Raw genomic sequence first — 144,179 nt, forward strand, 5'->3', positions numbered from 1 at the left:
TGTGAAATAATTCAGGTCAGTACTAAATAAAAAAATAACACACAGTTTGTCTGATCTATCTTATTTTGGTAAAATAATGAACATTCTGCAGATTATGAAAGGGGGACTTAAAGAAGTCTCTTCTGCTCACCAAGCCTGCATTTATTTGATCCAAAATGCAGTAATATTGTGAAATATTTATTTTATATTTATACTATTTAAAATAACCGTTTTCTATTTGAACATATTGTAACATTTTATTTATTTCTGTGATCAAACTGAATTTTCCTCATCATTACTACAGTCTTTAGTGTCGCATGATCCATCTGAAATCATTCTTATATTATTATTTTCTGCTCAATGTTTAGTATTGTTCTTTTTCTTCTTCTCCTTCTTATTTATTATTGTTATTATCAATTCTTTTCTGGATAGAAAGATCCAAAGATCAGCATTTATCTTAAATAAAAAGCTTTTGTACACTACCATTCAAAAGCTTGGAGTCAGTATAATTTCTTTATATATATATATATATATATATATATATATATATATATATATATATATATATATATATATATATATATAATCTAGGTAGCTGCTATACATATATATAGCTGCTATATTTTCTATTCCATCTGTTTTCTTTTTATTTATTATATTATTTAAAACCCCTTGCTACGTGTACTGCATTTAAGCTAACTTAGACGTGTTATAGCACTTTTATATCATTGCTCTTTTGTTGTTTTTGATTGCTTCCATTGTCCTCATTTGTTAGTCACCTTTGTAAGGCTCAAGTGGTAGAGCATTAAGTTAGCAGCACAAGGTTGTGGGTTTAATTCCCAGGGAATACATGTTAGGTAAAAACTGTTAGCCTAAATGCACTGTAAGTCATTTTGGATAAAAGCATCTGCTAAATGCATAAATTAAATTAATGTAAAGACATTTATAATGTCACAAAATAATAATATTTCAGTTAAATGCTGTTTTGAACTTTCTATTCACCAAAGAAGCCTGAAAAGAAGCCTACTCAGTTATTTTCAACATAATAATTATAATAAATGTTTTTTTGAGTAGCAAATAGAAAATGACTATATAAATAACAGAATGATTTCTGAAGGAAAATGTGACTAGAGTAATAATGCAAAAAAAAAAGCTTTCAAATTACAAGAATAATAAACATTTTAAAATATACTAAAATAGAAAACAGTAACAGTATTTTAACCTTTAATCACTCCTAAAAAAGGACAACACTTAAAGTCTTTGGGGTCATTTTTACCCCAAACTTTTAAAAAGCGATTGCATAAGGAAATATACATTTTTTATATGGAAAACTATATATCATTTTTTTTATTTACTTCTCAACTATACATTTATGCTGTGTTTTTGTGGAAATTTTGAAGTTTTTTACCTATTTACTGCAATTACATAACTAGGCCATAAATTGGCTCATGAAAAATGATTTTTTTAAAGAAAAAATCACTTAAATGATGATCTTAATTAAATCTAAATAGTTTCTGGACATTGCTCTATGTGTTAGGGATAGAATACTGCCATCTAAAGGTTAGTCAAAAAACTTTATTTCTTATGGGTTAGGAATTAAAGTGCAATGGCCACATGTATCCACTAGAGTGCTATAGAGACTCATTCATTTTCACTTCATTTTTCTTGATGCTTCAACTTCTCCTCACAACTTTATGATATATATTTTGTGAATATTTATTTAAACATTTTGAAATACATAAAAAAATCTGTAGTTTTGTCAGAGTTAGAATTTGTTGTTGTTTTCTAATATATTTTGAATTATCTGCTTTTGCAAATTATTATACATACATTTGAAAAAAACAAGTCACCACTATGACATGATTGTAATCACACACTATTTATTTCAGAAAATTATTTATCAACAACTATTTATTTTTTTAGAACAAGAGATTTTAGAACAAGATGAATTTTAAAAGTAAATAAACCAATATAATACAAAACAACAGCACCAATAAACTGTAATGAACAGGAGTGAAGGGTACACAGAACAACTTTTTTTATAAATCACATGGCTAATAAACATGTGAAAGAACAAGCAGAATATTATAGAATATATATTACAAGCTTGTTCCATGTTGCATATGTGACATTTTTCAGATTTGTGCCAGTTTAGTTGATTTTATTTGCCAATTTCTATAAAAGTGCTCTCTGTTGCAGTGGCATACGTATGTTTGTGTGTGTGTGTATGTGTGTGTGTGTGTGTGTGTGTGTGTATGAGATAGAAAGTTTGTTCCACTTTGGGTTTATGCTCTAGGACCAGACCTTGAATTAAATGTAAAAATTTTTAGATTTATGCCAGTTTAGTTAATTTTATTTGCCAATTTCTATAAAAATGCTGTCTGTTGCAGTGGCATACGTATGTTTGTGTGTGTGTGTGTGTGTGTGTGTGTGTGTGTATGAGATAGAAAGTTTGTTCCACTTTGGGTTTATGCTCTAGGACCAGACCTTGAATTAAATGTAAAAATTTTTAGATTTATGCCAGTTTAGTTAATTTTATTTGCCAATTTCTATAAAAATGCTCTCTGTTGCAGTGGCATACGTATGTTTGTGTGTGTGTGTGTGTGTGTGTGTGTGTGTGTATGAGATAGAAAGTTTGTTCCACTTTGGGTTTATGCTCTAGGACCAGACCTTGAATTAAATGTAAAAATTTTTAGATTTATGCCAGTTTAGTTAATTTTATTTGCCAATTTCTATAAAAATGCTCTCTGTTGCAGTGGCATACGTATGTTTGTGTGTGTGTGTGTGTGTGTGTGTGTGTGTATGAGATAGAAAGTTTGTTCCACTTTGGGTTTATGCTCTAGGACCAGACCTTGAATTAAATGTAAAAATTTTTTGATTTATGCCAGTTTAGTTAATTTTATTTGCCAATTTCTATAAAAATGCTCTCTGTTGCAGTGGCATACGTATGTTTGTGTGTGTGTGTATGTGTGTGTGTGTGTGTGTGTGTATGAGATAGAAAGTTTGTTCCACTTTGGGTTTATGCTCTAGGACCAGACCTTGAATTAAATGTAAAAATTTTTAGATTTATGCCAGTTTAGTTAATTTTATTTGCCAATTTCTATAAAAATGCTCTCTGTTGCAGTGGCATACGTATGTTTGTGTGTGTGTGTGTGTGTGCGTGTGTGTGTATGAGATAGAAAGTTTGTTCCACTTTGCGTTTATGCTCTAGGACCAGACCTTGAATTAAATGTAAAATTTTTTAGATTTATGCCAGTTTAGTTAATTTTATTTGCCAATTTCTATAAAAATGCTCTCTGTTGCAGTGGCATACGTATGTTTGTGTGTGTGTGTGTGTGTGTGTGTGTGTGTGTATGAGATAGAAAGTTTGTTCCACTTTGGGTTTATGCTCTAGGACCAGACCTTGAATTAAATGTAAAAAATTTTAGATTTATGCCAGTTTAGTTAATTTTATTTGCCAATTTCTGTAAAAATGCTCTCTGTTGCAGTCACATACATGTGTGTGTTTGTGTGTGTGTGTGTGTGTGTGTGTATGAGATACAAAGTTCGTTCTACTTTTTATTTATGCTCTAGGACCAGATCTTGGTTTATTTGTAGAAATTTTCAGATTTATAATGGATTTAGTTTTATTTTTTTGACAAACAAAATTTTAAAAAGTCATTTTTTGCATTTTCCCATTCATTTTCAATGTGGGGTCATTTTGACCCCAAAGACCTTAAAAGGTAAATTTTTTTTACACACCTTTAGAACAACCAAATCAAGCCCAGTTTTTTTGTGCATGTTTAGATAGATGATTTAGGAAATGTCACCGAGTTTCATGCCCCTGCGATGAAGGTAACACTTTTAAAAAATGAAGGAAAAATTAAAGGTGATTAAAGGTTAAATAGTAAAAAAATATTTCAAAATTTCACTGTTTTTGCTGTTCTTTGTATCAAATAAATGCAGGCCTGGTGAGCCGAATAGACGCAATGATGAGAAAGTTTCAAATTTAAATTTTTTATTCAGAATACAACATAGATAACATATCTAATGTTTAAACTGAGAAAATTTATAATTTAAGGGAAAAATAAGTTGATTTTAAATTTCATGGCATCAACACATCTCAAAAAAGTTGGGACAAGGCCATGTTTACCACTGTGTGGCATCCCCTCTTCTTTTTATAACAGTCTGCAAACGTCTGGGGACTGAGAAGACAAGTTGCTCAAGTTTAGGAATGGGAATGTTGTCCCATTCCTGTCTAATACAGGCTTCTAGTTGCTCAACTGTCTTAGGTCTTCTTTGTCGCATCTTCCTCGTTATGATGCACCAAATGTTTTCTATGGGTGAAAGATCTGGACTGCAGGCTTGCCATTTCAGTACCCGGATCCTTCTTCTACGCAGCCATGATGTTGTAATTGATGCAGTATGTGGTCTGGCATTGTCATGTTGGAAAATGTAAGGTCTTCCCTGAAAGAGACGACGTCTGGATGGGAGCATATGTTGTTCTAGAACTTGGATATACCATTCAGCATTGATGGTGCCTTTCCAGATGTGTAAGCTGCCCATGCCACACACACTCATACAACCCCATACCATCAGAGAGGCAGGCTTCTGAACTGAGCGCTGATAACAACTTGGGTTGTCCTTGTCCCCAGAGAAAGACCTGTGCTTCTGGATCATGTTTAGATATGGCTTCTCTTCTGACCTATAGAGTTTTAGTCAGCAATGGCGAATGGCACGGTGGATTGTGTTCACCAACAATGTTTTCTGGAAGTATTCCTGAGCCCATGTTGTGATTTCCATTAGAGTATCATTCCTGTATGTGATGCAGTGCCGTCTAAGGACCCAAAGATCACGGGCATCCAGTATGGTTTTCCAGCCTTGACCCTTACTCACAGAGATTGTTCCAGATTCTCTGAATCTTTTGATGAAATTATGCACTGTAGATGATGCAACTCTCTGCAATTTTTCTCGGAGAAACTTCTTTCTAATATTGCTTCACTATTTTTCGCCGCAGCATTGGGGGAATTGGTGATACTCTGCCCATCTTGACTTCTGAAAGACAGTGCCACTTCTCAGAGGCTCTTTTTATACCCAATCATGTTGCCAATTGACCTAATAAGTTGCAAATTGGTCCTCCATCTGTTCCTTATATGTACATTTAACTTTTCTGGTCTCTTATTGCTACATGTCCCTTTTTTGGAATGTGTAGCTCTCATGAAATCCAAAATGAGCCAATATTTGGCATGGCATTTCAAAATGTCTCACTTTCAACATTTGATATGTTATCTATATCTTATTGTGAATAATATATAAGTTTATGAGATTTGTAAATTATTCCATTTATTTTTTACTCACAATTTGTACAGTGTCCCAACTTTTTTGGATTCGGGTTTGTAAAACACAACTTACAGGTTGTATGTCAATGTCTGAATTCTGGGATTCCGTGGTTGTGGGACTGAAGACCTCTCTGCCTTTCTTTTATAACGATGGGGAAGCAGAGCGGGCAGGACTTTGAAAGCACTCACCCCTTTAGCATCTAAACCTTAAGAATAATACAGTGCAAACTGTGAAACTGATCTCATAATCAAAATGACACATTGAAACTTTGTCTTTGTCTCGTGAAAATTTCTTCATTCCTTTAAATAGCTTAGATGTAACTAAACCTGTGCATCTGTACATGTAGTGTCGTGAATATGCAAATTAAACCCCATTCCAAATCAACCGCTGCAGGCCCCCAACCCCACAGTCCCCAAGCTGGTTGGATAAGTTACATGTTATGCTGGGAAACAAAGGCTGGGTTTTTGAAAATAGTTCCCTGGAATTTGAAGGACAAAATACTGTTGACTGATGAATTTGCACATGGTTAATCTTAAATATATATTTTTATATTAAATATATATATATATTAAAAAGGGAAAACAATTGCAGCCTTTACATGTAAACAATATGTTTTTTATTATTATTATTATTATTATGGTAAACTGAATGAGGATAACAACATCAGGTTTCTAAATTCATGAGGACTACAAAGAGTTTTTGTGCTGAATATAGGCTATACAAGAAGGAAATAAGTTTGCAACTAAGTGTCAGGAAGTCGTGGCCTAATGGTTAGAGAGTCGGACTCCCAATCGAAAGGTTGTGAGTTCGAGTCCTGGCAGGAATTGTAGGTGGGGGGAGTTCCCCATGTACAGTTCTCTCTCCACCTTCAATACCACGACTCAGGTGCCCTTGAGCAAGGCATCGAACCCCCAACTGCTCCCTGGGCGCTGCAGCATAAATGGCTGCCCACTGCTCTGTGTGTGTGTTCACTTCGGATGGGTTAAATGCAGAGCACAAATTCTGAGTATGGGTCACCATACTTGGCTGAATGTCACTTCACTTTCACTTACTGTAGCTAAGCCAACATTACATTTAAGTAACAAATAATATTACACAACAGTAATATTGTGGTTTAACATTATAAAAGTAAGGGGCATAGTGTTTTAGCTAATGCAGGATAAAAGAGCGCGAAAATGCTCAGGATGAAAAAGATGGATATATTGTCGGATTATATTACATTCAGACTGAAGGTCTGGAATTCATGGCTGCTTTCATTGGCCAAGGCCCGGCCATGAGGCTGTTTGACCAACACGTCAAACAACCAATCACAGTTCGCTTCGTTCATTGTCACGTTTCGAGGCGTGGAAATGTTGCCACAATAACAGACATTAACACAGTAACAGTGTGTAATACTGTTGGACATATTTTAAAAATTCTATGCCGCGAACTTTGAATATTTCACATACTTTTGAATATCCAGCATTTTGTTGATCCTGATAAGCGCTCGTCGTTGCAGTTGAAAACAGGTTGTACCAGTAATATTGTGGTTTATTATGGATCTATTGTCGGATTTGGCACGGCACAGACATTTACTTGGAAAAAAAATGCCCTTTACAGATCATTTTTAGTACGAAATGGTCTAATTCTGACAAAACATTACAATGCCATACAGCAGTGGTTTTCAACCTGTGGTCCCACTGCCATACAGTATTCAGAGAGTAACTGAACATACCCCCGTATTTCTGACAAAGTTCATTACATTTCCATGAGGTGTTAAAATGAGGGACATGCAACTTATAAATAAAACTTTGCGCGACACACAGACACACATTACTTTATTAAAGCAATTGTTGAGGCTATTTTTGTCGTGGTTACATAATCATTCACAAAATAATGCTAAGACCGCACACAGTGACTGATCAAATATTGTATTAAAAATTGAAATCATTAAAAACAAAGGTAAATAATCATATACTGTAATTATATTAACTTATAGTCCTGCTTGCAGTGCAGTGTGTGACCATCTGACCATGATGAGATGAGAATCCAGACAGTTTGATAAAAAGGAAAAAAAAATAAACCAGTTGGGTCACAATAACCCAACCCAGCTGTTCAGTGGAGAAAGAACCCTAACAGTCCATTTGATCCAGCATGTGTGTGTGACTTGTTTACACAAGTTTAGTGCTATAGCACAAACAGCTATCAGACTTTCTGTTTCTCTTTTCATAGTGAAGGTAGAGTGAAATCCAGTTGGAGAATGAATCAGATGGACAGAATGAAATCCTGCCGTGAAAGACTAACAGATCTGTTCCTGAGAGCTCTAATCCACTTGTACTCACTTATCTTGTGTGACAATGAGGCTTCCTCTCAGACTACAGAACTTTTGCTGTTGTACTTTGTCTTCCCAAAGCAAATTTGTCTTGTCTAAGTGTCTTATACCTCCAAGACAAACAGTTTACCTCTGGCAGATACAGATTTTGTCAATGCTTGAATGTTGACTGTCAGCTAATCTCCTCTTGCTGTTAAAAGAGAACAGACTTCCCCTAACAGATTTCTGCATGTCTGTCCTCAAATGCAGGAGACTCCATAAGTGATAACTACAACAGGTAACAAAAAAAATTTGCCTAGCGCCCTCAAGCATTACATTTCTGCACTATGTGGTAACCTGCAATGTGGTAACCTGCAATTGTGACCTTAAAGAGCTATTTGTACCTTATTTAACCCATAAAAAGAGATTTGGATATAAATTAAATGTATTTTTGGGTTTATTAATTTATTCATAAAGCATCAGTTCAACACAGACACACAAAAACACTAGAACTTTTGAACTATTTTGTAATGTATTTATTTATTTTCTTCTCTTTTTTTCACAGATGGCCGCTATATCAGCTGTCATTACATAGAAAAGAACATTGCTGAAGATCTTTCTGTCTTATTTTGTGTTCCATTGTAGAAAGTCATACAGGTTTGAGTAAGGTCATACAGGGTGAGTAAATTATGACATAACCTGTAGTTTTATGCCAGTAGTTTTATGATCAGAGGGTTTGAACGTTATGATCTTGGTACTTTTTACAATTTAAACAAGGATATTTTACATGGTGTAAGTTAAATGCCTTTCCTGGTTAGAAAGAGGCAGGGAGAACACAGCCATGGGAGTCACTTGCTTGCTTTGACAAAGTACAGCCATTATGCTAACGTGACAGTATTTCTCTGAGGGCAATTTAAAAAAATTATTTAAACAATGTAATGAGTAAAATGTCACCACTTGCTAATTATGTTTATGCTAATTGTTAATTAGGCTCTCAATGAGCATTGTCTTAATTAACAATGGCTTTGAAAATATATGCAGGGCAGTAGAACTATAAATTAATCCAGTAATTACCAGTCTCCAGTGATTAACACAGATATACTGGGATTTTACTGCTTACTTTTTTTACTTTTACAGCTTACTGTTACAGTTAAATTTTTATTTTCATTTTGGATAATAATTCACCTTTCTACTTAATAGCTAGGGTTGGTATATCAGAGGTTTTTAGCAAGCATTTTGATTGCAAAGATAATGCAATCAACTTGATTCAAATAATTTAAAAAAGCATTTCCCCATTCAGTCATTCTTTTTAATCAGTGCTGTTTTATTCTATATGAAGTGAAAGTGTTTATAAGCATTTTGGTTTAGCTTGAAATAAATTCATGCTTTAATGCATTATGATGATACAAATGCTAATTTTAGAGAATATTTTACAACTCTATTGTGCTTTGAGCTAGTAGACAACAGTTTAGTTCAGTATCTTTAACAGCATATTTATCTTCAGAAGATCATTAAGTGTGGTACTGTTGGCCAGTGCCGCACTGTGAGCACACTTAATTTAAGCCTGCCCAGTAGGCTATATGTATAATGCATTATAAAAGTATCAACACATTGTAATGCATTAGGTTGTGATGGGGGGAAATGTGCCCTTTAAAAATGTGGAGTTACTTTCAAATTGTAATATATTTCAGTTTTAAAATGTGCAGGATGATAATGCATCAGCCAATGTGTTATGATTGTCATGTTCGGGAACACAGGAGACAAAAGATCCAAGTGCAGTGTGAGATTTATTGGGCAAAACAAGCCGGGGTCGTAACCAAACATCAGTCCAAAACAGAAACAAACAAACAGGAACAAGAACTCGAAAACTAGGAACGCGAGGAAACCAGGTGACGGAAAGTAAGGACTCCATGAAGACAAACAGAAAAGACCGGTTAATGTAGGCAGGGTAATGACTATCAAGTGAAGACACCTGAGTGCAATTAACAGGAGTGCAATTAATGTGATGAAGGGACAAGGCTTTGTGGGAATTGTAGTGCCTACGGTGAGGTGCCTATGGGGAAGTGAGACCAGTACTGGGGACTCAGGGAAACAGAGACCAGACAGCGAGACATTACCCCCTCCTCCACGGAGCAGCTACCAGATGCTCCACCCGAACCCAAGAAGAGACCAAGGAACACCGAGACCAGGAGGGAGGTGGAGCGGCGGAGGACCAGGGGGAGAGACGGAGGGTCAGGTAAAATGGGGAAACAGAGACAAGAAGTGCAATTAACAAAAACAAGGAACCCAGGAGGGAGGTGGACCGGCGGAGGATCAGGGGGAGGGATGGAGGGCCAGGTCCATAGAGGGAAACAGAAAGAAAACAAAAACAAAGAGCCCAGGAGGGAGGTGGACCGGCGGAGGTTCAGGGGGAGGGACGGAGGGCCAGGTAATAGAGGGTAATAGAGGCCGAGGACCACCACAGTGGGATCGATGACACAAGAGAGCAAGTCTGGATAGGCATGTCTGAAACAGAGAACATGAACAAGTTAAGGGTGTCCTCTGTGGCCACGACAGGATCAGTTGAGCGCTCAGAGAGTTCGGCTGAGATGTGACGAGGCTCTGGAAGTTCCGCAGAGACGTGGAGAGACTCTGTTAGTTCCGCAGAGACGTGGAGAGACTCTGGTAGTTCCGCAGAGTTTAGACTGGATTCAGGAAGATCAATGGTGACTTGCATTTGCTCATGAAGATCAATGGTGACCTGCCTTTGCTCATGAAGATCAATGGTGACCTGCCTTTGCCCATGAAGATAGTCTGTGACTTGACCTTGCCCATGAAGATAAACAGTGACTTGACCTTGCCCATGAAGAACACTGGTGACTTGACTTTGCCCATGAAGATCATTGGTGACTTGACTCTGCACATGAAGATCAATGGTGACTTGACCTTGTCCTTGAAGATCACCGGTGACTTGACTTGACTCCTGAGGTCTCACTGTGGTAGTGCTTAACTCATGAGTGTCAACGGTGACCCTACCTGACTCTGGAGTGTCAACGGTGACCTGACCTGACTCTGGAGGGTCAACGGTGACCTGACCTGACTCTGGAGGGTCAACGGTGACCTGACTCGACTCTGGAGGGTCAACGGGAGCCTGACTCGACTCTGGAGGGTCAACGGGAGCCTGACTCGACTCTGGAGGGTCAACGGGAACCTGACTCGACTCTGGAGGGTCAACTGTGGCTGTCCTCTTGTGCAGAGGCGCTGGACAGGCGGCCATCTTGTGCCATGGCGCTGGACCGGCGGCCATCTTGAGCAGTGGCGCTGGGCTGGCGGCCATCTTGAGCAGTGGTGCTGGGCTGGCGGCCATCTTGCGCCGTGGAGCTGGGCTGGCGGCCATCTTGCGCTGTGGCGCTGGGCTGGCGGCCATCTTGCGCCGTGGCGCTGGGATGGCGGTCCTACTGTCTGTAGACCCCGGTCTAGAGTCGGCCATCCCACCGGGAGAGACAGGTGTGGTTGAGGTATCCCACTGAGATCGATGTTGTAGGTAACTGGTGAACCCCAAAAATTCCACGATCTCCAGCCCCTTCATTTCCCACCCTGGCAAAGGGTCATCCAGGCAACTGTTAAATAGGTCCTTCAGGGCCTCATTATTGTACCCCAATCCTACTGCCAACGTCCAGAACTCCTGCGCTACACCACCCACCTCATTCCCCCTTTGACGGAGGGTGGTTAATTTACCGAATCTTCTCCTCCACTCCTCCATGCTGGCTGGGGAACGGAGAAAAAATCCCACACCGCTGGATCTGATCAGATGGAGTCTGTCACTTCTGTCATGTTCGGGAACACAGGAGACGAGAGATCCAAGTGCAGTGTGAGATTTATTGGGTAATCCAAAATCAGAGTCAAAACAAGCCGGGGTCGTAACCAAACATCAGTCCAAAACAGAAACAAACAAACAGGAACAGGAACAGTAACTCGAAAACTAGGAACGCGAGGAAACCAGGTGACGGAAAGTAAGGACTCCATGAAGACAAACAGAAAAGACCGGTTAATGTAGGCAGGGTAATGAATATCAAGTGAAGACACCTGAGTGCAATTAACAGGAGTGCAATTACTGTGATGAAGGGACAAGGCTTTGTGGGAATTGTAGTGCCTTCGGTGAGGTGCCTATGGGGAAGTGAGACCACTAGTGGAGACTCAGGGAAACAGAGACCAGACAGCGTGACAATGATAGAGAAAAACGCTCTATTATACAGATAAAAGACCACTGGGGAACTGTAGTGATATAATGTACGTAAGTCTTACATAATAAAATGTTGGGAATATGTACTGTATGTAACTGTCAGTAAATTATTTATTTGCCAGAAGGCCAAGTTCAGAGTATTATACAATTACTCCTGAGTGGAACATTGTGTCTTAATTATCTGTATAGAGGCCATGGATAGAACTATTCAGAAACTTGATTGAATTTGACATGAACAGAGACAGCATTTGTGAATGATTACAACAGTGCAATACTAATGACTATTCAAAAATATTAATTTCCATACTCTGGTTTTAACAGCCCATTCTATGTATGTGTTGTACAGTGCCAAGGAACCCATTGTTTAGTTCTGTATTCTTGTACACACATTTTATTTACTAGTCTCTCCTTACACTGTAAGTTATACATCTGTTTCACTGGTTTAAAGTAAACTGCACTTCAAATGTCATTTTTCTGACAATAGTAAATCTGTGCTTTATAGGTTGTAACACTGTAGCCAAATAAAAGGGGATTAATGGTAGTTGAAGCTGGCAGGGACAATAAAAGAGGAAACCAATTATTTGAAAGCAACAAAGCTGTGAAGACAACTTATTTTTGTAGGCTGTTTTCTTTTGCAATAGTCCAGATTCTATCCACTGAAAATAATGTATTTTTTCCCTCTCTCATTCTGTCTTTGATGACTTTTAGATATCTCTAGAATTGGAGATAATGATAATATACCTCTTTAAAGAGATATTTTGTAAATGTTTCACATCTCCATGCATGGCCTGAATATTATTACATCTGATATTACAATTTAACTGCTGTGTATTATAAATATATATATATATATATATATATATATATATATATATATATATATATATATATATATATATATATATATATATATATATATATAATAAAAATCAGTTAACAATTTAAGTAAACTATACATGATTAGTGACTATAGATTTGTAGAAATTTAAGATTAATTTATTAATGTGAATGGTTTTTGAAATTCATAGAAAATAAAGAAAAATCACAAAATAATATCTAATAATTGTTTCTCAAATGAAATTAAATGTAAAATTAAATTGTCATGCTTCTTTCTTTATCAGAAAAAGAGCCCAGTACTCTTACATGTCTCTTCTGAAGTTTCAGATGAAATTCAAGGCAACATTTCCCATTTCATTAAATAAAAAATTGCACAGAACAATATACAGTATATATACAGGTCAAGTTTAATATATACCACCAGCATTTCCAGGCAGTTGATGTGAAGACCATCCTCTGCTTTCAACCAGTGGCCAAAAGTTGGTTTTCCATCGTGAGTTCCCCAACCCATGTTGAAAGCATCTGTTGAAACCACCTTGCTCCTGTAGACCATTCCCACGGGGATGCTCTTTTTCATCAACTGCACTGAGTGTTCTTCCAAGGGGGTCAGGGATGTTACACAGGCCTGGTCTACCCTGATAAGCAGATGTCCAAATTCCACGCATGAGATGGAACCCGCGATTTCAGCCAGTACTGAAGGGGATGCATACGAAGCAAGTCCATCCATGCCACAAGGATGTGCTGTTTTATTTAAAATCATTTAAAATCATTCTTAATTTAAAATGGGGTGGTGTTGGCGCAGTGGATAAGTCACATGCCTTTGGTGTGAGAGACCAGGGTTCGAATCCACTGTGAGACACCAATGTGTCCCTGAGCAAGACACTTAACCCCTAGTTGCTCCAGAGGCATGTGACCTCTGACATATATAGCAATTGTAAGTCGCTTAGCGTCAGCTAAATGAATTTTTTTTAATGTAAAATAAAAATTAAATACACGTAGAAACAGTGTATCCTTGTGGCGATGACACAAAAGAGCATACGCAGCATGGGGACATGGTGTGACACAGAGGAGGCCGTTGACAAAAGAATTATTGAATAATTATTGAAGCCATTATTTTTGTTTTCTTTGCTTACAAAAAGTGTTCCCTTCGCTTCATATAACCCAGATTGCATGTCTGATGGCAGATTCTGACGACGACTTTTCATAATTTTTATGGACCTTGCCACCGTTATTTACTTTTACTAGCTTTTTATGGGTTTGGAACCACATTTTGGGGTGGAGTAACCCTTTAAGTGTGGCCATGGAGTTACACTGCGTTATTGAAAAAGGCTTCATTACAGGAGAAAAAAAATACTTTTTCCTCATAGCCTCTTAGCAGACGCAGTACAAGTGAAGTATTGATAGAGAACTATGATGGTGTACTTGTTGTATGTTTGCCTATGTTTACGGTGTGGTAGCTAGAGATGATTTGAAATGCACACCTAAAGTTAAAGTCAAGTCAAGTCAAGTCACCTTTATTTATATAGCGCTTTGAACAAAATACATTGTGTCAAAGCAACTGAACAACATTCATTAGGAAAACAGTGTGTCAATAATGCAAAATGATAGTTAAAGCCAAGGCAGTTCATCATTGAATTCAGTGATGTCATCGCTGTTCAGTTAAATATTGTCTGTGCATTTATTTGCAATCAAGTCAACGATATCGCTGTAGATGAAGTGACCCCAACTAAGCAAGCCAGAGGCGACAGTGGCAAGGAACCAAAACTCCATCGGTGACAGAATGGAGAAAAAAATCTTCGGAGAAACCAGGCTCAGTTGGGGGGCCAGTTCTCCTCTGACCAGACGAACCCAGTAGTTTAGTTCCAGCATGAACACCTCTGTTTTTTCTGAATTTAGCAGTAAGAAATTTACTCGTCATCCAGTTTTTTATATCGACTATGCATTCCATTAGTTTTTTAAAATTGGTGTGTTTCACCGGGCCGTGAAGAAATATAGAGCTGAGTATCATCAGCATAACAGTGAAACCTAACACCATGTTTCCTGATGATATCTCCCAAGGGTAACATATAAAGCGTGAAGAGTAGCGGCCCTAGTACTGAGCTTTGAGGTACTCCATACTGCACTTGTGATCAATATGATACATCTTCATTCACTGCTACGATCTGATGGCGGTCATATAAGTACGATTTAAACCATGCTAATGCACTTCCATTAATGCCAAGAAAGTGTTCAAGTCTATGCAAAAGAATGTTGTGGTCAATTGTGTCAAACACAGCACTAAGATCCAATAAACCTAATAGAGAGATACACCCACGATCAGTGGTTGATAAGAGCAGGTCATTTGTAACTCTAAGGAGAGCAGTCTCAGTACTATGACACAGTCTAAATCCTGACTGGAAATCCTCACATATACCATTTTTCTCTAAGAAGGAATATAATTGTAAGGATACCACCTTTTCTAGTATCTTGGACAGAAAAGGGAGATTCGAGATTGGTCTATAATTAACTAGTTCTTTGGGGTCAAGTTGTGGTTTTTTGATGAGAGGCTTAATAACAGCCAGTTTGAAGGTTTTGGGGACCTATTAAAATTTAAAATTTTAAATGTTTGCTAGTGTAAATTCTGCCAGTATAAATCAAACATTCAGATTTTCTTCTAGAGAACATTCATAATTCTTATCTACAGTCGTGGCCAAAAGTTTAGAGAATTACATAAATATTAGTTTTCAAAAGGTTTGCTGCTAAACTGCTTTTAGATCTTTGTTTCAGTTGTTTCTGTGAGGTACTGAAATATAATTACAAGCACTTCATATGTTTATCGACAATTACATGACATTTATGCCAAGAGTCAGTATTTGCAGTGTTGGCCCTTCTTTTTCAGGTCCTCTGCAATTCGACTGGGCATGCTCTCAATCAACTTCTGGGCCAAATCCTGACTGATAGCAACCCATTCTTTCATAATCACTTCTTGGAGTTTGTCAGAATTAGTGGGTTTTTGTTTGTCCACCCGCCTCTTGAGGATTGACCACAAGTTCTCAATGGGATTAAGATCTGGGGAGTTTCCAGGCCATGGACCCAAAATTTCAACATTCTGGTCCTCGAGCCACTTAGCTATCAATTTGGCCTTATGGCACAGTGCTCCATCGTGCTGGAAAATGCATTGTTCTTCACCAAACTGTTGTTGGATTGTTGGAAGAAGTTGCTGTTGGAGGGTGTTTTGGTACCATTCTTTATTCATGGCTGTGTTTTTGGGCAGAATTGTGAGTGAGCCCACTCCCTTGGATGAGAAGCAACCCCACACATGAATGGTGTCAGGATGCTTTACTGTTGGCATGACACAGGACTGATGGTAGCGCTCACCTTTTCTTCTCCGGACAAGCCTTTTTCCAGATGCCCCAAACAATCGGAAAGGGGCTTCATCGGAGAATATGACTTTGCCCCAGTCCTCAACAGTCCATTCACTATACTTTCTGCAGAAGATCAATCTGTCCCTGATGTTTTTTTTGGAGAGAAGTGGCTTCTTTGCTGCCCTTCTTGACACCAGGCCATCTTCCAAAAGTCTTGGCCTCACTGTGCGTGCAGATGCGCTCACACCTGCCTGCTGCCATTCCTGAGCAAGCTCTGCACTGGTGGCACTCCGATGCCGCAGCTGAATCCTCTTTAGGAGACGATCCTGGCGCTTGCTGGACTTTCTTGGACGCCCTGAAGCCTTCTTTACAAGAATTGAACCTCTTTCCTTGAAGTTCTTGATGATCCTATAAATTGTTGATTTAGGTGCAATCTTAGTAGCCACAATATCCTTGCCTGTGAAGCCATTTTTATCCAATGCAATGATGGCTGCACGCGTTTCTTAGCAGGTCACCATGGTTAACAATGGAAGAACAATGATTTCAAGCATCACCCTCCTTTTAGCATGTCAAGTCTGCCATTCTAATCCAGTCAGCCTGACATAATGATCTCCAGCCTTGTGCTCGTCAACATTCTCACCTGAGTTAACAAGACGATTACTGAAATGATCTCAGCAGGTCCTTTAATGACAGCAATGAAATGCAGTGGAAAGGTTTTTTTGGGATTAAGTTAATTTTCATGGCAAAGAAGGACTATGCAATTCATCTGATCACTCTTCATAACATTCTGGAGTATATGCAAATTGCTATTATAAAAACTTAAGCAGCAACTTTTCCAATTTCCAATATTTATGTAATTCTCAAAATTTTTGCCCACGACTGTACAACCAGGACCACAGAGGCCCCTGAGTCACAGTCACTTACAGTCCAGGCCCCCTTTAAGCTCCGGCCCAGGACAGAGGGTCCAGTTGTGTGTTTATGCAGTTTCTGCACTCTGTAACTGTGTGATCAAATGAATATTGATCAAGAGAAGACCCAGAATGCTGTCCTTTCACCTCTGTTTGGTTTATGTGTATGTATGCTGGATTTACAGCCAGCATTCTGTGTGTTAATTTAGCTTATAGGACTCCTAGTTTTAATGCATTTAAACAGCTTCTGTCTGCTGTGATGCACAATTTAGAGCTCCATCTACAAGTGCAGAAGGAGATACCAGACCACCCTTGCATAAATCCCCCCAAACAGTCTCTCACCAAGTAGAGAAATAAGAGGCCGGCAAAGGTAAGAAAAATTCAGATGGTCATCAATATGTCCCCTTGCCTCACTCACCAGGGAATGTTTATCAGTGAGTCAAACGGCTGTATTACTTATTGACTGAGGCACTATAACCTCAACGTGACACAATAGCAGATGCCTCTAACCTGAAATGATTGCCCCCAGTGTACGATTTTCTCATGGCTTCAAAGTGTTCTTTATTTATAGGTCCTGAATTCTTTTGCTAGTCTTGTCCTTTTTTTGGCCCCACAGTAGATATCAGTAAATGCATCTTTTGGTTAACATTTTTTTAAAGAACCATAATTATATAGAGGAAATGTATTATTGCTTAATGGAAAAGAAGCACTGTATATATATATCATATAACGACTTTTTGCATTGTGACATTATTTTTGTCACAATTAGTCAAATAGTCCCCCAATTTCAACAAATGTGTCTCACAAGTGCAAATATTTTACTTTATTTCACTTTATTTTCAGTTATAAATAAGTTCGGAAGGTTACAAAAAATGCAGCCTTGGTGAGCATGAAAGACTTTTATTCAAAAAAATGTAAAACAAATCTTACAGAACCCAAACTTCTTTTTCATTTTATTTTGATGTGAATAAATTAATCTAATCATTTTGTTCATTCAAATATAGGACAAATTATTTGCATTGATCCAGGTAAAATATAATTTCAGTAATTTGATTAATAAAATGCTAAAATATTCAGTTTTGCTGGTACAAATTCACTTCAACTGTGAGTTGTGAAATTGAAGAGAAGCGCGCCCCCCTCTGGTCAGTTTTAATATATTGCATAGCAGCAGCTTGCTTGCTACTTGCAGATGTCTCCATGTCTCCTGTGTTAATTATCATTAAAATTTTAGAACAAAAAAAGTGTAGAAATTATAACTGTCCACCAATTTTTTTTTTTTATCGCTAATATGGATTTTGAAAATAAGATTTAAAACAATACATCATTTTAGATTTCAGATTATGCACTCATTATCATGAACAAGACCCTGTCTGTAATGTAATTTTTAATGTTTTTGTATGTCCCAAAAAAATATCCCTCTGCTTAAACATGAATGCACCACAGTTTATAAAACATGGTATGAAACCTATATTTTCTCATTCTCAAATTCTCTTTTCTCATTCTACTCTCTCTTTCCCTCCACTGTGCTTGAAACACTCAGGTGTATATTGGTCCGTTCACAAACCCTGGGCGCTAAGATTGGAATTCTCCTTTCTCATTACCAGTCTTAATAGACCCCCTCAACCTCATCCCAGACCGAGATATTATCTGATCCATAGAATTAATTAATTATAGCCCAAATATTATAGATTATTAAAAATAGCATAAGTAATAGTGTAATATCTCAAGCTGTCGAGTTTAATAGTCAACATTGTCTTGGCACCTCTTATCAGTGGGAGACACCCGGTCAGAATATAGATTTCTAGTCGTTTTAACCGTCATCTGCTGTTGTGATGGAGAATTGTCAGATTTTTACTACTCCATGGTCATTTAAAATCATTAGATTGCTTTTGACGCTTTGACTAAAGCTGTCTTTCTTCCCAGAGCACTAGAATGGCACAATATTTTATATTGTGTAAACTGACTTGCAGTAGTGTCCTAGCAGAAGATTTGTTTCTTTATTATTATTATTATTATTATTCATTTTAAGATGGCTGTTATTTAGAGCTGAAAAAAAAACATAATTTAGTTTCCTAAATATCTCTGATCTACCCCTGCTTCCTTGAATCTGCCGCAAGGGCCAGATCATATGTTACAATATTCCAGCAGTCATATTTGCATTAAATGATCTGTTTCTAAATATTATAGATTTATCCGCTCAAAATATGTGGTTTCACAGATATTATTCTGGTCAGTTTTAGCTTTTGATGTTATATCATGCATACAAAAAAATAGAGACTTTTGATTTTTGAATTATTGTCTGGTCAAATAATATGGAATAGGTAACTGATTTGTGCTAACATGACAGAAAGGGTGTGCTCATGCACAGAGCTTTGGGATGCTGTGTCTTGGTTATTAAACTTTCAATAATGAATATGCTATCGATCGTCAATGGTTTTCTCACATGATCTAGGGTGAAATAATAAGGAAGATGGTTCAATCTGTTTCTTGTCAAGTCACCTTTATTTATATAGCGCTTTAAACAAAACAGATTGTGTCAGAGCAACTGAACAACATTAATTAGGAAAACAGTGTGTCAATAATGCAAAATGACAGTTAAAGGCAGTTCATAATTAAATTCAGTGATGTCTTCATCCAGCTCAGTTCAGTTTAACTAAGCAAGCCAGAGGCAACAGAGGCAAGAAACCGAAACTCCATCGGTGACAGAATGGAGAAAAAAACCTTGGGAGAAACCAGGCTCAGTTGGGGGGCCAGTTCTCCTCTGACCAGACGAAACCAGTAGTTCAATTCCAGGCTGCAGCAAAGTCAGATTTTGCAGAAGAATCATCTGTTTCCTGTGGTCTTGTCCTGGTGGTCCTCTGAGACAAGGTCTTTACAGGGGATCTGTATCTGGGGCTCTAGTTGTCCTGGTCTCCGCTGTCTTTCAGGGATGTAGAGGTCCTTTCTAGGTGCCGATCCACCATCTGGTCTGGATACGTACTGGAACCGGGGACTGCAGTGACCCTCTGATCTGGAAACAGACTGGACTGGTGGCTATGTTGACCTCGTAATAAGAGAGAAACAAACAAATATTAGCGTAGATGCCATTCTTCTAATGATGTAGCAAGTACATAGGGTGTTTTGGGAAGTGTTTCCGGTTCCGGTTTACCTAATTAATGCAGCCTAAAAATCCTTTAACGGATTTGGATATTAAAAGCGTATTGGTATGTTATTTGTAAGCCAGGTTATAGAGATGTGTCTTTAATCTAGATTTAAACTGCAAGAGTGTGTCTGCCTCCCGAACAATGTTAGGTAGATTATTCCAAAGTTTAGGCGCCAAATAGGAAAAGGATCTGCCGCCCGCAGTTGATTTTAATATTCTAGGTATTATCAAGTTGCCAGAGTTTTGAGAATGCAGCGGACGTAGAGGATTGTAATGTAACAAGAGCTTGTTCAAATACTGAGGTGCTAAACCATTCAGGGCTTTATAAGTAATAAGTAAGATTTTAAGTCTTTGTGTTGACAGGACCTGGCTAATATGGTCATACTTCCTGGTTCTACTAAGAACTCTAGCTGCTTCATTTTAGACTAGCTGGAGTTTGTTTATTAAGCATGCAGGACAACCACCCAATAAAGCATTACAATAATCTAACCTTGAGGTCATAAACGCATGAATTAACATTTCTGCATTTGACATTGAGAGCATAGGTCAGAATTTAGATATATTTTTGAGATGCAAAATGCTAGAAACGTGGCTTTCTAAGGAAAGATTGCTATAAATTGCACACCTAGGTGTGTGTAGACTTGGGGGTCTGTGAATTGGACAATTGTGACATCATGCAAATTATTGTGCATAATATGATTAAATTGACTAAATCATGTAGTGGCCTACTGGGAGATTTTTTCTAATTACAGTAATTCCCCATTCAGCAAGCAAAACAGCCTGGCTGACTCAACAGCCAATTGTGTGTTTTCATGGATAGACAAATTGTGCTTTCATGGATAAACATATCTGAGTCTACATTTGCACCATAATCAAGGTGCAAGTACGAGGTTTTGCAGTGTAAAATGTACTTTATTTAATCAGCTTGTTAAAATTAGCATGACAGTCTTGCGCAAATTTAGTCTACAAAACTGAGAAACACTCATGGGAAAGCCTATTATAATGGCTATTATTTGGCCCCTCAGTAGATCAGATTAAAGTTGAATCTCATGGCCCATGATGCTGAAGCCTCTTTGCAGGGGCTTATATCGTCACTCCCATGGGTCTGGTCTTGATAGAATAATCATGTTCATCTTTACAGCTGATTGTTTTACCCATTTTTGTGCAACTTTTAGTTTCTTGCTTATGATTGCAGTAATTGCAAAGAACTGACCTTTTTCAAGTTGCACCTCTAAACCAAACAAAATAAAATAAAATTTTGTCACACTTCTGTGGCCCTTTTTCATCTGAACTATTATTAACGATTAACAATTATTGGCCAATTAACAATTAAAAATCGCTTCTATGTGTTTCTGTTTCGTCATCAAATTAAAAAGATTCACTGTTAACCACTCCAAGACATCGCCGCTTTCAAGTGGCCCATTTTCTCATTAATTTCTCTGGAAACAATGATTATCGTAACCTCAACCCAGCGCGGGAGATGGGAGGGAGAAAGTGGGGGGAAATAAGCCTATTTAGTGCGTTTCCAGTCCAGTGCTATCACGTTGGGTGTGAGTTGACAGCTGTGTATATCAGAGGCCACATCATCGCTCACTCTCCTCTGGTGCTTCTCATACTCAGACGGAGATAATAGGCTATTAGAGGCATGGGATTAATTTGTAGCCAATTACCACTCACAGTGGAATATTAATGCATAAATAAGCCACGGCTTTAAGTTTTGGAGATGGTCAGAGCTGTGTAAAGGGGAGGGTATCCAGCTGGGCGCGCGCGAGCGTGTGTGTATGTGACATAAACGACGGGGTGTCCCAAGGAGACGGTTCAAACCCAAAAAAGGACCTGAGCAGGGGGACATCAGCATCACAATCTAGAGACCGGCTGGATCAACTCCTGAACAAAATCATCTTAAGTAGCAGTCTGAACTTATTTGTCTATGTCTTTTCACCAGCATGTGTCCTGTTGAATAAAGAACGGCAAAAGAGAACAGAATTCAGACGGCTGTGCTGCCCTCTGGAGAGCTATGAACCGGGATAAAGTGCAGGTTGGCGACTCCATCGTACCTGCCGCTGCCGGCGTGATCGTGGTCGCTCCGCAGGACGGCATGGACGACAAGCGCCTCGCTGCCGGAGAACTGCCCGTGTTTAACTGCGCCGGAGGGAGAGACGCTTTACCGGCGGAGAGCCGAGAAACCTCACCGAGACACGAGCCTTCACCCGCGGGCGCGCCTCCTACCGTACACCGGACAACCTCGTTCTCGGTTCTGGACATTTTGGATCCCAATAAATTTACTAGTAAGAGGCAAACACCTAATAGGACAGGTTGTGATTTCACGTTTGGTACAGAAAACAGAAGCGATGACTCAAATCATACGATCGAGCACAAGTCTTATCAAGAGGACTACGACTGTAAAAAAACATCAGGTATTTTAAGTAAGTTACCATTGTTTAACATGACATGCGCGAAAGTACAAATAATATGGACAAGCATTTTTTTTTTCAATATCAACATTGTAGCATGTAAATTCTAATTATATAATTGAAATGTGGTGGAGAATTTTTAATTCAATTAAACATCTTAATGCAAAATGTTACATTGATGTATAAGGGTAAAAAGTTAAAAAGAGTAAAAATGTGCTGTGAATGGTCACCGTTTTGGAAAAAAAGCTTTTCACGATTATAATTAACTTTTCACTTAAAATGATACCGTGGTGTATCAAATGAATTAATAAAAATACGAATTATCAATGTAGTCTCGTAATTATTTACGTGATGAAAATTAATTTATAATAATAACATTTTTCAAATAGTTTTTACGACATGTAATTGAAGGACACTGCTTGCATGCCCATATTCAAACCAGTTTTGTTGTGCCTATTTTTGTATAGATAAATAATTGCTTTATTGTTAGCAAATGCAACTAGACCTTAAACCTCATTTTCTGCACCTGGAAAAGCCATAAAGATGGATTTTAACTAAAGTTTATTTACAGAAGGAATTGTATCCGTTTTTTTAATCATTTAAATACTTGTAAATAAACATGTTAAGTCTTATAATTGAGTGGCTGTGGACTAAAATGAGGTAATCTTCCTATTGTTATTAGATATTACTTTTACAGTTACTCTTGAGACTGCTAGAAACTAATTTTTAAATGTAGTATATGTCACTTTCCATTTTTAAATGTCAAGGGAATACACTGAAACTAAGTTTCAGATAATTATTAAGTTTAAGAATTATTTTGGAGCATTACAGTCGAGCGGTCCGAAAACTTTTTATTTATTTATTTATTTATTTATTTTATAGATCCATGATCAATATCTCCTTTAAGTATAATAGGGTTTAATCTTGTAATTATCCGAATTTTGGTCCTATAATTTACATGTTGAGAAAGATTTTGCAAGCTGCCTGAAAGAGATATACTCATTTCTATAATAGGATATCGACCAGTCTGGAACAGATTCTCCACATTATCAGCCTCTTTACGCAGCAAGTTGAGTTAAATTAAACGCAATCAAATGCGTTTAATTGTTTTTTATTTTTTCTTCTTTTTCTTCTTCTTCTTATCTTCAAATATATTAATGCTTTGTATCATGTCTAAATGGTGAAAACAGAAAGCACGGTTTTCGTGGGATCATCTTATCTTCTGTGCCTGCATTTGCAAGGACAAATATGTGTCAACCTCTATGATTGATTGGAGGCAACGCGCGAAAGCAATTTTCAATAAACAGTAATTGTAGGCTGCAATAATTTGATAAGGTTTGTGTTGTTTTTTAATGGATGAGTAAATTGAGAGTTATCGATTAGTCGACCGTTCTGTGATTTAAGATGTCAAGACGAATTGACACGCCAAAAGAAGTGCTATCTACTCTGTCCCCACTTTAAAGAAGACAATTAAAGTAGAAAACAATTTCTATGTTACTCAATCAAAATCACATTACAAGAAATGTTATATAGTTCATTTTGAAAATCAAGGATTTTATTTAGAAAAAAAAAAGTAAAATAGATAAGAAAATTTTAGGAAATATAGAGTAAGAAACGACTGAATACTACCCCCGTTGGCGCTATCAAATTCATATCAGCGTGTGTTAAACTCGGTAAATTCAACTGTGCATTCAGGTCATTGGTGTAAAGCTGACTTTTGATAACAGTGTTTTGTGTTACCACAGAAGACGGATTTGTGTTCCGGTCAGATGAATGTGAGGCTGATTTTACCCGAGGGAATCAGTCGGACATCGAGCTGCAGGAGGATCTGTGCAGCGAGGAGAGTAGCGCCCTGCTAGGAAACAACGACGCCGAGTTTGGGCAGCACGAGGACGACGACTCACTAAACAAAAGTCCTGAAGGACAGCAGACTCAACAGTCCTCATCAAACGGACAGAGTCACCCGGTGAAACCCAAGCGTAAGCGCTCCGGCTCTGACTCGAAGTCTGGAAAACCCAGAAGGGCCCGGACTGCGTTCACGTACGAGCAGCTGGTGGCTCTGGAGAACAAATTTAAGTCGACGCGATACCTGTCCGTGTGCGAACGCCTCAACCTGGCGCTGTCTTTGAGCTTGACGGAGACTCAGGTGAAAATATGGTTTCAGAACCGTCGGACAAAGTGGAAGAAACAGAACCCGGGCGCGGACACGAGCGCACCAACAAGCGGGAGCGGAGGTGGACCGAGCAACGGACTGAGCGGCCTGAGTCCTCTGAGCCCGTCTCCTCCTATGAACGGCCATCTGTCCATGCACACCAGCTACCCGGGTCACACGCCAGGAGGACTCGTATGCACCACTCAGTTACCCTTTCTGCCGGGTCACGCGGTACTGTCACCCTTCATGCTCGGCTCTCAGACTTATGGAGCTCCCACATTTTACGCACCACACTTATAAGAAGAAATCTTTAGTAGATGTCCTGCATCGGAAGAAACAAAACGTCCGGTCAACTCTGCAAAGGAACATTTTTAACATGAAGCACTATGCTGTCACACACTTGCAAAGACATTTGATAGGTCTTAAAAACCGAGATATAGCAACCATTTCTGCACTGTGGCAAACCCAGAATTAGAAATAATTTTCGGCAATACATGCTAATAATTAGATCTGATTTAAATCTGCTTCGTTTTGATCAACTGTGAATATTTCTGAAGATCAAACTGTATATATTTAGTTATGAAAAGTGTTTAGACATTAACTTTGATAGCAAATGTAGTAGGGAATTAAACGATTATGTACTGAAACAAAGAATGAGATTGGACTAAAAATCGTGTAAACATAAGCCTAATGAAAATGTTTTTTTTTTTACTGTGGGCCATATTATTTAATTCTGACGTTGCATAGACTATGCTATTATTTAATTGTTTGTCTCCCAATTAAATGGTTGAAATAAAATGGCAGATGACAAAGATAAGTTGTCAAACATTTCGTTGTCATAAGCCTGGCATTATGAACTAGATTTAAAACTAAGTTTTACATGATCTTGCACTATATGCTAATGCATGAATTGAAATTGAAAATTTAAAACGCTGGAATTAATTGCGGTCAATTTCGTTCAATGAAGCGCGAACAGGTGTTCTATTGGTAATCGTTTACCTTACATTTCACGTCATTTTTACGAATATAGAAAGTTTTTCCCCTTTGAAAACCGTATGTTTAATGACTCAGGCCGAAATAGTTTATTGTTGAGTTGATTTACTTGAACATTAGCCTACCTATTTACCTATATCTACGAATTTATCATGTAGAAAATATTATAATTTACATTTATAAATATTTAAAATAATATAAAACATTTTCCTTTTAAATTTACTTATTGTTTTGATAGTTGCTTTAATATCAATAACTTAGCCTAAATGTTAGCTTATGACTACAGAAATGCAGTTGAAAAGTAGGCTATTAGAATACTTCTATTGCAATTTACAGTTTTGTTTGTTAAAAATATTTTTGTCTATTATTGTTAGATTTCAGCCTGATACTGAAAGAAAAACTGTGACGTCTAAAATAGGACTCTGTTGTTTCTGAAATTTGCGTACTTTAAGTAACCTATAAATATTAGAATAAGTAATATTAAGGAATCCAACGCCTTAAAACGAATTATAGTTTCAACCTTGCTTGTGCAATTGTTTTTGATGCATGCTTTGTACACTGCTTAAACTTCGAATGGCGTAAAACATTACATTAAAACTATAATAAGCAAACTTTTATTTTACGCAAAATTCAACCGGATAATGTTAGCGATTGTTTCATAAAATGGTGTTTTAAAACAATTTAAGATATATTATAAAATATATTTTAAAACAATTGCTAAATTCGTTTCATGCATGCCAACGTATGAACTTGTTTCGTGTCCAGACATTATTATTACAATTAGAATGCATAAAATATTTTAGATTTTTTTTCTCCAAATTTTGCAAGTAAATAAAATATTTACGTAAGGGGGAAATTATAATCCTTACCTTGAACACATATGAAAAGACGGACCATGACGATCTTAATTAGTTTGTGCGATTAACATATTTTTGGTCGTCCGTTGAAAATCGTCATACTTATTTACAGATTTATGGAAGTAGGTTTCTTTATTCATATATATATATATATACATATATATATATATATATATATATATATATTTGGTGGAATAAGACCAAACAAGCTACACCAATGTCAGTTAACACTAATTCTGTAAAACCGAAATCACTTTCTCAGTTAGCAGCTTTAGGCTGGTTCAAAAGCATTGCTTACTTTTTAGCTTACTTATTAATAAACTGTGTACTGTTTCAGCGGATCTAATCGATTAAGGTAAACTGCAAGTCTGTCGTGAGACTATGTTACTTAAAGAACATGCAAACATTAATAAATTAAATTTTATGTAAAAGTTGAAATGAAAAAATAAAAAAAAAAATCCTGCCTTGCCTATGCCTTCATATGTTGCTGTGGTGGTGCATGCGTTTTTAATCTTCTCAACAAAGAAACCCCTTAAATGAATAAAGACAATGTCATGTTTTAAATCAGTAGAAATGTACTCTATATTAACATTCACATAGGCTACGACTTACTCTAACAACATATTTCTTTAAAAGTACTGTTATATTCAAAATTCTGGATCACAAATAGTTCTACTACAATGTAGCAAAGACAAAAGTTTGTAAAATACAATGTTGAAAATAATACATTGATTAAAATTCCATTTTAAATTAAGATTTAAAATGACATAGCCTGGCCTTAAACTTTTTTTCTTTTTTTTTGTATTAGTTATATAGCACCCAGGAAAAAAAAATATAATTATTCAGGCATTGCAAATGGCCATCCAAAGATGATATAGTTCATTTGAGGAACAGTATTAACAATGCGCTTTTGTTCTGCATAAAAATCCAAACTGGCGTGTGGCAGTACCTGTAATTCAATGCAGTGCATAGTTAAATTGATTAGAAAATTTCTTGTGTTTTCTCTTGTCCATCTCGTTCTTGACCTCCATAACTTGACTTACGGACCTCCTAGGAGTAAACAATGTGGTTGAGATTCAAAAGATTTATTTACCCATCACTTGTAAAATGTGTTCACAAGTATTCAATACAAATATATTTGACTTCAGTTATCTCCCAATATAGCAAAAAGCATCATGCCAATTTTGTGATTTTCTATTTAATTTTGAGCATCCACCATTACTTACTTATTAAAGACTTTCTTCTGTAGTCTTGATCAAGATGTACTGACATTTTGCTTTAAACTTTTAAGGTTTGGGTACTTTTTCTTTGACTTTCCTTTGTTGCCATTCTGTCCCTTCCCGTACGTCTTTGATGAGCCCAGATCTTCTCCAGTCCAGTTTCGATCTCCCTTATGAGCTCTGGGTCTCGCCAATCTGAGCCAATATGAGAAAGGTTTTATACACATTTCACATATTTGACTGATCATGACCTCAATCTTTGATTTTTGTAAAATTAGTGACAGTAATGTTGAGGACATTTTAACTTAATGGTGAAACTATTACTGTAGATTATTCTAATATGCTGATTTGGTGCTCAAGAAACATTTCTTATTATCTATGATGAAAACAGAAAATCAGTTTAATGGAAACCATTTTTGTTTTAGTTTTTTAGGATTCTTTAATCAATAGAAAGATCAAAAGAACAGCGTTTAATAGTATTATGGTTTTTACTGTCTCTTTTGATCAATTATTAATTTCTTTACAAAAAAAAAAAAAATGAGCGTACACTTTGTACATTAGTGTAGATAGATCAAAATCATCAACTTTTCATTAAGCATGTCCCTTTAAGCATGTCCCCTACATACTGTTGATACATGGATATCTTGCAATGATAAAATGGTAGCTGTTAAATTATTTACAATTTCCAAAGTATTTAATTGCACAGTACTGCGCTTCATCAGTCTGTAGTGAAATGCATGCATGCATGCAACAGCTTTTTTCAAATGCCTTTAAAATGAATATGGAGGAGTTGGTCGTCCCTATAAGAATTTATGGAGGCAAAAAGCCCCCCGTTACTTGAGTGCTACAATCTGTCTTTTAGGGGCTTCATTCTGCCTGTGAGCATGATGGGGGGCCCTGCATTTAGCTTAAGCTGTGCAGCAGGGCTAACTACTCTGTCAGCAGTTCGCATCTGCAAAAGTTGGGCACACATGAACATCACAGGCAACAGCTGCAGTCAGCTTATTTGATTATCTATAGAAAACACATTTAAACACAAAAATGCTATGATAGCATGGTTGTGAAGTGCACAGTAACATTGCTCGTTGGCAGATTTGCACCAGTCCAGACTATTCTGGGTTAAATGTAAGGAAAGGAAAGGACGTGTGGCCAAGTACAGTGTCCCATACTTGGAATATGTGCTATGCATTTAAACCATCCAAGAGCACAAACAGACACACACACCGTGAACACACCCGGAGCAGTGGGCAGCCAATGCTGCGGTGACCCGGGGGGCAGTTGGGGGTTCAGTGCATGCTCAATGATCTCACCTCAGTTGTGGTATTGAAGGTGGAGAGTAATTCACCCACCGTAATTCACCCACCCACCCACTGACAATCCCTGCCAGACCTGAGACTCCCATCCACGACCTTTAGGTTACAAGCCTAACTCTATCCATTAGGCCATGACTGCCCCATAAGTCAAAAATAATTGCCTGCAAAAAGGCAAAAATTAGGGTTATGGTGAGGCAGAAATGCAAAGCTTATAATTTTATAAAAGTCTTCACAGTATTTTTTCAGTTAAAATCTTTAGCTACAAAGCTGTTCTCTGCAATTTTACAGCATTTATCACAGGGGTGCCCAATCCAGTTCATGGAGATCTACCATTCCTGCAAAGCTCAGTGCAAACATTGCTCCAATGCACCTGTCTTATATTATCAAGTGTCCCTGAGATCTTAATTAGCTGGTTCATATGTGTTTGATTAAGGTGCGAGTAGAGATTTGATGACAAGAAATTGGCTCCAGTCAATTTTAAGTGTCTCACAATGACTCCTATTTTTGCTTTTTTTAATAGAAATGGAGGAAACCACTTGTGTTACGCTGAATTAGGCCACAAATACTGTCAACTGTTAACCTATTTTGAACCTGGAATATGCCTTAAAAACAATAGACAGCAACTCTGAAGGCAGAAACAAATTCTTGGCCAATACTTTTTTTTTTTTTTGTCAAAGTCAAAGTCTGCTTTATGTCAATTCTTCCACATGTACAGGACATACAATTTTGAACAGTACATTTTTTACTGTTCTATGAGGTCCACTTATAATGCTAAGATTTTTACAAATAATTTTTACTAAAATTTTATGCAAAAATACTCAGTACATATCAAACGATTTGTAATAACAAAGCAATAGTATCACATAATAAAAACAGTTACACGTCAGTGTCGATGGGGCAGCATGTTAATATATAGCACCTTTATGCTTCGGACGCCCTGTCTTCAAGTCCCAGCTCGTGGAACTTTCCTAATCCCATCTCCACTCTCTCTCCTACTTTGCTTTTTAGGGTATCAGAGTGGATCAGACAATTTTAAGATTTGATCAGATTGGTGAACAATCCAAAGAGCCAAATTCCACAAAGAGTCCCAGGATAACAAGACAACATCATAAATCTGTCCAGATCCGCCAGCCAGTCTAAAGCAAGCTTAACCAACCAGTCCTTTCATTGAACAGCTTGCAACATTAACACAAAATAACACTTATTGATAATCCAAGTCTGGAAGGAATTTGTCAAATTTGGGGCAAGTAACCAAGATTAATTGTCACAGAGATGCACAGCTGACCATCACATTTGAATCCATGATAGAAATCATGAGCTACATACTTCCTTGGACTGATTTCTCCCGCCCAGGACAAAGACCAGGTTCCTTCTAGACCTTTTGACCTCTTTGTTCCTCACAAAGCAAACCCTCATGTTCACAGAACGACAGAGAGAGACTGTCTTTTACATATATAGATGCACCTAAAATCATCTTAAAAGGACTTATAAATGAATATCAGTCCATTGCATAACTTCATTGCATATATGTAACCCACACATTTATCTATAATGTTCTAATCACTCATAGTGTATGTATTTTTAATAACTATTGAATAGCTTAAGGGTTCATATTCATGTTTAGTATGTGTTTGAATCTTCTTGTTTGAAACATTTCTTTCAATCAATTCTTTGTCAAATGTATTATATTCTTGAAATCATGTTCAAATTATACTCTCCAAGAGCAGGAAAATTCATATCATGTGACTGATAAGATAACATGTTGAAGTATGTATTGGGAAGAGAAAAATACCAACACCCTGAGCTAAAACAATGCCGAATTGGTCAAGACACCAATTTGGATGTGTCCAACCAGCCATGTTTAAATACTCAGGACACCATCAAATTATGCTTTTTCTTGCCTTTTTGCCACTGCGTTTTGCCACTGCTTTTAAGTGCTCTCTGAGAGTGCTCTGGCTTACAGGCCAGCTGCTCCTCTAAAACCATGAGGAGAAAAGCCCTCTAGTCTCTTCACACTTCTTGCTGGCTTCTACTTTAATTTCTTTTCCGTTGAGAGTTTTGTGCTCTGAGTTCAGTTTTGCTGCAACGCTGCATCTCCGAGTTTCACCTCGAGTGCCTGTCTAAAATTTCAAACAGCCCACAACTCCGCAACTTCAGCTAACTCCCAATACTTCACTACAAATGACCACTGAATTTCCAGCCAATCAGCAACCTTGGGAAACCCCTTTCTGCAATGACTACAAGAAAAGGAAATCCCTTAACACAACAACTGATGCATTAAATATAAAGTTTATAGCCTCATCGAGAGACTCAAAGCGAGGGTTAATAAGATGATTGATGGTTGTTCAGATCTATGCAATTGCATTTATTGCTATAAACTTGAGATTTCATATTTTCACCCTTCTAAACTAGTTTTTCCTCACTTTGAATGTAAATACATACTATGAATGTATGAGTGCATATGTTTATGTGTAAGATTAGTTTATGTCTTAGATTGGATATTAATATCCATGCAGAGTTGTTGTACAATGAATCACTAGCCGACTCTGTGATCAGCCTTAAAATTCTCCCTAAACAATTCCCTATAAAATCTTAAATGATTCCTTTTGAGCTAAATTAACCTGTTTCCCTTACAGCTTCCTGTCTCACTTCTGTCCCATCAAATCAAGGGCAAAAATTGAAAAAAATTAAATTAAATTAAAACCAGTTACTCACACTTGTGCGACATCAGTGTCGGATCCAATATAGTTGGCACAGCCTCGTCTTTTAGTTTCAATCTGTCTAAAAATCATGCATCAAATTATGCCTTGTTTGTAAATGAAACTGCCGTAAAATGAAGTGAACAAAGGATCAAGTTCTTACTAACATGGTCAGGCACTTCATTAAAGGGGTGGTTGATTGTGATTTCACTTTTTTTTTTTTTTTTTACTTTTTTGTGTAATGTTGCTGTTTGAGCATAAACAATATCTAGCAAAGTTGCAGCACTGAAAGTTCAATGCAAACGGATATATCATCTTTTAAAATTGTTTAATGCCTACAAAAACAACTGGCAGGAACTACAACGAGCTACTTCACAGGTTTGTTACATCGTAAACCCCACCCCAAGGAACATGCAGCCATGCGAGGTCATGTTGTGATGATTGAGAGAAGAGGAAGAGAGAACTAGGGGTGCATGTTGAAATTTATTCATATATGAATCACAATTCTGACTTCTAATGATTCAAATGGATTCAAAAAACAAACAAAAAAACTCAATCTGGCTCAAGCTGATAAGTAATATAGACAACGCCATTTCCAGGTGAGGGGTGGTACGTTTAGATGACACTAGAGGTGGCCAATCACAACATCACAACACAATGGACCAGCTAACCAATTTCGGCCCACTGCGTATTTCTTAGGGAGGGGCTTCATAAAAGCAGGAAATGATCAGCGTGTTTATAGGAGAAGGGACAGAATTGTGTGAAACAATGGTAAATTATGTGAAAAATAATGTTAGTTTTTTTCGGAAAACAAAGCATTAACACATGTTAGACTTCCATAAACACAATCAAGCCTAGAAAAACAACAGTCAACCACCCCTTTAAAAATAAAGTTAATTAAAAAAAGTTTATTGTTTGGTTTCTGTGTTGACCCATGTTCACCTCTTGTTATTTACACCTTATTTTACAACAGTACATGCATAAATCGGTGGACAGGGCTAAACAGGCAGTGATGTAGAAGCAGGCATTTTTTTCCTCTCCCGAGACGATGTTTAGCCACACTTTTACGTCATAGTGTGACACATTCCACAACCAGTCGTTTTGGCAGATTGGCTTCAGTATAAGCTGTTTTTAAACTCACGAGAATGAATTAAGTTCAGAAAATTACACAATGTTTTTATAGCACAATGACCTCTTACATATCAAAAGATTAAGCAAATTTTGATTTCTCAGTTCATGACCCCTTTAAACTGGGTGTTATGTAGTGGATGCCAGGGCATCACTATGCAGTTACTAAGGATATCTGAATGGTTGTTAGTCTGTTGCTATATGCTGTTGTTAGAGTCTTGCACCCTCACGCCTCTATACTCAAAACGTGTCACGGTGTGGTGCAGTTTCCAAAACTACACATTTGTACTTTATTTAGCCTTCATATCAGTACCTCTAATGTATTATTAGATAAATGGTCCCTTTTGAAATGGTACTGTCCCAGTGACAGATTCCTTTTGACAGTGTGTGATTTTCTTGTCTCTAGATATGGATTCCACTCCTCCTTCAATGTAAATCAAAGGGTTTTTTTTTTACTCATTTTATCCAATTTGAAGTCTGAGTGCTTAGAAAAGCAGCAGCACAGGTGTAAGATTTGAGTTCACACTTACAAGTGTGAGCAGTATCATAATGACAGATGTATGTTAGACACAAATGACAGATGTACGTATGTTAGACACACTGAAATATTTTGGGATGGCTGAAGCCTGAAGCAGAAATCAATGGCGCAGCAGGGGAGCAAATGTTTAGTCAGTGAACATCATGAGCACACCGGCAGCGCAGGAGAACGGGTGGGGTGTCCTGTGGTTACCCTGACAACCAGCATGTAGACGGGGAGAGGGTGTGATGGAGTTGCGGGATCGATAGCTTACTTAGTTACAAAAGATGCTATTTCACAAGCCAGTGGTCAGCAGGCCCCCGAAGTCAGTTGCCTCAGATAACTGTTTGTTAACAAGTAAACTGTGGCCAAAGAAAGCACATCCGACGCTCCAGTGACAGGATGGAGACGCTACTTAATTGGCTTTTAGCACCCGACTCCACAAGAAAAGAAACCAGAGCGAGAAGGAGAAAAGTGAAAAGCTGAGAGGCAGAGTGAGATGCAGCCTGTCCTATTATCTGAGTATTGATGATGACTTGGATGGGATTCCATCAGTTCATCTCTTCCAAGAGTCTCACAGCCACCTGATTGGACTGTTGTGTTATAAGGAAGGAACTGTGGGTAATGGAGGTCTAGGATTTCGCCTGGCTACCGGTTACTAAAGGGCATTTGACAGTATAGAATCGTCTTGGGCTCTTCAGCACTGGGTTGACAAAACATGAAAAAAGATTATCAAGCTTTCAGGTTTGGTGTGCGATATTCATTTGGCAAGAGTGCATGATCCTAAACATGCCTTAAGAGTTTCAGAATTTACTCATTTTGTGTCCACAGATCGTCGTACACCTGTAAAAACATGAGATAGTTTAATTAATTCTCATGCTGCTCTTTTGCATACATTTACATGCAGTCAAATAATCAATTTGCAATGGGATTCATGGTTTAATTGGAATGAAAAGAGATTATGTAAACATCTCAGTTGATCATATCACATTAAAAAATACCTTGCCCACATGTATAGAGTGTATGTTGACATACAGTACAATTAACATCTTACAAAATGGTCATCAGAGCAGAATGAATATGTATTAAATATTTGCTAAAAAGCTCTTCTGACTTCAGGTTTTTTAGATTTCGTTTTTTTTTAGATATGTCATCAAGGCGCTAGTGACAACATTGTGATGGCTTTCTCGGATGCTGAACATGGTGACTGGGTTTTGTTTGAAATACTTGTAAAGCACATGTAAACAAATATGTGAATTGGACTGGAACATTAAGGGTTTATAGAAATTATATCATGCTTCAGAATGACAAAAAAAAACTATGAAATTGATCCACAATACCTAGAAAATGACCCAGTACAGTGGTGGCGAGCATCAGTCCTGGAGAGCCACAGTCCTGAAGAAGTTTTCTTTAACCTAATCAAACAAACCTGAGCATGCTAATCCAGGTCTGAAGGGTTACAGAAAAGCTACAGGCAGATATGTTTTTATCCGGGGTAGAGCTGTGCTCTGAATGAATGTGGCTCTCCAGGACCAGAGTTTGCCATCCCAGACCTAATGAATTCCAAATTTTCATTTTTGGGTGAACTATCCCTGTAGGTAAATATCACTGTTGATTACTGGCATGACTGTTGAGTTGAATATTGTTCAATAGGTTGCATGAATGGTCTAACCTGACTGTTCCTCCTCATGCTTCCTCTTTTCGTTCTCTAGTTGCAGTGAATCTTCTGGGTTAACAGGCCTGCCCAGCTCATCCCAAGGGATAATGTTTCTATGGAACGTGCACTGAAATTACATCTCATTTAATTCAGCCGTTTATTCAATCAGTGTCCTGCTTATATCTATTTATTTACACAATGAAATAAGAATATGTTTTTACCATTCCACCAAACACAGCTAAATATCAGCTAAAATATTCAGTATAACATCTCTTCTGTGTATTTTTTAGGGCATCATTAATGTTAATGTTACCTTTCTGACTTTTACTCTATCTTGGCGTTCAAACAAAGATCCATTTGGCATTGGTGCTTTGCACTTGTGCTCCACAGCTTTAAATTTCCCAGCAAAGGTGATATATCTAGATTCCATCTCTGCAGACAGTTCCTCATTTTCTACTTCCTCCTCCTCCAGAACTGGTGCTGTGATGTGTTCCTAAACCAGCGAGGAAAGGGTCTTAGTAAAGGAACTGCACAAACTCTATCAATGTGTGATCTTTGACAATTAAAAACAATATATAAAAAAAATCATAATATAAAACCTGCTTTCACAAAGTGCTTTTTTTGCTGGGGAAATATTTAAGGGTGAGCATAAGATTCATAAAATGTAACATTTATTTTTAGTATAGAAATTGTGGAATTTCTATAGTACAAATAGTATGGATTTTCACAGGACTTTTGTAGATTTCCATGACTTTTCTAGGTCTTAAAATGACAATTTACAGGTTTTCCATGACCACAGTAAAACACCTCCAGATCAATGTTTTCATCATTCAATTTTGAGGAATAGGAGTTGATCTGCATTCAATTTTGAGGAATAGGAGTTGATCTGAAGTCAGTGAGCATACAATAGTGCTCTCTAGTGGCTACATCACATAACACAATCAATTCATACTTCAAAGAGACTGATGATTTTGTTATGTAAAACATTATCAATGTTTCTTATGAATGAGACTGTACTTGCTAGCAGTGGGCTGCTCCTCTCCCCATTAGTAAAGATCAACACCAAACGGAACGACAGGGGCCTTAACAGAGGCTTTGTCTTTGTCAATGCCCCCTAGTCACTGCTGCACAGACACACTGCACTGAAACAACAAGAACACACTTCAATCTCCAAAAACAATGAAAAAAAAAAAAAGTTTAGTTTTGTGTGTGCGTGTTTGTGTTTCAAATACTTTATGAAATATAGTTTTTATTAATATTTCCATATAAAATATGAACAACTTAAAAAATATATATTTTCTCAGATTTCTTTCACTATATTTGAAATAACATTCTGTTATTTTAATCATTTGATCAATTCCAAAAACATTTTTTTAATTTTTTTTTTTTTTTTTTTTGCTACCATTCCATTTCAAATATTTAGAACACAACATTGAAACTTACAGTCTAATGGACTGAGGGGGTTCCAGCAGGAGTGTGCAGAGGTTTAAGGTGGTCTTGGAGTGACACAAAGATCTAAGACTCACACCAGAACGAGATGAAATTAAAAACAAGTATGTTGAATTCCTCATAATACTGAATACAGGACACCTGACCTCTTTTCAAAGACAAATGGGCATTGTGGGTATATGAGGAGCCTTGTCTGCTCTTATTTCTTGTCAACAAATATGTTTTTCAAAAGTAAAAAAAAAATCTACGTAACAGGACGTGTTTTTAGATACGTTTATCTGAAATGCTTATTTCAAATACTTTTTTTCTTTTTTTCATATTTTAAAGTCTTTGAAAAAAATCTAAATATAATTTATACATTAAACATCTAGGTCTGGTTTTTGTTTATTTATTCAGAAAACATAAAATACACTGTGCCGACCAATCTGTTTATTAGGTTACAGATTTTTCTGGCACAAAATCCAGATATGGTTCAGGTCATATGACTCCAGATATGGTTCAGGTCCCTCCGATTCATAAACTTATGACTGATTGATTGATTTGCCTATTTTATTCTCGTCCTGCAAATTCAAGTCTGATCACTTATTTCTTTAGCACAAATGTTTGCAAGGCAGGACTAGTTATGTGCTGATTACTTTATCAAATCACTAACCCAAAATTTAAGCAAAAGCAACAGTAATGCCTTGGTAACATCAGCAGTTTAGTTCAACAGATGTACGGGGTACAAAAGAAAATTAATTATGGTCTCAGGACAGGATGAGAATCCTGAATGTAATCATCTAGTATATACAGTTAATCCAGGTTCATTCCCTTTCAGTGACTTACTGCATCTTTTGCACACTTGGGTGTGCAAAATAATGAAATATGACCAAAAGCTTTCTTTTTCTATTCAAATTGACCAAAATGGTAGCAATTTGTCTGAAGCAATAAAATTGCAGGTGCTAAAGAGATAAATCAATAAGAGGAAATAGAGAGGCCCAGCAGTAGACATAGAGTTGAGCTGCCAATGCTGGCGTTATTGATTTTCCTGAGTTCAACAGGCCTTGTAATTAAAATGTAAATTTTGAGAGAGATAACGTCTTGACAGGAACGTTGGGATAAAGGGATAGATAAAAGCTCTGTTGTGAAAGGAACGGTGAGAAAGAAAGGAGGAGAGGAACAGACAAAAAATTATTTTCAAATTAAAGTGTTTCTCAGGATGAGCGAGCCGATGTGATTTGGAAAAAAGAAAGGGAAGGATTAGCCAGGGATGAGCTTGAATCCTGTGACAGGTTGATGTAATATTAAATGAAACTGCTGATGTTAACTTGCACTGATTGATACATTTGAAATGATGGAGTTAACTGGCAGAAAATCAGAATTTCCGTTTTAGGAGTATTATACTGGTTGCACTCTCAATGCACAATTTCCATTTTCAATCTATATTCCTCCACATGTAGGGTACATCCAAAAAACAAAACCTCATCTTTTCACATTTTTCAATAGAAAGGAAATTACATATGTCTCCAAATGAGCCTCACGTCTGATTTAGTGTGGTACAACATTACTAATTTAAGGTAAGCATCAATATTAATATTGCTCAAATTTGGGGTTAAAGGACTAGAACAACCATAAGTATTAAATTTCAGCAAATCTGGCATTTGTTGTGCTATATGAAGGATATTTCAGAATGTGCACTGTTACTTTACATGGGATCTTTTGAGTTGGGCAGAAAAAAACAAAACCTCACAACCACATAGTAATGCTGTAACAAAGTAAACATCTAGTTCGTATTTTTATATGTACTGTATGATCTATGATTAAATAAAATTCAGAATAATCTGGTTTTAGATGAATACACGGTTTTGTAAGTGGACAGTTTAGTGCACAGAGGTAAGCACTGTAAATTACCACTCCAAGCTAATGGGCGCTCATTAACACCATTGCATTGTTAATTTGACATGGCTAGTGCACTGATCATTACATACTTTACTTCAGAAAGCAGCTTGGCTCTGTGAAGCTGTAGAAATTATATCCTAATGAATCTTCAGTTAGTGCTTGTTTAGAGATGCTTAACAGAAATAAATGAAAAAAGAGAACAGGAGAGTGGAGCTCATCATACATTAACAGGAAAATCTGGAAATTACTAAACTACTACCAAAGTGCATGCTGTTCCTACAAGAACTGCATAAATCCCATTAGCCACTGAAATCAATTATTTTCATGACAGTAAATTTAAAATTGGACAGGATTTGAGGTCAAATATAATCTGTGTTCTTTAGCTTGTCTCTGCCCTATTGCTTGACCTCTGTCTTTTGCCTGTGGCTTCTTGTCAATAGAGCTGTCCTTGCCCAGATGGACAAGAATCTTTTGCAAGTACAAATAGTCAGCTGTCAAAACAGAATTCTATTGATGGCCCCAGCTTATAATTGATTTAAACCAGGCTTAAAGCAATTTATTACCTTTCAAAAGGATATCAGAGTTTTTATATGAGCAGCTGTTTTTGCACTGAATGTGATATTATTTTGCTCTCACATCTCTCAAATGGAGATTCTTATTACTGTAATGAAGTTATTCTTTCTTACAATGATTTTTGTGCCTATAAATATATTAAAGGCAGTACAACAAATTCCAAATACTATTGTGATGTATAAATATTTTACAATTTATACTAAAAAGAATCTAGTGGGAAAATAATTTAATTATAATAAAATAATGTCACAATGCAGATATGATAGATAAAAGGTCTTATTTATTTTACTTTATTATTATTTATTTATTTGTTATATTTTGCTAATTTTCCCCCCATTTATTTTGTATAAAATTGTGACCTGGCAATGTTCTTCACAGAGTTGAGGAGACTCACTTTTACAATAATGCAACATATTAATATAAGAATCTGTGAATTTTTCCAGTTATATTCACTGTCAACATACCTATTTTTAAAGTAAAACTCATAGCTAAACAGCACAATTACCACAATTTGTACATTTTTATTTGAGCACAAACACTTCATGGTTTAGTTTAACTCTATAAACAAACTTTCCTTTGTGCTTTGAAGCTTTTCAACAGCTAAACATTTCTAACTAAACTCACCACTGTGCTTTTAATTCCACATTTAAATATCCTGCTGCTTTAGGCACCAAAACTACAAACAAACTGGAATCCCCAGAGGACTTTTCAGCTCATATCTACTTTGAAGCGGCCACTATAAGAGTGTGGCGATATCCTATGTGAGATTATTTGGATTAAGCAAGATCCTATAGAGAAAGCTAGTCCCTTTACTGATGAACAGGTTTGTCATATTGCATTAGGCTTCAGATCTGCACCTGAACAAACTCACCATACTCTGCGCGCAGATGTTCAAGAATGTGAGGTTCATAGCCCTCATTTTCCGGCACGTCTACAAACTCATCGTCGTCACCTTCTCCATCCTCAGGAGCTCTCATCTAACTTTGAAAAAGAGTCGCTTTAAAGCCATGATAATACATAACACTGAATAGAGATGGTAACACATGAGGGAATTAAATAACTATGAGCCTGTTTTTCTTGGTTTACTCAAACATTTGCATTTTATTTTTAAAATGCTATAAAAACTTCTGTTACAAAACATTTCCTATTTTTTGTCATTCTCAAAACAATGCTTGTTTGCTGACAGTTTACAAAGAATGTCTGCAATTCTCCTCTGGCTGATTAACACTCAGATGGGATATTCACTGTGGCCTCAGGATATTCCAGAGATTTACAGCACTATGAACGGCAAACTCTGCAGTAACGTGGGACATCTTAACATTTTAATTCAAAGCCTTAATAGAATTTCCAGTTGACCACATCCAATTTTTTTTCTAGTGGTAGTCTATCTGAGCATTGTCCCAGTTAACTGTGACCGCATAAAATAATAGTTGTTATGTTAAACAGACTTTTTCCAGCATCTGTCAGCACGCAAAGGAGACAATAATAATAATTTGTGATGGTTCAGAAAATAGGGCTATATGGGACTACTGACAAGCCAAAATAAACTAAAGCTGCTGGTGTAAACTAAAGTTCCCACTTAATACTGGGTGAAATTAGTCTTGGCTAGAGATGGTGAGGTTGAGTTGTTACTGATTACATCTTTGTGCAGGTAGTTCTACAAAAGAGCAGGATGAACAAGGTGATACGATTTTTACTCTGAAGTTCCGTGTTCACATCATGCAATCACTTTAAGGAGATTAAGTCAACACAAGGCACCGAATAAACCCATCTTAAATGTAATTTAAATCAGATCAAGGCTTTAAGTTCCTTTGACTAGAAGATAAGTTATGGTTTCTCTGATCTTATGAATATCTATGGTCAAGCCTAGGTACTAAGCTGAAAAGCTTTCATAAATCTCAAGGTTTGTTATATATATAGTTAGCAACATTTTTATAGTATTTTTCAGTATTATATCAGCCATCAGCCATAATGCTCTCTAGATACTGGTATTTGTACCAGCCTTTAAAAAAAAAAAAAACACACACACAACTGATCAATCGATCTAAAATATCATCAGTGTTAAGGGCCAAAGTTGAATATCTGTAGTTAGTAACACCAAATATGTTGAATAGTAAAAGTGATGTCTTAGCAAACACAACTAATTAATAAAAAAAGTAAAGCATAATCGCATTGTAGATGTCTTTAGGTGCTGAAGATGATGGTAACTGCCTCATGGCTTCAGGAGGCAGGTGAGTTTTATTCTGCTCTCCCTCTGAGCATCTACTGCTGCCACCTGCACCTGCTCATCCATCACTCATGCTGTAAGTTTTGTTATCACTCTAACACTAATCAAAAGAGAAAACTGTCACTGCCACTGACCTGTGGAACCTCCCAATTATGCTCTTCAAGAGTGACAGCAGCACTTAACTTCCATCGCCAGGTAAATGACCACCATCAATCTAAACAGAATAGCAATGAACCACCAGGCTGCAAATTATTTTTTTTTTTTTTTTTTTTGGTACAGAAATTCCCAGCCTGGAATTTATGTAAGGTGAAAAGCAACTCAAGGCTATTTTACCCCCCTCATCCTGGGACCCACTCCTTAGCCGAGGGTGTTCAGCCTCGCAGGCCTGGGGAGACAACGTCTGCATTAGTGCTAAACAGAATTTATGCCTTTTAATTTACTCAAAAGGTGCTTAAGCGCCCTGTGCGCTACAATGCATTACAGAATGCCAGTTTTTAAATATGGGGGTCGTTGATATAAAATGGTATATATAATCTGTGTGCCCTTCCTTTTCGAGGGCAATGCTAAAGTGTATGGCTATAGCGTGCCTTTTAATTTTTTCTGTCTAATTGTCTCCATGATTACCTCAATATACAGTACTAAAGATTGTAGCTTGCTTTGATTTTGTTCATTTTTTTTCATTATTGCAGGCAGGCTATGTTGACAATTCCTTATTGAGGTATAAACTATCTTTGCATGAGGTCTCAATTATGTGCACTGGTGGCGTTGGTTCAGAAATGAGCCACCTATGGTGAACACAGAACACATCTGTATGTTTTCAGTGGTTATGTAATTAAATGACCCCTTCATTTCATACTCAATCCCTATAGTATCCACCTAAAAATTGTAATGCAATTAAAATTGATACTTTAAAAAAATCAACATGATATAAAAATTATCCTATTTGTTTGTAAGCTTGCTGCAAGTCTTTCTATTACAGTAGATATCAAATAGCCCTCTTAATTTTAATCCCTCTCCTCCTTCAAACACTACTAGTCCAGACTTCTAGTTTGTAACACTTACTTTTCCCTGTGTAACCCACTACATTTTTATATGAATATCCTGATTCATCCATAAATGTATCAGATTATGAATGTCACATCAAGGTTGATCTGTATGCTTAATGTAGCCCATGTACTCAAGCTAAATACATTATGAGGGTTTTTCTTTCACTACACATAAACTGCATAGTTCACCCACTGTCTGTACCACTGTCTACAAGCTACTTCTAATTGTGGCCCACCCAATGAGAAGTTGGTATTATGTTATGTTTTATGTAGGCCCACCCACTTAAATATTTCTGGCCTTCCCCCTGGTCTGTCCTTAATTAGTTACATTAAAATTTTTATAGTATTTAACACATGTAAACAACACTGCTAATGGCCAACTGAGGTCACTTCTGAAATAGAGAAACAGGAAAGTCCATCACCACTTTAAAAAAGGGAGGGAACATCTGATGTAAATTGAAACACTGAGGAGTCATCCTACAGTCTGCAACTAATTACAAACTTTAAACAATTCCAGTCTAACTTAAATTATGTTTTATTAACAAGATTCGGGAGGAGCGCATCAGATACTTAGCCTAATCAACACAGGTGGACCATAATCAAGTAATCAATCCCATAATATAAATATCGCTGACTTACCTCTATCCATTGACGGTTTATCAGCATTTTGGTCCCCATGAATAGCACCATGACCCATCCAGTTCGTCTCCGGCCCCATCACCACAGCCAGCCGACTCTAAGGCCACCCCTACCCGGCGTGGCAACCAAATCGAGCCCCAGGCTCCAACCCGCGGGCGCAGTACAACGCAAGCAGCCACTCGCCTCCTAAGACGCCTTGGCCTACCCTCGCCGCCTCCAGCGAGAACTGCGGCCAACTCCCCCGCATCCTCCTACTGCTCGGCCAGGCCTACAATTCCGCCAATCGAAAAATGGATGGTGTCGAGTCTGAGGCAGGCCCTGTCCAAAACCGACATCATACATTCAAGCAAGTTGAATAAGTCCAAACTTTACGACTTTACTCAAACTTTCAAAATAATAACATTTCTCCCCAGTCAACCCCAATCACAAAGAAAGGAAAAAAGAAAGGAGTACCTCGAAATACACCTCACAGCACTCCACCATCCTCCGCCGCAAGGCCTAGCTCCCAGCGGCTATCAAACCGCAGCAACAGGCCATCAGCAAGCCTGGGCCGCACCCCAAATCCTACCGCCGGGGTGCCCGCGATGTCGGCTGGAGCCCAGCCTCCCACCGCGGCTTCCATCCCAACAGCACAGGGGGCTGTAGCTCAAGGAGGCTCCTGGCCGCCTCCTCCACCCATCTCAGCCCCATCGCATGGAACTTTTAATCCAGACCTCACAGACCAGGCAAGCGCTTGGCCGAACTGGTCGCCAAATACAGCGCTGCCTGATTTTTCAGTCACGTTAAAAAATCCAAATCCCCTTTCATCTCGATTACTTTCCTTTTCCGAATTCACCATCGCATTCAATCATTTCACCGAGATAATCTGTTCAGCCTTCCCCCACAGGCGACGCAAACTCAACGACTATTTGTCTATAATAGCCGAGCTCGCGTTGTCCTATGGAGGGGGCCACTTTTATACATACCACAAGCTTTTTTTCTGCTAAGTGTTCAATCCGAATCGCTCAGTGGAACCAGTGCCCTTATTGGGGAGCCCTCGACTAAGACTTGCACAGCCGCGTATTTCTAGGCTGTAGGAGCATTTTGTGCGCAGTCTGCAGGTCAGTGGCTCACTCCACCATAACCTGCCCACAAATAAATCCCGATGCACCCCAATACTCTGATATTCCCCTGGCAAAATCCACCAGCTACATCCCAAGATCAGCGACTTCAGCAAACACGCGTCCAGCCCAACCAGAAGCAGAAAACAGGCAGCTATGCAACACTTTCAACAGCGGTATATGCACCAGACAGCACTGCCGCTACCTACACACCTGCAAATTTTGTGGCGGTGCTCACGCACGCTTAGTTTGCCCCGTATCTAAAGCCGTGAATAAAAAATCTAAAAATTACCTATCGACTCCTGTGAATATCTTTCGCATGACCATCAAACTAGCACACCATCCCAACAAAGAATTTACAAATTATCTCCTGTCCGGCCTCAGACACGGTTTTAACTCTGGCGTTGTATGCGAGCTTTCCCAAAACACGGTCTGCAATAATCTCCAATCCGCCCTCGCAGAGCCCGACATAGTAGTGAACCTTATCAAAAAAGAAGTCGAGTCAGGCTTCATGATCGGGCCCTTCAATAAACCCCCCTCCAAAACGTTCAGAGTCAGCCCAATCGGAGTGGCTACTAGAAAATTTTCAGGTAAGAAACGCTTAATAGTAGATCTGTCATCCACACATAAATCCACAGTCCCGAGCACCAATAGTTTGATACCTCTCGATGAATTTTTGCTCAAATAGCAAGACGTAGATCAGGCAGTCGAACTGATTAAACTCGCGGACCGAGGAGCCTGGCTTGCAAAAATAGACATCACTTGTGCTTTCAAAGTGATGCCTATCCATCCGGACTTTTGGCACCTGTTCAGAATCCGATGGCTCGAGAAATACTATTTCGCTGCCCGGTTAACCTTAGGATGCAAAAGCAGCCCAAAAATTTTCGATATGCTATCCAAAGCCGTTTGCTGGATCCTTTCCAACAATTATGCAATTCCATCTCTCATCATATTATCCATCTCTTAGATGACTTTCTGGTCATTTCACCACCTAAGGAAATCCCAGCCGCCCATATCCTCACAGTCCAAAACTTTTTTTCCGAGCTAAGGATTCCCATCGCTCAGGAAAAAACCATGGGTCCCGCCACATCCATCGAGTTCCTCGGCATCAACCTCGACTCGGCTAAATTTCAGCTCTCCCTGCCAAAGGAGAAGATCGATAGAATAATCCTCGTTTCCTCCACCCTCCTCGACAGCCCAAGCTGTTCTAAACGCAAACTTCTTTCTCTGCTCGGGCACTTAAATTTCGCAATGCGCATTATTCCCAAAGGATGCCCCTTCATCGCGCATCACCTAATACTCGCATCTTCAGTTCACGTGCTCGAGGACCTCATCCCCCTATCCCACGCATGCCGCGATGAACTTAATTTATGGATCCTGTTCCTTTATGAGGACTATTGAGACGGGCTTTCTTTTTTTTTTTTTACAACAATCTAGTTTCGTTTCCCATCAACTTACAGCTATTTACAGATGCAGCTCCCTCAATCAGTTTTGGAGGTTTCTACCAAGGTCGTTGGTTTGCGTCCAAATGGCCCCCCCAGATGCAAGACTCGACCCACTCCTCAGCTCTTTTCGAGATCAACCCCCTCGTAGTAGCAGCTTTCCTGTGGGGAAATGAATGGGCATCTAAAAGCATTTTAGTGCACTGCGACAACGAAGCCGTAGTTCAGTGCATAAACAAAGGCCGTTCTCACTCCCCCACCCTCATGCCTCTCCTTAGACGTCTAATACTGATCGCAGCATGTGACCAATTTATAATTATCGCGAAGCGATAACATAAGTTGTAATTCCCTACTCCGGTTCCTCACTATTCGGAGTTAATATTCCCATAACTCACCCTCTAAAACCACTTCTCGAAGCATTGCTCGACTCTATTCTCCAGGCAGTTTCTCCCAGAACCCTCCAGTCAAACGTGACTGCATGGAGATGCTTTAAGACATTTCACCTCACTTATAACATCCCTTTCCCGGATTTTTCCCTACTCTCTATCACCTCTTTCATTTCGTTTCTCAACGACGTCAAGGGTCTCCAAGTCGGATCCATCAAAAGCTACCTGAGCGGAGTCCAGTTTTTTCACAAACTGATGACCGGCGCTCCCTCGCCCAAAATAAACAATTCGCAAACCTCCCTCTTAATTAAAGGGATCTATCGATCCCAGCCCACCCATCCAGACACTAGAAAACCCATAACGCTAGATATCCTCACAAAATGTATCCACACCCTCCGCACAAATTACCAACCCCTCAGCATTGCCCACATGCTCGACGCCATGTTCATCCTAGCTTCTTTTGGTTTTCTTAGGTGCTCGGAGCTTACGATCTTGTCTAATTTCAATCCGAAAATCAACCCTACTGTATCAGACCTAACTGTACTCGATGACGAAACGATCACTTTTTTAATCAAACAAAACAGACCAAGCCAAGAAAGGTCATTTTATATATATTTTTAAAAAGGCCCAAAAAGGCCTCTCCAAGCAGCAGATCCCAACTCTTGGAAGATCTTCAGGTCTTCAGAAGCGTACCCAAGCTGCATCAGAACAAATCAGTTCCACATAAAGAAAGCCCACCAAACCCTCATCGGCCATCAAAATAAATAAATAAATATAAAAAAATAATAATTTCAGTCAGCAACACGTACCTATTGAACACCAATGAGTACATCGCAGCTAAAACAAATTTTCCCTCCAATGGCAAGACGTACCCATCCAATACCGCAAATTAAGCTTTCGTCGAACAGCAACGGGTGCTTCGCAGATAAAACAATCTTAGTTTTCCCTCTGATGGTCAGGGAGACTACCCATCTGGTGTCGCAAATTTAAACATAAATAAATACAAAAAAACTCCCACCGGATGTCGGCCATAGCCTCCCGGCCAGATAACCTTACCTTTTCTATCCTATGATCGGCGAGGCTTCTCTCTTCGATGCCAGGAGCTCGAGCTCCCATCGGATGCTGACGAGAGCCTCCCGGTCAGACAACCTCACCTTTTCCATTCTGTGGCCAGCAAGGCTTACCCATTCATCGCCAGGAGCCCACACTCCCTTCGGACGTAGGTGAAAGCCGCCGGCTACCTTTCTTGCCATTCTGTCTTACGTACGGAGAGGTTTACCCATTCAATGCATGGAGTCAGGGCTCCCATTGGATGTAGGTGAGAGCCTGGCTAGACAACTTTACCTTTTCCGTCGTTTGGCCAGCGAGGCTTACCCGTTCGATGCCGGGAGCTAAGCCCCTATCGGACATCGGTCAGAGCCTCCCGTCTAGACAACCTTTTCCGTCCATCAGCCAGAGAGGCTTACCCGTTCGATGCGAGTGCTCCCATCGGACGCCGGCTAGAGCCTCCTGGCCAGACAACCATTACCATTCCACATGGTTTAGGTCGCAAAACCGATCTACCAATATGCAAGCCGTCCGATGCCGCAAGTATCAAACACACAAACAAACCCTCCTTCCATCCAACGGCCGTCGAGTCTCACCTGTCTCATGCCGTGAGTAGCGAACTCTCATAAGACGTCGACGAGAGCCTCACAGTCACACAAACTTACCTTTTCCATTCTATGGCCTGCGAGGTTTACCCAGTCGATTCCGGGAACAGGAAGTCCCCGTTGGATGCTGGCGAGAGCCTCCTGACCACTTAACGTTACCTCTTCCGTCTCACATCCGGAGAGACTTACCCGTTCGATGCGTGTGCTCCTTTCGGACGCCGGCAAGAGCCTCCCTGCTAGACAACCTTACCTTTTCCATTTCTACGGTCAGCAAGGCTTACCCGTTCGATGTGTGTGCTCCCTTCGGACGTCGGTAAGAGTCTCCCGGCCACGCAACTTACCTTTCCATTTGATGGTAGGCGAGGCTTAACCATCCGACGCTATGAGTCTTGACACCTCGCCAAATCCTGCAAAAAAAAAAACCCTCTCAGCTATCCTCACATCTTTTAACCCCACCTGGCGAGGCTTACCCTTTCGATGTTCTGAGTATGATGCCCCATCGGATGCCGCGAGAGCCCTCCCAGTCGGGTTTTCCTTTCCACTCTTCCTGTCCGGCGAGGCTTACCCGTCTGATGCGTGCGCTCCCTTCAGACGTCTGGCGAGAGTTCGCCCGGTCAGTTTCTATACTTGCAAGCGAGTCTCATCCATCCGATGCCGTGAGTCGGGATCTCTCTTCGGATGTCGCCAGAGTCCTCCTTGTCGGCCAGCCCAAAGCTTTTCATCTGCCAAACCAATAGGACCCAGACGTCCATCGTCCTGAGTCTCAAATCTCCAGTCGGAGGCTTCATGGTCCCTCTCGGTCAGCCTTAGGCCCTTCGCCCACTGAATAGCAGGGGCTATCAGCCCGGTCGGACACCACAACCACGTAGTTCAGTACCTGCAGCCGGTAGGGCCTACCCTTCCAATGCCTAAGTCACTCCCACCGGAGTATGTAGGCCCTTCCGGCCTGCCAACGAGACGACTTCTCAAAAAATCTAAATCAGCCCCCGCCAGTACTCTATGCTATTTTTGAGGGGGCATTCTTTAAACTGGCGGCTGTCCTCTTGTTCATTTGCTTTTTGGGGGGTACTCTAGGTTCGGGCCATTCCTGAGCTCGGAGCCCTTTCCCGGACAGCACGCCAAATATGCATACCATACCTCAGCTAATTATATATAAGCGTGAACTCGTGAAACCATTTTTATGCACTGTTGCCACCAGCTGCAGAAAAGATTGTCTATTCATCTTGTCTTTATTTAACCAAATACGGTTACTACTTTGACATATTAAAGTGCAGTTAAAAATACTGGCACAATAGAAATCGCAGACCAAAAACTGTTATGTTTTAATCACTTTAATAATGTTGTGATAAAATCCGCACTGTCAACTTGTAAACGCAATATTCTTTGACTGGAGTGTACTGAGAACTCCATTTAAGGGTTTCTGCTAACGCAGGTGTTGCTAGCATGTGAAGCACACCTCCAAGTGTCTCAAAGAAAACTAAACTATGTAAAGTATTTTAAAGAATTTTTCCAGAAAATAATACAACTTATGTAGAGAATTTGATTCTTTTACAGTTCACAATACAATATTAGTCTAATGATTGAAAAGTTGAAATAATCATACAACAGTCATTTTAAGTTATATACTTATTTAAAATGAACATTTATATTACATTAATTTCTAAGTAATATAATAAGTATAAACATTTAAATTCATTAAAATAAGAATAAAATTATCTACATACTAATAATCTTCACAGAGTATTAGAATTATAATCTAATGAAAAATGCTTAATTTTCTGTTTATAAAATGCCAAGATATTGTCCCTCTAACTAGGGTTATGTTATTATAACAAAAACTGGTAACACTTTAGAATACTGTTTCTTACTTACTACATAACTAATAAGGAATTATTGAAGAACTAACATGTGATTATTCATTAACACTTAACTCACTACTGTTAACTACTAAGGAAGATGTGTTAATTAATCAGTATGTAATATAATTTTATGTTTATCTTAAGTAACAGTTAGCTAATCAATAACTAATGTATTCTGTCAGACCTCCTGAAGAACTAATATTAATTATCTACTAGTTAGGGTTCAAGAAAAATAACTATGAAGTAACTACTACTGAACAGTTATACACAATTACATTGAATTGTGACCCTTTCAGATAAATGTTATTAGCAATATTAGTAGTAGTATGAAAATGCAATATTAATAAATGCAATACATTTTATAGAGGTTTTGCCTATGTAGTAAATTGTTTTGTGAGTGTGTTTTGTAAGAAATCAGCTTCCAATAGGTGCCCCACCATGACTCCAGTGCCTTGCGATAACTTACCTTAGTTTTTATATTTTATATACAGTACTATATGTGTGCCTCCTCAGCATATACCACATTATCATTAATTCAATTTCTGTATGTAAGGCAAAGCCTGAGAAAAGGTGAAAATACAGGTATCCAATTTGTAATTAATAAAGAATTATAAAATAATTATGCAGGACTTTTTTTTGAACCTGAAACATTAGGCCTATTCTAAAGTGAAAATATTGGGAACCCATTAATAATTAATAAAGAATTATCAGATAATTCCTGAAGAATTACTTAGAATCTATAACAGTATTCTAAAGTGAAAACATAGGGAACCCATTAGTAATTAATAATTAATTATCAAATAATTATGCAGGACTTATTTTGAACCTGAAACATTAAGCCTATTCTAAAGTGGAAATGTTGAGAACCCATTAGTAATTAATAAAAAATTATCAGATAATTCCTGAAGAATTACTTAGAATCTGAAACAGTATTCTAAAGTGAAAACATAGGGAACCCATTAGTAATTAATAATTAATTATCAAATAATTCTGCAGGACTTATTTTGAACCTGAAACATTAGGCCTATTCTAAAGTGAAAATGTTGAGAACCCATTAGTAATTAATAAAGAATTATTCAGCTGCAACGTGATCTCATGAGAATACGTGTGTATTTTTATGTTAAATGTGGTTCTACCACACGTACATTTACTTACGTTTTCATTCACATAAAAACGTACAACCTTAACGTATTTATAGCAGAAAACGTAAAAATACTTACGTGTTAGCAGCTAAAAAAACGTAAATAATCTAACGTAAAGTGTGAATGTATATGAATCCCCATGTATTAATATTAAAATCGTGGCTTTAATGATTTAAATCTGTTGTATTTGTCATATCAATACATGTTTTTAGTGAATTTATTGAAAGCAGTTTACTCATCTACTTAATAGGAAATAACATTTCTGTGCATGCTGCAAACTCGTTTCGGGGATTACATAATGTTAAACGAGACTACACTTTGAAACCTTAAAATGAATACAATTTATGTAATTGTTTAACCATTTTGTAATATTTTGCTGTGCGATTTTCTCCTATCCAATGACTGGTATTACAACCATAGATAGATACAAAAAAGCACAGCATAAATTTACAAATCACATCCATTTTATTTGTTTGCTGTACTCCATATCTTTAGAATCTAGATGTTTGCAAGGAACATATCCAAATTCAGCCCTTTATCAATCGATCTTCATCTTCATTCTCAGCAACAGCGACCGTCACAGTCAAAGCCCGCGCTCGTTATGATATGATTCGAATTTGAAAATAGCGCCAGTGCGCCACCCTCGAGAAACGTTACGACATGGTTTATGGCACTGATATCAAACTCTCATTGGTTCTCACCTTATTCATCATAGATTGCGACATGCCGTGTTTCAGTTGATAGACATTTGAAATCAGTGCGCCTTCACGGAGAGAAGATTCATAATTTCACGGATTAATAAATTAAATTCTGCTCTGTACCTTATAAAAACTATTACCTCCAGAGAGGACTGCGACTGGAACTCATTATCATTTGAACTACTTTTGGTACCACTTTTGATATTTTCGCAAAGAATAAATTATAAATGTTACGTTTGTTTGTCTGTTATTTGTTTATTTATAACAGTAACGTTATGTAGTTTTAAGAAATGGTTATGGGTAGGTTTAGCGGTAGGTGTAGGATTAACGTTAGTGGCTCAAAATAACGTTTTAATGTTATATTTTTACTAAAATTGTGTTTTATTATGTTTTATTCTTTTAACATTCTGTATAAAATGGGTAGGTTTAGGTTCGGGTGGGGTATAGGGATCTTACATTTATCAAAAAAATTATATATATATAAAAATAAAAAAAAACATAATAATAATCCGATACGCATTGAAAAGCAGCTTCATGAGCTTCTATGGATAGCTGACTGGTCAGAGAAAACGTTCTATCTGTACGTATTTGAGGTTGTTTTTACGTAAATTTACTTACGTATCGAACCTGTAATTACGTCCAGATAATACGTAAACGACACTGTAAATACGTAAAGGCACATACATATTGGACATTTTTAATTTACGTCTAAATGTGTATGTTTTGATTGTGAGATCAGGCTGAATTATTAGATAATTCCTCAAGAATTACTTAGAATCTGAAACAGTATTCTAAAGTGAAAACATAGGGAACCCATTAGTAATTAATAAAGAATTATCAAATAATTCCTGAAGAATTACTTAGAATCTGAAACAGTATTCTAAATTGATAACATAGGGAACCCATTAGTAATTAATAAAGAATTATCAAATAATTCCTGAATAATTACTTAGAATCTGAAACAGTATTCTAAAGTGAAAACATAGGGAACCCATTAGTAATTAATAAAGAATTATCAGATAATTTTGCAGGACTTACAGAATTCTAAAGTGAACCTATTAGTAAATAATAATAAACTACATCATTTTGACCAAGAACAACCTATAAAAGTAATCATAAACTTTGTAAAATACTCTCATCTGTTTATTTCAGATGAGAACATTTCTTAATACAGCATATTTTATTCCATTTTAACATGTATACTGCCCACATTTGAACTAATTTAACAAACCTTTCATAATCAAAAGTTAAACATTTAGAAGCAAACAAAATCCATATTTCATTTCCATTATAGGCTAATAAGTGGGCTGTAACAAAGTTGCTACTGTAGTAGTACTTTGTACTTGTCCTTTTACTCAAGTAATTTTGAAAATGAATAGACCTACTTATAATTTTACTGGCGTAATATTTTATTGGGGTATCTGTACTTTTACTCAAGTACTTGATTTGTGGGACACAGCCTGATTATTATAGTGTTTTATTTTTTTGCATATAACTGTTCAGTAGTAGTTATTTCATAGTTAATTTTGCTTGAACCTTAACTAGTAGATAATTAATAGTAGTTCTTTAGGAGGTATGACAGAATATATTAGTTACTGATTAGCTAACTGTTACTTAACACAATCATAAAATTATATTACATACTGATTAGTTAACACATCTTTCTTAGTAGTTAACAGTAGTGAGTTAAGTGTTAATGAATAATCACCTGTTAGTTCTTCAATAATTCTTCAATAATTCCTTATTAGTAATGTAGTAAGTAAGAAACAGTATTCTAAAGTGTTACCCAAAAACTAAATCTAATGTCTAATAAAATTGACCCCCTTAAATTTTTCATTCTTGTTATATTGCCGCCATTTGCTCAAATCATTTAAGTTATTTTTTTTCCTCATTAATGTACACACAACACAGAATTGTTGACATTTTTGCACATTTATTAAAAAAGAAAAAAAAAAGAAATATCACATGGTCCTAAGTATTCAGACCCTTTGCTCAGTATTTAGCAGAAGCACTCTTTTGATCTAATACAGCCATGAGTCTTTTTGGGAAAGTTGCAACAAGTTTTTCACACCTGGATTTGGGGATCCTCTGCAATTCCTCCTTGCAGATACTCTCCAGTTCTGTCAGGTTGGACGGTAAACGTTGGTGGACAGCCATTTTCATGTATCTCCAGAGCAGTGGCGCCCCCAGAAAATGTTAACAGGGGTGGCCAAATGAGGCCACAGTAAATTTTGGGGGTGGCACATTAAAATAAAGAAAAAAAATTAAGGGTTTGCAATATAGACAAAAAGTTATATCTATGTGAGTTCTAGGATTTTATCGATAACGATAATTACACTATTTTGCTGAGTGTTATTGTGCTGATATCTTATTTTTAATTGTGCTGACACCTGAGGTTTTTTTTACCTTTACACCATTGTTTCTAAAAGTGTGCACCATATTTTAGGTCAAATACTTGCATTTGGGCTGTTACCAAGCAAATGCAATCAGTATCAACAAAATTGATCTTTGCAATGTAGATAAAACAGAAGCTGCATCTGAAGTGCCATTTAGATGTTTTTACACACTGTTTAATGCAGCTCCGTGGAACATGGAATACTTTAACCTGCAGTTACAAATGAATAAATAATGTTTTGATATTTTAAAGATAAAACATTGAAAACTGATGTTTGAAATTATTTAAAAAATGAAAAGTTGCATTAAATGTGAAATTAAAACCGCCAATAGGTGGCAGCGAGTCACTGTTAATAAGTGAGTCATTGCGATTGAACCGAATCATTTAAACGGTTGATTCATTCAGGAACGAAACACTTTAATGTTGCTCAGACAGGGCCGGCCCTGACCAATTTGCTGCCCTAGGAAAGATTTTACCTGGCGCCCCATGCATCACAGCCCATTTCACCCTGTCATTGTGTTCATGATTTAGCATATATATATATATATATACATATATATACACACACACACACACACACACATTACAGCAGAACTGTTTCCAACACTCATAATAAATCATCATATTAGAATGATTTCTAAAGGATCATGTGATAGACCGGATGTCACATGTGACACTGAAGAATGGAGTAATGATGCTGAAAATTCAGCTTTGCATCACAGAAATAAATGATAATTTAAAGTATAATAAATTGAAAACAAATTATTTTAAATTGTAATAATATATCACAATATTACATTTTTTTTTTTTTTAATCAAATAAATGCAGGCTTGATGAGCAGAAGAAACTTCTTTCAAAAACATTAAAAATAGTAATGTTTCCAAACTTTTGGCCTGTACTGTATCCCCCCAAAACTGCACAACTGTAGAGTAAAACATTAATAAAAAAGTGATAATAAAAAATGCGTCTTAAAACTGACATGATTGTACAAAATCACAGTCTAGGGACTCAGAACTCAGAACAACTGCTAACATTAAGTTTAAGGTAAAAATAACTGCCATGAAATTATAGTATCTTACTCCTATGCAATAAATTGTTCTTTCACTGCATCTCTTTACCTCTGTCTTTATCCTCTTCTCTTCTTTTTGGCACTGTATCTATCGCAGACTATGCTCATTTATAATGTGTCATGTAAATTCGGCCTTCCGTCACAATCAGGAAACTTTCACCGTGTCTAGAACTGGCGCGAGCTGCCAGGCCCGTTTCTACGAGCTGTGTGTTAACAAAAGCAGTGCTGTCTACATTGGATGCGGCGTCGGGCACGCTACACAACAAATTACCAACAACTGATCGCGCGCGCTGTGTTTTCTTACGCACTTCTAGCACTCGGTGGGCGGGGGAAGATTGAAGAGCCGGACTTTTTTTTTTTTTTTTTTTTTGCTTTATTTGGTAGTATTTCGAATTAATGGTTTTTAAATTGTAGCCTATTATAAAAAAAAATATGTAAAAAAAAAAAAAATTCACTTGTTCACTCATTCTGGCGCCCCTATGGATGAGTGGCGCCCTTAGCATTTGCCTATACCGCCTATGCCGCGGGCCGGCCCTGTGCTCAGAGACGCAAAACTGTGGCTGCAGCAGGTGCTGCACTTTTTTTTCACTTCTTAAACTATTGTGAATTTACATTCTGCATTTAAATTAATAGGACCCACTGTAAATAATCCTAGGAGTGGCCGCAGGGGTGGCCAGAGTTTATACGGCCACCCCTGGCCACCCCTTGGGGGCGCCCCTGCTCCAGAGATGCTCAATTGGGTTTAAGTCAGGGCTCTGGCTGGGCCATTCAAGAACAGTCACGAAGTTGTTGTGAAGCCACTCCTTCGTTATTTTAGCTGTGTGCTTAGGGTCATTGTATTGCTGGAAGGTGAACCTTCGGCCCAGTCAGAGGTCCTGAGCACTCTGTGGAAGGTTTTCGTCCAGGATATCCCTGTACTCTAGAAGCTTGCGTTCTGCAAGTGAACGTCGCTTGATTGTGCCATCCCAAAGAAGCACAAAGTCACTTTTACGGACTTTTAAATTAAATGTTCCCTCCTGATGGAATGACCTCCCCAACTCAATCCGAGCAGCTGAGTCCTTAGCCATCTTCAAGAATCGGCTTCAAACACATCTCTTCCATTTTTATTTGACCCTCTAACTTTAACACTCACTATTCTAATTCTATTCTTAAAAAAAAAATCTAACTACCTTTCTAATCTTTTTGTATTCTATTTTCTTTTCATTTATTATGTAATTTTATGTGTATGTGTGTGTGTGTGTGTGTGTGTGTTTGTGTGTGTGTGTGTGTGTGTAAAGACCTCTAACACTAGCTTGCTCTATTCTTTTTTTTATTCTCTCCGTTTTCTTTTTATTTATTATATTATTTAAAATCCCATGCTACGTGTACTGTGTTAACCTAACTGAGACTTGTTATAGCACTTATATATCATTGATCTTTTTGTTGTTTTTGATTGCTTCCACTGTCCTCATCTGTAAGATGCTTCGGATAAAAGCATCTGCTAAATGAATAAATGTAAATGTAAATGTAAATGTAAATGTACTTGGCTGCATTCATCTTTCCCTCGATTGCAACCAGTCATACTGTCCCTGCAGCTGAAAAACACCCCCACAGCATGATGCTGCCACAACCATGCTTCACTGTTGGGACTGTATTGTCCCAACAGTCAATGTGGGGTGCTGTGTATATATATATATGTGGCGGGGCGGTGTAATTTTTGAAACACAAGAGCAAGTTTTTATTCCCTAATATAAAAGTCCGACTACGCCACCCTAGGGATTAGCCCCAGGGAAAATACTCAAACAATGAGCACAGTACACAGGTTCGGTTCCCTCATAGAATTAGGCAAGAGACGTGAGTAATACAAAAATACAAATGTTTATTAATAGAAAAATACTTTAAAATGTTGGACACTGAAACCCACTTTAAACTAAACAATGAAAAAAACATACAAAAACAAAAACTAAATACCGGCAGGCCTGAGGCTCCCAATGGCAAGAAGCAACGTAGAGTTTGATTTTACAGAGCACACTCCCACACGCACACCCAGTGTCACTTAATCACACAATCACACACTCAGTGTACACGGCACACGATAAAGGACCACCACCAGGAGGAGGAAGAGCAATCCACCCGTGGGACCCCAGCGCCTGTGAAATAAAGAGAAGAAACTATAACAAGGTTCATAAAAGATGACCAGATGGACATCAATAAAGCAAATCCTCACAACAATAAATATAAATGACAAAAATAAAGAAAAGAAAACCATTCAAGCGCAGGAAAGTCAATTAGTTGGTCACCTAAATAATACAAGACAATTTTAGCCCAGTAGAGGTTCACACACACAAAATAAAATTGTACTTATAGATGGTTGATCACATGAACCAAGCAGTTAAATGGCTTGATTAAATATTACACGCAGTTTAAATGGCTTTACAAAAAGAAAAAAAGAAAAGAAAAATGAAAATAAAAATCAAGTTAACCTAACAAACTATACTTCCAAAAAATTAGAAGTTAACAGAAAATAAACAGAGGTTTCACATCAAACAAAAACACAAAGGGCAGCTAACGTTAGCTCCCCTACAAGTGGAAGGAACCAACTAGCCCCCCACACAAACCAGGGTCAAATATACTGCAACGATAAGAACCAAACGAGCAGTCTCCGTCTCTCTAGTGATGATCGCGTCAGCGCGGCCGTATTAACCGCAGCACTTTAATAGTGTGGAGACAGTAGCAACAATCACGGCATAGAACGAGAAGGAGAATCCTATAACAAACGGAGATGTTAACAATCATAATACTATCCCCCTCGCAGTCATAATAACGTATAAACACTTACCATCAGGAGATCACGCTAGATAGCACGCTTAATAGACACGGATTGGTCAGTCATGCCCACCGATTACACCATGGAATACAGGGAATCACGCCTATTTGATATCCGAAAGAATGTTAAACCCACACAGCCGTTTCAGCACCATATCACGAGCCCTTAACAATAACATTACCTGTGAGGTGAACAGTCATCAGACCCACTAAGCAGCACGGAGGGCACCGCACCAAAGCTGCAGTAATTGATAACAAATGATTTAAAAAAAGTTATACATCGGAAACTCCAGAAAGGATCACCCATTAAAACACAGCTCGCTTACCTACAACCACCGTTGACGCTAGCAAAACAAACGGGGAAATCGGACGTGACGCATCCCAGGTAACAGCCAATCAGACTTAAATGCACGGTATTACTTGCTGATAGGATGACACTGCTGTCAATCACCTGATTCGGTTACATTCCACCACCAGTTTCTGCAACGTCGCCCCGACGGTGAACCACACAAAATCCCAGCTAGGAACTCAGTTCCAAGGCCGAAACAAGGTACCAACTGTACTACTCACAATGCTGGACACTGAACCCAATGTTTGTTCGTTTGTTCAATGAATGTACGCTCTACCCCCTGGTGCCCATGCTGTTGGTGAAGCTGGGTCAAGACATAGTGTTTCATAACTGCCGGTAATAACACCTGGAAGATTTCCTCTCCCCCATCTGAGTGGAACACACGCCGGTAAAGCACTCCATCAGTCTCCACTAAGCGGTCCCATTGCCGAAGCAGAATAATTGCCAACCTGGAGAGTGTCTTGCGCTCATCAGGAGTCGGGGGCAACTTACGCCTCCAAAACTGCAACAACTCTCCTATGACTGGGTCTGCTACCTGCTGAGCAACCAGGTCGCTATTTGAAGTACAGGGAAATGCGGTCATCTGGTTGACTAAAGTCACCAATCCACCTTGGGCAGCTTGCTGCAACTCCATTGGAACGGCCATACCTGAACACAACTGGTGCACTTCCGTGCCCGGAAGATTTTGACGAGACAAGGCGTCAGCATTGCGATTGCTTCTCCCTGACCTATATTTGATCTCAAAATCAAACGATGCCAATTGGGCAGCCCAACGCTGCTCCATGGCACCCAACTTTGCAGAAGTCAGGTAGCTAAGGGGGTTGTTGTCCGTAAACACCACGCATTTCTGGCCCAACAAGTACTCTCGAAACTTTTCAGTCATGGCCCACTTGAGCGCCAAAAACTCCAGTTTCATTGAGCTGTAGTTCAATGTATTGCGCTCAGTGGGCCTAAGACTGCGACTGCCATAAGCTATAGGGCGCACCTTGCCTTGTTGCTCCTGTGAAAGGACTGCCCCCAAGCCTCCATGACTGGCATCTACCTCCAAAATAAAAGGTAGTGAAAAGTCAGCGTAGGCGAGCACTGGGGCTGTGGTTAACTTACCTTTCAACCTCTCAAAGCCACAATGACATTCTGAGGACCAAGCTTGAGCAAACTCCTGAACACCCTGCTTCGGGCGCTTTGGGCTTGCCAGCTGAGCCACCAACCTATGAAGAGGGGCAGCCAACTTGGCAAACCCCTCAACAAACCGTCGATAATAGCTAGCGAATCCCAAAAATGAGCGCAACTCTGCAACACTGGTGGGACAAGGCCATTGTGCAACTGCCTCTACCTTCTGATTGTACCCACTGGCCAGGTCCATGGTAGTAAACCAACGGGCCCCGGCCAGCAAGTCCAAAGTCTCCTCAATACGTGGTAGAGGGAACGCATCCTTCCTAGTCTTTGAATTTAAGTGACGGTAGTCCACACACATGCGTAAACTACCATCCTTCTTTTTGACCAAGACGATAGGCGAAGCATAAGGACTGCAGCTCTCTCTAATTACCCGATTTTCCAACAATTGATTGATATGTGCCTTTACCACCTCATACTCGGATGGAGGAATACGCCGAAACCGCTGCCTAACAGGGGTGTCATCCAACAAGGGGATCTCATGGGATATCAGATTAGTACATCCCAAATCCCCATCGTTCATAGTGAACACAGACACATACTTCTCCAGTAATGCCCTGACCTTACCCTGTTCTTCTTCTGGCAGCACCGATAGATCTAGCATAGCTACCTGTTCCTGTACAGTGGGGGAAACCTGTACAACCTGTGTACTCACCTTGGCGGTAACCATCTTAACTTCTGTGACCTCTGGGGGCAAACTAATCACATCAACCTTATTCACTGTACCAATGACAGTGCTAGCGTACAGCAACACATCCACAGTACCAACATTAACTATGGGCACATAGACTGTACCACCATCCACCCTTAAAAGAGAAGGAGATGCCAGCAAACCTGCCGGTAGACCAGATGCTGGTGGTTCAAACAGTACTGTAATGCTCGAATATGTCACCGAACAGGTGGCAGCAACAAATTTCATGGTGCCACCCGAGATGCGACACGCCCGACGTCCCCGCACTTTGACTCGCCCCCCAGAATCCAAAACTGACTGACCGCCAAACTGATGGCAATGTTGTAAAGCCTGAAAAACAGAATGAGGGGCCTGCGACACGATTGGTAGATCGAAAAGAGCTGTGCCATGCTGGCCAAAGAGCTCCTGGTAGCAGCGGCCCAGGATGTTCATGCCCAACACCCCAGGGACATCTGCACACACGCCACCAGGGGGATCTCGGACCACCAGCACACCGCAACCTAAAACTACTCGACCACAGAGCTCCACGTCTAGTTCCAAATAACCAACATAAGGAATTGAAAGGCCATTGGCCGCTCGAAGCTGTAACCAATGACATGCTTTAAGCTGTTCCTGACCCCACAACCCAAAATTAGCCACAAACCAACTTTCAGTAATGGTGGACACCATGGAACCGGTGTCCACCAGGCAAGGTACATGAACCCCACCCATCAATACAACGAGCTGAGGGCAAGAAGACATAAAGCGTGACATAAAATCAGAACCAGATACATTTTTGGAGCCTATCCTTTTCCCAACCAAGTTGTGGCCCTGCAACTCGGTGGGAACTAGTTTTCCGACGGCTGCACGGACGATGGCTGTCCACCTCTCATTAAAGCAGAATTCAAACGGGCTGATGGTGGAACGGATATCCGCTCCCCATCGCAATCCCTGGCAAAATGGCCAGGTTGCTGACACCTTCTGCAAATTAAATTAGCCTTAAATGGTCGCGAACGTGACTGGGGATTTTGCAGCTGAGCCATACCTTGGGTTAACTGATTCAATTGTTGTTGCTGCTTTCTGAGCATTTCACGTAGTTCACTCATTTCTGACATTGCTGAACCACTGTTGTTACCGTGCTGATGTCCCTGCACCCCATATTGAATGCCATAAGCGGATGGAACAGACTGACATCGACTACGCACCCCACCAGGCATGCCTTCTCTTTCCCAATGAAGAGCTTCACTGCGAATGTCAAACAGAGTGGCAGTAGGTTGATGACGCACCAATTGCTTAAGTTCACGTCGAAGAGCGCAATCATTAACGTATTCAACAAACTGATCTCTTAGCAAAATTTCAGCGTTAGGCATACCATGAGGCGACTGATTTTTAACTTTCTCCAGAAGACTCATCAGAGCCAAGGAGAATTCTACCAATGTCTCCCCCTCCTGCTGTCTTCTGGAAAAGAACGACTCCTGGAGCGCTACATAAGACTTTGTGCAACCATACAAATCACGCAATACCTGAATAATTTGATTCGGATCCTCCCTCTCGTTCCTAGACCGATAACGGATTTCTTCCCTCGCCTCTCCCTCCAGATGATCAAACAAGAAAAATGCCTGATCAGCGGTAGACAGATGGCGGAGTCGCATACAGGCCTGGGCTTCCTCCACCCACTCATTGATGCCAATGCCCGACCGGCCATTAAACTTTGGACACTTACGATCCCGGGGAACGAAAACAAACCGCTCCGCTGTCGAAGCACCAGCACCAATGCGTGGGGGATCTGCAGTCACAGGAATAGTAACATTAGATGGACCTGGCTGTGCATCCAACACTGGCTCTTGCCGCAGCCTTTCATTATCAGCTTTTAGTTGGGCTACTAAATCTCTCAACTCACGTAATTCATCCTCCATTTTGTGTAACTGCACAAGCACTTACCACAAATATAGAATAAGATTGACTTGTGCCGATCCACCACAACGAGTGACTGCTACTGTCTGGTTCCTACCAGAAAACAAAGAAAGAGAAAAAAAACAAAAGACAGACAAACAAAATACCCACGTCTCTGTACTATACAAGAGGGATCCTGCCGACTACGCCACAATGTGGCGGGGCGGTGTAATTTTTGAAACACAAGAGCAAGTTTTTATTCCCTAATATAAAAGTCCGACTACGCCACCCTAGGGATTAGCCCCAGGGAAAATACTCAAACAATGAGCACAGCACACAGCAGAGGTGGAAAGTAACGAATTACATTTACTCGCGTTACTGTAATTGAGTAGCTTTTTTGTGTACTAATACTTTTTAAAGTAATTTTTTAAATCTGTAATTTTACTTTTACTTAAGTATATTTTGTTTAAAGTATTGTACTTCGCTACATTTTAAAACACATAAATTACTGAGTAAAAAAAAAAAAAAAAAAAAAAAAAAAAAGCTCCCTGGAAACTACGTCAGTAAATAATGGGCAGGAGAGCAAACTGGCGCTAAAATCACAAGAAGAAAGATGCAGACGGTCAAAACAGGCGTTAGTGGTGCAGACACCGCTGAAAACGAAACCCCGTCATATTCTGAAGTTGAACTCGAAGGAAATGAAGTGGACCCCTGGCCATATGTATGCTCTATTATGCAGTGTAAGCTGTACTTGCCTAGGAAGACCAAACTAGCAGCTTATAAAATCTCGACAAGACATCAACCCTTCGCAAGAATGTAGAGGTAAGCTAAATAATTGCATCGTTGCATTGGTGGTTAAAATGAAACTTTGACATTTTAGCAAGAGGTTTTGCACAAATTAGCCAAACAGACAGTGGTGAGGAGTGTGCTATATATATCATCTGCGATAATATCATGTTTTTTGTTTTAATGATGTGCACGCGCATTTATAGTGCGTTCTTTCACTGTGTGATTCAGTCTCCTAAAATGCATTTAGCATGATCACAAAATTGAAGATATAGGGGCAGAAAATTCACATATTTATATTATTTCATATATTAAATCAAAATCACACAAAGGCCGTCTTTTCCACCAAAAATCATCATGAATATATACATGCATACATGTATATATACAACAGCATACATATATATAACAGTTCAGTAAACAAGTTAATTAAGAGACTTGCGTTTTAGACATTATATTGCCTTTTTTAGCTCTATTTCTACAACAGAAAATAATTCCAAACATAGCCACCAAAGCACAGTTTTGCGTCTCTGAGCAACGTGACAGTGATTCGTTCCTGAATGAATCAACCGTTTAAATGATTCGGTTCAATCGCAATGACTCACTTATTAACAGTGACTTGCTGACACATACTGGCCATTTTTATTTCACATTTAAAGTATCTTTTGATTATTTTTAAAATAATTAATTTCTTATCATTTCAAATGAGTATTCAACATTTTATGTCTTGTATATCAAAACATTATTCATGCATTTGTAACTGCAGGTTAAATGCATTCTTGTCCTGCACTAAACAGTGTAATACATCTAAATGCCACTTCCAATGAATCTTCTGCATTTCCTCTGCATTAAAAGATGAGTTTGTTGACACTGATTTGCCTGGTAACAGCCCAAATGTTTTATTATTCTAAATAACTGATTCCTTTAATTAAAAACAACTAGTTTGAGATTAATAGGCCTATCCCAGGGGTGTCAAACTCAGTTCCTGGAGGGCCGTAGCCCTGCAGAGTTTAGTTTTAACCCTGCTCCAGCACACATATCATGTAGTTTTCAAATAAACCTAAATGATTAGATTAGCTGGATCAGGTGTGTTTAATTAGGGTTATATCTAAACTGTGCAGGACTGTGGCCCTCCAGGAACTGAGTTTGACACCCTTGGCCTGTCCCATTTTTGACTCCCTCCCACTGTTAAAATGTAACTAAGTAATTTTTACTCTGAGTAAATTTTAAATGAGCTACTTTTTACTTTTACTTGAGTTGATTTTTAGACTGGTACTTTTACTTGTACTTAAGTAAAATTTCATTAATGTAATGGTACTTTTACTTGAGTAGAATATTTTTGTACTCTTTCCACCTCTGGCACACAGGTTCGGTTCCCTCATAGAATTAGGCAAGAGACGTGAGTAATACAAAAATACAAATGTTTATTAATAGAAAAATACTTTAAAATATTGGACACTGAAACCCACTTTAAACTAAACAATGAAAAAAACATACAAAAACAAAAACTAAATACCGGCAGGCCTGAGGCTCCCAATGGCAGGAAGCAACGCAGAGTTTGATTTTACAGAGCACACTCCCACACGCACACCCAGTGTCACTTAATCACACAATCACACACTCAGTGTACACTGCACACGATAAAGGATAGAGTTGTGACGTTCGCGAACGAACCGATTCTTTTGAACGGCTCATAAACATGAACGATGGGAGCCGAGTCGCGGCTGGAGGGGAGCCGTTCTTTCTGTCGTTCTTTTTTCCTATGCGTGTTTCACACAGATGCACACAAATGAGCTCCCCCGCGAGACAGAACAGTTATGGGGGAGGGGCGCACCCAGCGCAGGCAAACCCTTTATAGCGTGATGATATTAGTTATTAGTTGTGCACGCATCCTTCACGTGAGTAGGACTCCAGTGGAAAAAAACCCCTGCGTGCCTCTGTCATTGTCAGCTGTCACAGACATTCATTGCAGCCCACTTTGTTATTGTTCATTGACTTGAAGGGGCTGATGTCCTATTTGCAAAGTTTACAGTAGTATGTAGACATTTCCATTTTATTTATTAGAATTTTATCTACTTTAAATATTTTTAGTTTTCTATCAAAATGTTCTTGTGTGATAACAATGTTCTTGTGTGGAAGTGTTTGTAGTAAAAGCTGTTTTGCACAGAAATTCATTGCAGCTGGCTTTTTTTTTTATGTTTATTTGTGAGTAGGTATTGTATGAATAACATAAGTCAACGTAGCTTTACACACACACACACACTTTGTACTAAAGGTAAATCCAAAATAGTGATGTCACTGTCTAAGCAGAGGGATTTGTGCAACCCTATGGAATATAGTCCACACATGACAAATGAGGTAATGATCAATATTTCAGAATAATTCAAACTCAGATATTGGTGTGTGATATCTGAGTTTTAATTATTTGACTACAAATCTCACCTCATCAATCCTCCCAGTGATTATTTCCAGGATAAACTGAGATGCCCCCAAGCTGGCTTCTTAAAACTGACTAAATATTTAAAAAGTTCTTTTGAACGGCTCTTTGAAAGGAACGGATCGCGAAGATCCGGATCCCCTCAAAGAGCCATAAATCTCATCACTAATAAAGGACCACCACCAGGAGGAGGAAGAGCAATCCACCCGTGGGACCCCAGCGCCTGCGAAATAAAGAGAAGAAACTATAACAAGGTTCATAAAAGATGACCAGATGTACATCAATAAAGCAAATCCTCACAACAATAAATATAAATGACAAAAATAAAGAAAAGAAAACCATTCAAGCGCAGGAAAGTCAATTAGTTGGTGATCTAAATAATACAAGACAATTTTAGCCCAGTAGAGGTTCACACACACACACAAAATAGAATTGTACTTATAGATGGTTGATCACATGAACCAAGCAGTTAAATGGCTTGATTAAATATTACACGCAGTTTAAATGGCCTTACAAAAAGAAAAAAAGAAAATAAAAATGAAAATAAAAATCAAGTTAACCTAACAAACTATACTTCCAAAAAATTAGAAGTTAACAGAAAATAAACAGAAGTTTCACATCAAACAAAAACACAAAGGGCAGCTAACGTTAGCTCCCCTACAAGTGGAAGGAACCAACTAGCCCCCCACACAAACCAGGGTCAAATATACTGCAACGATAAGAACCAAACGAGCAGTCTCCGTCTCTCTAGTGATGATCGCGTCAGCGCGGCCGTATTAACCGCAGCACTTTAATAGTGTGGAGACAGTAGCAACAATCACGGCATAGAACGAGAAGGAGAATCCTATAACAAACGGAGATGTCCAATCCAAGATGGCGCCGCACATGGCTGCTTCAGTGCTTGGCTCTCCAGTGTTTGTACTGTTTTTGTTCGTTTTTCCTGTTTTTTGTTTAACAAACACGATCAGTTTCACCAGGGATGAACTGCTGAACATTCGGCAGAACACACCACATGATATTTTCCCGGATTTCTATTATACAGACGTTTTACTGAACATTGTTATCGGAGGAGCAGCGGCGCTGATCAAGCGCTTCAGGACGCGCAGACGGGGAAAGCGAGCGGGAGCGCTCGTCAGACTCAGGAAGCGCGGATTTCGAACGCCGTTGCCTAGCATCCATCTCGCAAATCTCCGCTCTCTACCCAACAAAACGGACGAACTCCTTCTGCTCTCTCGGACAAATAAGGATTTCTCTCACTCTGCTGCTCTGTGTTTCACGGAAACCTGGCTGAATGACGCCATACCGGACAGCGCACTCCATCTGCTGGGCTTTCAGCTGTTTAGAGCGGATCGCGACGCAGAATCAACGGGGAAATCACGCGGCGGCGGGACATGCTTTTACATCAATGAACGGTGGTGTACAGATGTAACTGTGTTAAAGAAGATGTGCTGTCCTGATCTAGAAATGCAGTTTATCAACTGCAAGCCGTTCTATTCGCCGCGGGAGTTTCACTCGCTCATTCTGGTTAGTGTTTACATTCCACCTCAAGCGCATGTGAGCTCAGCTTTACAGAAACTCGCTGAGCAGATCACAGACACAGAACAACAACACCCGGACTCTGTTTTAATCATTCTTGGGGACTTTAATAAAGCCAATCTCTCCCGTGAACTGCCAAAATACAGACAGCATGTTACCTGTCCCACCAGAGACAGTAATATACTGGATCACTGTTACACCACAATAAAGGATGCATATCACTCTGTTCCACGAGCAGCTTTGGGACGTTCTGATCACTGTCTGGTTCATCTTATACCGACCTACAAGCAGAAACTTAAATCTGCTAAACCTGTAGTAAAGACTGTGAAGAGATGGACCAGCGAAACAGAGCAGGATTTACAATCTTGTTTTGACATCACAGACTGGAGCGTTTTTGAAGCTGCTACCACCGATCTGGACGAACTCACAGAGACTGTAACATCCTATATTAGTTTCTGTGAGGATATATGCATTCCTACCAGGACTTATTTAACATTCAACAATGATAAGCCATGGTTTACAGTAAAACTCAGACACCTTCGTCAGGCCAAAGAGGATGCCTACAGAAATGGGGACAGGGTCTTGTACAATCAGGCCAGGAACACACTGAACAAAGAGATTAGAGCGGCTAAAAAGACCTATGCTAAAAAGTTGGAAGACCAGTTTACTTCCAACGACTCTACTTCAGTTTGGAGAGGACTGAGAGCCATCACAAACTACAAGACACCATCCCCTTGCACTGAGGCTAATCAACGACTTGCTAACGACCTGAATGAGTTTTATTGTAGATTTGAAACCCCCAACACCCATTCTGACCATCTCCCTACACAACCATTAACCATTAACACCCCTGCAATCCCCCTCTCCATACCTCCTGCTCTTCAAATCTGTGAAGATGATGTGCGCCAGGTCTTCAAGAAAAACAAAAGAAGAAAAGCACCAGGCCCAGATGGCGTTACACCAGCCTGTCTGAAAATCTGTGCTGACCAGCTGGCCCCCATCTTTTCACAGATCTTCAACAGATCTCTAGAGTTGTGTGAAGTGCCTTCCTGCTTCAAAGAAACCCAAGATAACAGGACTTAACGACTACAGACCTGTGGCTCTAACGTCTGTCGTCATGAAGTCGTTTGAAAAACTGGTTCTGGCTTATCTGAAGGACATCACTGGACCCTTACTGGACCCCCTGCAGTTTGCGTACCGAGCAAACAGGTCCGTGGATGATGCAATCAACATGGCATTGCACTTCATCCTGCAACATCTGGACAAAACAGGGACTTATGTGAGGATCCTGTTTGTGGACTTTAGTTCGGCTTTCAACACCATCATCCCAACAACCCTCCAAACCAAACTGACCCAGCTCTCTGTTCCTAGCTCTATCTGTCAGTGGATCACCAGCTTTCTGACAGATAGGCAACAGTTAGTGAGACTGGGGAAATTCATGTCAAACAGCTGCTCCACCAACACTGGTGCCCCTCAGGGATGTGTTCTCTCCCCTCTGCTCTTCTCCCTGTACACCAACGACTGCACCTCTAAAGACCCCTCTGTCAAGCTCCTGAAGTTTGCAGACGATACTACAGTCATCGGCCTCATCCAGGACGGTGACGAGTCTGCTTACAGACAGGAGGTTGAGCAGCTGGCTGTCTGGTGCAGTCTTAACAACCTGGAGCTGAACACGCTCAAAACAGTGGAGATGACTGTGGACTTTAGGAGAAACCCCCCTGCACTTTCCCCACTCACCATCATGAACAGCACTGTGACTGCAGTGGAGTCATTCAGATTCCTGGGAACCACCATCTCTCAGGACCTGAAGTGGGACAATCACATTGGCTCCATTGTGAAAAAAGCCCAACAAAGGTTGTACTTCCTTCGCCAGCTGAGGAAGTTTAACCTGCCACAGGAGCTGCTGAAACAGTTCTACTCAGCCGTCATTGAGTCAGTCCTGTGTACTTCAATTACTGTCTGGTTTGGTTCAGCTACAAAATCAGATATCAGAAGACTACAGAGAACTGTTCGGACTGCCGAAAGGATTATTGGTGCTCCCCTGCCCACCCTCCAAGAACTGTACACATCCAGAGTGAGGAAAAGGACTCAGAAAATCACTCTGGATCCCTCACATCCAAGTCACCCCATCTTTGAACTTTTGCCATCTGGCCGGCGCCTCAGAGCCGCAAATACAAGAACAGCAAGGCACAAGAATAGTTTCTTCCCCCAGGCAATCTACCTCATGAACAGTTAAATGTTTCCCACTTAAACGTATGCTTATGCAAAAATGTGCAATATCCTTATATTTATTTGTTACCCCTCCATCCTAGAACATTCCTGCATCTCACTCAATCCTATTCCATTATCATTTATAGCACAATTGTTTATACACTTATTTATTTGCCAATTTGTAATTCTCCTGTAAAATTTTTTTTTTTTTTTTTTTTTTTTTTGTCTGTGTGTTGTTGTCTCTGTTTACTGGAAGCTTATGTCACTAAAACAAATTCCTTGTATGCGCAAGCATACTTGGCAATAAAGCTCTTTCTGATTCTGAGATGTTAACAATCGTAATACTATCCCCCTCGCAGTCATAATAACGTATAAACACTTACCATCAGGAGATCACGCTAGATAGCACGCTTAATAGACACGGATTGGTCAGTCATGCCCACCGATTACACCATGGAATACAGGGAATCACGCCTATTTGATATCCGAAAGAATGTTAAACCCACACAGCCGTTTCAGCACCATATCACGAGCCCTTAACAATAACATTACCTGTGAGGTGAACAGTCATCAGACCCACTAAGCAGCACGGAGGGCACCGCACCAAAGCTGCAGTAATTGATAACAAATGATTTTAAAAAAGTTATACATCGGAAACTCCAGAAAGGATCACCCATTAAAACACAGCTCGCTTACCTACAACCACCGTCAGCGCTAGCAAAACAAACGGGGAAATCGGATGTGACGCATCCCAGGTAACAGCCAATCAGACTTAAATGCACGGTACTACTTGCTGATAGGATGACACTGCTGTCAATCACCTGATTCGGTTACATATATATATATATACAGTACAGACCAAAAGTTTGGACACACCTTCTCATTCAAAGAGTTTTCTTTATTTTCATGACTATGAAAATTGTAGAGTCACACTGAAGACATCAAGGGCTATTTGACCAAGAAGGAGAGTGATGGGGTGCTGCGCCAGATGACCTGGCCTCCACAGTCACCGGACCTGAACCCAATCGAGATGGTTTAGTGGTGAGATGGACCGCAGACAGAAGGCAAAAGGGCCAAGAAGTGCTAAGCATCTCTTGGGGAACTCCTTCAAGACTGTTGGAAGACCATTTCAGGTGACTACCTCTTGAAGCTCATCAAGAGAATGCCAAGAGTGTGCAAAGCAGTAATCAAAGCAAAAGGTGGCTACTTTGAAGAACCTAGAATATGACATATTTTCAATTGTTTCACACTTTTTTGCTATGTATATAATTCCATATGTAATTCCACATGTGTTAATTAATAGTTTTGATGCCTTCAGTGTGAATCTACAATTTTCATAGTCATGAAAATAAAGAAAACTCTTTGAATGAGAAGGTGTGTCCAAACTTTTGGTCTGTACTGTATATATATATATATATATATATATATATATATATATATATATATATATATATATATATATATATATATATATCATGCAAGAAACATCTCATAGATGCACTGGGGCACATCCTCAGTGATGTACCCTGGGGTCATTGGGTGTTTTGGTTCTTGCAACATCATACAACCAGTCCACAAGGTCTTGATCAAGCCCCGACTTGCGTCCCAGTAGCAGCCCACGGATCAGCCCTCTTAATCCAATGCCACCTTGTGGCCTTCTCTGCAGCTTCACTCGCGGCTTGAATGGCCCTCTTCTTGGACACCCCTGTAACGCCCAAAAGACTGAGGACTTTGCAAAAATGAATGTCCAGCAAAGCCTCTACAGCCGAATTCTGTAGGCTCATAGAAGGTCCTCCAGCCTCTCTCCCTCCCTGGTACTTAGCACGTTTCCTCTCATTTGCATTTTGCTCATTTTTATGATAAGCTGTTTTGAAGCCTTGGAGGTAACTATCATGTCTGGGTGGAGATTTGTGGTTGCAATGTGCTGAGGGAACCTAAGCTGTTTTCCCAGGTCGACCTGCAGCTGCCAGTCCGAGGGTTTGTGGAGAAGGCCTATTGTTAATTGTGGGCCGCCAGGGGTTTCTCTCCAGATTTAATCAAAGTCAAAGTCAAAGTCACCTTTATTTATATAGCGCTTTAAACAAAATACATTGCGTCAAAGCAACTGAACAACATTCATTAGGAAAACAGTGTCAATAATGCAAAAATGATAGTTAAAGGCAGTTCATCATTGAATGCAGTGATGTCATCTCTGTTCAGTTAAATAGTGTCTGTGCATTTATTTGCAATCAAGTCAACGATATCGCTGTAGATGAAGTGTCCCCAACTAAGCAAGCCAGAGGCGACAGGGGCAAGGAACCGAAACTCTATCGGTGACAGAATGGAGAAAAAAACCTTGGGAGAAACCAGGCTCAGCTGGGGGGCCAGTTCTCCTCTGACACGACGAAACCAGTAGTTCAATTCCAGGCTGCAGCAAAGTCAGATTGTGCAGAAGAATCATCTGTTTCCTGTGGTGTTGTCCTGGTGCTCCTCTGAGACAAGGTCTTTACAGGGGATCTGTATCTGGGGCTCTAGTTGTCCTGGCCACTGTCTTTCAGGAATGTAGAGGTCCTTTCTAGGTGCTGATCCAGCATCTGGTCAGGATACGTACTGGATCCGGGTGACTGCAGTGACCCTCTGATCTGGACACAGACTGGATCTGGTGGCCACGGTGACCTCGGAACAAGAGAGAAACAGACAAATATTAGCGTAGATGCCATTCTTCTAATGATGTAGCAAGTACATAGGGTGTTATGGGAAGTGTTTCCGGTTCCGGTTTACCTAATTAATGCAGCCTAAAAATCCTTTAACGGATTTGGATAATAAAAGCATATTAGTATGTTATGTGTATGCCAGGTTAAAGAGATGGGTCTTTAATCTAGATTTAAACTGCAAGAGTGTGTCTGCCTCCCGAACAATGTTAAGTAGGTTATTCCAGAGTTTAGGCGCCAAATATGAAAAGCATCTGCCGCCCGCAGTTGATTTTGATATTCTAGGTATTATCAAATTGCCTGAGTTTTGAGAACGTAGCGGACGTAGAGGATTATAATGTAAAAGGAGCTCATTCAAATACTGAGGTGCTAAACCATTCAGGGCTTTATAAGTAATAAGCAATATTTTAAAATCTATACGATGCTTGATAGGGAGCCAGTGCAGTGTTGACAGGACCGGGCTAATATGGTCATACTTCCTGGCTCTAGTAAGAACTCTTGCTGCTGCATTTTGGACTAGCTGTAGTTTGTTTACTAAGCGTGCAGAACAACCACCCAATAAAGCATTACAATAATCTAACCTTGAGGTCATAAATGCATGGATTAACATTTCTGCATTTGACATTTAGAGCATAGCCCATAATTTAGATATATTTTTGAGATGGAAAAATGCAGTTTTACAAATGCTAGAAACGTGGCTTTCTAAGGAAAGATTGCGATCAAATAGCACACCTAGGTTCCTAACTGATGACGAAGAATTGACAGAGCAACCATCAAGTCTTAGACAGTGTTCTAGGTTATTACAAGCGGAGTTTTTAGGTCCTATAATTAACACCTCTGTTTTTTCAGAATTTAGCAGTAAGAAATTACTCATCATCCAGTTTTTTATATCGACTATGCAATCCATTAGTTTTTCAAATTGGTGTGTTTCACCGGGCTGCGAAGAAATATAGAGCTGAGTATCATCAGCATAACAGTGAAAGCTAACACCATGTTTCCTGATGATATCTCCCATTTAAAAAGGGGACTGCCTTCTGTGGAGCATGATGGTACTTGCTGGTGCTGATGGCTGAGGCTAAGCTCTCAGCAATTGCCTTAAGCACCTGGTCATGGTGCCAGCCAGAGCCTTTGGGCAGCTGCTGAGGAAATATTCTAAAGAGCCTCTTCCAGAGCAAAGAAGGTAGGAATGTGTCTCGCTCTTCCGCCAGACATGGAGGTTTGCTGGGCTTGCCAGGGCATCATAGACAGCTTGCAAGATGTTTGCCCAGCTGATTCTGCGCTGCAGTGTACCCTCCCACCTAGTCCACACTCCCTGCTGCTGGAGTCCCACCACCCTGTTCACTTGCTCTTCCTCCACGCCTGCTCGGAACTCTTCCTGAAGTAGATGGTGTCTTTCCTTGCCGCGGGCCTGGCTAACCAAGGTCTTTGGGAAGTAGCCCAACCCCACTCTGCACCAGTGCATTTTGTCTCAGGCATGACTCTGCCACCTTCACTGCTTTCCCAGCATTCCCTTTCCTTCCTGTCTTCACCTCAATGCCGGCTGATGACACCTTGCAGTCCCTGTACTGTAGGGCTTCTCTGGTGCTTGCCACCATAAATTCTTCTGTGAGGCCACTGAAGAGCGACTGCAGGATATTACTTGTCCCATACAGTGCAGCGCTGATAAGGCTGCGTGGAAGGCCCAGCCACTTCCGAAGAAAGTCAAGTCAAGTCACCTTTATTTATATAGCGCTTTAAACAACAATACATTGCGTCAAAGCAACTGAACAACATTCATTAGCAAAACAGTGTGTCAATAATGCAAAATGACAGTTAAAGGCAGTTCATCATTGAATTCATCATTGAATTATTCGAAAAAATATTTTATTTGCAATCAAGTATCGCTGTAGATGAAGTGACCCCAACTAAGCAAGCCAGAGGCGACAGCGGCAAGGAACAGAAACTCCATCAGTGACAGAATGGAGAAAAAAACATTGTGAGAAATCAGGCTCAGTTGGGGGGCCAGTTCTCCTCTGACCAAGTTCAGTTTCAGAAAGCCACTGATCTTCCTTTCTAGGGACTCAACTTTTGTCAATGGGACTCCATAGACCAACAGGGGCCACAGGACTCAGGGTAGGATGGAATGCTGGTAGGTCCAGGCGTTAAATCTACCAGGCAGACTGGACTTGTCAACCTTAGAGAGCCAAGCTCCAAGTTCCTTGTTGGACTTCTGGATGGCAGCAAAGTCTTTGAGGCTGGAGTCAAAAAGCTTCCCCAATCTCTTGACAGGTGGCTCAGTGATGGTTGGGATGTGTAGCAGAAATGACTCGAACCAGACAAATTAAAGAGTCGATCAGGGCTGTGGTTGAAACACGAGCCGAATTCCTCAGTAGGGCAACAGGAAGTCATAAAACATTCTGTGCCACAAGTCCCAAGCAAGATAACCAACCAACCAACGCTTTCACAGAACAGCTTTCAACATTAACACCACTAGAACAATTATTGACAATTTCAATTTGGAGAAGAGATTCGTCAAATTTGTTGTTCGTAATTGATAGGCAACGCCGGACATCACGTGAAAACCCATGAGAGTACTACACAAGATCTTTTGACTTCCCCCCACCTAGCAGAACCAGACTGAAATTCCTAAGGGGGAGGGGCCTTTGAACCTCTGGTCTCCACAGAAATCTTTGTCAAGAGAATGGCAAAGAAACTGTCTTTTCGACATATATATGGACCAAAATGAACTCAAAAAGACTTATGAATGAATATCAGTCCATCGCTTCACTCCATATTCATTTATATGTAACCCACACATTTGACTATCATGTTATAATCAATTATTGTGTATGTATTTTAATAACTATGGGATAGCTTAAGGATACATATTCATGTCTAGTACTATGTAATCGAATCTGCTTGCTTGAAATAGTCCTCACCATCAGTTATTTGTCAAATGTATCATATTCTTGTTATAGGAATCATGTCCAAAATTCGGACCACATGCTTGGTAAGTTAACATATGATTTATGATACGCCCGAGCCAAGACAATATCTGATTGGTCAAGACAACATTTGAGGTGTGGCCAACAGGCCAGTTTAAATACTCAGGACACCATAAAATTTTGCTTTTTAGTTGTTAGCTTTGCTTCTGCTACTAGTCATGCCTGCTTTTAGCTTCTAGCTTTGATCTGCTATTAGTCATGTATGCTTTTAGTTTTAGCTTTGCTTTTGCTATCAGTAATGCCAGCTTTTAGCTTTGCTTCTTAGCTTTAGCTTTTAGCCATGCTGTTTGTCATCACTTTTCTTTGAGCGCGGTTCCAGCGTGCTTCAGCCTGCACGCCTGCTGCTACTTAGCCACGATGAGAAGAAACACCACCTAGTCTCGTCAAACTTTATTTCTTTTCTTTTCCGTTTGAGAGTTTCGTGTTCTGAGTTAAGTTTTTTAACGCCGTCTGACCTCGACTGCCCATTCAACTCCAACCAGCCACACAACTCTGCATCTTCAGCCAACACCCAACCACGGGCTACCCAAGACGTCACTTCAACGACTACTGAACTTCCAGCCAATCAGCGACATCGGGATAACCCTTTCAACGACAACAAAGGGGACTCCCTTTTCACAGGAGACGCAAGTAACTTTACCTCCAGACTGTGACCTTTACTGGTGTATCTAATATAATTTTAACCTCATTGAGGAACTCAATGCGAGGGTTAATTAAGTGATTGATGGCTGTTCATGTCTATGCAATTTAACGTATTGCTGTAAACTTGGGATTCCACATTTCCATTCTCTTAAACTCATCTTTCCCTAACTTTCGATCTTCCTGCAACTTGTGTGAATGTGTGAGTGCATGCGTTTATGTGTTAGATTAGTTTATATGTCTTAGATTTATCTAATAAAGCCTTATTCATATTGAAAAGAGAAGTATCTTGTGTTTTGTGCTTACAAGTTAATGTCTTAAACTGCCGATCTTGTTACTGTGCTAATTGATAGTGTTTTCACTATACTTTGGATATTAATATGCAGCGCAGATTTGATGTTAAACGGCTCGTTCAGTGAATCGCAGGGCGTCTCAGTGATCAGCATTATTTTAATTATTCTATTCTAATTATTCAGAATTATTCTATAAAAATAATTAATTACAATTAAATGCATATTTAGTATAAAATGAATTATATTACCAACAGCAACACATTTTTGTTTTCTGTCAATCAACCAAAAAAAAAAAAACACTGCACCTTCAAATGAATGTTGAAACAACATAAAGATGGTATTTTTAAATATATATTTAATTACATCTCTTAACCAAGTCTCTTTATTAAGCCCCTTTCACACTGCACGTCGGACCCGGCATATTGCCGGAACATTGCCGGGTCGCCTTCTGTGTGAAAGCAACCACGTCCCGGGATTGATTCTGGCATTGAACCCGGGTCGGAGACCTAGTAACATTGCCGGGTTCAATCCGGGACGATCGCTGTGTGAACAAAAGGCAGATCTAATGCTGTGTCGAAGTGATGACGCGCGTTATCTCGCAACTCTTTTACCAGCTGTTTTGAAGGAAGATCAACGTTTGCGACGGAAAAATATGTGCAAACTTTAATGAAGCGAAGATCAGGTAGTTCCTCACTTTCCGCGGTGACGCTGAGATCGTGCGATTGCTTCAGTGAAAGTATAACGTGCCTAACGTTTTTGACTCGTACATTACACGTCACACCCTGATGTCACGTGTCGTTACGGGATCTTTACGGGTTGTGTGTGAAAGCACGCACATATCCCGGGTAATCACTGGCAGTGTGAAAGTGCAAAATCTAGCGACCCGGGAACAATTGCCGGAACACTTCACCCGTGTATTTGCCGGAATGGCAGTGTGAAAGGGGCTTTACTAACACATTTTTGATAATACTGCTGATGATGTCTCTTTTAAATGCATCTTCCTCTCAATTTTAGCCATTACAGTACAATTAAAAAAAAGTTATTTTTTAAACTTTATCTAGGCTCTGAAAAATATAACTTAATTTAAGTAAATGTAAAACAATCTCCACGTAAACTATAAATTGTATATACATAAACCATATATATTAATCTTTATTCAAGCTACAAAAGTTAATCAGTGACTAGAACAGTCGAGTGATTTCTCTTTTTCATTTCCATGATTTCACAGACTTCAGTAAGTTTCACTTTAAAAGCAGCGCTGCCTCTTTAAAATCTGACGTGCATGATGCATATATCTGAAAATTATATCCAGTTTTTTCCCAACTCTTTACGATTACTCATTTGTAATCGTGTTTACAAAATCACATTCATTTTGACATAATTGCATGTGTTTTTGTCGTTTGAAGTGCTACTGGCGCATTTGTCCTAAGCGGCTAGCCAGCATATGCGTTCAGCCAAACGCGCAGACATTTAAACTACCGGTATAACGTTACTGCATTTGATAATCACCTTCATCCAATCTGCGTTATTTCTCAAAATATGTTATGACCGATAACACTCTCTTTATATTCGTTTAAACTAGAGTTAACCACCATTACTCCCTTACACAACCGCTTGTCAACGATGTCGCTACCGTCTATTGATACCGTCTATCGTGTTGCCACCTTGTGGACAAATTAACTTAGTGCAAGACATATAAGCAATCTGCACATACTCTTCTCGCAGGCCGGGTGAAGATGATTGGCGGACCGCTAATTGAATAGCCCTGTTGTACTGTTTCTTGAGGATGCGAAGCTCCTGACGCAGGTGATGTATATATAATAATTTTATTTATTTAAATTATTTATTTTATAATAATTTCAGTCATTCTCCAAGGAAACATGTACTAAAATAAATAAAACTAAAACTTAAATATTTACGCAGAAATAAAATAATTAAACTAAAAAAATGTCAAAAACACAAATAAATACTAAAACTGTATATAAAAAAAGAATATTAAAATGGAAAATATAAAAAAAAAATTTAACGAATTAAAAAATATTCATGAAAACTATGATAGTCTCTCAATGCTTGAAACAACACTGCCGCCATGGCTAACCTCCATGATTTGTTTCATCAGCAGACAAGGACATGTAACAGTGATGTTCAATATTTAGACTATGGGCTCCCACAAGTGGACTACTAGCAGACATTCACAGTGAACTCTACTGATCATGTAGTGGCCCTTAGCCTCTACCCTGAGAGGATAAGATAATGAGTTTCCAGTTAAGTGTCCCCCACTTATGGGGAAGAACACATTCCAGCAGTGCTCCTCGCAGCCTCCAATATATTTTGTACGGTCTAATTAACTTTGTAAGCAATCTCAATTACTTTGTGCCCAGGGAAGTGTTGGCCAGGCACACTCCTTAAGCAGGTCTGTTATCCTTTTAAAAAATGAGCTGTGGAGGTAGCCTCGGACAACTGAGCCCTACACTTCATTTGTCTTTGGCCAAGTTTGATGGCTATGCATTTAAAAACCCATTCAATCTTATAAACCAAAAATTAAATGTACTCAGCTGTGATGGTCCTCTGTGCATCAGCTATTTATATGCTAATCTCCTCTCTTATGGGGAAGGTCTTGCAAATTATTATGGCAAACCAATAACTCAGGTGTATGGACAAGTGGGCTAGCTGAGCGCAGAAAAGAATGAAATGCGCTTTGTCACAATAACACGTTCTAGGCAGCCTGGAGAGACTCTCGTGAAGTTTCCTGTCATCTCTCAATTTGAAAGCTCACACATATATACATACATACAAACACACACAGAGTTATTTCAGGATAATTGGTACATTTTTCCCTGTCATCTCAATGGCAAAAGTGTTCTAATTTCCCCAAATTCACAATTTACCTGAATTTAGTCAAATTCACCCTGTTCATGCTTTCTCATCTATCTATGTACTGAATAGGTTCACTGTAAAAAAAAATAAATAAAAAAAAAATAACATAAAATGTTGTAATAAAACAAAGATTACTTAAGTATAATATAAAATACTTTTTCAGCCTTTCTGCTTCAAACGTTCTGTTACTTGCCATTTTTTTGTAATAATTTGTTAAAATATACTAGCAAAGAGTCCAAATTGTTTAAAAAGCAAATCCTACAGTAAATTTTTTCAGAACATTTATTAACATTTATTAATTAAATAGTTTTGTCTGCCGATAAAAAATACTGACCAAAATTTAACTGTAATTGTGAGCAACCAAAAGCTATCAGTTCTTTCATGTCGAAGAACACACCAGAGCTAGTGACCCCCAAAATGAATTTGATCACTTAGTTCAGAGTTAAATGCACGGCTGTCATTGCATTAGATCACAGCACATCTAAGTAACTGTCATCTCAAATGCTGCAGGAGCTGTAGGTCTTTTAACCAGCTGCTGTTAAAAAGTTATTTTTATTGGATATACAAAGTCAGTTCTCATCAAGTTCACGCAGACTTAATAGCAGTAAAATCGCAGGTTTAAAGAATCACAATAACTATCAACATAATCCACATTTCACAACCACAAAGTGTCTCAATATACTTTGTTTATACTGACCGACATATATTGTTCTTAAAAAAAAAAAAACATGCTTTCAAATTTATCACAACAACATTCATACATTTTTAAGTGTTATTTACTTTAAACCACTGTGTATGAGGTTTAGATATAAAATATTTATCTTTTGTTTGCCAAAGAAAAAGAAACAAAATAAATGATTGTTCTCAATTATTGCTTCTTCAGGCCAAACAATTAAAGGGTTAGTTCACCCAAAAATGTGATAAAGGCACACAGAAAAATTATAAATAGTCATTTTAGACTTTTTTCTGTTCATCAATCAGTAGGAGTTTAAGCTGAAAGCAATTCCACCCTAGCAATGACACGGGGAATAAAGTAATGGAATGCTTTTAGGTGGAAAAGGAAAAACTAATTATGATAAAGACCTTTTAGTTGTTGCTTTATCACAAAGCACTGACTTTTTGCATTGAAAATCATCACTGAGAGTGATAAACCTCTCTGGCGTGCAGTCAAGTGCTTTGTCAATGTCAAACCCCTCCTTTTTCTCTACCCTGTCTGTTCTTTTTACCCACTTAAAAATAGATAGCGTGTCATAATGTTTGTCTCCTAACTGCTTGCTGTGTCCCATTCCACCCTAGAGTGAGAAAATATCCATTAGCACATGAGCTGTGCCTCCCCTTAGAAAATCTCGCAGTATCAATGCAAAGATGCATGTCTTAAGAGTTTGACCATACAATAAACAGTGTAATCTAAAAATGTCCACACTACATAAATATTCTCAACACCCTCGCCATGTGTTACACGTGGACATCTTTTGACAAGCAAACATTTTCCAGCACACTAGTTGAAAAAATTCCAGTATTTAATGTGTGAGGAAAGAGCGCCCTCCTCTGTGAATAATACATTACTGAAGTTATCCAGATGTAATCTAAGCAAGTTGTTACAAAAGCATGTATCACCGTTTGAAAATTCTTTTGTGATAAGAAGGGTTTTACTTTAGAAAGTTGATGGAGATGATAAAAACATGATTTTACAACAGTACTGATTTGTTTGTCAAATTTTAAGTTATCAAACCAAACTTCCAGATATCTGGCACACTGAGTTTCATATGGGGCCAGAGAGCCACAATCAACATCTAACAGAAATGTTTATTAAATGTAGAAAATTTCTTAAGAGCCAAAACTTCTTCTAGACAAGCCAAAAGTGGTTGTAAGCCGTTTTCATCATTGTGCTTTAAAGGAAAATAGATCTGAGTATCATCAGCATATAGATGAAAGGATTCTTTATATTTGTTAAAAATGGAAGCAAGAGGTAGCATATACCGGGTGAACAATACCGGCCCAAGGATTGATCCTTGTGGCACTCCACAATTAAGAGGTATACTAGAGGAGGACTGAAGACCAATACGAACACTAAAAAAATCTGTTGGTCAGGTAGAAACGGAACCACTGTAAGACTGTGCCACCCAGGCCCACAGATGTCTCCAAACTTGTCAACAGGACCTCATAGTAAACCAAATCAAAAGCAGCACTCAGATCTAATAAGACTAAAGCAATGGAATTCTCAGAATCAGTTACTGTAAAGATATCACTTGAGATTCTTAAAAGGGCGGATTCAGTACTATGTAAAGCTTTGAAGCCAGATTAAAACATCTTGTGGACAGAATTAACAGTCAAATAAGATTGTAATTGAGTCAATACAACTTTCTCAAGTGATCTAGAAATAGGACTAAAATTGGATAAGATAAGGCGTCACTACAGCACATTTAAGAATGTTAGGGATATCAAATCAATAGGCTTAAACTCAGACCAGGTAGAATAAAATAATGGAACATCATGCAAAATGTATATTGAATTAAACAGCTGGGATTTCAAAGTAGTTCTCTTCTCAACAAAAAAATCCCAAAATTATTGCAAAAAGAAGTAGAAGGCTCAAGAATAGAATGCACCAAGGGATTTAAGTTTAACTATCATTTTGCATTATTGACACGCTGTTTTCCTAATGTCAATGTCAATGTCACCTTTATTTATATAGCGCTTTAAACAAAATACATTGCGTCAAAGCAACTGAACAACATTCATTAGGAAAACAGTGTCAATAATGCAAAAATGAGAGTTAAAGGCAGTTCATCATTGGATTCAGTTATGTCATCTCTTTTCACTTAAATAGCGTCTGTGCATTTATTTGCAATCAAGTCAACGATATCGCTGTAGATGAAGTGTCCCCAACTAAGCAAGCCAGAGGCGACAGCGGCAAGGAACCGAAACTCCATCGGTGACAGAATGGAGAAAAAAACCTTGGGAGAAACCAGGCTCAGTTGGGGGGCCAGTTCTCCTCTGACCAGACGAAACCAGTAGTTCAATTCCAGACTGCAGCAAAGTCAAATTGTGCAGAAGAATCATCTGTTTCCTGTGGTCTTGTCCTGGTGCTCCTCTGAGACAAGGTCTTTACAGGGGATCTGTATCTGGGGCTCTAGTTGTCCTGGTCTCCGCTGTCTTTCAGGGATGTAGAGGTCCTTTCTAGGTGCTGATCCACCATCTGGTCTGGATACGTACTGGATCCGGGTGACTGCAGTGACCCTCTGATCTGGACACAGACTGGATCTGGTGGCCACGGTGACCTCGGAACAAGAGAGAAACAGACAAATATTAGCGTAGATGCCATTCTTCTAATGATGTAGCAAGTACATAGGTTGTTATGGGAAGTGTTTCCGGTTCCGGTTTACCTAATTAATGCAGCCTAAAAATCCTTTAACGGATTTGGATAATAAAAGCATATTAGTATGTTATGTGTATGCCAGGTTAAAGAGATGGGTCTTTAATCTAGATTTAAACTGCAAGAGTGTGTCTGCCTCCCGAACAATGTTAGGTAGGTTATTCCAGAGTTTGGGCGCCAAATAGGAAAAGGATCTGCCGCCTGCAGTTGATTTTGATATTCTAGGTATTATCAAATTGCCTGAGTTTTGAGAACGTAGCGGACGTAGAGGATTATAATGTAAAAGGAGCTCATTCAAATACTGAGGTGCTAAACCATTCAGGGCTTTATAAGTAATAAGCAATATTTTAAAATCTATGCGATGCTTGATAGGGAGCCAGTGCAATGTTGATAGGACCGGGCTAATATGGTCATACTTCCTGGTTCTAGTAAGAACTCTTGCTGCTGCATTTTGGACTAGCTGTAGTTTGTTTACTAAGCGTGCAGAACAACCACCCAATAAAGCATTACAATAATCTAACCTTGAGGTCATAAATGCATGGATTAACATTTCTGCATTTGACATTGAGAGCATAGGCCGTAATTTAGATATATTTTTGAGATGGAAAAATGCAGTTTTACAAATGCTAGAAACGTGGCTTTCTAAGGAAAGATTGCGATCAAGTAGCACACCTAGGTTCCTAACTGATGATGAAGAATTGACAGAGCAACCATCAAGTCTTAGACAGTGTTCCAGGTTATTACAAGCAGAGTTTTTAGGTCCTATAATTAACACCTCTGTTTTTTCAGAATTTAGCAGTAAGAAATTACTCGTCATCCAGTTTTTTATATCGACTATGCAATCCATTAGTTTTTCAAATTGGTGTGTTTCACCGGGCTGCGAAGAAATATAGAGCTGAGTATCATCAGCATAACAGTGAAAGCTAACACCATGTTTCCTGATGATATCTCCCAAGGGTAACATATAAAGCGTGAAGAGTAGCGGCCCTAGTACTGAGCCTTGAGGTACTCCATACTGCACTTGTGATCGATAGGATACATCTTCATTCACTGCTACGAACTGATGGCGGTCATATAAGTACGATTTAAACCATGCTAATGCACTTCCACTGATGCCAACAAAGTATTCAAGTCTATGCAAAAGAATGTTGTGGTCAATTGTGTCAAACGCAGCACTAAGATCCAATAAAACTAATAGAGAGATACACCCACGATCAGATGATAAGAGCAGATCATTTGTAACTCTAAGAAGAGCAGTCTCAGTACTATGATACGGTCTAAATCCTGACTGGAAATCCTCACATATACCATTTTTCTCTAAGAAGGAATATAATTGTGTGGATACCACCTTTTCTAGTATCTTGGACAGAAAAGGGAGATTCGAGATTGGTCTATAATTAACTAGTTCTTTGGGGTCAAGTTGTGGTTTTTTGATGAGAGGCTTAATAACAGCCAGTTTGAAGGTTTTGGGGACATGTCCTAATGACAATGAGGAATTAATAATAGTCAGAAGAGGATCTATGACTTCTGGAAGCACCTCTTTCAGGAGCTTAGATGGTATAGGGTCTAACATACATGTTGTTGGTTTAGATGATTTAACAAGTTTATACAATTCTTCCTCTCCTATGGTAGAGAATGAGTGGAACGGTTCCTCAGGGGGTCTATAGTGCACTGTCTGATGTGATACTGTAGCTGACGGCTGAATGGTTGCAATTTTATCTCTAATAGTATCGATTTTAGAAGTAAAGTAGTTCATAAAGTCATTACTGCTGTGGTGTTGGGAAATGTCAACACTTGTTGAGGCTTTATTTTTCGTTAATTTAGCCACTGTATTGAATAAATACCTGGGGTTATGTTTGTTTTCTTCTAAAAGAGAAGAAAAGTAATCGGATCTAGCAGTTTTTAATGCTTTTCTGTAGGATATGTTACTTTCCCGCCAAGCAATACGAAATACCTCTAGTTTTGTTTTCCTCCAGCTGCGCTCCATTTTTCGGGCTGCTCTCTTTAGGGTGCGAGTATGCTCATTATACCATGGTGTCAAACTGTTTTCCTTAACCTTCTTTAAGCGTAAAGGAGCAACTTTATTTAAAGTGCTAGAAAAGAGAGAGTCCATAGTTTCTGTTACATCATCAAGTTGTTCTGAGGTTTTGGATATGCTAAGGAATTTGGATACATCAGGAAGATAACTTAAAAAGCAGTCTTTTGTGTTAGAAGTGACGGTTCTTCCATACTTGTAACAAGAAGTAGAATTTACAATTTTGGCTATATGAATTTTGCAAAGAACTAAATAATGATCTGAGATATCATCACTTGGCTGAATAATTTCAACACCATCAACATCAATTCCATGTGACAGTATTAAATCTAGAGTATGATTTCGACAACGAGTAGGTCCTGAAACGTGTTGTCTAACAACAATAGAGTTCAGAATGTCTATAAATGCTGATCCCAATGCATCTTTTTCATTATCAACATGGATATTAAAATCACCAACTATTAAGACTTTATCTGCAGCCAGAACTAACTCGGATGTAAAATCACCAAACTCTTTAATAAAGTCTGTATGGTGCCCTGGTGGCCTGTATACAGTAGCCAGTACAAACATAACAGGGGATTTATCATTAACATTTGTTTCTTTGGATAATGTTATATGAAGTACCATTACTTCAAACGAGTTATACTTGTAGCCTGCCCTCTGAGAAATCCTGAAAACGTTGTTATAAATTGAAGCAACACCTCCACCTTTGCCTTTTAGACATGGCTCATGTTTATAACAGTAATCTTGGGGGGTGGACTCATTTAAAATAATGTAATCATCAGGTTTTAGCCAGGTTTCTGTCAAACAGAGTACATCTATATTATGATCAGTGATCATATTATTTACAAAAAGTGTTTTCGTAGAAAGGGATCTGATATTCAATAAGCCAAGCTTTATCATTTGTTTATCCATATTGCTTCTGTTTTTTATTTGTTGAACCTCAATTAAATTGTTAATCTTAACTTGGTTTGGACGTTTTTTGTATTTTCTAGTTCGGGGAACAGACACAGTCTCTATAGTGTGATATCTAGGTGAAAGAGTCTCTATGTGCTGAGAATTAACTGACCTCTGTGACGGGAGGCAGCTAGCAGACGGTCGGTTTAGCCAGTCTGTCTGCTTCCTGACCTGGGCCCCAGTTAGTCAAGTATAAACACTAAGACTATTTGCCATATTTCTAGAGAGAAGAGTGGCGCCACCCCAGGAGGGATGAAGACCATCTCTTTTAAACAGGTCAGGTCTGCCCCAAAAGCTCGTCCAATTGTCTATGAAACCTATGTTATTCTGTGGGCACCACTTAGACATCCAGCCATTGAGTGATGACAATCTGCTATGCATCTCATCACCACGGTAAGCAGGGAGGGGACCAGAGCATATTACAGTGTCTGACATCGTGCTTGCAAGTTCACACACCTCTTTAATGTTATTTTTAGTGATCTCCGACTGGCGAAGTCGAACATCATTAGCGCCGGCATGAATAACAATCTTACTGTATTTACGTTTAGCATTAGCCAGCACTTTTAAATTTGCCAAGATGTCAGGCGCTCTGGCTCCCGGTAAACATTTGACTATAGTGGCTGGTGTCTCTATATTCACGTTCCGTAAAATAGAATCACCAATAACTAGAGCACTTTCATCAGGTTTCTCAGTGGGTGCATCACTGAGTGGGGAGAACCTGTTTAATGTTTTGATCGGAACAGAAGAGCGGTGTTTTGACCCACGACTACGCTGCCTCACCGTCACCCAGTTGCCCTGCTGCTGGGGCTCTGTTTCCGGAACCGAACAATGTACAGGAATCCCTGAGCTAGACGCATCCAAAGCCATATCTAGAGCCCTAACATTCTTACTGTCCTCAATTAAAGTTTGGATGCGTGTCTCTAATTCTGAAATCTTCTCTGTCAGCCTAACTATTTCCCTGCATTTATCACATGTGAATCCCTCATCAGCGACAGAGATAGATAAACTGTACATGTGGCAAGAGGTGCAAGAAACAATGATAGGAGAAGCCATTACTTTGATGAACTTGTGAAAAACTGGAGCGAGGGAGAGGAGAAAAGAAAACAGCGATAGATTCGAATGAAAACGCTAATGACAAGCTAACGAGTGCTAACGCTTTGCAGGTGTACTGCACTCACGTAAATAAAATAAAAGTGAACGATCAAAGTTAATCTGATAAGATTGATCGATAATATCAGAAATATGGTGTGAATTAAGTTATATTTTACCACTTTAAAAAACAGAGAGTGATAGTAAGATAAAGATTCTAGAGAAAAAAATAAAATAAAAACAGCTACACGGAGCTACAATTTGCTACAGAAGGCCAACAGGAAGTAGAGAAAACACTGTCCAACAGCGACACCCGCAGGCAGTGATGATGATAATGATTGTTGTTCAGTTACTTTGACGCAATGTATTTTGTTTAAAGCGCTATATAAATAAGGTGACTTGACTTGACTTAAGACAGAGTTAATAGTAGAAAACAGAACTTGAGGTTTTTTACAATTATTTGTGATAAGTTCAGACAAATATTTACATTTTGCAGCCTTAGCAGCTTTCTGAAACATGTTATAGGTGTTTTTCAAAATATCATAAGAAACCTGCAATCTGTCTTTCTTCCAGTTGTGTTAAGCCTGTCTGCAAGTCCGTCTCATATTACGAGTAGATTCAGTGTGCCAAGGCACATGTACATGCTTATGATTTTTATACTTCAAAGGGGCAATAGAATTCATGATGTCAGCACAGGTCATCAGCGTCCAGACTAAGCAGAGTAGATTCTGACTACAGAGAGTTGCATACATCACGGTAGGCAAAAGAAAATACTTCACTAGAATGTTGAGTAAGAGAGCGAGTCAAGCGTGCCATCGATGCATTTCTGAGGATTCAGCCCATAAGAGGAACAGTAAAAAGGACCAGTCTGTGATCGGAAAAAGATGCACTACTGATTTCAGTGCTTAAAATAGAAAAAACATGGGTTAATATCAGATCAAGAATATGACCATGCTTACCATAATTTAAAAAATTACAGCCATAAGGGACCAGTTCCGAAAACAGGAATGACTCACCAGGCTTAGACCAAGGTGTTCTTAATGTGTACTCTAGTGATTTCTTTAAAGGTCCTGTTCTTCGTGATCCCATGTTTCAAACTTTAGTTAGTGTGTAATGTTGTTGTTAGAGTATAAAAAATATCTGTAAATTCTAAAGCTCAAAGTTCAATGCCAAGCGAGATATTTTATTTAACAGAATTTGCCTACATCGAACGACCAGTTTGGACTACATCCCTCTACTTCCTGCAGTAATGACATCACTAAAACCGTTTTTTGACTAACCTCCGCCCACAGGAATACACAAAAAAGGGGGCGTGGTCTTGTTGCGCTCTGACGGAGAAGGAGGAAGAGTTGCATTTGATTGAAGACTGTGTTTGTCGCCATGTCGTCGAAACGCTGTTATTTTCATCTCTGAGTCCAATCACCTTTGTTTGGGCTTCCCAGGGACACTGTACTTAGAGATCAATGGTTACAATTTATGTTTAACTCAGTTCCCGAAAAATATTATCCACATGTAAAGCTACGTGCAGCACATTTTGCTGAGGACAGCTTCCTCAATCTCAATCTGTATTTTATTATTTAAGTTGGTGCGTTTAACAGTTTCTGTAACTTATTACACAAAGGGCAAGGCTGTTTAGATCTGTTAACTAGATGGTAGCGCTGTGCAAAAAATCGAATGCGATTTTCATGCGCATCTCTTCAGTAAAGGTGATCTGTGATTAGAAGTACATCTCCAGCACATGCGTTCAGATCAGGATTGCCAGGTTTTCAAAACAAATCCTGCCCACTTGCTTCTCAAAACTAGTCCAAAACTAGCCCAATCGCGTTTCCAGGAGGGCAGCGTGCGCTCAGCTTCTGTCGAATCACAACACAGGAACCGCTGGCACAATCAGAACTCGTCACGTATTTCTGAAGGAGGGACTTCATAGAACAAGGAAGACATCCGCCCATTTTTATGACAGTGAAAACAGCAGTATGCAGATAAGTGAATTGTGTGAAAAATACTGTTTTTTTTACACGCGAAACATGAACACATGTTATATTGCACACTGTAAACACAATCAAAGCTTCAAAAAAACACGAAAAACGTGACCTTTAACTCAGTTGCTCTCCTCGTTAGTTCTTCCTCAACACCCACCTTTGTAAAGACATGTAAAAGACACATTTTACAGGTTGCTGTAAAAGATTATGGTTTATATAAAATTTAAAATACGGAAAAGAGCAGCTTGGACATTGTGCTAAACATCTATTTTTGAATCATCAATAACAGGTTTTTCATTTGGGAATGAATGATTCCTTTCAGAGGTCAAAGGGTTTACCTGGATCCAGGACTGAACCAGAGGCAGGAGTCTGGTTGTGATGAGTCTATGAAGATCCCTCACAGTGTTTAGTATTCATTCTCCTCTGTCTCATCTGCTGACATGATTCAAATGGTTATTCACAAAAATGTTTAAAGATTTGAACTCCAAATTCCATGCCATGCTATGACATGACAGATGATATGTATCATGAGAATGGCTGTGAACCCGATCAGTCAGATACACCTGTGGACACATTGAGCTCCAGCTGATAGCTATAAGACATTAAAACAGTGCTGTGGAGAAACGCGTCCTCATCAGGAACTTCCTCTGTCACTCTCTGTCTCACACTTGTCTGTTTGCCCTTCATCATTTGTCTTCTCTGTCATCTTTCCGTTCTGCTCACTGCTAAGGACTTTACTGCAGGAGGGTTGGTCAGATATGTTCTCAGTTCCCACAGAGGTTTTAGCAACTGCTGCTTCCTCATTAAACAGGTTTAAATCGTCGGTTGCAAGCAGTTTTATGCAGTTGTTCATCTCAGTCAAGGTTTCCTCAATCTGATTCATCATTTCTTAATGAAAAGGAGATTAAAACAAGCATTTTAGCATGGATAGAAATGGATGGGCACACTTTTTCTTATATTTAACTATGGATTAATGCCACTTAATGAAATTTTTAAACAGAATTTAGACTTGAAAAAGAACTTAGGAAAAGGAAAGGAGGTGACTTGTGGCCAAGTATGGTGACCCATACTCAGAATTTGTGCTCTGCATTTCAACCAAGTGCACACACACACACGTGAACACACACCTGGAGCAGTGAGCAGCCAATGCTGTGGCACCCGGAGAGCAGTTGGGGGTTAGGTGTCTTGCTCAAGGGTCTCACCTCAGTCATAATATTGAAGGTGGAGAGAGCGCTGGTTATTCACTCCCCCCACCTACAATCCCTGCCCCACCTGAGACTTGAACCCACAACCTTTGGGATCCAGTACGTATCCAGACCAGATGGTGGATCAGCACCTAGAAAGGACCTCTACAGTCCTGAAAGACAGCGGAGACCAGGACAACTAGAGCCCCAGATACAGATCCCCTGTAAAGACCTTGTCTCAGACGACCACCAGGACAAGACCACAGGAAACAGATGATTCTTCTGCACAATCGGACTTTGCTGCAGCCTGGAATTGAACTGCTGGTTTCGTCTGGTCAGAGGAGAACTGGCCCCACAACTGAGCCTGGTTTCTCCCAAGGTTTTTTTCTTCATTCTGTCACCAATGGAGTTTCGGTTCCTTGCCGCTGTCGCCTCTGGCTTGCTTAGTTGGGGTCACTTAATCTACAGCGATATCGTTGACTTGATTGCAAATAAATGCACAGACACTATTTAAACTGAACAGAGATGACATCACTGAATTCAATGATGAACTGCCTTTAATTGTCATTTTGCATTATTGACACACTGTTTTCCTAATGAATGTTGTTCAGATGCTTTGACACAATGTATTTTGTTTAAAGCGCTATATAAATAAAGGTGACTTGACTTTAAGCCCAACTCTCTATCCATTAGGCCACGACTTTTAAACAAGATTGTTAAATGTGATTTGTGTCTTCTAGATACATATTTTTTTACAAGATTTTGTAGAGGTGGTTTTATTTCACTGAACAAATAAACTTATGTTTATATATACTGTATCCAATCAACTTAAAGTGATTGGAGTTTTGAGCTTAGAGTTTTGAAAAATGACATCAATGTTCTAATATTACAGATAAAGTTACTGTTATTTAACCCACATCCTGTGAATGTATTGCCACCTTTTACTTTTCCCCAAGTCTTTCCCAAGTTACTCCACCCCAAAATGAAAATTTTGTCATTAATCACTTAACCCCATGTCTTCAAAACCCGTAAAAGCTTTGTTCGTCTTCGGAACACAATTTAAGATATTTTGGATTAAAACCAGGAGGCTTGTGATTGTCCCATTGACTGCCAAATAAACTGCACTGTCAAGGACCAGAAAAGTATGAAAACAACGGATGTTCATTTTGCTGAACGCAAACTGCATACGCTCTTCTGTGTCACACAATGATACGTTTTCTACATGTATTCACGCTTTGATTTGAACGAAAACAGCACATCTGTGCAGCTTGTCTGACACAGAAGAGCGTACGCTGCTTGCATTCAGCGGATATTCTCCAAAATGTTGCTGCAGTGATGCAGAGAGACACAGAGGAGACGAATTGTTGAATTGAATAAAGTCGTTATTTTTGTTATCTTTGCATACAAAAAGTATTCTCGTAGCTTCATAATGTTACGGTTGTACAACTGATTGCAGATGGACTATTCTGATGATGTCTTTCATACTTTTCTGGACATTGACAGTGTAATTTACCTGGCAGTCAATGGGACAGTCACAAGACTCCCTGCTTTCATCGAAAATATCTTAAATTGTGTTCCGAAGACGAACTGAGCTTTTAAACAACATGGGGGTAAATGATTAATTTTCATTTTGGATGGAGTATCCCTTTAAATGTAGTTTCATAACAAGGTTCGGGATGAGCACGTCAGATACTTAGCCTAATTAGCACAGGTGGAGCCACTTAAGATAATCAACCTTAGGGTATAAATACAGCTGAATTAGCCTACCTGTCTCCATTGACGGTTTATCAGCATCCCAGTTCGCTCTGTCTGTCATCTTATCACAGACCCAATTTTCCTTCCACCGAGGAGATCCATACCGGGGATTTTTCAGATCTGCTACTTTTGCTAATACCCATGATCATTAAACATGGCCGTTGAGCAGCATCAAACTTCATCGCGACAGCCACACGTCATGGCCAATAGACCGTGCAAACCCCGAGCTCGCCTCGCTTGACACCACGATTGATCCGATCAAGACCAGGCTCTCCTCGAGCGCTGGAATTGCACCTCAGTTCTTACCCGCCGCGGCTCAGCCTTTCACCGTGGCTTTTCCGGCCGAGGCGCAGTTTGAGGCTGCCTCCTCTAGCGGCGCAGACCGTGTGTCGTAAATCAATACATTTTCAGGTGAAAACGCTAAATACAGGTTCGTGGCTAGAAAGTAGTGCGGGAGCTGCGTGGAGTTCCGATCACATACGTATGCGAAAATTTCCGATCCGATTTGAGCCTCGGATGCGTTCAAATATTTGAACTTCTGTGACTAGACCGTATGCGAACGCCCGACCGGATGTGATGTATTCTAATCAAATCTATTGGTGCGAGGTCAGAATTACCAATATTTTGTTAACTTTAACATTATTCTTCAAACACAATTTATTTAAAATGGTGGTTTATAATAATTATGGGAGAAATAATTATTAAACCATTATTTACGTGATTAGCCCCATAAACCTACTGTTTTTATTTTGGGGGTCATGCCAAGGTAACAGTTGCTGCACGACCAGTTTGAAAGTTCTGCATGACTGCCGCTAGAGGGAGAAATGCGACAATCGTGTCCAAATGTCGTGTGCTATGGAAAGGTGGCTTAAAGTTTGTTAAATGAGGTTATGACGTAGTTCTGTCATATGACGATGCCATATTTTTACCACGAAGCCAAGGCGTTTTTTCCAGAGTCGTCATCCACACTGAAATGTCCAAAGATATTATCTGCCTTACCATGCATGTTTAAACCTCACTGAAGTTATACAGTTTCATGCAATTATTCTGCCAGGACCAATTTATTTAGGGACATATTTCACCATTTACTGGCGTGATCACTTAGAATTTATCTAATACACCACTACCCTCGTTTTGCCGCAGGACAGCAAGTGTGAGTAAAATTCTGTTGTCTTTCTAGGACCATAATATAAAAAGCATGCAAGTAAATATCTTTAGAAACTGCTTGGAAGTGAATAGCACATAACTGCAATTAATGTTATTGCCATAGTCATGTCTATTGGTATGTTTTACAAGACTAAATGATATTCATCGTTTTCAGAAGCCTCTGTTTCCACAGTCTATACTACAATGTGAAACCAGTGTTCCAAATTTATTCGTTTTGGAGGCTGTTTAAAAAGGCCGGAAGGCCAAAACAAGAGGGATAATGCTCTTCCAACAGGAACGTACTAATGTGGACAAAGACTTAAGGAATTGTCAAATTAGGCAACCAATTGCTAAGCTGTCAACACAGTAGGCTACGCATTCATTTTTTAGGTTGCCCTATCAAATGTTACTAACCTGTCTACTCTTCCCACAGCCAAGGAGGGGGAAGATGGGCCTAGTGGTTAGAGAGTTTGACCCCTAACCCTAGGGCTGTGGGTTTGAATCTCGGGCCGGCAATACCATGACTGAGGTGTCCTTGAGCAAGGCACCGAACCCCCAACCGCTCCCCGGGCGCCGCAACATAAATGGTTGTCCACTGCTCCGGGTGTCAAAGTCACCTTTATTTATATAGCGCTTTAAACAAAATACATTGCGTCAAATTAACTGAACAACATTCATTAGGAAAACAGTGTCAATAATGCAAAAATGATAGTTAAAGGCAGTTCATCATTGGATTCAGTTATGTCATCTCTGTTCAGTTAAATAGTGTCTGTGCATTTATTTGCAATCAAGTCAACAATATCGCTGTAGATGAAGTGTCCCCAACTAAGCAAGCCAGAGGCAACAGCGGCAAGGAACCGAAACTCCATCGGTGACAGAATGGAGAAAAAAACCTTGGGAGAAACCAGGCTCAGTTGGGGGGCCAGTTCTCCTCTGACCAGACGAAACCAGTAGTTCAATTCCAGGCTGCAGCAAAGTCAGATTGTGCAGAAGAATCATCTGTTTCCTGTGGTCTTGTCCTGGTGCTCCTCTGAGACAAGGTCTTTACAGGGGATCTGTATCTGGGGCTCTAGTTGTCCTGGTCTCCGCTGTCTTTCAGGGATGTAGAGGTCCTTTCTAGGTGCTGATCCAGCATCTGGTCTGGATACGTACTGGATCCGGGTGACTGCAATGACCCTCTGATCTGGACACAGACTGGATCTGGTGGCCACGGTGACCTCGGAACAAGAGACAAATATTAGCGTAGATGCCATTCTTCTAATGATGTAGCAAGTACATAGGGTGTTATGGGAAGTGTTTCCGGTTCCGGTTTACCTAATTAATGCAGCCTAAAAATCCTTTAACGGATTTGGATAATAAAAGCATATTAGTATGTTATGTGTATGCCAGGTTAAAGAGATTGGTCTTTAATCTAGATTTAAACTGCAAGAGTGTGTCTGCCTCCCGAACAATGTTAGGTAGGTTATTCCAGAGTTTAGGCGCCAAATAGGAAAAGGATCTGCCGCCCGCAAGTTCATTTTGATATTCTGAGAGAGAGTTTTGAGAACGTAGCGGACGTAGAGGATTATAATGTAAAAGGAGCTCATTCAAATACTGAGGTGCTAAACCATTCAGGGCTTTATAAGTAATAAGCAATATTTTAAAATCTATACGATGCTTGATAGGGAGCCAGTGCAGTGTTGACAGGACCGGGCTAATATGGTCATACTTCCTGGTTCTAGAAAGAACTCTTGCTGCTACATTTTGGACTAGCTGTAGTTTGTTTACTAAGCGTGCAGAACAACCACCCAATAAAGCATTACAATAATCTAACCTTGAGGTCATAAATGCATGGATTAACATTTCTGCATTTGACATTGAGAGCATAGGCCGTAATTTAGATATATTTTTGAGATGGAAAAATGCAGTTTTACAAATGCTAGAAACGTGGCTTTCTAAGGAAAGATTGCGATCAAATAGAGCACCTAGGTTCCTAACTGATGACGAAGAATTGACAGAGCAACCATCAAGTCTTAGACAGTGTTCTAGGTTATTACAAGCGGAGTTTTTAGGTCCTATAATTAACACCTCTGTTTTTTCAGAATTTAGCAGTAAGAAATTACTCATCATCCAGTTTTTTTATATCGACTATGCAATCCATTAGTTTTTCAAATTGGTGTGTTTCACCGGGCTGCGAAGAAATATAGAGCTGAGTATCATCAGCATAACAGTGAAAGCTAACACCATGTTTCCTGATGATATCTCCCAAGGGTAACATATAAAGCGTGAAGAGTAGCGGCCCTAGTACTGAGCCTTGAGGTACTCCATACTGCACTTGTGATCGATAGGATAAATCTTCATTCACTGCTACGAACTGATGGCGGTCATATAAGTACGATTTAAACCATGCTAATGCACTTCCACTGATGCCAACAAAGTGTTCAAGTCTATGCAAAAGAATGTTGTGGTCAATTGTGTCAAACGCAGCACTAAGATCCAATAAAACTAATAGAGAGATACACCCACGATCAGATGATAAGAGCAGATCATTTGTAACTCTAAGGAGAGCAGTCTCAGTACTGTGATACGGTCTAAATCCTGACTGGAAATCCTCACATATACCATTTTTCTCTAAGAAGGAATATAATTGTGAGGATACCACCTTTTGTAGTATCTTGGACAGAAAAGGGAGATTCGAGATTGGTCTATAATTAACTAGTTCTTTGGGGTCAAGTTGTGGTTTTTTGATGAGAGGCTTAATAACAGCCAGTTTGAAGGTTTTGGGGACATATCCTAATGACAATGAGGAATTAATAATAGTCAGAAGAGGATCTATGACTTCTGGAAGCACCTCTTTTAGGAGCTTAGATGGTATAGGGTCTAACATACATGTTGTTGGTTTAGATGATTTAACAAGTTTATACAATTCTTCCTCTCCTATAGTAGAGAATGAGTGGAACTGTTCCTCAGGGGGTCTATAGTGCACTGTCTGATGTGATACTGTAGCTGACGGCTGAATGGTTGCAATTTTATCTCTAATAGTATCGATTTTAGAAGTAAAGTAGTTCATAAAGTATTTACTGCTGTGGTGTTGGGAAATGTCAACACTTGTTGAGGCTTTATTTTTCGTTAATTTAGCCACTGTATTGAATAAATACCTGGGGTTATGTTTGTTTTCTTCTAAAAGAGAAGAAAAGTAATCGGATCTAGCAGTTTTTAATGCTTTTCTGTAGGATATGTTACTTTCCCGCCAAGCAATATGAAATACCTCTAGTTTTGTTTTCCTCCAGCTGCACTCCATTTTTCGGGCTGCTCTCTTTAGGGTGCGAGTATGCTCATTATACCATGGTGTCAAACTGTTTTCCTTAACCTTCCTTAAGCGTAAAGGAGCAACTTTATTTAAAGTGCTAGAAAAGAGAGAGTCCATAGTTTCTGTTACATCAAGTTGTTCTGAGGTTTTGGATATGCTAAGGAATTTGGTTACATCAGAAAGATAACTTAAAAAGCAGTCTTTTGTGTTAGAAGTGATGGTTCTTCCATACTTGTAACAAGAAGTAGAATTTACAATTTTGGCTATATGAAGTTTGCACAGAACTAAATAATGATCTGAGATATCATCACTTGGCTGAATAATTTCAACACTATCAACATCAATTCCATGTGACAGTATTAAATCTAGAGTATGATTTCGACAATGAGTAGGTCCTGAAACGTGTTGTCTAACCCCAATAGAGTTCAGAATGTCTATAAATGCTGATCCCAATGCATCTTTTTCATTATCAACATGGATATTAAAATCACCAACTATTAAGACTTTATCTGCAGCCAGAACTAACTCGGATGTAAAATCACCAAACTCTTTAATAAAGTCTGTATGGTGCCCTGGTGGCCTGTATACAGTAGCCAGTACAAACATAACAGGGGATTTATCATTAACATTTGTTTCTCTGGATAATGTTATATGAAGCACCATTACTTCAAACGAGTTATACTTGAAGCCTGCTCTCTGAGAAATCCTGAAAACGTTGTTATAAATTGAAGCAACACCTCCACCTTTGCCTTTTAGACGCGGCTCATGTTTATAACAGTAATCTTGGGGGCTGGACTCATTTAAAATAATGTAATCGTCAGGTTTTAGCCAGGTTTCTGTCAAACAGAGTACATCTATATTATGATCAGTGATCATACTATTTACAAAAAGTGTTTTCGTAGAAAGGGATCTGATATTCAATAAGCCAAGCTTTATCATTTGTTTATCCATATTGCTTCTGTTTTTTATTTGTTGAACCTCAATTATATTGTTAATTTTAACTTGGTTTGGACGTTTTTTGTTTTTTTCTAGTTCGGGGAACAGACACAGTCTCTATAGTGTGATATCTAGGTGAAAAAGTCTCTATGTGCTGAGAATTAACTGACCTCTGTGACGTGAGGCAGCTAGCAGACGTTCGGTTTAGCCAGTCTGTCTGCTTCCTGACCTGGGCCCCAGTTAGTCAAGTATAAACACTAAGACTATTTGCCATATTTCTAGAGAGAAGAGTGGCGCCACCCCAGGAGGGATGAAGACCATCTCTTTTAAACAGGTCAGGTCTGCCCCAAAAGCTCGTCCAATTGTCTATGAAACCTATGTTATTCTGTGGGCACCACTTAGACATCCAGCCATTGAGTGATGACAATCTGCTATGCATCTCATCACCACGGTAAGCAGGGAGGGGACCAGAGCATATTACAGTGTCTGACATCGTGCTTGCAAGTTCACACACCTCTTTAATGTTATTTTTAGTGATCTCCGACTGGCGAAGTCGAACATCATTAGCGCCGGCATGAATAACAATCTTACTGTATTTACGTTTAGCATTAGCCAGCACTTTTAAATTTGCCAAGATGTCAGGCGCTCTGGCTCCCGGTAAACATTTGACTATGGTGGCTGGTGTCTCTATATTCACGTTCCGTACAATAGAATCACCAATAACTAGAGCACTTTCATCAGGTTTCTCAGTGGGTGCATCACTGAGTGGGGAGAACAATGTACAGGAATCCCTGAGCTAGACGCATCCAAAGCCATATCTAGAGCCCTAACATTCTTACTGTCCTCAATTAAAGTTTGTATGCGTGTCTCTAATTCTGAAATCTTCTCTGTCAGCCTAACTATTTCCCTGCATTTATCACATGTGAATCCCTCATCAGCGACAGAGATAGATAAACTGTACATGTGGCAAGAGGTGCAAATAACAATGACAGGAGAAGCCATTACTCACCGTGCTTGATGAAAATTCTTACTGCGGTTGTTAGATGAACTTGTGAAAAACTGGAGCGAGAGGAGAAAAGAAAACAGAGATAGGTTCGAATGAAAATGCTAATGACAAGCTAACGAGTGCTAACGCTTTGCAGGTGTACTGCACTCACGGATATAAAATAAAAGTGAACGATCAAAGTTAATCTGATAAGATTGATCGATAATATCAGAAATATGGTGGGAATTAAGTTATATTTTACCACTTTAAAAAACAGAGAGTGATAGTAAGATAAAGATTCTAGAGAAAAAATAAAATAAAAACAGCTACACGGAGCTACGATTTGCTACAGAAGGCCAACAGGAAGTAGAGAAAACACTGTCCAACAGTGACACCCGCAGGCAGGAGTACCACCAAGGCAGGGTGTGTGTTCATGGCGTGTGTGTGTTCACTGCTGTGTGTGTGCACTTCGGATGGGTTAAATGCAGAGCACAAATTATGAGTATGGGTCACCATACTTGGCTGAATTTCATGTCACTCTCACTTTTTTTTTTTCACTTTCAACAACAAAAAAAAAGCCAGCTCCGCAGGCGGCCAAAGCAGCTATCTCTCCTCCTTTTCTTATGCTCCCCTTTACTTCTCTGTTTTCTGTTTCTTCTCACTGCCGCAGCAGTGTCTGCTCCCGCAGGAGCCTTTTTTTGTATCTCCCCACTGCCGCAGCAGTGTCTGCTCCCGCAGGAGCCTTTTCTGTATCTCCTCACTGGAAAAAAAAAAAAGCCTATTCATCCTAGGTGGTGGTGATAGTATTACGTATCGATTATAGTCAAGACGATATTAGACTCATCCTCCTATTAATGTATTTTATTATCATTATTAGGTGCCCTACTATAATTCGGCTACCAAACTGATTTGTTATTCCATTTCACGCTTGCCCATGCTTGCAAGGATGATATGAGCCTGTAGGCGGTGAAGAAGTCTCAATCCACAAACACACGTACGTCTGCAGATACAAGGTATTTCATTGCACTTTAACAGGTAATCTGGTATGGCAATATTTTAAACAAGCCTCACTAACTGAGTTTAATGCAACAGTTATGTTAGAATGCATCTCATTCTTGTTTCTGTGGTGTTGTGTCGGTCTCATCATGAGGCAAGTGGTTCAGAGCGCGTACAACCAATGCATCAGTTTCAACTAAACTTTACTCCAAATATATTTACCTGTTTTGAATACTATATTTAACATGTTCGTTTACTCCCATATTAGGGTTTAATTGGTGAACTTAAATGAAATCCACTATTGTTTTCACCATTGACCAATTTGCAGATCATTTAGATAGATAACTTCCGTGTGCAGATGCGACAAATTTTTCACAAGACAAGCGAGATGACAGTAGTACCCGATTACATGAACTAGCTGTTTTAAATATAGTAATTTTATATTTAACATCAGTTTATCAGTGCATCTGAGAGCATATATTCTTTTAGACTATCGGTGGTTCCATAGGCTCTCTTTCTTTCACCTGCATGGTTTAAAACAGCAAATAGTCATGCCATGACAAGAACAGAGTCTCTCTCCTACTCCACCCAAGCACGATTACATCGTCGATACATATCGCCGATCTCACGCGCTGACAAGATAACGATTGACAATGACCATATCGCTGATTCATGGCACTTATTTGGGGTACACTGGCACAGGAAATTCAATGTATTTTTTGTACACTTAATTTTTCAAATACAATGACTGCACCAAGATTTTCTGACTTGATATCGGAAGCAGCTCATTGGATTTGTTAAACAATTATGCAAGTAATCCTCATTGCGTCTACCCTTTAGACAACCAATTGTTCTTAGTATTGAACCCCTGTCAGGCACTGCAAGAGTGCTCCCGGTTGAGCCAACCTTTGCCTTTTCCGTTCAAAAAAAAATAAAAAATAAAAAATACCCTCCTTCACTGTCTGGCCAAATACTGGCCATACAACTTTACCTTTCCGTCTTACGTTCGGAGAGGCTTTCCCGTTTGATGTCGTGAGTATTTACCTCCCATCAGACGTCGGTGGGAGCCTCCCGTCTAGACCACATTACTTTTTCCTTTCTACAGTCGGTGAGGCTTACCCGTTCGACGCCGTGAGTATTGAGCTCCCGTCGGATGTTGGTAAGAGTCTCACGGCTAGACAACTTTTTTCATCCTTTGGTCAAAAAAGGCTTACCCATCCGATGCCGTCAGTATTGAGCTCCCACGGGATGCTGGCGTGAGCCTCCAGGCCACACACCCTTACCTTTTCCTCCTACAGTGCAGTGTTGGGGGTTCTCCAAGACCAAGATTGGGAACCACTGCAACAGAATGAATAAAGAATGAAAGTGTTAAGGAATGGGTCAAAGCAACTATCGCTGAGAAACAGTTACTCTCATATGCCGTTATACTCATTATTATTTATTGTTATGGAGCTGCTGTTAGGGATGGCTGACGTGAAACAGACGTTCCGAAGCTTTGCGAGATCCCGAAGCGCAGATGTTTCGAAACACTGATCCGAAGCGTGATTCAAAACACCCATGTCATGTGACTACGGCTAAATGAAGCCTTGAAGTGTTTCACAAGTGTTTCGACAGGTGGCATGGACTACCGAATCAGCTTTGATTGACACGGTCGGGTACAGACCACACAATCGCACATCTGTATACAAGTGAAGTCAACGCATCTTGACCTCGTGGGCTTTTGTGAGAGGAGTTTGATTTTGAGATTGCGGATTTGGTGATATAGTGACATTTAAAGTGCGATTTGTTTAGTTATATTTAGGCTGATATTTAAATTTACACATTGACTGATAGGCTAGAGACAGACAGAGTATACATAGAGTGACACATTAATAGATGCATAGATAGAAATATATATAAACAGATAGAGTAATAGATAGATTAATATAGATAGATACATAGATAGATAGATTGAAATAGATAGATAGATCAATAAAAATGAAGCCTCCCGAGAAGAGATGCCATCTCTGTGGTGTGGGAGCATTTCCATTTGGAAACCCCAAATAAAGTGAGATGTATGTATTGTGATCGGCATCTAGCCTACTGCAACAACACATCATCCATGATGGGCCATTTGAGGAGCACTCATCCTGCCATTTTGCTGGGCGTAGATTATGGTAGCATTCCCCCTGTACCAATGCCTTCTACTGACACTGCTGGGCCATTTAAGCAAGCTATGCATTGCTTGAAATATAATTATAACTGAAATATAAAAACAAACTGTTGGGACACTCTTAAGAAAGTCCATAGCCCTGTGTCAACCTAAGCCCTACAACCTAATGTCCCAATCACAACTGCCTATCATATTAAAAACAGCTTCAAAGTGAATATAATATAATATGTTGTCAATATAATATACTATTGTGTGAATATACACTTTATAGGTTTACATATGATTACCCAATCTACAGCCAGTGAAGACATCATTTTGATTGAATTTCCTAATTGTTGTAGTTCTACATTCCATTTGATTTTTCTCTGCACACTGAGCATAAAATTTCATAACATAACTTTGTTTATGAAGGTTTCCAAATAATGAACCAGTAGGCTACTTTTAATAGTTGTGCAGTATTTGAAGCTGTATTTTTTCAATGTATTTGTCTGAAAGTATGTTTTATCTTCTCTTTTAAAAGGCAGACAGAGATAATTGGATGAGGCTCTTCTGAACATGGTGGTGAAGGATCTGCAGCCCTTCACCATCGTGGAGGATGAGGGTTTCAGGGCCTTTGTGAACAAGCTTGATCCAAGCTATGTCCTCCCATCCCGATGGTCAGAGGAAGGTACAACAAAACCAAGAAGACAATGGAGGACCTACAAAAGGCAGAATTTGTTAGCCTTACGCCTGACATGCGGTCCTCCATTAATATGGATGAATATCTTGGTGTAACTTGTCATTACATAACACCAGAGGCAAAAATGGCAACTGTTGTAGTGGGTGTAAGGAGGTTTTACCAAACCCACACAGCCCAGCATCTTATGGAGGCTAAAGCCTTGCTGATGGCTGAGTGGGGAATAACCTCCAAAGTTCAGTGCATGGTGACTGACAATGCATTCAACATGATCCTAAGTGCTCAGCTACTCCACCTTCGCCATGTTTTGCTCATAATTTAAATTTGATTGTGAAAAAGGTCCTAGATCAAACCCCAGTCATCAATGAAATACGCCAGAAGGCCAGAAAGATAGTTCGGGAGGCAGACACACTCTTGCAGTTTAAATCTAGATTAAAGACCCATCTCTTTAACCTGGCATACACATAACATACTAATATGCTTTTATTATCCAAATCCGTTAAAGGATTTTTAGGCTGCATTAATTAGGTAAACCGGAACCGGAAATACTTCCCATAACACCCTATGTACTTGCTACATCATTAGAAGAATGGCATCTACGCTAATATTTGTCTGTTTCTCTCTTGTTCCGAGGTCACCGTGGCCACCAGATCCAGTCTGTATCCAGATCAGAGGGTCACTGCAGTCACCTAGAAAGGACCTCTACTGCCCTGAAAGACAGTGGAGACCAAGACAACTAGAGCCCCAGATACAGATCCCCTGTAAAGACCTTGTCTCAGAGGAGCACCAGGACAAGACCACAGGAAACAGATGATTGTTCTGCACAATCTGACTTTGCTGCAGCCTGGAATTGAACTACTGGTTTCGTCTGGTCAGAGGAGAACTGGCCCCCCAACTGAGCCTGGTTTCTCCCAAGGTTTTTTTCTCCATTCTGTCACCGATGGAGTTTCGGTTCCTTGCCGCTGTCGCCTCTGGCTTGCTTAGTTGGGGACACTTCATCTACAGCGATATCGTTGACTTGATTGCAAATAAATGCACAGACACTATTTAACTGAACAGAGATGACATAACTGAATCCAATGATGAACTGCCTTTAACTATCATTTTTGCATTATTGACACTGTTTTCCTAATGAATGTTGTTCAGTTGCTTTGACGCAATGTATTTTGTTCAAAGCGCTATATAAATAAAGGTGACTTTGACTTTGACTTTGACTTTGACTTCAGATCCAGCTGCCAAGCAAAGGACAAGCTTGTTGAGATGCAGGGCTTGATGGGCAGACCAACTCTGAAACTGATACAGGAGGTTGAGACGAGTTCCACATGTGACACATTCCACATGCTACAACACTTGTATGACCAACGTGAGCCAGTTGGTGCTGCACTTTCCAATTTAAACAATGATACTGCTCCCCTGACAAGTCTTGAGTATGACATTATTCAACAATCATTGTCACTACTGCAACCATTAAAACTAGCAACAACAGAGATGTGATTTTATTTGGGGTTTCCAAATGGAAATGCTCCCACATGAAAATACCTCCATGATGCGTTTTTGCCCAGAACTCATGATCCCCTAATTTACTGGAAAGAGAGAGCAGTAATTTTTCCTCTTTGTATGTCCTTGCTAAAAAATATATCTTTGCATGCCAGCAAAAATTGTCCATTGTGAAAGGATTTTTTCAAAGGCTGGAGAAATTATATATAAAAAAAAGTAGGCTAAGTCCTTCCACAGCAGAGAAATTAATATTTTTGAATAAAAATCTCTAAAAAAAAAAAAAGTGAGACATTGTGGCTTGATTTCTTTTATTAATATTAATTTTTCATGACCAAAATAACATTATGCACAGTGAGAAGCCTACAGGTTACAAGCTTCCCGTATTAGAAAAATACAATAATAAAAAAACAACACTTTTTTTTTTAATGGCTCGTTGTCAAGGTTGTTTCAGACCAACACCTGCAAGTGACCACTAGGTGTCACCGTTGAGACGGGAGTCGGATTGATTCGAAGCCTCGACACAATATGGCTCATTTGCTTCACCTGTTCACCACTAGCTGCTGTTCAACACAGATATTGAGATAGATTCATAAGTCTACTAGTGACAGAGAGCGTCTCATTATAGCAGACTGCATCCAAAATATTTAGTGGATATAAAGGATGACACGTACAGCCTCCACCTGCTGTAAACTGGCTTAAATAATCACTGGTATTATATAAAATGTATGTATCCGCTCAGAAACGTAGTTCACTCATCTCAGTGTTTTGGTGCAATCTGTCTATGGGTGCAATTGAGCAGGGAATGTAAACGGAATTTATAGACACATTCAGCAATCGCGGAGTCCACCATTTTCAAAATAGAAGTCGCTCTCTAGTGTACATTTTCACAGAAAACTGACTGGAACTACAACCGAAACATAATCGTTAATACAATATTATTCAAATTATTTTAAGTGTAAGGCTGTATATGAGTGTGCGTACTACAGTTACACCTGCGTCGCGGGTATATCATGATTATGAATAAGACGCTGCTGACGTTGCTTAGTGGGGGTTGTTACGTAACAAACTCAATATTCATTAGTCAAGACTTCATTTTTTTTAACCGACAAGTTGATAACCGCCCACTTAAAAACGTCTGGTTGTCCACCAATCAGCGAACGAGCGTCGGGCATTTTAATGAATTTTATATATATATATATATATATATATATATATATATATATAAAGGCTTTGGCTTATTGGAATTCGAGTGACGCACTTTGTCATGTTTAAACCGCTATGTGGGTGGGAGCAAAAGTGCAATAAAAGGAGTAACCACACGGAGTGATTGATTGCACAGTCAACACATCGCTGTACACAAACAATCATGCTGGCAAGGACTGTTTTCGTACTCTGTTTGGCAGGTGAGTTTGTAACTACTTTTGGCAACAAGGAGCATACAAGATGTTTTGAGCATGTTTTAAAACAAAGACGACTATTTTTTAATCCATACTTTAAAGTCTAAAAAAAATACACAAAACTTAAGTAGCAGGGTCTTCATATACTAAAAGTGGTGAGTTCTTTTTCTCTCTCTGACTCCTTGTGTTTCACTTTTATGTTCTTCTAAACAGCTTTGGCAAGTGCAGCTGTTATCCATCGTGGCTCTAAAGAGGTGGGTTAAAGACCATAACCTATTCATGATGCTTTATTTAACCACTATATGTATCTAATTTATTCCGTGTGCTTTTGTTGGCAGCCAAAATGCTCAAAGTACTACTTGCCCATATGTACCCGGGAATATAACCCCGTGTGTGGTACTGATGGAGTCACATACCCCAACGAATGCATGCTGTGTTTGGAAAATATGTAAGTAAATCAACTTAAATATTACATTTTTATCCATTTAAATGTCCGTGATGTTCTTACTGGTGTCCTTTTTGAAAATTTGTTTGACTGTCTTGTCACAGGGAGAACAAGGTCAACACATTAATCTCCAGGATAGGGGAATGCTGAGACAAATCCACTCATTTATATTATCAAGATGTGACATGAAGGCTGGAACCACATGCAGTGTTTTTAATGGTTTTGTGTGTCCTTTTTAAAACATAATCATTTAATAAAACCTTGATACATAAGTCCCTGCTTTGTACTGTACTCTCTTTAGTATAAATGGGCACTTTTCATCACAACTCGTGTAGCTCCAGTGATTCTTTGAAGAATTTGTCATAAACAAAAAAACAGACTTCAAGGTGTATCAGAATATAAGCTTTATGAGCTATAATTGTTTATAACAAAACTCCAAAAACAATCCAAAGAAAAATGTGGAAACCTCTGGAAAAATGTGAAGTTCGAGAGTATAAGGTGATTGATCTGTGTTTGAACTGTGTGAACCTCTGTCCTGGAGCAGAAGAGAATCTTTTTTTTTTTTTTTTTTGTCAACAGGATTCTGATATGTGTCAAACATTGAAGGTCAGTCTGGATATATAAAAATATATATATTTTTGTTTAAGAATAAAATCAAAAACTAGTTATTTCAGTATTTTAATTAAACCGTTTAAAATTTGAGTGCCTAAAACTTGAAGTAGCTTTCGAATCAAAAAAAAAAAAAAAAAATGGATTAAAATAGATTAATAATCAAACCCCACATAAAAAAAAAAAAATTGACAAAATGCCTAATACCTACAACATCAATCTGTACTAATTTACACATCACTACCAGCAAACAAAGATTACACTGGATCAAGCGTAAAACAACATTACTCCCTCTGCGTGAGCCAATAGTTTTCTTGTACGTACAGTGGGGCCATGTCTTGTTTTTCCAGGCGCAGCAGGACATGATGAAGCTCATGTCCAAAGAACAAACTTTGTTCTTAGTCTACATGATTCATATTTCTTACAGAGTTACAGCAGACGTTTGACGGCCTGTGCATATAAATGCATAAATCTCCAATTTCTTTTGTATTTTTAATTGAATTTTATTATTTATTTATTTTTTTTTATTTTTTTTGCATTGTAGGGAAAATTTAATACTTCTGTGTAAGTTCAAGGTGATCATATTCATCACTAAAGAACGTTAAATGTGGCTGATGATTTGTTTAAAGAAATAATGAAATAGTGAGTCTGGGAGTTGAAATTTATAGAGCTTGCCTCCATAGACAGTAAATACACTGCACTGTTGACATTGTTTCAACTGCTTCTCCTCTTATGTAAATATAATTGATAAAACTGATGATGTCTAAATATCATTTATTAAGAATTATGTGAAGTTTTCTTATATTATAATCCTTTATTAAGTCAGGCAAGATGCAAAAATAATGCCCAAGAACCAAAATATTTATTATGTTATATTTAGAATTATTTTTTAGACTTTCAGATCATATTTTGTAATTTATTGGTAAAAGGTTTTGTCAAAAAACTTTTACCAATAAAATACAAACCTTTTGATAGAACAAAGGTTCTACAAAAAACTACCACTGACTCTGCACCCATTTACCTAAATTCATTACTTCAGACTTGTGCTTTCTAGAAGCTTGCATTCTGCAAGTGAACGTCGCTTGATTGTGTCATCCCAAAGAAGCACAAAGTCACTTTTATGGACTTTTAAATTAAATGTTCCCTCCTGGTGGAATGACCTCCCCAACTCAATCCGGACAGCTGAGTCCTTAGCCATCTTCAAGAATCGGCTTAAAACACATCTCTTCCATCTTTATTTTACCCTCTAACTTTAGCACTCACTATTCTAATTCTATTCTTAAAAAAATCTAACTACCTTTCTAATCTTTTTGTATTCTATCTATTTTATATATATATATATATATATATATATATATACAACTCTCACACTAGCTTGTTCTATTCTTTTTCTATTCGATCTGTTTTCTTTTTATTTATTATATTATTTAAAAGCCCTTGCTACGTGTACTGTTTTAAGCTAACTGAGACTTGTTATAGCACTTATATATCATTGCTCTTTTGTTGTTTTTGATTGCTTCCAGTCCTCATTTGTAAGTCGCTTTTGATAAAAGTGTTTGCTAAATGACTAAATGTAAATGTAAAAAGTGACTGATGCAACTAGTTGCAGAGATTTATGCATCATATATTTATATTTTTTAAATGCACATTAATATAGCAAATGACATATTGTATAGGCCTAGAACATTTTGTACTTTTTATTAGGAGGAAAAGCAAATAGTTTCCTAGTTGAGTAGCAATTGAATGATTGATTACCCATGATTAGCCTTTTACAGCACAAGTAATTATTCATTTTAAATTACACACACCTTACCAGCCAAACTAAATATATCAAACTAAAGGTGCAGTTAAAAGACTTTGTTCCTCCCTTTATGATTTATATGATGAATCAGTGGGATGGACAGTCTGTGTGTGACTGTTATAAATATCTGATTCTATGATCACTTAGTTCAGTTTTATATCGGTTGAATGAGTTGACTCTCAGTTCAGGAAAAATGTTTGCACGAGGTATCATTGTCGTCCTCTGTTTTCTGGGTGAGTAATATAATGATTATGATTATTTAAAAAAAAATGTTAAGATGTTGAGAATTTGTCACATCATTCAAATTTTTGCACTCTTGATAATTCAAATTCATACTTTGCTATCATATTTGAAGCAGGTGGTCCTGTAAAGCATTTGGACATTTAAGTCACATTCAGCCATTTTCAAGTGTGATGTAAGGGACTGTTCCTGTATGACTTTCTCTTGCTGAACACACAGACAAAAAATTATTAAACAAATAAATAAAACAGAGAATGAGAGAGGGACAGAGACAGAGGAACAGAGAGATTTTGAAATACAACATTGGACCACAATTTCACTACATATGTATATAGCCAAAGCAAGTTAGTGCTAATGTTTTTTGTAGCACAGAAGATTTCCTCATGCCACATGAGAAAAACTGTTAAACTGTTATTTTTGTTATCTTCTTGACACAGTGGCCATATCTGATGGAGCAAGAGTGGTGAGTAAATAAAGGTTGTAGAATTGCTGTTCTTAGTTCCGTCTTTTTTCCCTCCATGCAGGTGCAAATAGCTCATTGTTTTTTTTCCTTTTTCTGATACAAGCCTTAATGCAAGAACTATTCTAACTTTTGTCCGATGAACTACTCACCCGTGTGTGGAACCAATGGAATAACATACGGCAATGAATGTATGTTGTGCGCTGCAATCAGGTAAGTTTAATTATGCAAGTGACTGATTGAAAAAAACAGATTGCTTTAAGATCTGTCACCAGACTTTCAGAGTTTAATCTTTGATATAATGTCTTTCTTTTCAGGGCATCAAATACTAGAATCTTAATCCGGAAGCAAGGACCATGTTAAATCAAACATCTGCAAGCGTGGCAGAAGAATTGCATCATGATTAAGCTTGACAGACTTTTAGTCTTCATGTCTCATTCAATATGTCTTGAATGTGTAATGGTATAATTCATAAATAATAAAAAAATTATTGCATACTGAAGCTGTTCCTTTTTGGTTCTGTTTTTTTTCCTTCAAATCTTGGAAATACAAGAACCTGCTCTATGGCACTTTACTAATTAATTGCAAGTCACTGTTTGTTCTACGAACATAAATTATACTTCATAGGCTTGTTGAGGAGAGAGATGCTATTGTTTTCTTGTGGAGGTTAAAAAAGTTGAAAAGCACCATATATTTAAAAGAGGGACCCAAACTATCTAGATACCAGAAAATCATAAATGATGTAGTCTCTTTGATACCCCATGCAGGAAACAAGTGAAATAAGATAATTTACCCGTCAGTCACTGCGCATCACTCCAGCACTTTAATAAGTTTGAATAAAACAAAGGTTGTGAAAATGAGTTGATGCTCCAGCATTATTATTACTTTTAAGGTGTTGTTTGTATGCAGTTGTTTGTGGGCAGAAAGTGCATGAGATGCAGCAATTACATTGAAACATGATTACGATTAAATAAAATAATAAAATCTGATGCCCAATTTACACTTCAAAGATGGCACAAAAGGGCTTATGAAGTCTTTACATAAATTGTTTATATCTGCTCATAGGTGGGATAAATCCATTTACATACAACTGTATATTTTGGGGATGAGGTGAGTTCATTTTCATATTAAACATCGCAATAGAGATATTTCATTCAGTTTAGCTCTTTCAAATATGACAATTTATATTTATTGAAATAATAATACATTCAAATGTTTATGTATGTACAGTGCCCTCTACTAATATTGGCACCCTCTGTAAATATGAGCAAATGTGGCTGTTAAAATAAATCTGCATCATTGATCTTTTTGATCTTTCATTAAAAAAATTCATTGAAAACATTGAAAACATTTAATTGAAGTAAAATAATTGAAAGTGGGGGGAAAGTCTCATAATGAAATAAATGTTTTTCTCCAATGTATGTTGGCCACAATTATTGACACTCCTAGAAAATCTTATGAGTAAAATATCTCTAAAGTATATTCCCATTCATATTTACATTTTTTTAGCACACCAGGGTAATTGTCCATCTATGACTTCCTGTTCAACAGGATTATAAATATGAGGAACACAAAGGCCAAATTCCCTTAATCATCCATCACAAAAAGTAAAACCAAAGAATATAGTTCTGATGTACAGAACAAGATTGTTGAGCTTCACAAAATAGAAAAAAAACTGAAGTGACATTCAGCCAAGTATGGTGACCCATACTCAGAATTTTTGCTCTGCATTTAACCCATCCAAAGTGCACACACACAGCAGTGAACACACACAAACCGTGAACACACACCCAGAGCAGTGGGCAGCCATTTATGCTGCGGCACCCGGGGAGAAGTTGGAGGTTCGGCGCCTTGCTCAGGGGCACCTCAGTCGTGGTATTGCCGGCCCGAGACTCAAACCCACAATCTTAGGGTTAGGAGTCATACTCACTAACCACTAGGCCACAACTTCCCGTGAAAGTGGCTATGAGAAAAAAGGTAATTTATCTTAAGAGGTTCCATTCAACTAATCTGCCTGGAAGAGGACGTTGTGTCTGTATCGTCCTAATGCACGGTGAGGAGGAGAGTTTGAGTGATCAAAGACCCTCCAGGGAACACAGCTGGAGAATTGGAGCTGCAGTTTGCAATTGGAAGAGCAGTTCAGTGATCAACGCAGCAGCATCTACGGTGAAAAATTTGTCCATGAGCCTGTCGCTGCAGCCATAACAGGAAGTGAAGTCACTTCTGCTAAAGAGTTTGTCCATGAGCCTGTCGCTGCAGGCATAACAGGAAGTGAAGTCACTTCTGCTAAAGAGTTTTTCACAAGTTCATCAAACAACAGCAGTAAGAATATTTCATCAAGCACGGTGAGTAATGGCTTCTCCCGTCATTGTTACTTACACCTCTTGCCACATGTACAGTTTATCTATCTCTGTCGCTGATGAGGGATTCACATGTGATAAATGCAGGGAAATAGTTAGGCTGACAGAGAAGATTTCAGAATTAGAGACACGCATCCAAACTTTAATTGAGGACAGTAAGAATGTTAGGGCTCTAGATACGGCTTTGGATGCGTCTAGCTCAGGGATTCCTGTACATTGTTCGGTTCCGGAAACAGAGCCCCAGCAGCAGGGCAACTGGGTGACGGTGAGGCAGCGTAGTCGTGGGTCAAAACACCGCTCTTCTGTTCCGATCAAAACATTAAACAGGTTCTCCCCACTCAGTGATGCACCCACTGAGAAACCTGATGAAAGTGCTCTAGTTATTGGTGATTCTATTGTACGGAACGTGAATATAGAGACACCAGCCACCATAGTCAAATGTTTACCGGGAGCCAGAGCACCTGACATCTTGGCAAATTTAAAAGGGCTGGCTAATGCTAAACGTAAATACAGTAAGATTGTTATTCATGCCGGCGCTAATGATGTTCGACTTCGCCAGTCGGAGATCACTAAAAATAACATTAAAGAGGTGTGTGAACTTGCAAGCACGATGTCAGACACTGTTATATGCTCTGGTCCCCTCCCTGTTTACCGTGGTGATGAGATGCATAGCAGATTGTCATCACTCAATGGCTGGATGTCTAAGTGGTGCCCACAGAATAACATAGGTTTCATAGACAATTGGACGAGCTTTTGGGGCAGACCTGACCTGTTTAAAAGAGATGGTCTTCATCCCTCCTGGGGTGGCGCCACTCTTCTCTCTAGAAATATGGCAAATAGTCTTAGTGTTTATACTTGACTAACTGGGGCCCAGGTCAGGAAGCAGACAGACTGGCTAAACCGACCGTCTGCTAGCTGCCTCCCGTCACAGAGGTCAGTTAATTCTCAGCACATAGAGACTTTTTCACCTAGATATCACACTATAGAGACTGTGTCTGTTCCCCGAACTAGAAAATACAAAAAACGTCCAAACCAAGTTAAGATTAACAATTTAATTGAGGTTCAACAAATAAAAAACAGAAGCAATATGGATAAACAAATGATAAAGCTTGGCTTATTGAATATCAGATCCCTTTCTACGAAAACACTTTTTGTAAATAATATGATCACTGATCATAATATAGATGTACTCTGTTTGACAGAAACCTGGCTAAAACCTGATGATTACATTATTTTAAATGAGTCCACCCACCAAGATTACTGTTATAAACATAATCCACATCTAAAAGGCAAAGGTGGAGGTGTTGCTTCAATTTATAACAACGTTTTCAGGATTTCTCAGAGGGCAGGCTACAAGTATAACTCGTTTGAAGTAATGGTACTTCATATAACATTATCCAAAGAAACAAATGTTAATGATAAATCCCCTGTTATGTTTGTACTGGCTACTGTATACAGGCCACCAGGGCACCATACAGACTTTATTAAAGAGTTTGGTGATTTTACATCCGAGTTAGTTCTGGCTGCAGATAAAGTTTTAATAGTTGGTGATTTTAATATCCATGTTGATAATGAAAACGATGCATTGGGATCAGCATTTATAGACATTCTGAACTCTATTGGTGTTAGACAACACGTTTCAGGACCTACTCATTGTCGAAATCATACTCTAGATTTAATACTGTCACATGGAATTGATGTTGATGGTGTTGAAATTATTCAGCCAAGTGATGATATCTCAGATCATTATTTAGTTCTTTGCAAAATTCATATAGCCAAAATTGTAAATTCTACTTCTTGTTACAAGTATGGAAGAACCATCACTTCTAACACAAAAGACTGCTTTTTAAGTTATCTTCCTGATGTATCCAAATTCCTTAGCATATCCAAAACCTCAGAACAACTTGATGATGTAACAGAAACTATGGACTCTCTCTTTTCTAGCACTTTAAATAAAGTTGCTCCTTTACGCTTAAGGAAGGTTAAGGAAAACAGTTTGACACCATGGTATAATGAGCATACTCGCACCCTAAAGAGAGCAGCCCGAAAAATGGAGCGCAGCTGGAGGAAAACAAAACTAGAGGTATTTCGTATTGCTTGGCGGGAAAGTAACATATCCTACAGAAAAGCATTGAAAACTGCTAGATCCGATTACTTTTCTTCTCTTTTAGAAGAAAACAAACATAACCCCAGGTATTTATTCAATACAGTGGCTAAATTAACGAAAAATAAAGCCTCAACAAGTGTTGACATTTCCCAACACCACAGCAGTAATGACTTTATGAACTACTTTACTTCTAAAATCGATACTATTAGAGATAAAATTGCAACCATTCAGCCGTCAGCTACAGTATCACATCAGACAGTGCACTATAGACCCCCTGAGGAACAGTTCCACTCATTCTCTACCATAGGAGAGGAAGAATTGTATAAACTTGTTAAATCATCTAAACCAACAACATGTATGTTAGACCCTATACCATCTAAGCTCCTAAAAGAGGTGCTTCCAGAAGTCATAGATCCTCTTCTGACTATTATTAATTCCTCATTGTCATTAGGATATGTCCCCAAAACCTTCAAACTGGCTGTTATTAAGCCTCTCATCAAAAAACCACAACTTGACCCCAAAGAACTAGTTAATTATAGACCAATCTCGAATCTCCCTTTTCTGTCCAAGATACTAGAAAAGGTGGTATCCACACAATTATATTCCTTCTTAGAGAAAAATGGTATATGTGAGGATTTCCAGTCAGGATTTAGACCGTATCATAGTACTGAGACTGCTCTCCTTAGAGTAACAAATGATCTGCTCTTATCATCTGATCGTGGGTGTATCTCTCTATTAGTTTTATTGGATCTTAGTGCTGCGTTTGACACAATTGACCACAACATTCTTTTGCATAGACTTGAACACTTTGTTGGCATCAGTGGAAGTGCATTAGCATGGTTTAAATCGTACTTATATGACCGCCATCAGTTCGTAGCAGTGAATGAAGATGTATCCTATCGATCACAAGTGCAGTATGGAGTACCTCAAGGCTCAGTACTAGGGCCGCTACTCTTCACGCTTTATATGTTACCCTTGGGAGATATCATCAGGAAACATGGTGTTAGCTTTCACTGTTATGCTGATGATACTCAGCTCTATATTTCTTCGCAGCCCGGTGAAACACACCAATTTGAAAAACTAATGGATTGCATAGTCGATATAATGAAAAAACAGAGGTGTTAATTATAGGACCTAAAAACTCTGCTTGTAATAAACTAGAACACTGTCTAAGACTTGATGGTTGCTCTGTCAATTCTTCGTCATCAGTTAGGAACCTAGGTGTGCTATTTGATCGCAATCTTTCCTTAGAAAGCCACGTTTCTAGCATTTGTAAAACTGCATTTTTCCATCTCAAAAATATATCTAAATTACGGCCTATGCTCTCAATGTCAAATGCAGAAATGTTAATCCATGCATTTATGACCTCAAGGTTAGATTATTGTAATGCTTTATTGGGTGGTTTTCTGCACGCTTAGTAAACAAACTACAGCTAGTCCAAAATGCAGCAGCAAGAGTTCTTACTAGAGCCAGGAAGTATGACCATATTAGCCCGGTCCTGTCAACACTGCACTGGCTCCCTATCAAGCATCGCATAGATTTTAAAATATTGCTTATTACTTATAAAGCCCTGAATGGTTTAGCACCTCAGCATTTATAATCCTCTACGTCCGCTACGTTCTCAAAACTCAGGCAATTTGATAATACCTAGAATATCAAAATCAACTGCAGGCGGCAGATCCTTTTCCTATTTGGCGCCCAAACTCTGGAATAACCTACCTAACATTGTTCGGGAGGCAGACACACTCTTGCAGTTTAAATCTAGATTAAAGACCCATCTCTTTAACCTGGCATACACATAACATACTAATATGCTTTTATTATCCAAATCCGTTAAAGGATTTTTAGGCTGCATTAATTAGGTAAACCGGAACCGGAAACACTTCCCATAACACCCTATGTACTTGCTACATCATTAGAAGAATGGCATCTACGCTAATATTTGTCTGTTTCTCTCTTGTTCCGAGGTCAACGTGGCCACCAGATCCAATCTGTGTCCAGATCAGAGGGTCACTGCAGTCACCCGGATCCAGTACGTATCCAGACCAGATGCTGGATCAGCACCTAGAAAGGACCTCTACATCCCTGAAAGACAGTGGAGACCAGGACAACTAGAGCCCCGGATACAGATCCCCTGTAAAGACCTTGTCTCAGAGGAGCACCAGGACAAGACCACAGGAAACAGATGATTCTTCTGCACAATCTGACTTTGCTGCAGCTTGGAATTGAACTACTGGTTTCGTCTGGTCAGAGGAGAACTGGCCCCCCAACTGAGCCTGGTTTCTCCCAAGGTTTTTTCCTCCATTCTGTCACCGATGGAGTTTCGGTTCCTTGCCGTTGTCGCCTCTGGCTTGCTTAGTTGGGGACACTTCATCTACAGCGATATCGTTGACTTGATTGCAAATAAATGCACAGACACTATTTAACTGAACAGAGATGACATAACTGAATCCAATGATGAACTGCCTTTAACTATCATTTTTGCATTATTGACACTGTTTTCCTAATGAATGTTGTTCAGTTGCTTTGAATCAATGTATTTTGTTTAAAGCGCTATATAAATAAAGGTGACATTGACATTGACAATTGCAGAGATTAGTTGAATCTTAGGGTCAGAAAGCATTTTTGGAAGCAAACCCTCCAGGTGGGTTTACAAACAGGGATAAAGAGTAACCCGTGTACCCCAGGTTAAATATACGGCTGGATCTTTAATGTTGTGGGCCTGTTTTTCTGCCGGAGGTCCTGGGTGTCTTGTTCAGATGCATGGCATCATGGATTGTATCAAATACCAACAGATAAAAACTCTAAACCTGACTGCCTCTGTTAGAAATCTTATAATGAGCTGGATCTTCCATCAGGACAATAATCCAAAACAAACATCAAAATAAACAGAAAAATGGATCACTGAACACAAAATGAATCTTCTGCCATGGCCGTCCCAGTCCTCTGGCCTGAACCCTAGAAAATGAGTGAAGTGAACTGAAGAGGAGACGCACCAACATGGAGCTGGTATTCTAAAGGATCTGGAGAGATTCTGGATGAAGGAAGGGTCTCTGATCTCTAATTAGGTGTTCTCCAGACTCGTCAGGCATTATAGGAGAAAACTCCAAGCTGTTATCTTGGGAAAAGGACATAATAGGGTGCCAATAATTATGGCCAACATGAACTAGAGAAAGCATTTGATTCACAATGAGATTTTTCCCCCACTTTCATTTTGTTGACTTCAATGATAGATTACGATTTTGTGAATTTTTTTAAAGAAAGATCAGGTAAGGATAAACAATGCAGATTTATTTTCACAGTCACCTTTGCTCGTATTTACCAAGGGTGCCAATATTACTGAAGGGCACTGTATTATATACAATGTATATTACATAAGCATATGGTTATATTAATTTACAAATATATTTTATTAAACCAAAAGGATCTAAGAATCCTTAAATGCAAATTGTGTTTTGCTTCATGATGCAACCATACATTTGTGTTGTGTTTTACTTTCTTTCATTTATTCTTCATTCATTTATCTATAATCATTTATAATTCAATCATTTTGTTATTCCGTTAAAATACAAAATACAAATTAATGATTTTTGTCAAGTAAAGTGAGCATCAGTGAACAATGCAGCACTAGTGTTTTTGTTGCTCTTGATGTTCAGAGATGTCTCAGATACAGAGTTTTAAATTATGTAGATTCTTAGTATGCAGGTATCTTGCTAAAGATATTTCAGATGGTTTGTGGTGTAAATGTGATGTGAATCAAATGAGTGAGTTATCACTTACTGTAAGTGCATAATCAAATAAAAATTTGTCACTCCTGTAAATAACTGACCTCTGTAAATAGAACATGATGAAACATTCAGAGGAGTTTTTCTCATAGACTGAATATACTACAGTATATTTCAAAAACTATGAACAGCTGTTGACCAATGTAGGAGTGTTTCTCAAACACAGATATTTACCTCCCAAAATCTTTTTTCAGAACCAGAACCCAAATTTACATCTTGCAGCATTAGCTGTTTAAGCTCAGGTGCACATTACAAGACTGAAGTAACTTGCCCTTTCACTAACACCTTTACACCCCTAAACTCTTGAGTCGTGTGCTGAAATATATGTAAGAATGATCTTCAAGTGAAGGGAGGAGAATAATGTTGTAACTTACACACAGATTAGTTAGTGTGCACACCAGCATAATAGAAAACAAGAAAAGTGTGAACCTTTAAATGTGAGCAATGTAGAAGGCTTTGACTTAAATTCTTGACCTGCTCAATTTACATTAGCAAGAGTTTTTTTCTTCTTCTTCTTCCTCTTCTTCTTTTATTCAACAAATTTTGCAACATGTTGTTCAATATCTCCAACATATTGGGTAACTCGAGTGCACAGTCAGAGTGGAAAGACATTTTGAAATCTGAATTTGAAAATTAAAACAAGAACTAGGAGATTAAAGGACAGTTTCTTTCCAAGACCCATAAACATAATGAACTCCAATATGCACTGATCTCATATATATTCTTCAATTTGAATGTCAGTCTTAGTGTAATATACTTTCTGAATGCACATCTCAGTGCAGTGCAACCCTTTATTGTGCAATACAACCTTTTTTTCTTTTATTTGTGCAAAAATGCACAGAGTTACATTTGTAATTCATGTTTTGTTTTATTAGGGCAAATGCATCTGATCACTCTACACAATAATCTAGAAACAATGTAAATGAACACCACTACAGCTTAAGCAGCAAACTTTGCAAAACGCAAAATCTATGTCGCTGCCAAAAACTTTTGTGTCAAAAAATCACAACTGGACTGGACTGCAGGCTAGTCATTTCAGTACCCGGATCCTTTCTTCTACGTAGCCATGATGTTGTAATTGATGCAGTATGTGGTCTGGCATTGTCATGTTGGAAAATGCAAGGTCTTCCCTGAAAGAGACGACGTCTGGATGGGAGCATATGTTGTTCTAGAACTTGGATATACCATTCAGCATTGATGGTGCCTTTCAAGATGTGTAATCTGCCCATGCCACATGCACTCATGCAACCCCATACCATCAGAGATGCAGGCTTCTGAACTGAGCGCTGATAATAACTTTGGTTGTCCTTATCCTCTTTGGTCCGGATGACATGGCGTCCCAGTTTTCCAAAAAGAACTTCAAATTTTGATTCGTCTATCCACAGAACAGTTTTCCACTTTGCCACAATCCATTTTAAATTAACCTTGGCCTAGAGAAAACGCCTGTGCTTCTGGATCATGTTTAGATATGGCTTCTCTTTTGACCTATAGAGTTTTAGCTGGCAACGGCGAATGGCACTGTGGATTGTGTTCACCGACAATGTTTTCTGGAAGCATTCCTGAGCCCATGTTGTGATTTCCATTACAATAGTCTGTATGTGATGCAGTGCCTTCTAAGTGTCCGAAGATCAAGGGCATCCAGTATGGTTTTCCGGCCTTGACCCTTTTGCACAGAGATTGTTCCAGATTCTCTGAATATTTGGATGATATTATGCACTGTAGATGATGATAACTTGAAAATCTTTGCAATTTTTCTCTGAGAAACTCCTTTCTGATATTGCTCCACTATTTTTTGCTGCAGCATTGAGGGAAATTGGTGATACTCTGTCCATCTTGACTTCTAAGAGACACTGCCACTCTGAGAGGCTCTTTTTATACCCAATCATGTTGCCAATTGGCCTAATAAGTTACAAACTGGTCCTCCAGCTGCTCCTTATATGTACATTTAACTTTTCTGGCCTCTTATTACTACCTGTCCCAAAAAATGAGCCAATATTTAGCATGACATTTCAAAATGTCTCACTTTCAACATTTGATATGTTATCTATATTCTATTGTGAATGAAATATAAGTTTATTAGATTTGTAAATTACTCCATTTCTTTTTTACTCACAATTTGTACAGTGTCCCAGCTTTTTTGGAATCAGGTTTGTACATATAAGAAAGTAAAAAAAAAATCATGAAGAAAAAAAATTATCACAAAAAAAAACAAGAAATTTAAAAACTTTGAAAATTATTTAAAAATGGACATAAACAGATGAGCTAAACAGATGAGTTTTGAGTCTAGATTTAAAAGTGGCTAATGTTTTAGAACATCTGATCCCTTCTGGAAGCTGGTTCCAACTACAGGTGGCATAATAACTAAAAGCAGATTCCCCTTGTTTTGTGTGAACCCTTGGTATTTGTAACTGACTCGATCCTAATGATCTGAGTGGTCTGTTAGGTTTATATTCAGTGAGCATATCTGCAATGTATTTCAGTCCTAGGTCATTGAGTGACTTACTGTATAGATGAGTAAAAGTACTTTAAAATCAATACTAAACGTAACTGCCAGTGTAAGGACCTGAGGACTGGTGTGATATGCTCAGATTTTCTGGTTCTAGTCAGAATCCTGGCAGCAGCATTCTGGAAGAGCTGCAGCTGTTTAATGGTCTTCTTGGGAAGGCCGGTGAGGAGCCCATTACAGTTGTCCACCCTGCTGGTGATAAAGGCATGAACAAGTTTCTCCAAGTCTTGACTGAAAACTAAACATCTAATTCTTGCAATGTTTTTTTAAATTATAGTATGCTGATTTAGTTATTGCTTTGACATGACTACTGAAACTAAGGTCTGTCTCCAGAATCACACCAAGATTCCTGACTTGATTCACCTTGCATTCACCTTGAGAAATTCATCTTTGTTTCCAAATGCAATGACTTTAGATTTTTCTTTGTATAACTGAAGAAAGTTATGGCACATCCAGCTGTTAATTTCATCAATGCATTGGTAGAGGGAGTCAATGGGGCTGTTGTCATTTGGCGATAAGGCTAGCATAATCTGGGTTCCATCAGCATAGCTGTGATAGGCAATTTGGTTCTTTCTCATTATTTGACTTATTGGCAGCATATACAGGCTAAACAAGAGTGGTGCTAGAATCGAGCCTTGTGGGACTCCGCATGTCATGGACGTCCACTTAGACTTTTGCTTTCCTATACTCACATAATAACCTCTTCCTTCTAAGTATGACCTGAAACATTTGAGTACCATCCCGGAAAGCCCAACCCACATTTCCAGTCTCTGTAGAAGTATGTTATGATCAACAGTGTCAAACGAAGAACTGAGATCTAGTAATACCAGCACTGATATTTTGCCAGAACCAGAATTTAAGCAAATATAATTTATTATCTTATTTAGTGCTGTCTCTGTGCTGTGATGTCTCTAAAGAGGCGTTCTAGGCGTTTCTAAACAGTTTAGCACATTTTTGAAAAAAGATGTGGAAAGTCTGTCAAGATAGCAGCTTGAATAATTTAGGTGCTGCACTATATCTCCCAAATTTTTGCTATCAATTGTTTCAAAAATAGCTTGAAACAATTAACTTGATGTCAATTAACAAATAACTTGAGAATGTGCTAATCACCTTCCTGATATTAATGATCTTCTCAAAAAAAAAGGAAGCAAACTCATTGCATTTGCTGTCTGAGAGCATTTCTTGCCCTTCACTAACCTCTTTACACCCTTAAACTCTTGAGTCGTGTGCAGAAATTTGTGTAAGAATGGATCTTCAAGTGAAGGGAGGAGAATAATTTTGTTACTAACACACAGATTAGTTAGTTAGTGTGCACACCAGCATAATAGAAAACAAGAAAGTGTGAACCTTTAAATGTGAGCAATGAATTAGGCTTTGACTTAAATTCTTCACCTGCTCAATTTACATTAAATTGAGCAACATGTTGTTCAATATCTCCAACATATTGGGTAACTCGAGTGCACAGTCTGTGCAAAGTGCAGAGTGCAAAGACATTTTGAAATCTGAATTTGAAAATTAAAACAAGAACTAGGAGATTAAAGGACAGTTTCTTTCCAAGACCCATAAACATAATGAACTCCAATATGCACTAATTTCATATATATTCTTCAATTTGAATGTCAGTCTTAGTGTAATGTACTTGCATTTTCTACTCTGAAAGCACATCTCAGTGCAATGCAACCATCTATTGTGCAATACAACCTTTTTTTCTTTTATTTGTGCAAGAATACACAGTTACATTTGTAATTAATTTTTTGTTTTATGTGCATATACAGTCATGTGAAAAAGACCCTATTGAATTCCATTGATTTCTGTATCAGGACATAATAAAAAATTATATTGACATGGCAGGTCTTAAAATGTAAACAGATGAACAACACCATATGACATGTTCACATCACACTTGATTAGCATTGCCTGACTGTTACTTATCCTCTTAATTTCTATGTTAACAGTAAGGGTGTCCTAACTTTGTTACACATGGCTTTACCATTTTGGGTTTATTTTTGTTAAATAAATAATGATAATGTGCAATATGTCACATGGTGTTTTTCATCTGAGGTTTTATTTTCCAAATTCCTGTAATAGTTTTATTTGTATGGTCATACTAGTTTTTGAGCTTCATTTACTTCCATTTATGTGCATCAAGGATGGGAAGACATTTAAGCATTTGCTTATGAAATTTCAAGTGTAGTGAAACAGAATTGGTAACACTTTACTTGATGAGGTGTGCATAAGATTGACATGACACCTTAATCATGACAAATGTCATAAAAATTTCATAAGGTGTTAATACTCTGTCAAATTGTTTTATGACAGCATCATGAATACTTTTCTTGACCTCAACTACAGTGGTATAAATTGAATTTGCCATTAAAATGTCATTAAGTGTTAATACTACGCAAAATTGTTTTATGACAGCATCTTGAATACCTTTCGTGACCTAAACTACAGTGGTACAAATTGAATGTGTCATTAAAATGTCATTAAGTGTTAATACTCTGTATTTTATAACACGTCATTTTCATTTAAATAAATAAATAAATAAATAATTCAGTTTCCTCTAACAGAAGGTCAGATAATAACAAGTGATACAGAAATAAAATAAATTGTCCAATATTATTAATAATAATAATTTAAACTGATATTTTTTAAAATATTTTATTACATTTGAAGAGCGATTCACCCAAAATTAAATGAAAACAGTACAATGATGGTTTAAAAGGGTCATATGATGCTATTTCAAGTTTTCCTTTCTCTTTGGAGTGTTACAAGCTCTTGGTGCATAAGGAAGATCTGTAAAGTTGCAAGGACTAAAGTCTCAAACCCAAAGAGATATTCTTTATAAAAGTTAGGAGAGTTAAAGAGGACAAAACTAGAAATCAGTGGTTAAGTTGTACAGTCGTGGCCAAAAGTTTTGAGAATTACATAAATAATGGAAATTGGAAAAGTTGCTGCTTAAGTTCTTATAATAGCAATTTGCATATACTCCAGAATGTTATGAAGAGTGATCAGATGAATTGCATAGTCCTTCTTTGCCATGAAAATTAACTTAATCCCCAAAAAAACCTTTCCACTGCATTTCATTGCTGTCATTAAAGGACCTGCTGAGATCATTTCAGTAATCATCTTGTTAACTCAGGTGAGAATGTTGACGAGCACAAGGCTGGAGATCATTATGTCAGGCTGATTGGGTTAGAATGGCAGACTTGACATGTTAAAAGGAGGGTGATGCTTGAAATCATTGTTCTTCCATTTTTAACCATGGTGACCTGCAAAGAAACGCGTGCAGCCATCATTGCGTTGCATAAAAATGGCTTCACAGGCAAGGATATTGTGGCTACTAAGATTGCACCTAAATCAACAATTTATAGGATCATCAAGAACTTCAAGGAAAGAGGTTCAATTCTTGTAAAGAAGGCTTCAGGGTGTCCAAGAAAGTCCAGCAAGCGCCAGGATCGTCTCCTAAAGAGGATTCAGCTGCGGGATCGGAGTGCCACCAGTGCAGAGCTTGCTCAGGAATGGCAGCAGGCAGGTGTGAGCGCATCTGCACGCACAGTGAGGCGAAGACTTTTGGAAGATGGCCTGGTGTCAAGAAGGGCAGCAAAGAAGCCACTTCTCTCCATAAAAAAACATCAGGGACAGATTGATCTTCTGCAGAAAGTATAGTGAATGGACTGCTCCATGTGTATGAGTGTATTTTTCCTCTATAACTTTGTATTCAAGGACACAACTATCAGGATGTACCATACCATACCATACCATACCATACCAACTTTATTTGTTAAGCACTTTACAACAACCAAAGTTGACCAAAGTGCTGTACAGAAAAAAAAGATAAAATAAACATATGTACCATTTATAACCACACAATAAAAGCATTCAAAGTAACAAATTGAATCAAGTAAATAAAGTCGACATCTTACTAGGTGTCAAAAGCCAAAGAGAAAAGATGGGTTTTAAGAAGGGTTTTAAAAACAGATAAAGAAGAGGCCTGCTTAATATGCAAAGGCAGATCATTCCATAGTTTAGGGGCAGACACAGCAAAGGCACGGTCCCCTCTGAGCTTACGCTTAGTTTTAGGCACAGTCAGGAGCAGCTGATCATCTGATCTGAGAGAGTCAAGATAGTAGATATAAGAGTGTAGAAGCTCAGAGAGGTATGGCGGAGCAAGACCATTTAGTGATTTAAAAGCAAATAACAGAATTTTAAAATGGATCCTAAATTTAATAGGCAGCCAGTGTAATGAAGCTAAAATAGGGGAAATGTGCTCATGTTTACGTGTGTCCGTTAAAAGACGTGCTGCTGCATTTTGTATCATCTGGAGACGGGTGATGGGGGACCCACTAACCCCCACATATATGTATTACAGTAGTCCAGCCGTGTAGTTACAAAGGCGTGGATTACAGTTTCAAAATGTTGTCTTGACAGAATTGGCTTTATTTTGGCCAGCTGCCTTAAATGAAAGAAGCTTGATTTGACAACAGCTTTGATCTGAATGTCAAATTTAAGCTCAGGGTCCACTTTAACTCCTAGGTTTGTGATACTAGGTTTAATATAGGGTGCTAAGGAGCTCAGATCTACAGGCGGGGTCCCAGTGGTGCCTCCAAAAACCATCACTTCTGTTTTTTTATCACTAAAATGTAAAAAGTTCAGAGCCATCCAGGCCTTTATGTCGTCGAGACAATTGAGTAGTTGTCCAACAGAGTTATAATTTTTCTTTTTAAGAGGTACATAAATCTGACTGTCATCTGCATAACAGTGGAATGAAATGCCATACTTTCTAAGTATGGAACCAAGTGGAAGTAAATACAGAGAGAAAAGTAGAGGGCCGAGGACTGAGCCCTGTGGGACCCCACACAAGAGAGGAGCAGAGGAGGACACTGATGCCCACCCACTGCCTTAAACGTGAAATCAATATTTCATGATCCACTGTGTCAAATGCAGCAGTTAGATCTAAAAGCACAAGGATAACACAGTCACCAGAGTCAGTAGCTAAAAAGATATCATTAAAAACTCTTAAAAGAGCAGTTTCGATGCTGTGCAAGGTCTTGACTGGAAAATCTCTAGTATATTATGTTCTTCCAAAAAGGCCAATAATTGACTGTACACAATCTTCTCCAAGATTTTTGAAAGGAAAGGCAATTTGGAAATAGGCCTGAAATTAGCAAGAACTGACGGATCTAGAGCAGGTTTTTTAATCAGAGGTTGAACTACTGCATGTTTTAAAATTTCAGGGACCACAGGGTGACCACAGGGAGGTCAGACTACTATTTATAACTGCTACAACAGATGGTCCTACAGTGGGGAAAACCTCCTTAAATAGTCGAGGGGGGACAGTATCATTTGGAGAACCCGAGGGCTTCAAATGACCAACAACCTCCTCTAAAGAGGAAAAAGTCACCAGCTCAAAATGATCAAAGACAGCCGAGCAGGGGACAGAGATTGAAGGGTCTGAAGCTGAAGGTACAATTTGAGACCTAATAGAAGTGACCTTCTCAATAAAAAAGCAAAGGAAGTTTTCACACATAACGGGATGTGTCCATACAAGCATTCTGCGGGGCATTTAAAAGTGAGTCAATGGTGTTAAACAAAACACGAGGCTTGTGACAATTTGCCAGAATAATATCTGAGAAATGTTTTCTTTTGGCATCTTTCACAGTTCCCTGGTAATGACGCCAGCAATCCCTTAACATTTGAAGAGACACCTGCAGTTTGTCCTTCTTCCACTTGCGCTCAGCTCTACGGCACTCACGTCTGGCAGCATGAGTCATGTCATTTATTTATTTATTTTATTTATTTATTTAGTTTGACAGGGACATTGTACATTAATAAAAACATTCCTGTAAATGTACCAGAATTAGCCAAGGGCTATTTTTCATCCGTAGTCCCTGGACAAGATGTTACAAGTCAACCTAAACAAAATATGATTAAGAATACATAATAGAAATTTTAATAATTACACAATATAATAAAAAAATCTATTTAAACAATTTAAGATCAATTAAAAACAATGCAACAAAATACAAACAATAAGAGGATGTAATAATATTTTAAGCAATATTATATCTAATACGCAGATATAAGATTCTAGTGATGACAGATCTGAGTACTGATTAACCAATTCTTCAATTGAGCCCTAAATAAAGCATAAGTGTCTAGATCTCTTATAGTTGTTGGAATAGTGTTCCATTCTTTTGCAGCTTTAACAGAAAAAGCAGATTGACTAAATTTACTTCGTCTAAGTGGTATGATACAGTCTTGTCTTAATGCACCTCTTGTAGAGCGATAATCAGTTGTTCTAATACGAACTAGCTGACCAAGAGGGGGAGAAGATAAACCATAAATAATTTTATACATCAAGCATACATTTGCATACTTAATCGTGTTTTCCCAACTCAATAAATTATATTTTTCCAGTATTGGACAATGATGAGAATATACCGATTTCTTATCAAGGACCTTGAGTGTACGTTTGTATAAGGACTCCAATGGTTTTAAAGTCACTGAACTCGCCTGAGACCAAGTGGTTAAACAGAAAGTCATGTGAGAGAGAACCATAGAGTACATAAACATCTTAGCTGCTTCTAATGACATGTTATCTCTAGTAATCTTAAAATTATAGAGATTAAACTTAACCTGCTTGCAAACCTTTTTTACGTGAGCTTTAAATGTAAGTTTAGAATCAATCAGTATTCCCAGATATTTATATTGTGGCACTACCTGCAGCCTCACCCCTGACACATAAACATCCGGCTCTTTAATAATACTGTTAGACTTAGAGAAAAACATACACACTGTTTTGGACACATTTAGTTGCAAGCAATTCTCTTTTAGCCATGCCGACACATTAACCATAGAATTCGTAAGTTCATTTGCAACTTGTGTCAGACTATTACCATGTATATAAATCACTGTATCGTCTGCATACATTTGTATATTAGTGCCAGGACATGAAAGATGAAAATCATTTATATACATAGCAAAAAGCATTGGACCCAAGATAGATCCTTGCGGAACATCAGTTGATATACCTAAATCATTAGATAGGTGATTGTGTAGTCTAACACATTGAGATCTATCTGATAGATATGACTCTATCCAATTAAGTGTATGTGATGAGAAATTAAAACAAGCTAACTTAGACATAAGGATTCTATGATTAACGGTGTCAAAGGCTTTCTTTAAATCAAGGAACACTGCTCCAACTACACCACCTTTGTCTAATAGAGTTTTAATATTTTCTATAAAAAAACAATTTGCGGTTTCCGTGGAATATTTTGCTCTAAAACCGAACTGCATTGGATGCATTGAAAATGAACTACTACTCAAATAACTGCTAATCTGTTCTGCAACTAGTTTCTCCATAATTTTAGAAACGGTGGGTAATATACTAATTGGCCTATAATTATCAATAGAAAGGGGGTCTCCACTTTTGAATATTGGAACAACAATTGCTGACTTCCAAACACTTGGGAATTTTCCCTGTGAAATTGAAAGATTAATAACTTTACTGATAGGTTTAATTAGAGTCCAACTAGATTCTTTGAGCATAATAGCATCCATACCATATTTATCTTTTGCTCTAGATGACTTAAGAGATCTAATTGTTCTCATAACATCAGAGTCACTAACAGACCTTATTGTAAAAACAGGCTCCACTGTTGTAACTGGACAGACATTAGTATACGCAGGCGGAAAACAACGAGTAATAGTTTCCACGGAATCAACAAAATGATAATTAAAAATCTCTACCATTTCAGCTGTATTATTTACTAATTTCCCTTGTACTTTAAGTTCTAAAATTTTCTTATCTTTATTTTGTTGGCCTGTTATTTTTTTTTAACTGATTCCAAATAATTCTAGGATTGCCTCTTGCTTTTTCTATCATAGTGAGAAAGAAATCGGCTTTAGCTTTTTTAAATTTTCATCACATTCAGAATATCTACATTTATCCACGGGACCATATTCTTTTTCTTTCTATGATTAAATTTACAGGTATAATCAGTAATAATATTTCCTAATCTTTTTGTAAAAATCTCACTATCTTCCTCACAATCAATACCCAATAATAGATTACCCCATTCTATCTGCTGAATAGCACCTTTAAAATTTTCTTGTTTATACTTTGGTATCCCAAAGAATTCACATTTTTTAACAAATGGGCTAAACCTCTTCTTAGTTAATTTCCTAGTTACCAGAATCATATTATGGTCAGACAGACCAGTTAACATATTAAAAGATTTCAGAATTCGCTCAGGTCTATTAGTAAATATCAGATCAATTTGACTTTTAGAAGAATTAGTTATTCGTGTAGGTCCACTAATTAATTGTTTAAGATCAGAACTGTCAGTAATCTGCTTAAGATTTTTCCTGGTAGATTTATCTTCCCAATTAATGTTAAAATCACCCATAATTATTACCTCCTTGTTGAAATTACATTCTTTCAGTAAAGTATCAAAATTTTCATAGAAACTGCAATTAGAAGAGGGGGGACGATAGATTACAATGAGAGTAAACAACATTTGTGGAGATAAGACAATGTTCAAACCAATACATTCCAATTCCTCACAATTCACCCACTTGATATCGTTACACTGAATACTATCCTTTATATATATCATTACTCCACCACCCTTGGAACCTTCTCGATCCTTTCTAAAAACATTAAAACCAGGCACCTGAATTAATGCAGTAGAAACATTTTCGTTAAGCCAAGTTTCTGATAAACAAAGGAAATCTAAATTTGAGTTTAGTAAGAGATGATGAACTTGATCAATTTTCGATCTAATACTTCTTATGTTTAGATGACCACCTAAGAGACCCTTCATTTTAGCTTTAGGATCCCAAACTATTCTAGATTGATTAAGGGTTCGGAATATTTTCCATTTTCTATTTTTTAAGATTGCTGGATTAATAACTCTCTTATTTACACTTTTTATCTTTGTCCCGACTCCACGTATTTTATCTAATGTTAAGTTCAAATCAATGAGATCAGAAGTCCTCCGCGGATCGGCATCTCCTCCACTCCTGCACTCAGCCGACACGAGCGAGCCCACCGACAACCCCGCCGAGCCAAAGATCCCCACAGGAGCATCTGAGCCCAACTCCGCTCCCTGCAGCCCCCGAAGACCACAAGGCGGGCCACAGAACCAGCCATCAGCGGGCCGCCCGAACTCCACACACCCCACATCAGCAGCGACGTCCCGGGCAAGCCCGACATCCACAGCAGCACCCTCCGAGACGCGATCCTCCCGGTCCGCCCCAACACAGCACGGACCAGAACACAGACAGGCACCCCCAGGCGACAGCCCAGCCGGACCAACACCAGACCCCGCGGCCCCGACACCAGCGCCAACGCTCCGAACAAACACGGCAACGCCAGCCGCGCCAGAAAAAGGGAGGTTAGTTGGTTGGGTGTAATCACGCAATAACTCGCCACAACAAGTGCGTACCTGTGAGACAGTTGAAGTGTGTATCGTATCCGCCATGATGGAAATGTCCTGTTCCATTTTAGTGTGAAAAGGACCGGGACACGGATGAATATCTCCGGATAATAGTAGACAGAATATAATAATTAACGCATCACTATGTCGAAGCCGAGCAGGCGGATTTGAGTGTTTCTTCACCCGATAGTATAAGGATGGAAAAATAAAAGTCACTGCTAAAACATGCCTCCCGTATCCAAAGTCGATGTTGTTCGGGAGTAATTTCCCATAGTGATGTTGAGGATTAAATTTAACACAATTTAAAAATGTATTGGTACTAATTGGTCTTAGGAAAGTTAAAACTAATCCATATGCTAAGAGAGCTATAGCTGCACCTGCTCTACCTGACGCCATCTGAATTTTATGTCATGCGCATTTCATCAGTAAAGCCGGTTCCCGTCCCCGGTTCCCATTTAACCAGGGCTCAGATTTAGTTTTAGGCTGCCTGGATTTTAATGGAGCCACAGTGTCTAAAACAGTTTGGCAGGTGGAGTGAAACCATGAGCAAAGCTCATCTGTATGCAATACAGACTCGGGAGTGATGGAGTTCTGACTGAACGCAACCGAGAACTGAACAGCAGTGGAAGGGTTAATAATGCGACAGCGCCGTGCAGCAGCACGAGGTTTAACTGTATGACAGGCAAGAGCAGTCTCAAATAATACAGGCATATGGTCAGAAAACACTGCGTCACATATCTCTAGATTAAGAACAGGCAAACCATATGATAAAACAAGATCAAGTGTGTGTCCATGTTCTTGTGTGGGTCCAGACACAGATTGCACAAGATTAAAAGAATCAATGAGGTTTAAAAAACCCTTTGCCATTGGCTTATCAGGACAACACACATGAACATTAAAATCCCCAACAATAAGAACACGATCATATTTAGGCATGATTTCAGCCAGAAAATCAGAAAAATCATTTAAAAAGTCCTTATTGTACTTGGGGGGCCGATAGACCACAGCACACAACACTGTGTGGGGGCGACCCATCTCAAATAAACTCAGTTCAAAGCTGCTGAAAGCGGAGGACTACAAAATCTGTTTACATTTATAATGACTCTTATATACAGTCACTATTCCTCCTCCTCGGCCAGATGTTCGCGGGGAGTTAAAGTAGCAGCAATCTTGGTGTACAAATTCAGTGAAAGCGCTAGACTCACCATCGCTCAGCCATGTCTCAGTTACACAGAGGAAATCCAATCCTCGGGACGTGAAAAAATCCTTTAATACAAAAGTCTTATTTGCTAGAGATCTAGCATTTACCAGCCCAAACCTGGCCGGAACCGGCGGGTCCGCGGCACTGGATGTTGTGTGAAACCCGACACAGAGAGCGCAAGTTGCTGTGATTCACTCCGCGCCAGCGGAGACGAGGAGAGCTGGGGCTGCGGGGCTGGAACACCTCTTCCGGGGCGACGACAGGTACCAGCCAGGCGTCGACAGGGTCCAGTGAGCGTCGAGGTATAACGAGGCTAAGCACGACTCCAAACTCAGTCCAAAAATGCGTAGAACAACATGCAAGACGGGCCTTCAACCTCACCAGCCGGCCGCTGCGTTTTCCCCGGCGACGGGTGCGCTTTCGTCGGCGCTTACTTCGAGAAGGTGGAGCCGGGGCACACCAAAGGTGAGCCGGGAGCCTTGCCAGGAGGGGGGGCAAAGTTTCACGTCCACCATCATCCAATTTTACTATATTTTCAGCAGAAAATCGCAGATCCAGCAGTGTTTGGCGATCGTACACCAATAGAGAGTCAACATCCCAGGCAAAAAATAAAACAAACAGCAAAAACACACACAGCAATGACAGTGACAGACGGCAAGCCACGCACAATGGCGCCATCTTCTTTTCCAATTTACTTTTAGGATGTAAGCAGATAACTTTTATTCTTCTTCCCCGTCGTAATCACTCTACACTTCAAACATCTTCAGTGCCCCACTGTGGCCATAACATGTCATTACATCTCCCCTTTTTAGATGAAAGTTTTAACAGAACCTTTAAATAACGCAATACCTTCAACGGTATGGCTACTTAGTTATTTCACTCACTTAACTTATGATTTTACAAGTGTCACGGTTCATTCATTCACTCTCTCTCGTCTAGCGTGCTGTTGTGTGTGTGTGTGTCTGTGGGCGTGGTCACTGATCAGCGATGATCAGCAGCGCCAGCTGGTTTCAAATGTTTGTTCCCTTTATAAGTTCAGTAACCTGTGTTTCATGTTGTCAGATCGTTGTTCTCCCTGGTGTGTTCTTGTACCTGTTCCCGTGTCTGTAGTCTTCTGCTGGAGTCCCCTTGTTGTCGTCGTTCTTCCCTGGATCTTCACTCAGCACTGGATCACCGAGCACCGTCACAAGGATTATTCACGCACCGGGATTCATTCGAGGGATCATCACTGGACTGAGCACCACCATCCGTTGTCCACCGTAGTCCCTGCGTCACCATTCCACTCTGCCTTGTGTCCGCCCACCTGTGCTGCTGTGCTACTTTGTCATTTCTCATCTTTGTGCCATATTATAATAAACTACGCCTTGCATTTACATCCTGTTTCTGTCTTATGTAACAGAACGATCCGACCCATCATGGATGTAGCAGGCGCTACCACGTGGGACGAGTTTGCGGCTCGAAGCATCGCTAGGATGGACACCCAAGAGGAGAACATCTCTCTCACAGGAAGGGCAGTCCAAGCGCTTGTGACGCAGGTGTCCGAGCTCACCCAACAGATACAACAGCTAAGAGTTTCCACTGCGCCACCCACACCGCCAACTCCGCCCCCTCTACCAGAGCCGCAGCCGCGGTGAGAACCGAGACTGCCGACACCAGAAGGATATTCAGGTGAACCAGAGTTTTGCAGAGCTTTTCTGACCCGATGTTCTATGCACTTTGCATTACAGCCTCAGACGTTTAATCAGGAACGATCCAAAGTGGCGTTTGTGCTGACGCTACTATCCGGCAGGGCGGCTCTCTGGGGAACGGCGGTGTGGGAGAATCAAGATCCATGCTGCGCCTCGTTCCAGGCACTCTCCGAGGAGATGAGGAGGGTTTTCGATCGGGCGGTGGCGGGTAGGGAGGCGGCCAGACTACTCGCCGATCTCAGCCAAGGTCACGGTTCGGTGTCGGAATATTCCATCCAGTTCCGCACCCTGGCTACAGATTGCCGATGGAACGAGGAGGTGCAGTCGGACAGATTCCTGCATGGGTTGGCTGACCGTATTCAGAGAGAAATTTATATGCTGGACCTTCCCACTAGTCTCAATGGACTGATCGAGTTAGCACTTCGAGTGGATGCTCGGCTGAGCAGAATGGGCCGGTTCCAACAAGACCATCCGTTTCGCGGCACGGAGACCAGACGCTCTGAGAACCTGGATACGGTCAGTCGACCCGACCCGGAGCCCATGCAGGTGGATAGAGCTTGGCTTTCCCGGGAGGAGAGAGAACGGCGGAGATCCCAAGGACTGTGCCTTTACTGTGGGAGGGCAGGGCACTTCATCCACTCACGCCCATTAAAAGGATCAAGCCCGGTAGTAATTATGAGGCTACTATCGGGTGGGATCTCCACCGAGAAGACCTCATCCTCACCATCATCATCTACTCTCCTTCCGGTAAGACTAAGGTGGGCAACCCACACACACGACACCAAGGCCTTACTGGATTTGGGGGCAGAGGGTAACTTTATGGATTTAGAACTGGCTCACCATCTTCACATTCCTACCACCCCCCTCACGTACAAGATATCTGTCAATGCTCTCAATGGACAACAGCTTCCCAGCATTTCACACGCCACAGAACCCGTTACTCTCATCACGTCTAGCAACCACACCGAGACTATAACATTCCTCCTCATGAACTCACCCCTGGCACCTATCGTACTTGGTCATCCTTGGTTCACTCAGCACAATCCTAGAATCGATTGGGGGCACAATTCTGTATCCATGTGGAGTAATACGTGTCATGAGTCATGTCTAGTGTCTGCGTGTTCGTCTGTACCTGTGTCTGTTTTTCAGGAGGAGGCAGTGAATTTATCTAACGTGCCCGAAGAGTACCAGGACCTGAGAGAAGTGTTCAGTAAGTCTCGGGCTGCTTCTCTTCCTCCACATCGTCCCTATGACTGTGCCATAGACTTAGTACCAGGTGAGTCTCCGCCTAAGGGCAAGTTATATTCACTTTCAGTTCCAGAGAGGGAGGCTATGGAGAAATGTATTTCTGATTCTCTAGCATCCGAATTCATTAGACCTTCCTCATCTCCAGCGGGGGCGGGGTTCTTTTTTGTGGGGAAGAAGGATGGGTCTCTGTGACTGTGCATTGATTATCGAGGGTTGAGCAACATCACGGTAAAGAATACTTATCCTTTGCCGTTGATGTCTTCAGCTTTCGAACGATTACAGGGAGCATCATCTTCACAAAATTGGATTTACGTAACGCTTATCATTTGATTCGCATAAGGAAGGGAGATGAATGGAAGACCGCATTTAATACCACCAGGGGGCACTTTGAATACTTGGTTATGCCCTTCGGGCTATCCAACTCACCCGCAGTCTTCCAAGCACTCGTCAATGACGTGCTGAGAGAAATGGTTGATCAATTCATATTTGTTTACCTGGATGACATATTGATCTTTTCCTCCTCTCTCCAGGAACACGTTCAGCACGTCAGACGAATGCTTCAGAGGTTGATAGAGAATGGGCTTTTTGTCAAGGCGGAGAAATGAGTTTTTCATGCACAGTCCGTCCCCTTTTTAGGGTACATCATCTCGTCTGAGGGAGTGCGTATGGATCCTGACAAGGTTAAGGCTGTGATAGATTGGCCAAGTCCAGATTCCCGTAAGGAGGTTTCTGGGATTCGCCAATTTTTATCAACGTTTTATTCGTAACTTCAGCCAACTAGTCGCTCCTCTGACTGCCTTGACCTCCCCCAGAACGAAGTTCAGGTGGTCTGATACAGCAGAAGCTGTATTTGCCAAACTCAAGAGCCGCTTCGTTTTGGCTCCCATCCTCGTTGCCCCTGATCCATCACGTCAGTTCGTGGTGGAGGTCGACGCATCAGAGGTGGGGGTAGGAGCAGTTCTTTCCCAACGTTCTGCCTCAGACGCGCGTTTTTTTCTCATCGTTTATCACCTGCCGAACGTAATTATAAGTGAAAAAGTGAGTGAAGTGACATTCAGCCAAGTATGGTGACCCATACCCAGAATTTGTGCTCTGCATTTAACCCATCCGAAATGCACACACACAGAGCAGTGAACACACACACACTGTGAGCACACACCCGGAGCAGTGGGCAGCCATTTATGCTGCGGCGCCCGGGGAGCAGTTGGGGGTTCGATGCCTTGCTCAAGGCATCGAACTGTACATGTAGAACTGTACATGCACTCCCCCCACCCACAATTCCTGCCGGCCCGGGACTCGAACTCACAACCTTTCGATTGGGAGTCCGACTCTCTAACCATTAGGCCACAACTTCCCTTCCCATGACATTGGTAACAGAGAGTTGTTGGCAGTCAAGTTAGCACTGGAGGAATGGCGGCACTGGTTAGAAGGGTCAGGGGTACCTTTTATCGTTTGGACTGATCACAAGAACCTAGAATATATTCGAACCGCTAAAAGACTCAACTCTAGGCAGGCTCGGTGGGCACTTTTTTTCGGATGTTTTAACTTTTCTCTTTTGTACCGCCCGGGTTCCAAGAACATCAAACCCGATTCTTTATCTCGTATTTTTGACCATTCCGAACGCCCGTCCACTCCAGAGTGTATTTTACCCAAGACATTAGTGGTCTCCACTCTCAGATGGGAGGTCGAATCGAAGGTCATGAAGGCCTTAGAAGGAATAACGCCTCCGCCCGATTGCCCACCGAACCGGTTATTCGTGCCTGAGGAGTATCGGTCTGAAGTCATTCAGTGGGGTCATTGCTCCAGTATAGCGTGTCATCCAGGAGTAAGTCGCACCAGTTTTTTGGTTAAGCAACAATTCTGGTGGACCTTAACGGCTCCTGACATCTGCAGTTTTGTTTTGGCTTGTTCGGTTTGCGCCACTGGTAAGACTTCCAACCGACCCCCTGATGGGTTACTCCAACCGCTGCCAGTCCCTTCTAGACCCTGGTCCCACATTGCGCTAGATTTTATTACCGCCCTCCCGCCCTCCCAGGGCAAGACTGTCGTTTTGATGGTCGTGCACCGGTTCTCGAAAGCGGCTCATTTTATCGCCTTGCCCAAATTACCTTCAGCCAAGGAAACAGCGGTGGCTGTCGTAGATCACGTCTTTCGTTTACATGGCCTCCCGATGGACGTGGTTTCCGACAGGGGTCCCCAATTTGTGTCCAAATTTTTGCAAGAATTTTGTAGATTATTGGGGGCGACTGTTAGTCTCTCTTCGGGGTTTCATCCCCAAAGCAATGGTCAAACTGAGAGGGCCAACCAAGATCTGGAGAGAGTGTTGCGATGTTTGGTTTCCAAGAATCCTTCCTCTTGGAGCCAACAACTTTCTATGGTGGAGTACGCCCACAATTCATTACCAGTGTCATCCACAGGCCTTACTCCATTTGAATGTAGTTTATGTTACCAGCCACCAGTTTTTGCCAGTACGGAATCCGAAGTCGCGGTCCCTCCGCTCACGCCTTCGTCCAGAAGTGTCACCACACTTGGACTAGAGCCCGTGAGACTCTTCTCCAAGTGGGGGTGCGCACCAAGGCCAAGGCCGATCGCCACCGGTCAAAGCCTCCCGTATACGTCGTTGGTCAAAAGGTGTGGCTTTCTACTAAGAACATTCCTCTCCGCTCCGTGTCTAATAAACGTGCTCCCAAATTCATTGGCCCGTTTCCTGTCACTAAGATCATTAGTCCGGTGGCAGTCCGCCTTAAACTTCCTCCTACGTACAGGAGAATTCATCCCGCCTTCCATGTTTCTAAAATTAAACTCGTGTTTTGGGCACCCATTAATCCGCCTGTCCCGGTTCCTTCCCCGCCGCGTCTCGTAGATGGGGAACCTACTTATTTGGTTAATCGGATTCTGGACTCGAGAAGGAGGGGACGCGGATTCCAGTACCTGGTGGACTGGGAGAGTTACGGTCTGGAGGAGAGAAGTTGGGTTCCTGCTAGAGACATTCTGGATCACTCTCTGATCGATGATTACAATCGTCAGGTAAGTCCGTCTGGGAACGCCAGGAGGCGTTCTTAGGGAAGGGGGGTACTGTCACGGTTCATTCATTCACTCTCACTCTCTCGTCTAGCGTGCTGTTGTGTGTGTGTGTGTGTGTGTCTGTGGGTGTGGTCACTGATCAGCGATGATCAGCAGCACCAGCTGGTTTCAATTGTTTGTTCCCTTTATAAGTTCAGTAACCTGTGTTTCATGTTGTCAGATCGTTATTCTCCCTGGTGTGTTCCTGTACCTGTTCCCGTGTCTGTAGTCTTCTGCTGTAGTCCCCTTGTTGTCGTCGTTCTTCCCTGGATCTTCACTCAGCACTGGATCACCAAGCACCGTCACAAGGACTATTCACGCACCGGGATTCATTCGAGGGATCATCACTGGACTGAGCACCACCATCCGTTGGCCACCGTAGTCCCTGCGTCACCATTCCACTCTGCCTTGTGTCCGCCCGCCTGTGCTGCTGTGCTACTTTGTCATTTCTGATCTTTGTGCCATATTATAATAAACTTATAATAAACCTTGCATTTACATCCTGTTTCTGTCTTACGTGACAACGAGTTTCTTCAAATCCTTTTTCAAACTTAAAAGTGTTCAAAGAGAAATTAACAGAAGATATTTTACTTCACAGTAGCCCTTTTTGTAGACCTTATCCTAAATTAACTGGAAAATTCAATAAATCAAAACATTACTTTTTATCCTCTGTGGCGTGTGTAACCCCAATGAGCGGATGGTATTCAACCATCTGGTCCATATGAATGAATCCTGACTCTCTAACACATTCTGCACTCAAAGACCAGAATGTGAGTTAAAGAAAATACAACGGACTTTCGTTTTACGACATCTTCCAACATAACTCACCACCCGGACGCCACCATGACGGCAACATCCTGGCGTGGATGAGAATTATAACGCCTCTGAGACTATCCAGAAGATACTAGATCGAACATTCGAACGAAGAACAAACACCCGCCCTTTTCACTCACGGCGCGACCACACATTCCACAGAACGGACACACAAACATTCAGTAACAGGCACGAGCATTTTGGCCAGCCATGGGCCTGTTTCCATAAAACTACCTCTAAATGTATTTTTAATGTCGCCCTTTTTGTGCTCAAATGTATGTATGTGGCATAGTGGAATATATAAATGTTACTGTGTGTTTAATCAAACTTTATATGCATGTAGTTAGGAAAAACTCTGTATCTCTGTATACGTGATTTGCAAAATCATAGTTTTTGGTGTCTGGATAATCCTAAAAACATGACTGTAACGAATCTTGACAGCAAATTACAAAAAGATGCATTGTTTCAGAGGAACAATCTTGCTTAGGAAAAATGTTTAATTTTGTCATCGCCATAAATTAGACCAGTGGGCGGAAATCAGCAAACAAAGAAGATTTTTCCCGCCTCAGTTTCTTACACTTCATTGGTTCATACGGAAAAATAGGTGTAAACCTACTTTTACATAAAAACAAAGGGAAGCCGGTGTTCTTGGCATTCCGCCAGAGAAAGAGGGGGTTCTCAGCTTCGCAACCGGACTTCAAGAAGTTTCTCCGTTTGTTCTTCGTTTGTTCTTCTTTACTTTTCGTTTCATTTTAGTTTTCTTCGTTGTCTTCTGATATTTGACTTTGTTCAATTGTCTTCACGAGCCAAACGAACTTCTAATCATCTTTTGGCAAAGTTTACCTTCGTGTTAACCATCGAGCTCACGCATCATCTGCTCTGGAAAGAACGACGCTGAAGCCGCACCGACTGACAATTTGAACTGAGCTACACACAAGAGCCAGATCAAAGCAAGTACTTTCTTATATCGCAACTTCAAATTGCTGTTTAAGGTTGTCCAGGCTATTCCATGTTTGTGAAATTATTCAATGACTTGGGGTCTCTTGAAAAGTTAACTGTTTGAATAGTGTCACGCTGAGATTTCACTCTCTCTCTCTCTCCACTTTCTCTCTCTCATTTCTCATTACTATTCCTGTTCGTTTATCTTGTTTAAATTGTACTGTTTGTTTTGCTATATACTCATATTTACTCCGTGTGAAGTGTAGTTATTGACTCTTTAGTCTGTTTTTATTAAATACCATAATTTGCTTGAATTGAACTGTTTTATTGCTCATTGAGATCAAAGTCCCTGAATCGTGTGATCTAAGCTACAAGCTTTGTTTTCTATAGATTGATTTTAGTAATCTAAATAGTACAGAAACAGAAAATATTGTTTTTCCTGATCAGAAGATGAATATTTCTTGGAGTTTGTAAGAAGGGTATTTTTATTGAATTTTGATAAGGAAGTCCAGCTTCCAGTTCGCGGGACGAACAGATTGTCTAGATTAACTTAAATTAATTCTAGTAAAGGTTACCTTCAAATGATTAAATATTACCTCTTTGGGTAATTTAATATTTGTAAGCAATAAGCACATATTCATAGACTCATGAATATTCACTTCATTTGAGTTAATTATTCCCCAGAAAGTGATTGTTGCTACATATTTTATGGTGGAGTTTAATTTGGGCAGCGTTCAAACTTTGTTTTTGTGAGCAATATTCATTGTCATATTCATGCCTATTTTTGGATGTTAATATTATGTATGCGCATTTTTGAATTGTGAGTTAAGTCGCGCTGCGAGCGAACTCATTCGGCACAAAGCCAGCTGTTCAGCACTAACAGTCTCTAGAAATACCTATAGTCACTGTTATTTTAATAAAGTTAAACTGCAGTATAATGTTAAAAGTCTCCTGTTAAGAAAGACCAAGATCTCTCTGCAGTGAGAACATTTTAATATGAATAATTAAATCTGAACATGAGCGATGTTCCTCTGATTCAGTTAAAAAGGCCTTGTTTATTAAATATCGTTATTGAATTCGTGGTGAACCACAGTGATATTCAAAAATAAACGATAAAAACTCCTGGTCTAAAATTGGCTTTGCTACCCGATTGTAAACCTAAAACATTTAAATCATAAGTGCTATTTGGTTAAATGTTTATGGGAGTCAACAGATGGACAAAACCTGTTGTTAACAGTCGTGTGTTTGTCAGTGAAAGGTTCCTGTCTCACACGCCGTTTAATATAGCACCTCTAGGGTCATAAAACCTTTGTTTGTTATTTGAGATTTTTGATGAAGAAAATCAACCTGACAAACGATCAGATTCTAAGTAATATTGAAATTGGCTGTAATTCCGCTGACTAAACACCAGAGGGGGGGTCATTTGTTTAGAAGTTTCAAGTTGCCCTGTCTTCTGATTCCAGCTTGCATGAGTGCCATCTCGTGGCCGTTTCAGATAAGGCGCTCTAATTACTCATCTCTATTTCCCTGCGATTTATTGAATTAGCTGTCTAAATTCTCAATAATTATTTGCATTTACAGCTTTGTTCGTGCAAATATTATTTCAGTATTAGACTTTTTTTTTTTTTTCTTTTTTTTTTTTTAGCCTGCCTTTGTTCACATTTACTTTGAATTTGGTTCAAACATGATTTGAATTAGAATTTTATTGTTTAATAGTGAAAATTAAGTGTCTCAGGCCAACCACTGATTAACCCACTTAGAAGGAAGTAAGCCATCTAGTGGAAGTCACCTGTTAAGTCAGATCACAGCCTGCAGCTCTCTGATCTCTCTCTGTTCAATTCTGTTCTGAATTGCTTATGTCTACTTTTACCCAGTTTGATTAATTTCATAATTATTAATGATACCTTACTGTTACCATTGGTTATTATAGGATGTTATTCAGATTTTCATTTTAATTCTTCTTACATGCTTATTTTAAATTTCAATTTAAACCAGTTTTGAATTTTTAATTTGAATTAAGTTTTCTGCTCACCAGGTTAGGCACAGAGAGGGAGTACGCCCCCTTGTGGTCAAAACCAGCTACTACTTCTCCCGTGTTTCATTCCTGTCTTTTCCTTCTCTCTTTTGGCTTAGGTTATTTTGATAATTACCATCATCATAATTCCTTTTCGTTGTTTTATCATTATTAGGTAAAGCTGTTACCTCTCATTTCTACATATATATATTTACTCAGTTGATGATTAAACAAAACAAACCTTAATTCAGTTTAAGTTTCCTTTGTTCATCCTTTGTGTATTGGATTTGTAGAACTCCCTTGGTGATTGGACAGTCATCTCAGGTTTCCAGTGAGCAAGGGGGCCGACTGGCGTTACCAACACTGGCTGTGAGTGAAACTCGGTTCCTCTTATCTCTGTCCGTTGCGGCACGCAGTGGAAGACATCAGCAATTTGGCACTCCAACGGTAGTCAATCAGTCCAGCCGACACACGACGCAATCTCTGGGACTAGTACCTAAACCTGGGCCTAAATCGGGGCCACTCTCTTTTTAAGAGAGGGTTCTGGGGAACAGCCCAATTTTGTAGTGCTGTCTGGCGGTTGACATCTTGGTGTTGCCCGGTTGTGTTAAAAGTCCCAAGCTGTTTGAGAGGGCGCAGCGCCAGAGTAACGGAGGGCCAGTGACACTGCGGTTGAGTGTTTGGGAGCGCTAGGGAGGCTGACTGTGCCGCTGGTTTCCACCAGGTGAACCAAATTTGATAAAACCTATCCATTTATTATAAGGCACAGAATATTAGATATTCCCCCAGATATATATGTTAAGTGTTTGGTCCATTTTCCTCTCTAAGCCACACCCTTTTCCTAGGTCTCTTATTCCCATAGCCACACGTTCTGTAGGCCCTAGCAGAAACTCTTGCGAAAAGTAGTAGGCTTAGTCCCTTTTATTCTTTACCTAACACTTCCAGCGTTCTTATTCAGTCCATTTCATTGCAGACCAATCTATTTGGTGTTTTGTTTTCACTGTGCTCTTTCCCATCTTCACCTTTTTGCATGCTGTTGTGATTTTGTTTCTTACAGTTCACCGAGAGACTCCAAGGAGAGCTAAGTAGTAGAGCGACAACCGAGCAGCCGGTGTCACCAGGTGACCCACGAGGCTACCCCCTGTCAAGTCTCTATTTTGGGCCGACCCTTAATTGGACCCGCCTAACTGTCTGCATCAGTTAGCCGAAATTCGTATAGACGGCATAGCCCGTACAATAGCTCGTTAACCTGAGAACAAACTTGCATTGGCCTCTTTGTGTGTGTGCTGTGCTTCTCTCGTCCGCAGTGAGCCAGGATGTCGCGGTCATCCAGTCCCGCAGTCCCTTGGGACCAGCTAACAACATGGCTGGAGACGATGACGACCTCCTTCCTGCCCAAGGACACCTGTGACCTGCAGCACTTGAGCCAGAGACAACTGGACACTGAGATGGACCAGCTGATGGCAAACGATCCGACGCAGAGTTACTCGCAGAAAGAACTCGCCAGGATCACAGGGATCTTGGCTCACCTCCTCATCGCCCAGGCACGGATCAGCGAAAAGAGCAACCACGAGCTGGAGCAGGAAGCCACGGCTCTAAGACTTCAGGCAGAGGACGCCCTAAAGCATCAGGCCCACACCCAGAGTCGTCTAGATCAGCTGCTTCTCGAGACCCAAGACCAGCACGAGAAAGAGAACGCCACAGATCCAGAGCTACAAAAAGAAGTGGAAAGACTTCAAAATGCCCTGGAGAATCTTCGTCTGGACACAGACAAAAGAGAACATTTGGAGAGAGAAGCCCGAGAGGGACTCGAGGCAAAGCTCCGACAAGGTGAAGCCCTCCTTGAAAGGGCTGAAATCGAACTGAAAGAAAGAGATGCTAAAGCTAAGGCCTATGAAAATCACCTGAAAATGGCCCGAGCTGAAATCCATGACCTTACGCAGCGTAAAGACTTTCTAATAGATGAACTTGACATGGTTCACAGAGAACTGAAACATTCTTATAAACTGCAAAGTGAACAGAAAGAGGAAACACACTCCACAGAGTTTCCCCTGGCCAGTGAACCCCAGCCTTTCAGCCAAGAACTTCGAGCTGAAAAAGGGGGTGAAAGCCTGCTTCTCAAAATGTCACCAGCCAGCCTCCACGAACCCCTGTCAGCAGTAGGGGAGGGAAAACCCTTCCAGAAAGTCCGGGTCACCGGCCACGGACCCATAACTCCCAAAGAACTGGACAAGCTGGCTAGAAACATCCCTACGTTCAACCCAGATCCTGCAGGAGGCCACGACATTCACACTTACTTACAAGATATAGACTTTCACTTACAAACTGTCACCAACGTAACCACTTGGGACAAGCTGTACCTGCTCAGAATTACGTCCAGTCGTGAGGTACGCAGTTCCTTAGACCGTCAACCAGAGACTGTCAAAGCAGACTACCAGCAACTGTGAAAAGCTTTGGTGCGTGAATTCTCTGATCCAGAATCAGACCAAGGGCTAGTAACCGCAATGGACCTCAAGCAAGGTCGACTTGAAACTCCACCAAATTTCTATAACCGACTGCGACGTGCCTACTTCGGAGCAAGAAATGAACCAGGCATGGAGGAAGACGTTAACTTCCGAACTTTGTTTCTTCGAAACCTCCATCCTACTGTCAGCCACCATTTGGGAGTGTTAGCGTGCCCGCGTAGCATGTCAACGCAACAGTTACGTGATTTAACACATAAGGCTTACACCAAACAAAAGACTGTGTCAGAAAAGACTGTAAAACACCCAACTATTTGCCCTGTCTCTGAGTCCTCTTCAGAGTTGACCCTAGAGGGCGCCCAACAGCACCACAGTTATAGACCCAGCAACCGAGAGTCAAGACCGTTCCAAGCCAGCAGAGGGCAGCGCGGTCGCCGGTGGTGGTGCCCGTCCGAGGCACCAGAACGACCGCTCTGGAGTATCCTGGGACCGGCCTCGCCCCTCCCACAACCAAAAGGGGGGGGCCACCTGGGAAGCCGGCCGGCGACCCAGAAATAGCCGACCTCAAGCCTCCAGAACACCAAGCCCAGAAAGCCGGGAGGGGGAACACTCTCGAAGTGATGCTTGGAAACTCAAGGCTGAACCAACATCTAACAAGGAAAGTGCAGCCATGTCCGAAGCTGCAGAACTTCTGAGTATACTGAGAGAGTTCCTTCAAAAGAAACCTCACAAGGAAGACAAGAAGGATAAACCAGACACCGCATGACTAAACCTTATGCCTGAAACCAACACCACTCCCCACGTCTCCGCAACGTAACCAAGCACACAGAACACTGTTTTTCAACCACTAACTAATGAACTAGCTGTTGCATCATCAAACAATAGCAACACCCACTCAGTCCAGCTGACGCCTGCAGCCCCTGACCAAGAACGCATCATCCCACGCACTGACATGCCAGAATGTGCTGTTTTGGTCATCTGTACCCACAACACAACACACAAAACATACCCTAACTGCTTATCGATCAACACACAAGCCCCAACACCAAAACTCCTGGGGAACCTGATCGAGAAGTGAGTGGCTCGGAAACTCTACCTAACCATCACTTTAGAAAAGGAAATGAGACTCGAAGCCCTTGTGGACACGGGCTCAGACCTCACGTTGATTTTGGCTCAACTATTTGATAAGCTCAAATTTGAAGCTCAGAGACAGAATCGAACTCTTAATTTCCACACTTGCGAACTGAATGTGCAGTCATACAGCCAAAATGACATCCAGCTCAGAAATGTAGCTCCCATCCACCTGACGATCGGTCCTATGAGTCTAGTACATCCTATTTATGTCTCACCAATGAACAATTATTCATTTCTCATCGGGAAAGACCTGCTAGATCACTTTGAGCCTTTACTAGACTTCAAACAGCTCAAAGTCTGGGCTCAAGTGCGAGAACCTCTTCCCCTCCAGCCACACAGGTCGCTGGTACCAGACTGTCAGGTCACAGAGGTCACAGGAATTCCCACGGTGCCAGACTGTCAGGTCACAGAGGTCACGGGAACCCCAGCAGCCAGCCATGGGTACCCAGCCTCAACAACGAACCAAGGCTCAAGCTCAATCCTCTGCACCTTCAAGGCCACCAAAGACTCTGATACCTACTGCCCCAAAACCGAACTGCAGCTGCATGATATAACCACAGCGGACAGTATTCTGGCCATATGGGCAGACAACTCAGCCATTAGTCTCTCACTATACAATGCAATCATTGAGAAGACACCTGACCTCCCTTATACCAGCAAGCGCACACGTTTCCCTTTGAACTCACACCCATCCTCTATGGTGTCTGCCAGAGGAATCTGCACTTTGCACGTGAGATGGAATTACCGATGCCTGACTCATTATTTCCTGGTCCTTCCGGACCTGCCCCACGATGTTTACATTGGAGCAGACCTCTTGATTCGCCTCAAGGCTCATGTGGACATTTGTATGGGCCCCATTGACTTTGCAGCGTTTCCATCAACCATGACAACCTCATGTCAGGGCAGACCATTCCAGAAGTCTGCATCTTAGTCAACGAACAGGAAACGGTGGTACCAGCTTACACCAAAGGGGTCGCTATTCGGCTCAACATGCGATGGGGTCAAACCTTAAACCACACGCTGGGTTTCTTCCAACCCTCACCTGAATGTGTGGAACTCGGACTCACAATGGAAGCCACACCCCTCACTGAAGTGTCATCTCGTGTAGTATACATCCTGTTCAACAACTGCACGGCAACTAACATCAACATTCCCAAGGCCTACCGGCTGGGATGGCTAGTGAGCCATGACTTTCATGACTTTGAACTTGTACTACCCGTCATTGGGCCCATTCCACCTGCACTGATACCCGAAGGGAGTACAGACAACACATTGTTCACTGCACCCTTCAAACTCATCACCATCACATCTGTCATGTCGGTGTCCAAAGACCAGGTGTGCAGAACGGAGCTGACCGAGGACCAACACCTCACAATATACACAGTCTCCCACCAAAACATCGGTGAGGCTAATGAACCTACTACACCTCTCAATACCAAATCGACTGATGACACACCGACAGAGGAGCCTTACCCAGGTTTTGAATCTCAAGTGCAGCAAATTCTACAAGACGCTAATGCACTTCAGAGCGATACTGATCGTCAAGGACTCAGACAAGTTCTGTACAAGTTCAAAGAATCCTTTGCCAAAGACTCTTTAGACTGTGGTCTCACCAACCTCCAAATGGTGCGCATCCCTACGCACCCTGATGCTCCTCCCACTTTTGTCAAACAGTACAAGATTCCCATCGCCTCACACGAACCAGTGCAGGAGATTATTGAATCTATGCTTGAGAAGGGTGTCATCCGTCCATGCAACAGCACCTACTGAGCCCCCATCTGGCCCGTCCTCAAACCTAATGGCAAATGGCGACCCACCATTGACTACAGGAAACTGAATCAACAGGTGCCGTTGTCAAGCTGGCCCATGACCCAGCTAGTACAAGAAATACCCCGAATCAGAGGAGCCACAATCTTCTCTACACTTGATGTGGCCTCTGGATTCTGGACCATTCCGGTGCACCCGGAAGACCAACACAAGTTGGCATTCACATTTGGCAACCGACAGTTCACCTTCAACAGGTGTCCGTTCGGCTACGCCAACTCACCAGCTGAATTCAACATCTTTCTGAACAAAGCCTGCCCAGACGCTGATGTTCTCATGAAGAGCACAACGGTGGCCGACCACCTGAAAGAAATAGACTATGTTTTGAACCAATTGTCCACCGCCGGAACCAAGATCGCCCTCCACAAAGGACAGTGGTGCCGAACTAAGGTTAACTACGTGGGCCTGCTCATCGGATCCCAAGGCATTGAACCTCAGTCAAACCGCATTCATGCCATTCAAAACATCAAGCCTCCCACTAACGTCTCTGAGCTGCGGAGTTTTCTAGGGGTATGCAATTACTCTCGACAGTTCATCGAAAACTACATTGAAAACGACATTGCCAGACCTCTGACAGCTCTGCTAAAAAAAGACTGCCCTTTCGTCTGGTCGAAGGCTCAAGAACACGCCATGAAAGAACTAAAAAGACATTTATGCACAGCTCCATGTCTTGCTTACCCTGATCCACAAAAGGAATTC

At 39.7% G+C, this 144,179-nt stretch overlaps 2 protein-coding genes and 2 pseudogenes across 4 annotated transcripts; 3 read left to right on the forward strand and 1 right to left on the reverse strand.

Moving 5' to 3' along the window:
* The first annotated feature begins 21,679 nt into the window (after positions 1 to 21,679).
* On the forward strand, positions 21,680 to 25,532 carry nkx1.2lb (NK1 transcription factor related 2-like,b). 3 transcript variants are annotated; one of them, XM_059516806.1, is made up of 2 exons: positions 21,680 to 22,467; positions 24,201 to 25,532. In XM_059516806.1, exons 1-2 carry the CDS (start codon positions 22,059 to 22,061, stop codon positions 24,905 to 24,907), a joined length of 1,116 nt encoding a protein of 371 aa, XP_059372789.1. In that variant the 5' UTR covers positions 21,680 to 22,058; the 3' UTR covers positions 24,908 to 25,532. The 3 variants fall into 3 exon arrangements, with proteins under 3 accessions (XP_059372789.1, XP_059372790.1, XP_059372791.1); XM_059516807.1 differs by having other exon boundaries at positions 21,680 to 22,458; XM_059516808.1 differs by having other exon boundaries at positions 21,680 to 22,329.
* A 1,881-nt stretch (positions 25,533 to 27,413) lies between these two features.
* On the reverse strand, positions 27,414 to 88,205 carry LOC132109337 (UV-stimulated scaffold protein A-like; annotated as a pseudogene).
* A 14,962-nt stretch (positions 88,206 to 103,167) lies between these two features.
* LOC132110213 (trypsin inhibitor ClTI-1-like) lies at positions 103,168 to 104,052 on the forward strand. The gene is made up of 4 exons (XM_059516809.1): positions 103,168 to 103,341; positions 103,549 to 103,589; positions 103,674 to 103,783; positions 103,885 to 104,052. The coding sequence occupies exons 1-4, from the start codon at positions 103,305 to 103,307 to the stop codon at positions 103,928 to 103,930; spliced, it is 234 nt and encodes a 77-aa protein (XP_059372792.1). The 5' UTR covers positions 103,168 to 103,304; the 3' UTR covers positions 103,931 to 104,052.
* A 35,324-nt stretch (positions 104,053 to 139,376) lies between these two features.
* Positions 139,377 to 141,106, forward strand: LOC132110036 (uncharacterized; annotated as a pseudogene).
* Positions 141,107 to 144,179: the final 3,073 nt, after the last annotated feature.

Source organism: Carassius carassius, chromosome 29, assembly GCF_963082965.1.
Source record: "Carassius carassius chromosome 29, fCarCar2.1, whole genome shotgun sequence".
Classification (NCBI taxonomy): Eukaryota; Metazoa; Chordata; class Actinopteri; order Cypriniformes; family Cyprinidae; genus Carassius; species Carassius carassius.

Coding starts and splice junctions, on each gene's coding strand:
- nkx1.2lb (XM_059516806.1), top strand. CDS start 22,059: ATGAACCGGGATAAAGTGCAGGTTGGCGACTCCATCGTACCTGCCGCT. Junction 22,468..24,200: donor AAAAACATCAGGTATTTTAA/GTAAGTTACCAT, acceptor GTGTTACCACAG/AAGACGGATTTGTGTTCCGG.
- LOC132110213 (XM_059516809.1), top strand. CDS start 103,305: ATGCTGGCAAGGACTGTTTTCGTACTCTGTTTGGCAG. Junction 103,342..103,548: donor TTTCGTACTCTGTTTGGCAG/GTGAGTTTGTAA, acceptor TCTTCTAAACAG/CTTTGGCAAGTGCAGCTGTT. Junction 103,784..103,884: donor ATGCTGTGTTTGGAAAATAT/GTAAGTAAATCA, acceptor GTCTTGTCACAG/GGAGAACAAGGTCAACACAT.